General features: G+C 45.5%; 7 protein-coding genes across 23 annotated transcripts; all 7 read left to right on the top strand.

The window, feature by feature from the left end:
* The first annotated feature begins 219 nt into the window (after nucleotides 1-219).
* On the top strand, nucleotides 220-5,138 carry SIKE1 (suppressor of IKBKE 1). 3 transcript variants are annotated; one of them, XM_074893697.1, is made up of 5 exons: nucleotides 220-492; nucleotides 565-670; nucleotides 1,010-1,152; nucleotides 3,243-3,356; nucleotides 3,718-5,138. In XM_074893697.1, exons 1-5 carry the CDS (start codon nucleotides 334-336, stop codon nucleotides 3,805-3,807), a joined length of 612 nt encoding a protein of 203 aa, XP_074749798.1. In that variant the 5' UTR covers nucleotides 220-333; the 3' UTR covers nucleotides 3,808-5,138. The 3 variants fall into 3 exon arrangements, with proteins under 3 accessions (XP_074749798.1, XP_074749797.1, XP_074749799.1); XM_074893696.1 differs by having other exon boundaries at nucleotides 220-670; XM_074893698.1 differs by having other exon boundaries at nucleotides 220-670; nucleotides 3,698-5,138.
* Nucleotides 5,139-5,796: 658 nt separating this feature from the next.
* On the top strand, nucleotides 5,797-28,170 carry CSDE1 (cold shock domain containing E1). Of its 2 annotated transcripts, XM_074893812.1 has the most exons (20): nucleotides 5,797-5,903; nucleotides 9,615-10,029; nucleotides 15,014-15,212; nucleotides 15,938-16,047; nucleotides 16,374-16,466; nucleotides 16,994-17,091; nucleotides 17,230-17,311; nucleotides 17,666-17,794; nucleotides 17,973-18,098; nucleotides 18,939-19,151; nucleotides 20,700-20,840; nucleotides 20,929-21,087; nucleotides 21,680-21,787; nucleotides 22,626-22,801; nucleotides 23,160-23,272; nucleotides 23,972-24,091; nucleotides 24,324-24,502; nucleotides 25,471-25,634; nucleotides 26,535-26,667; nucleotides 27,221-28,170. In XM_074893812.1, exons 3-20 carry the CDS (start codon nucleotides 15,014-15,016, stop codon nucleotides 27,266-27,268), a joined length of 2,391 nt encoding a protein of 796 aa, XP_074749913.1. In that variant the 5' UTR covers nucleotides 5,797-5,903; nucleotides 9,615-10,029; the 3' UTR covers nucleotides 27,269-28,170. The 2 variants fall into 2 exon arrangements, with proteins under 2 accessions (XP_074749913.1, XP_074749914.1); XM_074893813.1 differs by lacking the exon at nucleotides 16,374-16,466.
* A 443-nt stretch (nucleotides 28,171-28,613) lies between these two features.
* Nucleotides 28,614-35,831, top strand: NRAS (NRAS proto-oncogene, GTPase). 3 transcript variants are annotated; one of them, XM_074893818.1, is made up of 5 exons: nucleotides 28,614-28,813; nucleotides 29,326-29,504; nucleotides 29,970-30,129; nucleotides 30,954-31,077; nucleotides 35,373-35,831. In XM_074893818.1, exons 1-4 carry the CDS (start codon nucleotides 28,703-28,705, stop codon nucleotides 31,071-31,073), a joined length of 570 nt encoding a protein of 189 aa, XP_074749919.1. In that variant the 5' UTR covers nucleotides 28,614-28,702; the 3' UTR covers nucleotides 31,074-31,077; nucleotides 35,373-35,831. The 3 variants fall into 3 exon arrangements, with proteins under 3 accessions (XP_074749919.1, XP_074749917.1, XP_074749918.1); XM_074893816.1 differs by lacking the exon at nucleotides 35,373-35,831 and adding an exon at nucleotides 31,744-35,351; XM_074893817.1 differs by lacking the exon at nucleotides 35,373-35,831 and adding an exon at nucleotides 31,372-31,593.
* A 2,005-nt stretch (nucleotides 35,832-37,836) lies between these two features.
* Nucleotides 37,837-48,726, top strand: AMPD1 (adenosine monophosphate deaminase 1). 2 transcript variants are annotated; one of them, XM_074893791.1, is made up of 15 exons: nucleotides 37,837-38,654; nucleotides 42,049-42,223; nucleotides 42,740-42,905; nucleotides 44,010-44,172; nucleotides 44,392-44,611; nucleotides 45,037-45,166; nucleotides 45,456-45,650; nucleotides 45,886-46,017; nucleotides 46,113-46,276; nucleotides 46,408-46,534; nucleotides 46,962-47,125; nucleotides 47,364-47,484; nucleotides 47,943-48,116; nucleotides 48,287-48,397; nucleotides 48,492-48,726. In XM_074893791.1, exons 1-15 carry the CDS (start codon nucleotides 38,633-38,635, stop codon nucleotides 48,645-48,647), a joined length of 2,220 nt encoding a protein of 739 aa, XP_074749892.1. In that variant the 5' UTR covers nucleotides 37,837-38,632; the 3' UTR covers nucleotides 48,648-48,726. The 2 variants fall into 2 exon arrangements, with proteins under 2 accessions (XP_074749892.1, XP_074749891.1); XM_074893790.1 differs by having other exon boundaries at nucleotides 44,010-44,611.
* Nucleotides 48,727-48,899: 173 nt separating this feature from the next.
* On the top strand, nucleotides 48,900-75,441 carry DENND2C (DENN domain containing 2C). 9 transcript variants are annotated; one of them, XM_074893428.1, is made up of 19 exons: nucleotides 49,620-49,848; nucleotides 56,384-57,322; nucleotides 59,014-59,162; nucleotides 59,713-59,825; nucleotides 60,201-60,368; nucleotides 63,113-63,209; nucleotides 63,933-63,977; nucleotides 66,062-66,249; nucleotides 68,325-68,434; nucleotides 68,921-68,990; nucleotides 70,144-70,221; nucleotides 71,016-71,156; nucleotides 71,505-71,653; nucleotides 72,048-72,225; nucleotides 72,567-72,608; nucleotides 73,579-73,684; nucleotides 74,250-74,489; nucleotides 74,817-74,903; nucleotides 75,286-75,441. In XM_074893428.1, the coding sequence occupies exons 1-19, from the start codon at nucleotides 49,778-49,780 to the stop codon at nucleotides 75,315-75,317; spliced, it is 3,003 nt and encodes a 1,000-aa protein (XP_074749529.1). In that variant the 5' UTR covers nucleotides 49,620-49,777; the 3' UTR covers nucleotides 75,318-75,441. The 9 variants fall into 9 exon arrangements, with proteins under 9 accessions (XP_074749533.1, XP_074749532.1, XP_074749535.1 ...); XM_074893432.1 differs by lacking the exons at nucleotides 49,620-49,848; nucleotides 75,286-75,441 and adding an exon at nucleotides 48,900-48,976 and having other exon boundaries at nucleotides 74,817-74,977; XM_074893431.1 differs by lacking the exons at nucleotides 49,620-49,848; nucleotides 75,286-75,441 and adding an exon at nucleotides 48,918-49,004 and having other exon boundaries at nucleotides 74,817-74,977.
* Nucleotides 75,442-75,559: 118 nt separating this feature from the next.
* Nucleotides 75,560-78,930, top strand: BCAS2 (BCAS2 pre-mRNA processing factor). 2 transcript variants are annotated; one of them, XM_074893425.1, is made up of 7 exons: nucleotides 75,560-75,700; nucleotides 75,798-75,890; nucleotides 75,982-76,052; nucleotides 76,156-76,317; nucleotides 76,685-76,735; nucleotides 77,889-77,969; nucleotides 78,487-78,930. In XM_074893425.1, the coding sequence occupies exons 1-7, from the start codon at nucleotides 75,608-75,610 to the stop codon at nucleotides 78,614-78,616; spliced, it is 681 nt and encodes a 226-aa protein (XP_074749526.1). In that variant the 5' UTR covers nucleotides 75,560-75,607; the 3' UTR covers nucleotides 78,617-78,930. The 2 variants fall into 2 exon arrangements, with proteins under 2 accessions (XP_074749526.1, XP_074749527.1); XM_074893426.1 differs by lacking the exon at nucleotides 75,798-75,890 and having other exon boundaries at nucleotides 75,579-75,700.
* Nucleotides 78,931-79,630: 700 nt separating this feature from the next.
* TRIM33 (tripartite motif containing 33) lies at nucleotides 79,631-113,070 on the top strand. Of its 2 annotated transcripts, none has more exons than XM_074893362.1 (20): nucleotides 79,631-80,063; nucleotides 90,725-90,843; nucleotides 90,947-91,094; nucleotides 93,334-93,466; nucleotides 96,507-96,623; nucleotides 99,203-99,317; nucleotides 100,268-100,414; nucleotides 100,950-101,067; nucleotides 101,902-102,146; nucleotides 102,396-102,560; nucleotides 103,402-103,602; nucleotides 104,953-105,085; nucleotides 106,067-106,130; nucleotides 106,419-106,578; nucleotides 107,653-107,999; nucleotides 108,485-108,608; nucleotides 109,572-109,646; nucleotides 110,226-110,378; nucleotides 112,118-112,168; nucleotides 112,251-113,070. In XM_074893362.1, exons 1-20 carry the CDS (start codon nucleotides 79,631-79,633, stop codon nucleotides 112,461-112,463), a joined length of 3,261 nt encoding a protein of 1,086 aa, XP_074749463.1. In that variant the 3' UTR covers nucleotides 112,464-113,070. The 2 variants fall into 2 exon arrangements, with proteins under 2 accessions (XP_074749463.1, XP_074749464.1); XM_074893363.1 differs by lacking the exon at nucleotides 79,631-80,063 and adding an exon at nucleotides 86,904-87,035.
* The last annotated feature ends 8,847 nt before the right edge of the window (nucleotides 113,071-121,917 follow it).

Genomic DNA, 121,917 nt, shown 5'->3' with positions numbered 1-121,917 from the left:
CGGTATCGCGATGCGCGTCCCTTCCCGAGGGAGGCTGGGGGGGGTGGTGGGGGGGTGCGTGGGTGTCTCCGGGGCGGCCCAACACCGCCACCAGCTCGAGGCCTTCGAATCGTCCCTCGGCTCCGGCGCCCCCAGGCGGCCGTCGGCGGCCTCGCGCCCTTCGAGCGCCGGAAGCGGCGGGCGCGCGCGCGCGCGCGGGCGGCGTCCCAGGGCCGCGGGTTCGCGTCCGGCCGTGGCCGGCGGCGGCCGGGGGCGCGCAGCCGAGCGCAGCGCAGCGGAGCGGCGCCGTCGGGCATGGGGCGGCCGCCGCGGCGGTGAGGAGCGCCGCCCGCCATGACCTGCACCATCGAGAAGATCCTCACGGACGCGAGGACGCTGCTGGAGCGGCTGAAGGAGCACGACACCGCCGCCGAGTCACTCATCGACCAGTCCGCCGTCCTGCACCAGCGCGTGGCCGCCATGAGGGAGGCGGGCGCGGCGTGGGCCGAGAAGGTGGGAGCGGGCGGCGGGCGGGGGGGCGGCGGCGGCGGCGGGGCGGCCGGACCGACAGCCGTGTCCCCGCAGGGCCGGGGCCCCGCGGCGGAGCGGGCCGAGCCGCCCCGGCTGCGGCCGCATGTGCTGCTGTCTCAGGAGAACACGCAGATCCGCGACCTGCAGCAGGAGAACCGGGGTGAGCGCCGGGGGCGGGCGCGGGGGGCTGGCCGGGGCCCCGCGGGGAGCGAGCCGGGGGAGGCTGCGAGCCCAGTGGCCCAGGCGTTGGGGGGGGTCGCCGAGGGGACCGGGGAGCGCGTCTGCGCTGCCTCGGCCGGAGCCGCCGGGCGCCGCGGTGGGGAGGGGGCGACCGGCGACAGGGTGGCCCCTTGGCGGCCCGAGGGGCCCGGGTAGCCGCGGGGAGCGGAGGGGCAGCGGGAGCCGGGCGAGCAGCTGGCACCGAGCGCCTCTGGGCACCTGCTGCCACCGCTGAGGGGAGCGGCTGCGGTCTGTGGCAACACCACGCGGTGTTTTGCAGAGCTCTGGATCTCGCTGGAGGAGCACCAGGATGCGTTAGAGCTTATCATGAGCAAATACAGAAAGCAGATGTTACAGCTTCTGCAAGGGAGAAAAGGTGAAGATGCAGAACCAGTCTTGAATGTTCATCAGGCTAATTCTTTGGTAAGATGGGATGGGGACAGAAGAGGGCTCAGGACCCCCATTCCCCGTCTCTTGCTTTCATACAGCCTTTGTTTCCATTCGTGGAATGTGTCTCCTCCAAAATACATTTTGTGAAACTCTTGTCTCTCTTTGCTGGTATTTTTTTCTCTATTCCTTTTACAGCACACAGATTGTAACGGTTGTCACAGAGGACACTGAAAAGCATAACCCTTTCATGGCCCAGGTGAAGGCTTGTTCTTCATGCACTGGGTGGTGAATTCCCTGCTTAATGCACATGATTCTCTACAGTAGGATCAAAGACATCAGAGTTCTTATTGTTCCTGTTCAGTAATTGTAGCACTGGGAGAAGAACCTCCTAAATCTGTTTAATTCTTAAGAAAGCGTCACTCCCAAATGTTTTCAAATCCAGATACTCTGTGCAGTGGCCTAAAAGTGTCCCTTCGTCCGTGTTGGGTGCAGTGACTTCAGAAACCTAAGGTGTGGCTACTGATAACTGCTGCCTGGTTTACATTTAGGTGTCTGATAACAATATAATAACATTAAACCTCTATTCAAGGCTTATGAATTAAGTTAGGCATTTGTTAAAATGTGTTTCTACATGATTAGAGAATAGCAAGCTGGTTCAACCTGGCGACATCTCGTACCCTGTGCGTTTTTTAAATTGGAATTGGAGTCAGCCTAGCTCTTTGCACATACATCTTTGCACTGGTATGTGACAACTCGTTAGTTCTCTGTTTTCTGTTGCTTAGGTCCTCTGAAACTAAGTAGCGCGGCAGTGTCTTGCTCCCAGTGCTTGCTTAGGTGCATGAGGTGCTCTGTTTATCAAGACTTAATGCTTGAACAAAACTTCCAACAGTGTTCTCTGGCACTGCTTTTGCTCCATTTTGACGGCATGGAAATGCAAATCCAAAAAGGCTCTGGAGGAACTTTTGATGGAATGTAGCTGGACTGTCTCAATATCCAGGCAAAATTTTCTGTACTTCAGATGAAGTCCATGAGTTTTTTTCCTACCCACCACTTGGAGAATAGTAACAACCTTTTAATATCTTTTAAGGAGCTATATTATTATTATAACCATCTTTCTGTTTAGAAAAAAACATCATTCTTTCTTCCCAGATTATCTAAGTCTTTCTTGTTCCTCCAGGTCTTCTGGATGCTCTAATTTGTTTACATATTTTCTGAATAATGGAATTCAAAACTGAATTCTCTGCTCTGGTGATACATTTGTCTTCCAGAGGCAGTGGAATAACTACTGACACTTGGAGAAGAGAAACTCCACCCTATAACAGTATCTGATATTCCTCAAAGTGCTTTGTGATAACCTTTTATGTTATGTTAAAATGCTTCAGAAGCTTCCAGATTCTTACCTTGCTAATTCTTGCCAATTACTGACATTTTTGTGTTTGCACATTTGAGTTCCTTTTTAAATACTGTGTTTTGAAATGGAATGCTCTTCAAACAGGAACTGTCAGTACATTACATGTTGGCATTTTTCAGTATTTGTTATATATGTATTTCTGAGCTTCAACAAAATGCAGCTTCAAAAGGATCTAGACAGATTCTGTAAAAACTGCCTCAGGAGGCTCTGGTCTTACGTATTTTAGTTTCCTTGCTTGACTTCCTTCTGAGATGAGGCTGTTTACCTCACACTGTTACCCAGTCTTGAAGTCTCATTTGCTTTTATATTTGGCGTTCTTATAAATTCAGAGCCAGGCTTTTCTAATAAAGCAATGTAAAATTTGCTGCATACTAATCATATTCGCACAAACCTGAATCTGTTGTCTCAGTCCTTGTCACACTTGAAATTATTTCCATATTGGTAAGTAAGAATGCCTTATCTTGCTGACTGATGTAATTCTATTCACTGTTTTCATTGATGACTCATGATAATGGACAATAAGGTACATGTTTTCATCTTTAAATATTACACCGGTTAGAAAGGATTGCAGGTGCTTGGGAGGAAAGGATTAAAATTCAAACCAGGAAAATAATCCAAAATCAAGAAAATGAAAGTAATTGATTTAGAAGGGATACATTATTACTGCTGCTTTTGCCTGAACATATTGAATATATTATTTTATGTCTTTCAGGAAATTGAAAGTCAAATAGACAGAATATGTGAGATGGGAGAGGTGATGAGAAAAGCTATTCAAGTCGATGATGATCAGTTCTTTAAAGTTCAGGAGAAACTAGCTCAGTTGGAGGTAAGAACAGATAAAATTGCTAAGGATAGATCAAGCTTTGGGAGTCTCTAGACTTACTCTGGACTTTCTATATTTGTATGTGTCAAGGATTTATAATGATCAAAAATTCGGGGGGTGGGGTCAGGAAATGCAGAACATTATCTGTTTATTTTCGAGTTCTTGATGTTTGTATTACATATATGAAGCCAGAAGCAAAAGATAAGCTTTAAACGATGTGGTTCTCTTGCTAGCACTGTCTTAATGCCTGTGTTACAAAATGAGTGTTTTATTTCGCTGTGAAGGAGTGGGGCTGTTTAAAGATTATCGTCCTTTAATTGTGAATTAGCTCATTTCTATTTCAGCAAAAATATTGATTTTGCAGCTTGAAAACAAAGAGCTGCGTGAACTATTGTCAATCAGCAAAGAATCTTTTGAGGTGGGGAGAGAAGATCTGCCTGACTGTGAAGCTTAGGTCACAAAATAACCTTATCTCCAAATCTTGACTTCAGAGACTGTTATGAAACTACCCTACAAGGATGGGGTTTGATTTGTTCTTTCAGGTGTTTCCTTGTATGTTTGTTTTATCTTTCAAAATGTGTGGGTGGTTTTCTCTGCATTTTTCTGAAATTTCATACTGTTGATGGCCAGGCTTGCATTGCTGCTCCGTCTTAGCAATTGCAGCACACAGATGCTTAACAATGAAGTATTTGATGTGTATTCCCTTGTGATAGTTTATTTCCTCTCCCGTTTGTTATTTCTTACGAGCTTTAGTTAATAATTCCAGCTGTGCAGATGGCACTTAAATCCACCTTGTCAGTAGCTAGAGAACATAATCCAGGTTGTGATTATTTTATTTGGTAGAAGGGATAAGAGGTTATTCAAAAACTACATTGTAAATGGTAGGTACACGTTCTCTCTGCCGGCACAAAGCGGCCACGCAGAGTTTTGGCTCTGAAGAGCTGACCCGGGTGTGTGGCTGGGTTAACATCGCCTGGAAACAGGCTGAGGGACTGGCAGATCAGCAGCAGGGCTGCCAGTGGTAACTCATGTAGGGAGCACACTTCACCTTGGTTTAGGGGTGACCATCCAGTGCATGACCCTTTCTGACACCTGCGCAGTTTTGAAGGATGTTGCGTATCTGATTTTTTTTTTTATGGGTAGACCTGTTCCAGCTTTACCAGTGCTCCAAGGTATGTGGGTGCTGGCCAGCTCTGATCTGAGGGCGGTGCACTCAAACCCTGCACAGAACACAGAGCTTTCAGATCAAAGCTCTTTGGCCTCCCACCACTTTGGACTTCAGGAAGAGTGAGCTGAGGTCTGCCTCAAAACTAAACCAAACCCAACCATGTAGACAGGTTTTTAATGTTACGTTGCAGGTAAGTCTAGTGACAGATGTTATGGAGTTCTTGCAGAATCCTATATTGAGTGAAATTAAGAGTTGCAGTGTTGTAGGAATTTATCAATACTGTGGTATTTTTAATGACATTTTTATATAAATATTTCTGTCTTCCCATCTGGAGAATCAAAGACTAATCCTCCAAGAACAGTAAACATCTCATTTCCAGTATTAGTTTAAATTTCTATGCCACTTTTTCCAAAGTGAGAATTTTGATAGATGCAGAAGGTGATTTATGTTCCTGTGCTTATTAAGAGACATTTTCTTGCAACCATTTGGAATATCCAGCAAGATTGTTTGGCAGATGTCAAGGATTTCTGTACAGGAGTATTCTTGTATACAATCCTTTTCTATTAGAAATTGTTTAAGAGGGAATAAAAAAACCCGGTGGGCAGTATTTTCCTCAAGTGTATTCTGTTTTGTGAATCCTGTGGATCATTCCACTTGCTCTGCATGTACCTGAGCCTTTTGCACCCCCTCTTAATTTTTACCTGAATGAAATACTACGATGACCAAAAATGTTGCATTTTATCTCTTTTAAATTAACATCGTGTTGAATGCCTGTGAGAACGCATTTTCACCTTCCATTATCCTAGTGTAGGTTAACATTCCTCTAACTGGCTAGTCGCTGTGCAGCCTGGAAGAATGGAAACTAAACAGCAGCTGCTTTGACTGATGAATTTATTATTAATTAGTATCGGGCCGTAGTTAGCTGGAGAAGTTTCCATCTGTTCCGTGTTCTGGGTCTGTAGGGCGGAAAGGCCTGACGGCAGGCGCCTCTCGGGGCAGAGCTCGTGTTGGAGGGGTCGCGAGCGGCGGGGCTGGGCCGGGCCCGGCCGTGAGCTCGATCCAGGGCCCGTCCCTCTGCGCTTTCAGCCCGGGCTGGGCTCAGGGCGACGCCGCTGCCCCGGCTGGAGGCTCCTCCCGGCCTGAGGCTGCGGGCAGCGGCGCCCGGCGGGCGGGGCGAGGAGCCGCCGGGAGGGGCCGTGCCCCGCGCGGGAAGGGCCGTGCCCTGCGCATGCGCAGCGGGCCGGGCTGGGCCGGGCCGGGCTGGGCTGGGCCGAGCGCAGGCGCGGCGCCGCCCCGCGCTCTCGCGAGAGGCCGGATTTGTTCCTACGTGCGGGGCCGTGCTGCTCATGGCGGCGCTGGAGCGGGGGCGCTGAGCTGTTGGGGTGAGTACGGGTCGCGGCGGGCCGCGGCCGCCCCTGTCGCCGTCCAGGCGGCGTCCGCACCACGGAGGGGGCGCTGCGGCCCCCGGGAGCCGGCGAGGGAGGCAGCGGCCGCCTCTGCGCCCGCCGCCCGTTTGTCTCTTGTCGCAGCCGTCTCGGTGGGGTCGCGGTGCCTGGAACCTCCCCGCGGCGGTGCGGGGGGGGGGGGCGAGGGCCGGCGCCTACATCGTCGGCCCCGCGCGGGGGGGTGGGGGGCCGGCGGCCGCGGGCCCGGGCGGCGCGCGCACTCCGCTTCGCGGCGCCCCGCGGGCAGCCGCCCCGCCGCCGGGGCTCTCGGGGGCTGGAGCGCCGCCCGGCCGCGGGGGCGGGGCCACGGCGGCGCCGGAACTCGCTTTCCCGGCGCGCTGCGCGGCCCGGCGGGGCTGCGGGGCGGCCTGGGGCCTGCAGGCCGGGAGCGCCGGGCCGGGCCGGGGGCGGCGCTGCGGGGACTACGGGTCCCGGCAGGCCCCGGGCGGGGCCGCGCCGCGGGGGCTACCGGGGCGGGGCGGCTGCTCCCGGCGTGCCGTGCGCGCGGCCCCGCCCGGCGCAGAGCCGGGGCCCCCGTCCCTTTGTGTGCGGGGAGCGGCCGCCATCGCCCCCCTTTGTGTGCGGGGAGGGCGGCGGGGCGGCCCCTCCTTCCGCCGCGCCCGCCCCTGGGCCGGGGAGCGGCGGTCCCGGGCCGGGCTCTGCGCCGTCATGGCGCGGGGCCGCCGTCGGCCGCCTCCCGCAGACGCGGCCCCCGCCCGCCCGCGCGCTGCTGCCGGGGCCGCTGGCACCGCCCCCCGCCGGGGCCGCCGCGCCGCCGCCACCATCTTGGTGCAGCGCAGGAGCGGCGCCGCCGGGCCCCTCCCGGAGGCCTGCGGCGAGTCCCCGCCGCTCCGGGCCCGGTGTGCTGTTGTCTGGATGAGGAACAAGCCCCGGGCTCTTCCCCGAGCTCCACCCCCTCCAAAAGGGGCTTTTGTTTTTAGGATTTTCTTAAAACAATCCTATGTGTATGTATGCCTTCACAGACGTCCTTGAAAGTTCTTTAACTTTTTTTTCCCCCCCCATACATGTATTTTTTTGCCGTAAAAGTGACTTCCCTAACCTAGGGAACCTTGGTAGCTGATTTCTTCGCTATAGGGTGTTGGTTGGGGTGCTCGAGAGCTGGTGTTTGTTTCTGATTTTCGTCTGAAAAGATACGGAACAGCTTTATCTCGAAGCAGCCAATAGCCATGTTGTGCCTGCATACTGAAAATATAAAGTTTTATCTTTTTTGAATTTGGTCTTAGTCATGTAAGAGATGGCTGTTTCTAGAAGCACGTGTTCTAGTACCGTAAAACGCGTGTTCTTGCAGTCACCTCTTTTTGAGAAGAAAATGGGAAACAAAACTGTTCTTAATCAGTCAGGTTCTACTCTAGGGCTCCGTAGATGCTTTCTGGCTGACAGCAGGTTTATGTGACTTACTGTTCTTAAGCAAAATCTGCACCTGAAAGACTTCAGGAACAGGACTTGTATAGCTCTTCCCTGCCTCTGCATTAATCCTTTCAGCTGTAAATATACAAATGCAGAACCCAGTGTGACTTGGGGGCTGGGCAGCTGCTTAGGGTGTTTACCATTTGGAGGATTATTTATAGCAGCTGAATTAAAAAGTAAAGAATTTGAGACAGACACACACACTGTGATTTTTTTTTTTGTTGTTGTTGTTCTTGAATTATGCTTGCTTGACAAACCCCCTTTTTTTTTTTTTTTAATAAGTGCGGTAAACCAATCTTGTTATCAAATCAAACTGTCTTTGAAAGGAAAAACTTCAGCCTTATTCCATTACCTGACAAAATTAGCTTTAGTCATACTTGGGCAGAAGTAGTGTTTTGATTATTATATGAAAATGTGATATATTCTATGCCCAGAAAAATGAGAAATGTAACATGATACAAGTTACAGCTCTAGTAGAGCTCTAATAATATTAGTCTAATTAGATGAGAGAGGAGTACATGAATAAAAATATTCTGAAGTGTCTCAGTGCAGTTCCTGTGACACAGTGTATGCCTGCTCCATTCCTCCTGAGCTTGCTCGGGGGGGATGCTCATTTGAGATCTGAAATGCTGTCCAGAAAATAATACTGTCCTGAAAGAGATTGTGGTAAGTTCCTTGAATCTAGTATGGAGGTATGTGAAAAGTCTGGGGATCTTATTTTTGCAATAGCTTTGTGTCTTCTGATTTATATTTTTTTATAACTGAATCTTCACTGCAAACCTTTCATACCAGATAGTGCTTTCTGCTGCACTCGTCTAGTTTCTTATTTGGTCTCATTCATGTGAGTGTAATGGTCTGACAAGAAAACTTACTTCAGCTGGAAGTTTTTCCGAGTGGTGACTAATGGAAGATGCTTCATCTGGAGAAGAGGTCATTAAAATACAAACTTCTGTGAAAATGGGGTGACGAGTTTGCATGCAGCCATCATGTGCTTTTGGTGTTCAGAGTTCTTATTTGTAATAGCTGACTGCAGTCAGCATTTTCACTGTGGTGAGAGTTAAATGTCTTTGCATTCATGTTTCAGTCACTTAAGTTGACTCTTTCAAGTTCACTAAAGGGAATTCAAAGCTCAGTGTAAATTGTGAAATTCACTTTCCCACTACAGTGGAGAAATAGGCTTTGTCCGTATTTTTGCTCACTTGGTGTGGGACTTGGGGAATGACGTGGAAGAGTTGTGCTCTGATGCTTCATACCTTTAGGTTACTGCATAACCTGCTAGTTTATCCACAGACTCATAGCGGTGTTGCTTCTTAGCACCTTTTGCCCACAAAAATCTCCTCCCCCTTTTTTTCTCTATCTACTGAATAAGCAACAAACTCAAATCAAAACTTGATTTTATTTATTTTCAAAAACCCTTCTGTTTCTGTAAGGTTTCAGTGGTGGGTGGCAGTTTGTCTAAAGCACTTTCTCATGAAAACACAAAGTGGTGCTGGAAAACTGTAGGAGAGAATTATTATCTAGTTACTGTTGCACAGAGGCTTCGCTCATGTTATCTAGACAAATATTATTTATATGAAATCAATGTTTTGCAAACACATAATAAGTCCAGAGAATGGCTCTGCAGTTATTTTACATGCTGTGCCAGGGTGCCTGTGATCTGTGTAGAACAGGCATACAGCATCTGTACGTATAATTGAGAAGTTTGTTTATTTTTATACCAAGCTAAAGGTGTTTCAGGTATTGCAAGTCCTGGACTTACTTTTTGGAACAAAAATCAGCAGGAAACTCTACTTCCTCCCCACATACACCCTGAAGGTGAAATACTCTGAAGGTCTGTGCAAGCACTTATTAATTAAATTATGAGACGGCACCTATGTAAAGTTATTGATAGGAGGACCAAGACTTTCATTAAATGGTGCTGCTATTCATCAAAATGAAGTTGCTGTTTTAATTGTACAAACTGGGACCTTTCCCGAAATGCCTAACTGCATCTGAAGAGTTTAAGATTGGAAATACCCTATCACTGGCTTGGAGGTAGAGTTTTTTGGAAAGTAGAACTGAAAATGGGAATGCCACATATATCTGTAAAAATCTTTCCTAGCATGGATCAAACCTACAGTATTAAGGTAGAGGAAATGCGCCTTTTTGTAGAAACACCTAGGACTGATCTGGAATTTCTTTTAAAGTGATACTTGGTGTGTATCTTTTTCCTTTCTCCAGTATGAAGTGGAACAGAACAGAATTTACCACCTGAAACTGCTGCTTCAAGTTCAGATCAGGAAAAGAATATACCACATCGTAACAACAACTCAAGACCAAAGAAGAGGAAACTTACACTGAAGATACAAGGCTTGATCTGAAACAAGAAGTTTGTGCCTACTCAACAGCTTCAAAAGAGCACGTCCCAACGCTGCTAGTAGTCTCTGTTTTCTCCAGTGCTGCATTGAAACTGCCCAGGGCAGCAGCACTTGCATTCTCTATTAGCTTGATAGATCACGTTCTCTTGCTATCTTTTTTCTTTCTCTCTCTCTTTTTTTTTTTTTAATAATAGCGGTCTTCATCCTTAGAAACTTGTGCTGAAACAGAAGAATCGGCTAATACTACTGAAAGTGCAATATTTGAATATCACTGCGAGGTTGGTGCATGTGGTATATAGAGTTATATATATGTATTTCTAAACTTAATAGGAAACAAGTTGTCAACAAAAGGGTGTGGGTTTTGTTAGGGGCTTTTTTAGCACTCTTCTGCTGTAACGTTGGTTTAGTAGTAGTACAATGAATTAATATTACCTGCAATGTGGTTCTATTTAACAATATTTATAACCCCAGAGAGCTGGTTATGAATGTTTCTGTCTTCTAGTAATGGTAGTGTTGTGGTTCCAATCCCTTTTTTTTTTCAAATATCCTCTGTTTAGTCATCTTTAAACCTTACTGCAAGGTGGGTTTTTTCTTCCCCTGAGAACTTGTATTGGTGGGGTTCATTGCTCTCGTTCTTGCAAAGTGTCAGGTCAGCTGTGTTGCAAATCAGCTGTTGGGAGTGAACTGTTGGTAGTGGACAGCATAGCCAGGGAGTTGTTGGGTTCCAGTATATAACCATTATATTGTAGGTTCAAGCAAGTCTTGTTGGTACATTAATAGGTTGTAGCCTATTGCTAAAAGCTTCTTAAGGAACAGTTTTATGACAATAATTCTGGTTATACGTATAAATGGACATTGTGTTTGATTTTTGTTTTGCTTTGTTGTAACATTGTGGTTGAACAGGTGTAGGAATATGACAAGCATCTGGTAAGACTGCCGATGTTAAAATGTGTCTGTCTTTCTACAGCAAATTCTAGTGCCACCTTGAGGAGTGTATCTTTGTGTGAACTTCAGTTGTCAGGCTTTAGATGATTGATGACGAGTTCTTTGTGTTATACTACTAATACTCCTTTAAACTCAAACTGTTCGAATGGTGTCATGCAATGGTAGGCTTTGGGCAAGAGACTACAGCAGTGTGGTTTTCTAACCCTAAAATAGGCTATTCTGAACTTGATTTTTAGGTAGATTTTTGTTATTTTCTGTATCTGATGTACCTTTAGTAGTATTACTTAATGTCTGTGACAGGGATGTACGTGTATTTGTGCACTTAGTTTGTATGGAGATGTGAAGTGTCCATTTTGTAAATTACTTGCAAAAAGCATTTGTCATGCTCATTTGAGCTTTCAGAATGGGTTAATGGTCTTGCCTATTATTCTTCTGGGAAAAGGTATAATGATACATCATTTTCCCTTCCCCCAGCCACCTACTTGCAGGACCAATTTATTTTTGAAAAGTATTTCAAACTCTAGGATGGCTTAAAATCAAACACTTCGGCTGTTGCTTTCCTCAAAAGATGAGGGTTCATCTGTTGGAGTGATGCTGACAGGAACTAGTCTGTATCTCTTAGCAGCTTTGTATAGTGCTTTTTTGTTAGATACTCTGAGTAAATGTGTCCTTTAAACATAATCCACTGCGTAAGAAAGAGGCAGCTCCTGTGGCTTTTGTCCCCTGAGCAGTTTAGGCTGGACATGAGGGAAAGACATCTTTGCTAGGAGAGTAGCACAGCACTGCAACAGTTAACCCAGGAAGGTGGTGGAACCTCCCCACTGGAGGTTTTCAGGACTCAGACAAAGCCGTGGCTGCCTTTGTTGGCAGGAGGCCTTGGAGGAGGAGGAGCATGGACTGGAGTTCTCCAGGGGGTCTCTGCTGGAGGTCGTGGTCTCTGAGTCACTATTTTCTGACATGTCAGTATTTTATGACTGACTTGAACATGTAAGAGCGTTGACTTAATGCCAGTTACCACAGGTTTGTAGGGCATCCTGATACTTGAGTTTTCATAATTGTAGAATAAGAGGGAGCAGTATTGGCTCAAATGAAGAGATTGAATAGCTGTTTGTCTGTTATACTGTGGCTTATCATGCCACTCTGAGGACAGAGAAACAGAAAAAAATGCAGTGTTGTCTTGTTCTAGAAGACCTTATGTAATGCAGTTTGTTGCTTCATTTTGGGACAGGATGGAGACTTATCAGTCTGAATATGGTGGCAATGAAATTTATATTGAACCTGGCTGTGAACCAGCTGTTCACATAGCAGTTACATACTTTACTTGATATTTGTAAACTACCGTGTTGTAATGTTTTCTTGCACTAGTGCTATGGTTCTGTGTTGAAATAGAGTATTTTCATTCTCCTGAAGTTTTTGACAGTGTCAAATGTGCCTGAACAGACTCATTTCTAAAGCTGATAGCAAAATTACTGTACATTACATTAGGTAAAGTAGAAAAGGATTAAAGGATTGAAACAATTACAAGTAAAGTTGGTTCTAGGTTGCAGGTCCTCCGGAAGTTGCCATAAGGGTGCAGTGCAGGGAGATGGTCATCATCTGTAACCCTGTGTATCGTAATGGGGATCTTCAGGTGTTTCCTCTCAGCTTTACTTTGCTGTTCTTGACGAAGGAAAACTCACAAGGCATGGAAAATTACTAGTGAATGTAATGAGAGAGGAAACTCTCCAGTGTTCTTGGAGAGTTAGGTTTTCCCATGTGTAACTCTTCAACTTAATCTGCCCACATACAAGAGCTGCTGCATAGTATATATTGGGACTCACAGGTTTGGACAAATGCTAATATGATGGAGCTGAAATTATATACTAATATTAAATATTTGTCTTCTGATAACTATACTGAGACCTCTGTCAGTTATGTGAAGTTACTCATAATATAATCAATGAACTAGAAACTAACTCCTTGGTTCAACTTTTTCAGCCCTCCCTTTGAAGTATGAGAGGGGAATCTGGGTAGTAAGGTAGTCCCTTCCTTGCAAGAGTTTGTAGTGTGTGGGAAGCAGCACAGTGCTGAAAGAGACTCTACATGAGGCTTTTGGTAGTTCTCTTTGTATAGCTTAACAGAGCATACAGCCTTGGGAGCTGTTTCTGCATGGGGGGGTGTATATGCACACCTTGGCTTCTGGAGCGTTTTTCCATTGAGATTTGCAGGTTTTGTGCAACAGTTGGCCCTACTACTGGTACTCATTTTAAAAATTGAAAGAAAAATGAGGTGTAAAACAAGAAAATAAGCAGTGCATATTACAGAAATTTTACCGTAAGATGTACTAGTTCAGAGATTAGAGAGTTTGGGGGTGGTTAACGCTTTGTAACTACTGACCAGTTCTGTAGCCCTCCAGCAGTGCACTACACTGTCACAGCTGTATGAGGTGGAGAGCCGTTATACAGTGTTGTGAGATCTCTTTCCTGCCTCCTGTAGCTCCCTTACCTTTTCTTCTTTTGTGTTTCTCTTCATCTGCACCTACAACATGTGGGTCTTAAACAGAAGTGGACTCCCCCGTGCCAGAGATCTGTAGGCCAGGGCAGCAATGTCAACGTGTTTCAGTAGCACAGGAAGTCATGGGGTTGGTTTCCTCGTGAATATATTCTCACTTCTTAACATACTTAGTATCAACAGTTTTTCAGCCAATATTAAGCATTTGGTCTTCTCCCAAGCAATTATGAAGTATCAGTTTTGGTTTTTTTCCTGAAACCTTTCTTAGAAATTCTCACATCAAAACATCACTTCCTCCTGCAAAATGAAGTGAGTGAAAATACCTCTTAGGTTCTGGTACAACATCCTTTTTGCATGAAAGTCTAATTAAAATAACATGTAAGCCATAGCACGAAGGTGGAAGTGTTCCAGGGAAAAGAAACCAGTATGGGTTATGCTTAACAGTTTCACCATTAACCAGCACTAGCATCTTTTTTAGAAGCATTTGGGATTAGTGGTTGAAGGCTAACTGCTGTTGAGCAGTTGCTTGTACAGTGGTGTGAGGACTGATGTTTTCCTTCTTTTCTTGGAGGTCAGAACTCTTGTCAATCCTTATTTCTCGCAGTTGTTCCCAATATATTTTTTTAACATCGGTCTTGCTTAAAAAATACAGATTTCTGCCTCAGAACTTCACAGCCGGTGTTTTTCAGTGCTCTTTGATCACTTTTAAACTGATTTCCAAACAGCATAAGACATGCTGTAACTATACCTTTTAATACATTGAGTACCTTGATGTCTGTATTGGAGTAAGAAGTATGACTGTTTTACAAGTTGCTTGGGTGTCTTTCATCTAAGCATATTGCTGGCTGGTTTTGAATCTCTTCTGCTTGATGCAGCGCCAAAGCAGAGAACGATGCAGTCTCATTCTGTTTCCAAAATAAATACTCTGGAAACTGAAACAAATAAAACCCTCTAATACTGTATCTTAGGATGCATATTGACTGTTTGGGGAGGGTTGCTTCAGTAGTCTTTCTTGAATTAAGGTGTTTAGGACATTTCAGCTGATTTAATTGCTAACCTGTAAATAGAAGGAGACTTGCTCATCAAAAAGCCAATGAGTTAGTAAAAGGGACTTGTGGATATTTCAAGGTTGAGTCTGTGCCTTGAAAAGACACCCCCCCACTCCCCCAAAGAAAGGCTTTCATGGATGTAAGTTAATTTAACAGTTCATTACAGCTTTAACTTTTTCAGTTTAATGTTGGTTTCAAGTTTTCTCAGTCTCTCTAGCACTTGAACCTCCTATGCCACAGAAATGTTAGTTTAAGTTTTAATTCTGGGTATTAATTCCATAACTGCAAAAATGTTTAAATACTTAAAACCATTTTTTTAGTATGAAAGACTGAACAGACAAAGTAGGGACAAACTTTGCAGAGATGTGAACCTAATTCTGTTTGTTGATAACTGTTGCATTTTCCTAATTACCTGTTTAATTTGGAAGAGCAGATACTTTAGATATTTTCATGCTCTGGTGTGAAATGGTGAATGTGGGAGTACTTTGAGGTATACTTCAGAAAGTCAGAAGTTTGTTTTGGTCCAAGCAAGGTTTACTTCAGTGTTGTGTGTTGCCTGTCTGAATTTTAAGGGTTATTGTTCTACGAATCTTGACTATTTTGGTGTTCTTTCTGTATTTTAAAAATGGTTAGAATTTGCTTGTTACAATAACTTCCACGGGCTCTTTGTGTTTGTTATTCTGTTATGTGGGCATGGAGAAGGGAAACTTATTTTAAGTAGAGGGGTTTTTTGTGGGTTTTTTTTATTATTTATTTTTCCCCACTCTCTTTTAAACAGATGAGCTTTGATCCAAACCTGCTCCACAACAATGGACACAACGGGTACCCCAATGGTACTTCGGCAGCGCTGCGTGAGACTGGGGTTATAGAAAAACTGCTGACCTCTTATGGATTCATTCAGTGTTCAGAACGGCAAGCTAGACTGTTCTTCCACTGTTCACAGTATAATGGCAACTTACAGGAGCTCAAAGTAGGAGGTAATTGGACAACTTTCAGAGCTTCTTGACTGAGAGAAGTCCAGTCTTTTTCACTTGCTGGAGAAGATCCTTTTATCTTGTGGCATGAACAGATGCATGCTCTTGCTTCTGGTGGGCTAGAGGGACAACTGAATTCATAATCTACCACTCCTGATGAGAGACCTTTACAGCACTTGAGCTTTGTGCAGCTTGTAATTAATACAGTTGTGGCCATTCTGGAAAAGGTGCAGTGTTAGGTCAAACTCATATAACTGAGATGGAAGCAAGTGCTTCGACTGTGGAAGAATATACCTCACGTACTCAGTATTTCTTTTTTTAGAGTTAGTTTGAAGATGGCCAGTTATTTTTCAGAATGGGGAGGATGCTACTTCATGCTACTAATTAACATGGCAGTGAGGTTTCTAAACTTTAACGGCATGTGTTACACTGTCTGCACTTCAGTGTGAAGTCTGCTGTATAGTGAGTGGGGCAGGGGGAGGGAATTACTGAGGGGCAAGCCATTATGATAGAGTAGTTCATTAGCAACAGGAGTGAATAAGCAGAATAACCGGAGAAATATTTACAAATAGAGTGTCCTTCCTTGGTAACAAAAACACCTGAGTTTTACTTTGTTATGTTTGGCTGCAAGCAGTGAGTTATCAAATGTAACCATTTAGTGATTTTAAAAAAACAAAAAACCCAAACAAAATTCTGTGACGCCATTACCATGTTTGATTATCTTGTAGATGATGTTGAGTTTGAAGTGTCTTCTGATCGCCGAACTGGAAAACCTATTGCTATTAAATTGGTGAAGATAAAACCAGAAATATTACCTGAAGAACGAATAAATGGACAAGTTAGTACCTGTTTTCTATACATGCATAATTTCCATCCTTTACTCCAGTACAGAAGATTAGATTTATCAAGCATATTAACTACATACAGTATACAGTTACACTGAAAAATATTTTTATTGTTCTGGTAAAAATTCAGGGGTTCAGGCTGAGCTCTTGCTTAGCTCCAAGGTGTTCTGTCCGATGGAAACTTTGCAGCGTGGCATTCCCTGTTGACTTACACTAGAAGTGCATCCCTGAGTGCATAGTAGAGGATACTGAGATTCATTTTGTATTCAACAATCTGCTCCTGAAATGACTAGCAATGGATTTTTTTTTTGACTGGTAGGTTGTGTGCGCTGTTCCTCACAATTTAGAGAGTAAATCTCCAGCTGCCCCGGGTCAGAGTCCAACAGGGAGTGTATGCTACGAACGTAATGGGGTAAAGCTTATGTATTTTACTTGAACTCTTCACTGATCCATCACTGTGGTCTATGAGCAAAAAAATCGGTGCAATTTAACGTAGACAATTGACATTAAGAACTGTAGTTCTTGGCAAAAAATAAAAGCATGCTTTGGTAATTACTACAAACAGGAATGTTAATTTGACAGCTTGCTTGCTTATATCTATGGAGAACTTTATATAGAGCCACATAGTTGTTTTTCTCTTTTAAAACTTAATGAAGCTGGGTTGTGTAATGTTCATGTATTCTTATCTTGAACTTTTAAAGTTTAGAAATTGACATTTAAAGATGGCCACGTACAAACCTTTCGAATTAAGTTGCTTGTTACAGACTCGTCAAAACAGCACGATGGAAAAAATGTTTTTGCATGCTGTGTTTGATCATTTTAGATTTTCTCACTAAATTAATTTCTTTAATAGCAGATATTGTTATTAAAACTGTGCTAGTCTTTCTTTGAAACAACTGTTTTGCAAATAGAGTAATATTAGTCAATGTTAATTTACAGGAAGTATTTTACCTGACTTACACCCCGGAGGATGTTGAAGGAAATGTACAGCTGGAAACAGGAGATAAAATAAACTTTGTAATTGATACAAATAAACAGTAAGTCATATGGTTTTTCTGACTTCATACTTCTAGTAGTCAGACAGAACTCATACCTGTTCCAAGAACTGAAACGACATTATGAAATATAATCTTAATTGCTTCAGTCTTGCTCTGTTTACTTTTTTTTCCCTCTAGTACTGGTGCTGTAAGTGCTCGTAACATTATGCTATTAAAAAAGAAACAAGCCCGCTGTCAAGGAGTAGTCTGTGCCATGAAAGTAAGTGATGCTTTAGCTGTGAAGTTTCATTTGAAAATGAAATGTTGTTCTGCAAAGTGGTGTTATAAGTAATATATTTAGGGCATTAAGAGCTATTCAAAGTTTGGAGCTGTGGGTGTAAACTGGGTGAAATGACTTAAACTGCTAATCTTTGATACTAATACTCTTCTTGACAAAGGAAGTCCCATTTATTTCCATGTATATATTTCTTGTGGTAGTCTGTTACCTGTGTGCACTCAAGTCTGCTTTACTGGTATGTCATAGTCTTTTATTGTGTTTTGTAGAACCTGTAAAATTTTGTCTTGGTATGTTAAGAGAATAGGCAATTTATTAAATACTTTGTTCTGTTCTTAGGAAGCCTTTGGATTTATTGAGAGGGGTGATGTCGTGAAGGAGATATTCTTTCACTATAGTGAATTTAAAGGTGACCTAGAAGCCTTACAGCCTGGTGATGATGTGGAGTTTACAATCAAAGACAGAAACGTAAGACAAAATCCAGTAAAAACTGAAGACAAGATCCTAGAGCATAACTGGACAGCTGTTTTCTCAAATTAACTTGTTAAAAGAAGGGGGAGGGAGGTTTATTGGAAAATGTCTGTTACTTTACCTCTCCTGTGGGTATTTGACTGATTTTTTTTTTTTTTTTTTTTTGTGCTTTTAGGGTAAAGAAGTTGCAACAGATGTTAGACTGCTGCCTCAAGGAACTGTCATTTTTGAAGATATCAGCATTGAACATTTTGAAGGAACTGTAACCAAAGTAATTCCAAAAGTACCCAGCAAAAACCAGGTGAATTTCAGTATTTACTTAAGTTTATGTGAAATGTTGTACTGATTGTATTGGATTCCAGTCAAACAGTAAAAATGTTCCCCGTTCCCTGTAACAGTCTGCTGAATAAGCATCGTGTCAGAGTAAAGGAGTAAGCTTGGACTTAACCTGTAATGACTGTTCACAGCAGTCATAGTATTGCAATTTTTCTAAAGGTTATAAAGAGCAAGAATTTGGGTAGTGGTATATTGGGGAGTATGTGTTTTCTTTAATGCTTCAAATGTTTCCCATTGAATTTTGTGGGTTTAGGATGTATCTTTAAGGCAAAAGCATAGGGAAAAGGGGAGAAAATAACCTGTGGAATAAGCCTGATCTATGGCTTCCTGTGAGCATTAACAGTTAATGAGGTTTTTGACAGATAACTTGACCTTTAATGTTTGTCTTAGAGGAAAGAGCATACACGAACACTTCCCTTAAGGTTTTAGGCGAGTCTGATGTTTTGGGAAGCTTTGAGGTGGGGTTTTTGTGTGTTTTGGACACTTTAGAAAGAAACTGCCTTTTAGAAGTCTTGTAAGTATGGTTATAAACTTAATTCTTGAAATAGTCTTAATTTCTTTGACAATACGTGCTTGGTGCTTAAAAAAAACTCCAACAACAACCACCACTACCTTGCATTTGGCCACACACAGTGAATTACAAATCAGGAGTGGTAGAAATGAAGCATAGTGGTCCAAGTCCAGCAGGCTTTTGGTGTCATCCATACTTCTGTTAGCATTAGTATTTCTGCCAACTGTTCTGTCTGTAGCTATGTTGAGTCTTGTAGGTGAACTAACTTTTTCTGTTGGATTTTCTGTCTGCTAGAGTGACCCATTACCTGGCCGCATCAAAGTTGACTTTGTGATTCCTAAAGAACTTCCATTTGGAGACAAAGATACAAAATCCAAGGTGACCTTGCTGGAAAGTGACCACGTCCGATTCAATATTTCAACAGACAGACGTGACAAACTGGAACGAGCCACCAATATTGAGGTTCTCCCCAATACTTTCCAGTTTACTAATGAAACTAGGGAAATGGCAAGTATCTATCTTTTAAGTTTTTAATTCTTGAGGGGAAATGAAAGTAAAACATGGAGATTTTGTCTTAATAACTTAATGTAAAAAACATTAGTGTCTTCCATTGCCTTTTCTGAACTCCAGTCCTCAAGTGTACACTTGGAAGTGCCTAAATGGTATAAAATTCAGAATTAATGCTGTGCATCTTTCCTTTAAAATAATAAAAGTTAACTACTTTGGATTTCATGGGTTTTGGCCAATCTCTGAGGGTCCAGCAGAAGGATGGTAAAGAACTGCATTCTATGACTTACAAAAAACTCTTTGTGGATTACAGGGACTAAGATGGATGTGGTAATCAGTATTAAAGAATATATTTCGTTTTTATAATTTGGAACATTGGTTCTATTCCAGCTAGACTGTAAGTTTGCCTTCCGTTTCATTTGCAGTCCAATGACAGTGCTATCACATCCATAAGCTGTGAATTAGAGACCCTTTGCTTTAAGAAAACCACCGAACTTTTACTTCAGCCTCTCAGTTTTTGGCGTTCTGTACTATAGACTTCCTACGTTTCTACTCTGGCTAGATATATTTGTCTGCCTGAATTGAGCTGTCATTGAGGTGACAAGTATTGGCTGCTTCTAGAAAGGTTAGCTGATTTTCCTGAGCTTGTGGAAGCTACATAAGAGAAAAATGTTCCTGAAGGTAGCAAGTGTCTTTGCATTGTCATTCAAATCCTATAAACCTTCTCTGAGACTTTCTAAAGGCTCTGTGGAAACTGGGTTGAACTGAATGTGTTCATGAATTTTGTCGTGCTCAACGCCTCTGGCGTGATCTGGTACTAGTTCTTCCTAACATGAGTAATCGACTCTTTCAGCAACTTTATGGAGCCTTTTTTTTTTTTTCTCTAACAGAGGTCAGGGTGAGAAATGGATTATATTTTATTTTTTTGACAGTTGATGGAGCACTGTATGTTCTGTTTATCATTCAGCATTCCCTTACTAGTGGTTACCGGGAATGCTACTAAAATATTATGTAACATGCTTACCATAGTATACACCCATGGATGTGATAGTCTTGTTTTAACAAGCTTCTTTGTAAGAAAGGTTTTTAATTTCTTCATTTGTGTCTGGAAATCTGATGGCTTTTCTCTTTAAACTTCCCTCTGACCACTGGTTTTATTTCCTGTTTATACAGGTTCTTGTACGTTTCGTGTGCGTGGATGATGCGTGTATTTGTAGCGATACCCCCTGCAACGCTGTGTCCCCTGTGTAGTAGTAATGTCAGGTTCTTTTAACTGTAGTCCTTCTCATTAATGGCTTAAATAAATCTTTTACGCTTCAGTCTTCATAAGAAATTAAGCTGAAAAACTAGGTAATTTTGCCTTGTTTGCATTTCAGGTTGACCATATTGACCATAGCCATTAGCACTGCAGTTTGCAAGGAAGCGTATCACATAAACCAAGAAGTGTTTTCGTAGGATTCAGGCCTTGTGTTCAGATTATTCCATACTCCGCAGACAGATGTCACATACTAGTAGTAAAACCGTAATTGTCCATTTGACTCTTCTCAGGGTGTGATTGCAGCAATGAGAGATGGCTTTGGCTTCATTAAATGTGTGGACCGAGATGCTCGTATGTTCTTTCACTTCAGTGAAATTATGGATGGAAATCAACTCCATATTTCTGATGAAGTAGAGTTTACTGTCGTTCCTGTAAGTAAGATTAATACTTTTAAGAAATCTTAGTTTTTAAAGAAATTATGTGCAGTCCATCTAAAATCTGATCAATCTTGTTTTTCAGGATATGTTGTCTGCCCAAAGAAATCATGCTATAAGGATTAAAAAACTTCCAAAGGGCACGGTTTCTTTCCACACCCAATCAGACCACCGTTTTGTGGGCACTATAGACAAAGAAGCCACTCCAGCCAAAGCCACTAGCCCGAACAAAGGCAAAGAGAAGGTAATGCTGCTCTTATACTTGGGAAGTGCCTGTTCTGCGTTCCTGGCTTTGGAGACTGAGGCTGCTTCCTTAAAATCTGCAGTTCAACCTTTTGAAGCACTCTATCCTCTCTTAATGTGAATTACATTGAATACTAATGACAGCAGTCAGTAAAAACTAATGTGTGTGAAACAAGATGATAAAAGCATCGTTAATGATGCTTCATTTAATAATTTCCAGGAACTTGATGGGAAGTTTTTCAACCTCCTAGTACATCAGATGTGGGATAGAATTGGTTAAGATTAAGTTTCTAGGGCTAGAGGAGAACCTCTGTTGTTACATCATGCTGTTTTAAACAGTGCCACAGTACTTAAACTTCCAATAAATACTTGCTGGAAATGGTGGTAATACTTTCTTCGCTTTAAAAATACTGTCTAGTATCATTTAAAGCTTCTTGCTCAGAGGTGATTGCTTTGTTGTGTTTTTCACCAGCTACCAAGCAGTTACTGTAAAACTGATGTGTCTGAAATGAGCAGTGCTTGAACTGTATGTAGTAAACTTGTTTGCTTACAAATAAGAGACTGATTACTGAATTCTGGTGTCTTGTTTCTAGGAAGCTGAGGATGGAATAATTGTTTATGATGACTGTGGAGTAAAACTGACCATTCCTTACCAGGCCAAGGATGTGGAAGGATCTACTAATCCCCAGATAGGAGATAAGGCAATAGAACTAAGATTACCATTGGGAAATATTTACTGTGCATTGTGAGGTGTCAGCTTCTCTTTGCCTTGTTACTGGATTTGCTCTCCCTCTCAGAACAAATGAAGGACAAGGCATCTGTAATGTTACCCGTTTCTTTTCTTCTGTCCTAGGTTTGAGTTGCTTAATCTTCTGTATAACTCAAAAATATCCTAAAACCTGGTGATGCATACATGAAAATAGTATCTTACTATGTAAATGATGCTTTTTAAACAAGGGATTCTTATCATTACAACAGTGGACTCTGCTCGTGAATAATCAAGAGGAGATTACATAGAGACGTTTAAGATGGATGTTGAAGAGGGAGAGCATTACCCTTATGAGCACGTTAGCTTGAGAGACAATGGAAAGGGAGAAAGAGCTCAGATCTGGAAGAGCAGCCTGAAAACTCAGTGTTCAGGAGCCATGCTAGGGAAGCACTGATTCCTGTTTCTAAAAACCTGAAACAAGTGAACGAAGCTGGGTACATGCCTCCTGTGGGCCACTGGTGACAAGTTAGCGAAAGGAGGCGACTGACGTAAACAGATTCTCATGGTTAATGGGTGCAGGAAGCTGAGTGCTGGAGGCTGCCCTGCCTTGCAGATACCACTGGTGCCACTGCTACTCTTGGGAATGCAGTAAATGTCAGTGACTGACGTGTTTCTGGGAGAGTAGTGGCTAGAAAATTACTTTCCTGGAGAGCCTAGGTGTTGATTAGAGCTACACAGCTTTGAAATGAGTTGTTTCGGTGTGTTTTTGTTGGTAGTTGTGGTTTGTTTGGGTTTTTTCTATCTAGTGTTGATACGCACTTCTTCAACAGGTTGAGTTCTGTGTTTGTGAAGTGAAGAGAACTGGTCTGCAAACAGCTGTTTCTGTCAGAATGCTGGGACGCAATTACAGCTCGAAGAGGCTTTTGGGATACGTGGCAGCCCTGAAAGATAACTTTGGATTTATTGAAACAGCCAATCATGATAAGGAGATCTTTTTCCACTACAGGTGAAGGACAATTTCATTTTTATTTGTTGGGGGGGTGGCCGGGGGGTTGACTGTTAAGCCCGTTTGGACTTCACACAGATTATATACGCTTAGGTGTCTCCAGTTCCGTTTATTATCTCTGCTGGGCTGGGTCAGGCTTTTCTGTTAGTCAGCAGTCTTGGTGTTCTGTGCCTCTGAATCCCAGGCTAGAAATACAGTTGTATTGGATGTTCGAAATGCTTCACTTGAATGAGGATTTCTTGAAAATGTGAGGTGCTGAGCTAGTTAAATAGTTTCTAATCCACTTACGTAAATGTTGGATGAGCATCACTGTTGTCATGTGACTAAAGGAAAATTTTACATAATTCTATTCTTGTAGTGAATACTGTGGTGATATTGATAGCCTGGAACTTGGAGACACTGTTGAATACAGCTTGTCCAAAGGCAAAGGAAACAAAGTCAGTGCAGAAAAAGTGAACAAAACACATGCAGGTAAGACTGTACGCGGTATTTTCTGCTTACAAGGCTCTTGGCAGGTGCTGATGGATAAAGTTCATTAATTATCTATTTACAGTTGGAACGTAGACCGAGAGGATGAGGCTTAATGTGGTGGTCATTGGTTTCCTGAAGGATGTTGCCTGTGATTCCAGAGAACAGACAACTGCAGAGCAACAGTCCTGTAGACAGTAGCAGCTCTTGGGACCTTCACTGTGCTCTGTCCTCTTCAGTTGGAAGGTTATAAGGAGAGACCTAGTGGAGAAGTAGCCAAACTAGTAATTGCACTAGTTGTGCTGTATCTCACAGAAGGAAAATTGCAGGAAGAATGCAGATGGGGGTATTAAGGACTTGGGGGCAAAAAATGGATTCTTAAAGATGTGGAACGATTGAAGTGAGGATGGAAGAGAAGTAAAATACTTAGGTTTGCTTTTCAAGTTCCATGGCCTCTAGCTTCATGAGAAACTAAGGTTTTTCTGCTTCCATGTTAGAAATGGAAGCGTGGACTTGGTTAGAAAAGCTGTCATTACTTCCTGCTGTGTTAAAGCTGTTCCAGTTTTACTGGGTGAGAGAGTGCACTGCCTTAGGTGTTTTGGAGTGCAAACTGTTGGCTCCTGGTCAATCTGAATCACTAATTCTTTTTAAAATAAAGTATGACTAGAACATCCTGTTCTTCCACTGTCTGTTTCTTTTCAGTGAATGGTATCACTGAAGAAGCTGATCCAACTGTTTACTCTGGTAAAGTAATTCGTCCTTTGAGGAGTGTAGATCCCACACAGACTGAATACCAGGGCATGATTGAAGTCATGGAGGATGGTAAGAGTTGTTGCTTTTAAACTACAAATCCTCCTTTCCCAAATGCACAAGAAGCGTAGGAGGTTAATAAACTGTAAATAGGTCTTGAGGATTCTATTCGCATTACAGGCTGTATTCATATTACTAAGCTGACAGTAAAAGTAGCCTTTCTAATACTGGAAAAAAAAACCCGAATGCCCTCAGGTAGGAAAGGACACCTCCCAACTCTGTCTTGTGTTTTTTCCTCCTCTAGGTGAGATGAAAGGAGAGGTCTATCCGTTTGGAATTGTTGGAATGGCAAACAAAGGTGACTGTCTGCAAAAGGGAGAGACAGTAAAGTTTCAGCTCTGTGTTCTTGGTCAAAATGGGCAAACAATGGCTGTTAACATCACACCGTTCCGCAGAGCCACGGTGGAATGCGTGAAGGACCAGGTGAGCGATCGCTGCTGTGAAGACAAGATGCATGTTACTAGGAAATAACTGCTTGAGTGGCATAGAGCAGGTGGGAACCCAGCTCAGCGCATGAATCCGGGGAGCTGCTTGTGCTCCAGCGGATTGCTCCGTCCTCTGGTCTAGGGAAGCAGGTTTGGGGAACCCAAGCGCTGGTTTATATGACTTCAGTAAAGCTGAACTCAGTGCTTGGTTTGGTGCTGATACATCGGCACTCCTGGGCAGCGGTTCCTGCTGTGGGCGATCCTGAAGACCTGTTTTTGAGATGTCCTAGAAATTAATCTAACTAGTTTCTGCTGAACAGGTCGTTAAAAAAAGTGTTTAAAGAAAGACACAAAACTGCACGTACTCTGCTTCTAGAAGCTTCTTCGCAGCGTTAAGCAGTCAGTGATTACAGTCCACCTGAAGTGCAAAGACTGATCGTTGTCCTAGTTAGTTGCATCTCAGAATGGTTAGAAAATTTAAGTGCTGTGAATGCTTTCTATTTCTGTAGTTCTGCAGCACGAAGCTGTAGTCGTTTATGGAGAGGCTAGGTAGTTTTGCTGGTTTATACACGAGTAGAACAGTGCATGAAAGTAACTGATGGCTTATGCCAGTGACAGACCAAAAAATGGAGTGGTTTCTACTGCATAACTTTTAAAGTGGAGTGTTGGAGAGGAACATGAGCAGCACTCCTCTTGGTTTAATAAGACTGCCAGGACTTCAGCAGTTTTCAGAACTTGCTCTGTAGGCTTTGCAGTTTAAATGTGACTTTACAAACCCAAGAAGAGTGCCTAGACTTCCAGAAGCGTTGTTTCCAGATGGAATGATCTGTTCAGTGTAGAAACTGCATTTCTACTTCTGTTAGGCACTTGAGGGGTTTTTTTCTAGAAGTAGTTAAACTGTCATAATGAGTAAGTCATTGCCTCTGTTTGGATCAAGAAGTAACCTTGTGATGTGTTGGCTTTCAGTTCGGTTTCATTAACTATGAAGTGGGTGACAGCAAAAAGCTCTTCTTCCATGTCAAAGAAGTTCAGGATGGTGTGGAGCTGCAGGCTGGGGATGAAGTGGAGTTCTCGGTAATCCTGAACCAGCGCACAGGAAAATGCAGTGCCTGTAACGTGTGGCGTGTCTGGTGAGGATTTGTGATTGAAGTGACTCGGTCTGGCACTGTCTGCGTGGCTGCACGCTGCTGCTAAACGGAGCTGGCTGTTCCTGAAACCCCAGCTGGCTGCAGCGGAGCCTCTCACGTGTTGTAGGGTGTCCAGTACAGTGCAGCAGCACAACTCCAGCCTTTCTTGACTACAGACAGCTTGTTCTTTTTTAATCTATTCTTAAGAGGCTTCCCCCATAGCAGGAACTTGGGTACAGCCTTTTAAGTGGAAATTAATGAATGCTAAGAAAACTGATGGTGTTCCGATGTAGGTGCTGGCCTCCCTGGCCAGCATAGTGCCTCTACCTGTTTCCTGAAGAGCAACTTCCATTTTTAAATAGTAAACCAGGGTTGTTAGTCTTTTCTTTGTGGCATGTCATTTCTTAAGGGTGATGGGTGGTTGGGGTTTTTTTTTTTTTGCTTTTGAACTACTTACACATTTTGAAGAAAACTGCACAATTTGAATTTTGCTTAACTTGAGATAACACTTCTGCAGTAACAGGAGGCTAACATTTAATTTCTGCTCTCAAAATTGTCTGTTCTCGTCATCTTCAGAGACGTTAATGCTATGCTGTTACCTACTGGCAACTCGTGAGCCTTTTATTGTTGCAGTTAAAGGGAACAGAAGTGTAGGAAATGTTACTTACGTGTGTGTGAGTAAATGGAACACCTCTGCTTGCTAAAGAATACCCTTTTGAGAATACTGGTGTTCGCTACTGCTATTTCAAGTCCTGTGTTTGGAGTAATGGTTTTGAGGCAGAAGTTCCACTTGCACACCAGACAGGTTATGCTAATGGCTTAATGGGGAAGGTGACTGTAAAGGAGGCAGCTTGCGCCGCCCCGGGAAGTCACCAGTGCTCTGTGTGGTTGGCTCTGTTACAGCGAAGGCGCTAAGGCTGTTGCTGCTCCACGTCCTGATAGACTCGTTAATCGTTTGAAGAGCATTAATCTGGATGATGCCAGTGCTCCTCGTCTAACAGTTCTTCGTCAGCCTAGGGGACCGGATAACTCAAAGGTACGTAAAATAAAAGGCTAACTTGCAGAATAACTGCAGTTTGTGTTTTAACTTAGATAACGCAACATTGCTTCGTGTCTTGGAATCCTGAACTGTTTGAAGCGTGGTGTCCACTTCCTTCCGTGGTGAGCTGGTTGCCCGCTGTGTGTGATCAGATGACTGTGCGAAGTCGGGGGTGCTGCACCCTGGGTCGGTCGCGGGTGGTTTCAGAAGAGCACGCGGTGTAGAAGCCAGCAGTTGCTGCTTGTGTTGTAGCCAGCAGTGGCTCTTCGCTGCTTCTCTTACCGCCCTCCTGCTCCCCTTCTCAGGGATAGTGAAATCCCTCTGCCTAAACTTTCACATAAGGTTCTGCCACCACTTGGTGATCAGGAGGAGTGAAGCGTCTGGAATCTGGAGTATCTGGGACGACGAAGAGCAACCCACAGAACCTGTCTGTTTCTGAAGACAACTGTGGCTAATTAGAAACATGCTAATGCTGTACTTGGTTGGAGCGGAACAGTTTTGCTTTAAAGCGTGATGCTGGAGCTAAAAGTTTGTTTTGTTTTCCTTGCAGGGATTTGGTGCAGAGAGAAAGATCCGTCAAGCTGGTGTTATAGACTGATCCACAAACCCATACCCGCTGTACGACTTGAGTGTGGGGCTGGTGAAGGGTACTGAATATCTCCCTATTCATCCCTTCCTCCAAATTCTAAGAAGCTATTACACCGGTTTTAATACCTTCTCATGTTATGTTTAAAATAAATTTATGAAACCATTTTAAAATTATGCACAGTTGCATTCTGGAGAACTTAAGGTGGCGCCTTATAGTATCACATTTTAGAAGCTTGTTTTGAATGGTGCATTTAACGCAACTGGTAACTGCAAATCTACATTGCCTATGTGAGTAAACATTATAGACAGCTCTACTCTGGTAGACCTTACGGAATTCTGCACTACAGTGCTCTGTGCTTTCGTTGCTGTTTTGGCCAAGGTGTTCCGATGCCTTAGTGCTCAGCTGCATTATGTCTTTCCTTCCAAGTGGAAGCGGAAGGCTCACTCTGCTCAAACTCTGAGGACCATTTGAGGGTGGAATAAGTTCAACTTTATATAAAATCTGTGTGAACATTCAGATAAGTTGATGGCCAAATGTTACAATGTTTTCATATTTCATTTAACTTGAGTCCTTTAGCCAGAAAAGTTGTTAGAGGTCAATGAAAGTCTCTCTGGGGTTGACTTTTTTTTTTAGCGTTCTGAAACACATGCAGTGCAGAATTTCATAAGGCTGAGGTGTGCCATCAGTGTGGTAATTTAAATATATTTAAAACAATGCACAAATCTGCTGCTGCTTAGAACACTGCAGCTTCTAAACCCGGTTTCTTTTACTGATTTAAATTTAAAACGAAAGAAGTTGTGCCTGAAGTGAATACTTTTTTTTTTCTTCTTTGCAGCCGGCACCCAGTGTACTGTAAAAGAATAAATACTTAGGCTTTCCATAGCTGTATTGAGACTTTCATCAAGGTGAAATAGTTGATGTCTGTGTGCTTTTTTTTCCCCCCTCCCCCTGCCCCCCTCCCTCCATTTCCCCAGTCACACTTTATCAAGCAAGAAAACTGAATGATTGGTCTAAGTATTACTTTAACCAAAAAGATCAGGAGTTTCTTTCTTTGAATAGAGGGCAGTACTGTGTTTTGTTTTTTGGGTTTTTTTTTTTTTCATGTTACCTCTATTCTCAATTTAGGGTTTTCTTCTCTGGGAGATGCATTATCTTTGTAAAACAAACATTGCTTTCTCCAATTTTTTCTGTTAATGGCAAAGAATGGAAATAGAATAAAGTTTTACTGATTTTGAAAAAAGCTTCCCGGCGGCCGCGTCTTCATTCGCGGGGGGCGTCACGTGTCCGGAAGCGGCGGGGGCGCGGCGGCGCTTCCGGCGGCGGGTGATGACGCGGCGCCGGGGCCGGAAGCCGGAAGGCGCCGGGCGGGGTGTTCCGCGTTCGCGGGAGGGGCCGGCGGCGGCGGGCGGCGCCGCGCTCCGCCCGGGGCCGCGGGGGGGGGCGATGACCGAGTACAAGCTGGTGGTGGTGGGAGCCGGCGGCGTCGGGAAGAGCGCGCTGACCATCCAGCTCATCCAGAACCACTTCGTGGACGAGTACGACCCCACCATCGAGGTGAGCCGCGGCCCGGCGGGGCGGGGCGGGCGGCTGCTGCTGGCTCGGGCTCGGAGAGCCGGGTGCGAGATCGGCCCGCCCGGGGTAAGAAATCCCGGGAAAACTGTCCAGGATTGCCCGGATATTCTCCTGCTGGCTCCCCGCAGCAGAGTGCAGGCAGCCGGCAACGGCAAGGGGCGAAGTCGCCGCCTCTTGTGCATTTAGAGTCCAGTCATCGTGTGGTAGCCATGGTATTTATAACATTTCTTTTCTGTCTACCAGCTGGGGAATTTCTTACAAAGAATAGGATTTTTCTTTTTTGTAAGAAAGTTTGAGGGGGCTTAGAGTAACGTTTTAAATGTTCACAGTTTTAGATACTGGTATTTTTTCATTGGAGGGTGGGGCTGGAAAACCTCCTCTGGATCTTACTCTTTTTTTATTACTATTTTTAGTTTTCCTTAACAACGCCTGAGGTGGAAAAAAACTAGTACAATGTTTTTCTCTAATCTAAAATTCACTTGTGCGTTTTGCAGGATTCATATAGAAAGCAGGTTGTCATTGATGGAGAGACGTGCTTGTTAGACATCCTGGACACGGCGGGGCAGGAGGAGTATAGTGCCATGCGGGATCAGTACATGAGAACTGGGGAAGGATTCCTCTGTGTTTTTGCCATTAACAACAGTAAATCGTTTGCTGACATTAACCTTTACAGGTATGATCTGGGTCTTTACCACAGGGAGGGAAGACTGGAAAAGACATCAGACCCATTTGCAGTTAGACCCAGTGGAGACTAAATAATAGACAAATAATAAATCTCCCACTTCTTTCAGAGAGATTTCAAGCTTATCTGTGTTCTGTGTCAATACATTGTTAGTCGGTTGAGAGCAGGACAGTTATCTGGGTGGTTGCGTTAATCAGATGATATCTAGAGTGTACAGAACGTGATCTTTAAGAAAATGGGTACAAAGGCAAACACGCATCAGAGCAGAGTTACACATGGACCAGGAGATGGAGCATGTGAAGTTAGGAGACATACTGCTGAGGGCTAGAACCCCTGAGGTCCTGTCCTGCTTTAATATATATGGTCTTTTAGCACAAGGTTGTTTGAATGCTGAACTAAAACAGCTTTTGAGTTTAGAAGATAGTTCCTAACTCTTTTTTATTTGTCTTTTTAAAGAGAGCAGATCAAGAGAGTGAAAGATTCAGATGATGTGCCAATGGTGCTAGTTGGGAATAAGTGTGATTTGCCCACAAGAACAGTAGACACAAAACAGGCTCAAGAATTAGCAAAAAGCTATGGAATCCCCTTCATAGAGACATCTGCTAAGACAAGACAGGTAAGATGCTTCCATTCTTGGTCTGACTTCTTCCTGTATGCTAAAGGCAGGATGGTCTAACACTTTCCAGTGTATTTTTTTTCTTATCTACAAGAGTAAGCATTTTTTAATCCATTTGCAATTTTTAGCTTTTGATTTCCCCACTCGCTGTTAGCTTGGAAGAGTTCTGTTCTTTCCCCTGGGATAGGCCAGTACACAGATCACTTCAGACTTGTATTGACTTTCTTTCAAGGGGTTTGTGTTGGCAAGAGGAGCAGCTTCATCTGCTCTTGCCGAGAAGTGGTCAGACCGTGCGGTCATGCCAGACCTGTTCGGTTTTCTTGGTTTCTTAACGAAGGCCAATTATAAGATCATATTTACAGAAAGAATTCCACAGACTGGACTAATAGAGTTCTTCAGAGTCGCATTGAACATGTGGTTCTCTCCAGTCAGCCTCTGTTCTGCCTTACAGCAGTGTGAAACGAAGCCCAAAAGGTGCAATTATTAAGCAGTAGCCAGAAAATTCATAAGAATTCTAAACCAGAGGTGATTAGTCAAGAAGGAGCTTGTTTCCTGCATGGAATCTCTATAGTTACAATTTGGCTTGTTTCCTTTAATGGCTGTTACCCTGGATGTTTGCCTCAGAGGAGGAGTTAAGGGTGTCAGTGGAGATTTCTGGACATAAGTGCTAGTTTCTTCCTCTTATGAACTACGGGATCAGTTGGCTACCACTCTTCCTGTAGAAATATGTCTTTCAAACATGTTAAGGGATTCTGTGATGGAAAGAACAGTGATCTCAAAAGCTTCAGGAAAGAAAATGCTTTACCTGGGTCATTTGCATTCAGGGTGTGGAAGATGCTTTTTACACACTGGTGAGAGAGATCCGGCAGTACCGGATGAAAAAGCTCAACAGCAGTGAAGATGGGAATCAAGGCTGTATGGGATTGTCTTGCGTTGTGATGTGATAAGGTGAGCTGTAATTTAAGTTTTTCATTGGCTTCTTGTCTGCATGTCTTTCAGTTGTGGATAAGCATGGTTTAGAAATACTAGCTGCTGTAGGTGGGTTTTTTCCCTATTATACAACCCACTGATACCCAGAGATTTAGAGCCTACAGTTAATCACTCCTATATTTTTTTTTTCCCCTCTAAGTAGATAGCAAAGCTTAAGAAAAGGAAAATCTATTCACAGCAACCTTTTGGCCGTAGCCTGTGGATTTCCACTGAACTGATAATTGTGTGATTTTTCTGTATCGTTCTTGTCAGTGTCTCCTTCCTTTGGGAAACCATTTTGACTGTTTGGAGAATGTGTAATTTCTGTCTTGTACACAAGAAACACCTGAACTAGAAAGAGGAGCGTGCACAATTCTGCAGTCGCCACTTGCTGATGATCGATTGACTCCTGCGCAGCTTATCTTGAGCGTGTTCCTCTGGAATATGCACGGTTTGAAGATTAACCAAATAAAATAATGCGAGTAATTAAATTTATGAGTTCCCCAACTGAGTGAAATTCTTTTCAACAGTTACCTAAAAGATGTTGCTCATCACTGTAAAAACAGGCAGACCAGTTCAGGAGTTGCCCTGCACGCCCATCACAAAGCTGGACAGCCCCTAATTAGCGATGCCTTTCTGTTCCAGATGCCAAGGACACGTGGTTCAGATGTAACTGCTGGACAAGTCTCGATGCTACTGTATTGCGTCTCGTGCTGATGCCCTGCAGTATTTTGGTGCCAGTGAGCAGAATCTTGGTACCAGTTAATTAGCACAAGGTCCTTTTCTGTGCTCCATCTGAAGAGAACACCTATGGCGTCTACCTCCTTCCTCAGCTAATGGAGCAGTCGTGTCTCTTGATGTACTGGGATTCTTTTCTCACTGTTTTATCTGGGTTTGTTCAAGAAGAAAACCAGTCACGAGAAAAGTGAACTATACAGACTAAATGCTGTGAAAAAGATGACACTTTACCTCTAGAGTAAAAGCTAGAAGTGGTGTTTGTCCCCTCTCTGCTGGATCCTGATTTGCAGTGCTGTCACAGGAGCCGCACTACTCGTGGCATGGCAGGTGCTGCCACCATGAGCGCTCCCACCGCCCATCAGATCGGTGTCTGCCCTTTGTGCACCCCTACAGCGTATTTGCAACATCTCCTTTGTTCCAGGAGTACCACTTAACTGATCCCTCATTTTCTGTAATAAAAAGGAGATATCTTTCCTAACTTAAGTGCCTGTTTGCTAAGAAGATTTGAAGTTGTCCCCTGTTCCCTTGGGTTAAGGAAAACCCCAAGGACTGGGATTTCTTGGGAGCTCATTGTCTTAAGCAGGCAAGTCTTGTGTGGGTGATCTCTGCCTGACAGGATACTAAACCAGGAATTTGTAGGCTGGAAGATCCAGCAGGCACTTGCAAGACTCTTGAACTTGGGAGGGGGACACACTGCATCTGTTTTTACTTTCTTTGTAGGTGGAACTGTTTATATTCTGTATTGTTTTTCTGCAACATTCGCATCTCTTCCAAGTTGGACCAAATTAGTCAGCTGTTCGTTTTTAACATTAACTGCCAGCATTTATGGGCAGCTTCTCAATAGTTAATCTAGTAACTGGAGGTTAGTTAGTTTGGACAGCTGTTACTCAGCTCTGTCTGTAACTTGAAAATTATTTTATTCTGAATTATTTTCTTACCACCAGACTGTAACCATGGTCTCTCCAGAATGTCTCTTTGTAAAGCGCAGTTGGAGAGTCTCCTTGTTGGGGAGGGAGTGTGGGATTTCAGGTTGACTGTATTTGGTGTAGTTGTCATGGATTTAGTACGCCCAGACTGAGGGGAGAAGGCAGCGAGCCGTAACAAAACCGAGCTGGCTTCTGACCGCAGCATCCTTGCGAAAGGCGGTGAGTTCAGCGCTGACCACGTGGAAGGTGTGTGATAGACTGATGGGAATCCTGGGCCTGTTCTAACAGCCTCAGAGCACGAGAGAATCACTGCATAAGCTGTGTGAGTTCTTCCTGGAACAAAACATTGTCCTCTCAGGTAACTGGGATGTACAAGTGTGGTCACTGTTGCAAAACCTACCAGTGTTCCTTGGAATGCTGCATCCTTCCCTAGTTCTTGTGCTGCTGCTCCTGGGTCCTGTTATGTGGTCAGACAGGGCACCCACTGCAGAGCTGAATTCCCAGCTGCTGTCTGATGAAGAGCAGTGAGCCTTCAGCCAGTCAGTGCCGAACCAGCGTGAGCAGAGAAATTGCAAAAGGCTTAATTTCAGTTTGTTGGTGTCAGATTCATACCTCTTAATTTGGAGTTCTCAATTTCAAATGGAAATTAGAAATCAGTAAATACTGAAAGAAGAAATTGTTTCTTTTAATATTGCTTCCTTCACTACTTACATTCTTAAATCTCTTCTTGGAATGAAGAGGGTCAATCTGCATCACGTTTTCTTTATCTGTGATAATCCTTATAAGTACTTTTTGCAATTATTTTACCCTTGACTGATGTGACACTGATAAAAACACAATATTTTTACATAAAATGTTTTTTCCAGCAACATACAAAGTGGTGGGCAGCACTATGGATAGCATTGGCTGTGACTCGAGTGGAGTTTGTTTGAAGATGACCTCATGCCTACAAATTAAACGTAACAGAGTTACCATCACTGGATCCTGGCGTGTCTGTAATCAGCAAGCAGTGATTTTCTTTTATTTGGTGCAAGAAGAGAAGTTATTTATGAAAGCATTCTCTGAGGCAGGAGATGATTGTCCACTTCTAAAGAGATGTGTGACACACTGTTGTTCACTTAATAAAAGTACTCATGGAAAATGGTAACTTTTGGGATACACATCTGGTCATGTAGACTCGGCATTTTGGAAGGACAGCAGTGTGGAGTTTGCAATATGTTTGAAGGGTGAGATCTCATCATCTGGGTCTTTTTTGATTATTTAGGAAACCTGGGGGTTTAGGATTGCAGAGTTCAGAGCACGACTGCAGCTGCCTGTGGGGAACCTTTTGCAGGTGGCATTTGCAGTTTGAAGGTTGTGTGGGCAAGTATGGAAAATTCTTTTGGATGGAGGTTCATCATAATAATTCTCTACATTGCATGGCGTGTTCTGATTGTCATTAAAAATGTACAAGCTGTAACTCCAGAAGCTGTGAATTCTCAGAATTGTATGGGAACTGGCAAATGCATCTACTTTCTCTTTGGTGTTCCCTTTCTCTTGGGCGATACAAAATCTGGAAAGGGAAGAAGACCTGGTAAGGATGGGTCGGTGTGTATTTCACCTTTGGAACCTTAGAGGGGGGTGCATCAGCTTTTCAGATGCTGCAGAACTGATCTGCACAGGTGGTCCTTCCATCTGCATTATTTTAGTTACAAATCTAGTGAGTCGTACAAAATCGGGGTGTTTTACTAGTGATGAGTCTGAAGTAAATGATTGTATTTTGTTTCCAACTGTCTGTATAAGAGAACCCTGATTTTGGTGGCAACTGAGAGAGAACTGTGAAAGGACAAAACCCCAAGAACTTTTGGGAAAGTTATTTAGAAGATAAGCACAGAAGTTTTTGCACAAGACGGGTCCCTGGAAAAGGTGGTTTTGTAGATTTAATCCAAATGATGTTATTTAGAATTAACAGCACAACACCATGTTAGTGCCAAGCTAACTCTACTATCCTGACTGGGAAGAACAGACATAAACAACTTTGAGGTAAAATATAGAAAAAAGGTGAAGCTCTTGTTCTCTTGTTCAAAAATTACAAGTGCCAATAACTGAAAGAAATGTTTCTGTTGTTATGGACTGAGAACAGCTGTCTAACAAGACAGTGTAATTCTGTGGCATGTTACTGTTGGTGTCCGCACTCCATGGTCTTGTTCAGACACCAGTGCTCAAATTTTGTTCTTGCTGTCATCAGTAGGATTTTGGATGGTAACCGTGATGCTTAAGCCATCATAACTTTTAGTGCAGTTCAATGACCTAGAATTGGATTTCAAGCAGCGTCAGGCCTACAGGGGGGGAAGGAGAGTAGCAGAAGTTTGAGTGACATTCTGACCCTATATGTGGTCCTCCTTTACTCCCCAAGCCTTGAGTGACTGTGTGTGTGTAACCTCCAGGATGGTAGGGAACTGTTGGGATCTGGACTTTTTATCCAAGGGCTAATTTGTTGTTACTTTGTATAATTACTTGCTTTCAATAATGCATCTCGTTTGGTTTGAATTGAAGTAAATTATTTTGCTTCTTACATAACTTTTTTTAAAGAATAAACTTTGAATTCTTTGGTTGTTTCTTTTGTGGTAGTGATCTGGGCACGGGATCCACAACTGGCTTACAGGAGGCCTATCACGATGCTGCTTTCTCCGTGGGATCTAGATTTACTCAGATGTCACTTCTGTAATGTGGCACGAAAGCTGTATCATCTATGTTCACTATAGCATAAATAAGCAGTGAGAGTAGCTTTGAGACATACCAGAGGCTTGTTCCAGAGTCCAGTTTTAATGGTGTCACCAATCTGTGTTGTGTCATGCATCTTTCATTAGTGTTGAGTCTCTGCAGTGGGGTCCCTCATAATATTTTTGCTGACTTTGCCCTTGGAAAGGATGCTTGCTAAGTCAAAAAAGGGGGAGGGGAAATGTCTGTACTTCACAAAGACTGAAATCAGCTATAAAGTTATTGCTGTGTCCAAATCATGCTCTGTGTTAGGCTTTTAAGTTGCTTAATTCAGTTCTCTAAAATACTTCCCGGTTGGCATTCCTCCTGCAGTAACGCAGATTGTGTTGGACCACACAGTAAGAGTGTTCCTCCTAAGATGTTGTGTCAGACCTCTGGAACCCAGAGTCCTATCCGTGCAAGGAATTTAAGAATAGACTCCTAGTAACAGGGGTATAAAACTCCTTGCACTGTTCCAAAAGGAGAGATTCAGAATATGAGTACAGATGGGTGCTTAAAAGCAAGAGTTTTCTTGGCTTATTAGGAAAGCTTTCCTCCAGTATGACTGTTATCTGTAGCAATCTGTTCCTAGAAACTAGTTCACGCCTTAAGGACTTACTGACTTTTGTTGCACGCTGGAGCAGAGGCTGATGTAAACAGCCCTTGAGGAGTCTGTGTAGGGTAAGAGCAGCGTGGGGAGAGAAGAACTTGCTGTGGCTCTTAGTGCAAGGTGCTGTCGGTCAAAGGCACAGCACATCTGTGACTGCCCTGGGCGTGTCCACATCACCCCCTCTCTGTTAATACTTGTCTTCAGGAATTGAAACCATTTTCTAGCAGAACTTGCTCCTAGGCTTCTATTTGGACAGCTACCCCTACGATACGGCTGCTCTGCTAGGCAAGCTAGAGGAGGATCCCGCTAAATACTTGAAGCTGCCAAATTTCCGGCAGGTTTGGCCATTTTCTTTTGACTAGACCTAGGTGGATCGAAGGCAGCTCAGAGATAAGTGTGGGGGTTTAGAGCCACTCTGAAGCCTCCGGGTGTGAATCACTCACTTTCCAGCTGAGAGTGGGAAGGTGGATTGTTCTGTATTCAGTACTTCAGTTTAAAGAGGCTGTAGATCTAACTTTAGCACAGCATACCCAAGCTTTACTCATATTTCTACCATGAACCCAGCTAAGTTGACCCTGTGATTTAAAAAGCCAGGGGATCAAGAGACCTCTTGAGGAAGATAACCTCTGCACCCTAAAGGTTATTTTTGGTTTCATATGTGAATCCCAAGATCTTGATATATCCAGAAAGGTTAGGGGCAGATATAGTCCCTCTGCAAGAGCAAAGCAGGAGTCAGTTTTTATTAACCTTAAATGAAATAGTTAAACAATAATGTGGTCTGGGGACTCACAAACTGGGGAATGAGTAAGAACAGGAATAATTCAGGAACTGAAGACTGCTGTTAGCATGAGAGGAGACCAGATATTAGAGATCAAGACTAACAACAGCCCAGCTTTGCCCTGTTGGCTACACCTCTGCATGCCGTGGGGAGGAAACAATTGAAATTCTTGGGGAATATCTGGGAAGTGCAGCTAAACCTTCCTGAATTTCAGAGAATTTCTTAATTGTAACCCAGCGTGTTTTGAAGTTGTGCACATCAAATAGTGATCTTTCAGAGAGTTTCTGGATGCTCTGGGGATTATCTCAACTGGAGATGCAGTGCCAGGTCTCAGCTTATCTGACTTCACTGATTAGTTGTGCCACAAGCTTCCCATGCACTCATGGACAAAATCTATGACTTGTTATTTCTAGCTCTATTTTATGCAAGAAGACTTACTCCAGCTGCCTTCCTGGACAAGGCCTTTTCATAGCTGTTCCTACAAAACACAGCACAGGAAGCCCTTATACGCGCATGCAATTCCAAACAGTGTTGTCTTTTCCAGGGGTGCTAGCTTTTCTGTTCCTTTCAGTGTTATGACCAAAGTCACCTTTTAAATCAGCAGCAAGACTGGGCTGACTACAGCCCGAATGCTTTGCTTGACTCGTCCTGATTTCGGTGCCATTTTTCAACTCCATCGAGAAGTGAAGTATAAACAGACAGGAAAAGGCTGTTTCACATCAGAACTATTGTATCCTTCTGACCTGTTCAAGCTTACTGCTTCCCACCAGGAAGCTGAGTCAGAAGCTCAGAGTTACCCTGGCAACATAGAGGGCACTACAAATTCTGGCCATTTTCTTCAGATGGGAGCTGTTTTCCAACTTCATGTGTGAGATCTGAAGTAGGTTTGAGGCGACCCTAAAGGACTGGGTACAACCCACAGTGCCTGTATGCTAGAAGGACTTAAAACAAGCCAAGTGGTACTTCCCAAACTGCCTTGCTCGGCCAGACCCAAACCACTGTGTGTAGCTTAAGGGAGGAGCCTCATGCCACACCTCAGATTGTACTAAGGGCTGGTCTCTAAGCTATGGCTCACCACATACAGAACTGATTATCACCTTACTATTATGATACAAAGTTTTATAAAGGAAGTCCCTGAAAAGCTCGGGAACAAAATATTGCTCCTTGAACTCTCTGTCTGATTCAGCTGGGAAGATGTGAAGACATCTGTGCAACTCCTGTTCCTAAAATACAGTCTTTTAAGTAGACCCCTCTCAGGAAAAATCTTCTCTGAATAACACACTGGTTGGTGAGAGCACTTCATTTGTACCTATCCACAGCTCCTGTTCTGATCAGCCCTGTGCCTTAGGGATTTCCTTTAAAGCATTGGTTCAGCACAGAACACATCAGGTTGGGTCTCTCTCAAAAGACTAACTTCCAGAGTCCACTTTAGAAAGGTGCAACTGTCCTGGGAAGTAGCAATCTGGCCAGACAACAGGTGAAACTCTCTAAGGTAAAATGAAAACCTAACTTAAAAAAAAGTATTAAATTTGAGCCCTGGTTTCACCTGTTTCAGTGCAAGGGCTTGTGGTTGCACCTTAAATAGTCTTACAGTTGATCTCCGTTCTCCTTTTAGAGTGGGAGAGTCCAATTACAGGGAAGGGAAAGCGGTAACATTAGTGCTAGGCTGTCGTGCAGTCAGTCAGCTACTTGTGCTCTGTTACAGTAGGGTGTTACTTGAGGCTCTGAGAACTTGCTGCAAAGATGTCGCGGGTGAGAGTTCCAGGTAGGTCTGAAGCAGGTGGCGAGAGGAGGAGCCACGGGGCAGGCTTGTTAGCCTGCAGCCTCTGAGATCTTGATGGTATGGTACCTTTGCAGTCCAGGGGACCTCGCTAGAGGCTTTGAGTGTTTTTCTTCCTGCTTGAAGACATTCTGGGATAGTGCAGCAAAGAAATATTGTTGTTTAAGTCTTGTTATGCTCGTATTGAAGAAAAATATTGTCCCTCCTGCGGCGTAATGTATCCTGTAAACGTGCCTTGTAGCGGTACCATTAAATCACTGTGACAGGGGTCAGAGGGATTTCAGGAGTCTCCGGTCAGCCTCGCTAAGCTCAGATGATGTGTGGTGCTGCAGTCCTGAGGGGATGTGGAACATAAACGGGGCAGCAGGAGTAGGGCCAGCCAGGCTTTGCAGAACAGTACAGGGGCACATGTGACTGCCATTACAGAGCCCTGAAGTATATCGGCACCAGACAGTTCTGATAAGAGCACATTTAGAATTGCAGTGCTGCGTGGTGTGACCTAGTAGGCGAGGCTAGTATAAAAGCCTGGCCCTGCAACATCAGTGGAGTTTGTTGACCTCCATGAGTGTAATTTTCATCCACTGAACAGATGAAAGGTCAAACCAGGCATTTCTGGGATGCTTAGTTTGCAAATGAATACGGGGAGTTTGAATGCCAGGAGAGTGTGTTCTGCAGGCTGGATTTGGGGAAGTCAGCAGCTGGTGACTTGTAATGCTAGAGCTTCAGCCTGAATTTTCTGGGTCAGATAGCAAGGGTGTGAGTTGCACCTCCAAAATGTTGATGCCACACTGCATGACCAGGAGTGGAACTGCACGGTGGACCTGCATTGTCTCAGCTGTCTGATCCTGTTAGTGAATAAATGGAGGTGTGACCATAGGTGGCAGGAGGATGAAACTTAGCACCTCTGAAATGACCATCCATCCTGATCTTCACAAAGGATGGCAAGTCAGGGACGAAAAATAGCAAAGTAGCTCTGGTGCGCTGAGTCACTAAAATATTTGCTTTCTTGTGCAGGCAGGAGAACACTGTTCTGCCCTCTTAAGTTGTTCCTGTGCTCTTCTGCATCCCTGTGCCCAGACACAGGTGTAGGGAGAGACCTCCCAAGAAAGCTCAGTCTTATTAGATGACTAGGTATCTGCTAGTGCTTGTAGTGTTGACTGAGATGATCTAGGTTCTAGAAGATGCTGCTCCCCTTGGACAGCTGCAGGGAAACCCAGAGACTGTTGTAAGGCAGAAGCTCTGCCAAAAAGCCTCAGGTTGGATGGCATCTGCAACGTGGTTCATTAATTTGTGCCCCACCGAGGCTGGATTGTGGAACAGTCGACACTGAACTTGCATCTTTATATTGTGCAAAGTGACAAGTACTGTTCTTTCTTTTGTAAGTGGAAGGCTTTGGCTAAAATTATACTTTATTAATCCCTTAATCCCTTTTTAATCACTGATGTGATGATTAGGTGAAAAGGCTTAGATTTTGAAGGGCTGATGATCACATCTGGTTTTATTTTGTTTCTGTTTTATCTCAAACAGCAGAAGACAGAGGTGAGTATTGCTAGGCTTCTTACGTGCTCTGCTGTGTTACTGCCTTGACACGATCACTGGAAACAAACAGCAGTTACATGATCATGGTGATCAGCAGTTCCAGACGATGCTATTTCTCAGCAGTGCCAGCTGTGCCCTTCCATTGTTTCATGGAATGGTTCCAGCTTTTTGGTCCGTTGATATACGAAGCTGCTATTTGTTAAATATTGTCCTAGCCCCCCCCCGAGCTCCTGCTTAGGAGATAAGCTTCTTTTTAGTGGAGTTCTTTCCTCTGTGGCAGGAAATGAAACATTTTGAAATTTCACTTGCACCTATTCACACCTTTGTTGGTTTCTTGGAGTTGTTTTTTTTTCCTTTTTTTTTTTTTTAATAGAGATCCCGCCTAAAGTAACTTCTTTTGAATGCATCCTGCTCATAGTGGATTTGATCAATGAGGGGACAGATCCAATGCTTCACCTCCTTTATTCAGGTTGAAGTCCACAGTATGGTGCCCCTGCCCACTTCTTCCTACTTCATGTTTGCTGAGGCCTTGTGTCAGCAGAAAACATTTCTTTCTGAGACATGTGTCATCCCAGTGTCCCTAACAGTGGGCAATAATGGGATAGTGCAAAAAAAGGCATTTTATCTTGTAAGAAGCGTGTTGGGGCCCACTGATGATGTAGTAACTTTACAACAGCAAGCAGCTTTTGTTATTGAAATCCTGGTTTTGTGGCATTGCACTGCTGAGAAATGGACCTAGTGCCAGAACTTTCCCATGTGTTTGTAGCTCAGCACAAACCCTTTTGCCTTACCGTGTAACAGCAGGGAAAGGAAGCCCCTACGTTAGGCCCTCCCCCACTAGCCCACAGCTAGGACCTTGGAACTGCAAATTCAGGGCTACAGGAATAAACTGTTTTGATCCCCCAACACCCTGTGAGAAGAAGAACGGCTAGGTTCATTACTGAAAATCTCTCGTAGGTCTGGCACATTTCTGCCATGCATGTCAGTCCTTTCTGCTTTGGTCCCCATCTGCTGACCCGTGTCCTGTCTGATGTGTCAGTGCTGTGGTCCATCTTTCAGCATCGATCCTCACTACTCTTCATGCTGAGCTGCCGACTGCTGGCAAAACCTGCTCGATTAGTGGCCGTGTGCTGCCATGCAAATGTGCGCTTCTGGGAGACGTTGCCAGAAGAGCCCTCGGGTTCTCGTTCTATGGTATTTTATTGGCAGTGGAAGGGCTTTTAACCTTCGTTCTCCTGCTTCATAAAGCTCCAGCCAAGCTTGTGTTGGTGGCACCTTTCGTAGGGCTGTATTAGCTGGCACCTTTGCAGCATCCTGCATGTGGTGGGCTGAGAGGGGCCTAGTCCCACACAAGGAGCTCTTCAGGTGCACTGTGATGGTGGGAACTAAGCGCTTGGGCTGCCAGCTCTGGCCATCTCCACCTCTGTCTTCATCCTGACTGGATGCCTTGTGGAGCAAGTGGGTCTTGGGCTCCCTCGAGCTGTGAGGGCTCTGCCAATCCTCCCCTCTTCCCCCCAGTGTGTGCTCTCATAAGTGCCCTTCCCAAGGACTTGCATCTTTCTGGGCCTTTTTGCACTGCTCTTGGACTGTGGGTTGTATTTACCTTTCCTGGGGTACTGGGTGTGTTTAGGTATGTCTCCAGCCCACTATGTGTGGCCCAGGCTCTGTAAGCTTGTTGCAAATTCTGGAGGTTGCTCAGAGTCTTCTGGGCAGCATGAAGGTGCAGGTGTCATAAGGAAAACAGCGGAGCATTGAGCTGACTGCAAGGGGCACCTGCCTATTAGGGTGGCTGGGAACCAGGTGCCTGCATGACCCCGCACTCTGCTCCTTCTCCTTGCAGAGATGGATGAGGCAATGCGCTCCTTTGCAGAGAAGATCTTTGCCTCTGAGGTGAAAGATGAGGAGATCAGGCAAGAGATCTCTCCTTTTGACGTGGAAGAGATCTGCCCCATCTCACGCCAGGAAAGGAGAGCGCACATGATGCTTCAGGAGAGCTCTGCCACAGCGGAAAAGCGGTGAGCAACAACCAGGGCAGGTGAGAGGAGAGGAGAGGAGAGGAGCATTGTCTGCACATCCCCAGCCAGAGCTGGAAGAAAGCAGGGGGAACATAAATCAAGGCCTGTGAAAACAGCTCACCACACCCATGGGATAAATCCTTGGTGATCCCAGGGCATCTGTCAGGTACTTCAGGGTTTTCTCTCCAGCTGTTCCTGCTGTTGGACAGAAAGACACCCTTGGCCTGTTCCCTGGGTGTCAGCACAGAAAAGGCCACAGAGCTGTTGGAGAGGGAGACTTGGAGACCTTTCTCTGGAAAGGTGCAACTTCCAAAGACCACACTTGAGAGTCTGTGGCTGCCATGTGTATTGTGGCCTCCGCTCTCGGTGGTGTCTGTTTGAGGTGCTCAGAAAGCACCAGGGAGATGATTCATGTTGTGCATTGTTGGAACACGGCTGTGGCAGGTGCCCCTGACCCTGCACCTGCATGTGACCATGGAGTTGGGGCTGTTTGCCTGAGGCTTTCCTCCCTGGCAGGAAGAAGCGCCTGCTCCGCATGAAGACAGTTGCATTGGCAGTCCCTGTGGCTCAGAAGTCCATAACCAGACTGTCCACTATCGATGAGGTCATCTCTACCTCCCCCGTATACCAGACTGTGCCTGACTTCCAGCGGGTACAGATCACAGGGGATTATGCCTCTGGGGTAGGTGCTTGCATGGCTATACCCTTCCCCGTGCTGACTGCCTCCTCATCTAGTCCCTGCCTGTCCCTCAGTAGTGCCGGTGTCACAGGAGTCTGTACCAGGTCCAGTGGGGACAGTCTGTGTCTTCCAGCTCAGCCTGTGTCTCATGAGCAGCTGATGGTGCCCCGCTGCATCCCTGGAGGATCTGGAGCTGAATTCCTTACCAGGAGTCTGTGGGGTGTGGTGTGCTTCCATGGGATTCTCTGGACAGGGAGGAGGGGAGGGCATGGCAGGGGAGGCTACACCCGTTCTGTTGCAGCCTGCTCCTGCTCACACGTGGCTGTATCTGTCTGAGATCTGTGTGCATCACAGAATCCCAGAATGGCTGGTGCTGGCAGGGACCTGTGGAGGTCGTCTGGTCCAACCCCCCTGCTCAGGCAGGGTCACCTAGAGCCAGCAGACCAGGACTGCTACATCCTGTGCTAATTCCCCCTTTTCCTCCTCCACAGCCTCCTATTACATCTGTGCTGCTTCTGAGATACTGCTGGCAGGTTGCTCCCTCCTGGACTGGAGCAGGTTGCTCAGCTTGGAGTTGCATAGCAGAGGAGTGATTACGGGAATCCGAGAGTCCCTCTGTGCGCAGGGACATTCCTTCTGCCATAACTGTAGCTAGCTGCAAGTGCCACATGGTATTGTCCCATGCTGCTCCAGTTTGACCTCTCCTGACTGCCCAGAACACTTGTCTGTGCAGTAAATCAAAAACTGTTGACACTGCGGGTCAGTGTATGTTGTTGGTCCTGCTTCAGTTTCAGCCTGGGCTCCAAAAATAGCTTTTAGTGTTTTGCCCAGTCCTGGCTTCCATTTCAGTGCCAACTACAGTTTACAGTGAGGAATGTAAGAGGGGATGGCAGCCGGAATTCGTTGGTTCTGGCGTGAGGAACTTCCCTTTGCCATGTCTAGGACTTTGCCTATCATCCCTTCTTCGCCCTGCTCGGGCAGAGCACTGGGAGGGAGGGTATCTTGCTGTGAACAAAACTGTCCTCCTTACATCTTGGGGCAGCAGGGTATCTCTCAGGCAGCTAGGTTCCAGCTGTGGGGTTGCATTCAACAACAGCCCTCTTGCAGGTGACAGTTGAAGATTTTGAAGTTGTCTGCAAAGGCCTGTACCGTGCCCTGCGCATACGGGAGAAGTACATGCAGCAGTCTCTGCAGAGGTTCCCCAGGACCCCGTCCCAGTACCTGCGTGCCATCGAAGGCGAGGTCTGGAGGGCGAGTGACACCGGCCCAGGTACATTTAAGCACCTGGAGGGTTTTCCCCTCTGGCTTCAGCACAGGGTGGGCAGGGGTTGGAAATGGGTTGTGGAAGTGCTCCACAGGGGAGTCGCTTGCCCAGGTCTCCTCTTCAAGTGTCACAGTGGCTGGAGTGTCCCTGTGCTCTGCCTGGGGAGCAGCATGGCGGGGTTTGGGCCGGCAGCCTGTGCCTCATGGCGTTCTCCTTCTGGTCCAGTGTTCACCCCACCAGCAAAGGATGGGCAGGATCCCTTTGAAACTGGGACTCTCGCAGAGGACCTGGGATACCATGTCCAGATGAAGGATGGGGTAGTTTACATCTACGGAGACAAGGCAGCAGCTGACAGAAATGAGCCAAAGGACCTGCCCTACCCCAGCCTCGAGCGTTTCATGGATGACATGAACTTCCTCTTGGCCCTGATCGCGCAGGGGCCTGTGTAAGTGCACAGCCCAGCACTGCTGGGTGCGGCTGAACAGGTCCTGCCTCAGCAGGCCGAGGGAGGTCAGGGCAGAGCCAGGGGTGCCCCCTCCTCTTCCTGGGCGGAGGGAGGAACCCACTGGTGACATGCCTGCAGCCTGCTGGCTGCCAAAGCTCCTTGGCCCTTGTCAGCCATCTTGACTGGGGTCTTAAGCAAAGTCAGCATTCAGGGGGTGGAGACGTGCCCTGCAGGTATGCTCACCCCTGGCTAGGCCTTCCTTCGAAGCTCTGCAATAGAGCCAGGAGAAGCACCTTAGGGAAGCAGGCCAGGCCAGCATGAGCTCCTCCACCTCGGGTGAAAGTGCATCCCTGTGTCTGACGGGCCGTGTCCCTGTGTTGAGGGGTACGGAGCCCAGTCACTGTTCTGCCCTTTGCTTTCACTAGTAAGACCTATGCTCATCGGCGCCTGAAGTTCCTCTCATCCAAGTTCCAAGTGCATGAAATGCTAAATGAGATGGAGGAGATAAAAGAGCTGAAGAACAACCCCCACCGGGACTTCTACAACTGCCGGAAGGTAAATGGCAAAGCTTAGAGCCCTAGTGACTCTGAAGACGAACTGTCTTGGTGCCTTCCCCTCCCGGAGAACTGGATAGTAGAGTCAAGGCCTGTGGCACCTACATTGTTCATGCTAATGGGATGGTGCTGAGTGGGCTGCTCTTGGCCTAGGCCTATTGTCTTCATCTGCTGGGCTGAGCTGCGCTTCCCACACAACTTGGGCTCACCTGAGGGGTTTGCTACCCCCCCCAGGATGGTACCTGAGCATCCCCACTTGAAGCTGGATAGCTGTCCCTCTGGTTTGTCAGGTGGACACACACATCCATGCTGCAGCCTGCATGAACCAGAAGCATCTTCTGCGTTTCATCAAGAAATCATACTGTCTGGATGCTGACCGTGTAGTTTATGATGCCAAGGGGAAGCAGCTCACCCTGAAACAGCTTTTCCAGCAGCTCAATCTGCACCCCTATGACCTGACAGTGGATTCCCTGGATGTCCATGCTGTAAGTGGTGGGACATCAATGTAAGACTGCTTGGGTCACTCTCACCCTCTGCTGTAGGCATGGCTTTTCCCCTCCCTGTGTACCCGTGACGTGTTGTGCCATGTTAGTGTTAGTGGCAGGATGTAGCAGCTCCTGGCTTTCCCATTTTGGGTTGCTGGGACCAGTCCCTGCTCAGCTGGTATGCTTGGACCCAGTGTGCCTGTGTAGTATTTGCCCCTGATCCCCCCTACTTCAGGGGCGGCAGACATTTCAGCGCTTTGACAAGTTCAATGACAAGTACAACCCTGTGGGTGCCAGCGAGCTGCGTGACCTCTACCTGAAGACGGAGAACGCTATCGGTGGCGAATACTTTGCTACCATCATCAAGGTGAGAATACAGGGGAGGAGAGAGCAGTTCAGTCACGGTGTTGCTGTGCCCAGGGGCTGGAGGGTCCCTGTGTAACTGTCTGTCCTGGTGTGCAGGAGGTTGGCTCCGATCTGGAGGATGCCAAGTACCAGCACGCGGAGCCTCGCCTGTCGATCTATGGGCGATCAGCTGAGGAGTGGCCCAAGCTCGCCAGCTGGTTCAGCGAACATCGGGTCTATTCCTCCAACATGAAGTGGATGATCCAAGTACCCAGGATTTAGTATGTGCTGTGGGTCTGAGAACACTGTGCCTTACAGTGCACTATACCTCATCTTTTATCCTGAAGGGATTATGGGGACAGTAGTCCACATTGTTCCTCTGCTAGCAGCTAATGCCTGTCTCTGTCCACAGTGATGTGTTCAGGTCTAAGAATTTCCTCCCACACTTTGGGAAGATGCTAGAAAATATCTTTGTTCCTGTGTTTGAGGCAACTGTCAATCCTCGAGCCCACAAAGAGCTCAGTGTTTTTCTACGCCACGTGAGTGTCACCTGATGATGTTGTCAGGATGTGGTGAGCACTCACATTCCTGTTTGTGCCCAAGAAATGGGGGAAAATGTCATCAGTGGGCTTGTGGCCCTACTGCCACATTCTGGGAAAGGGGTGTGTGTCCAGAAGTGCTGGGAGGGGTCAGACTCCCTGAGCTGGCTGCTGTGGGAAATGCTGCCCACTCTCCTCCTGGAGAAGTGGTTTGGTGTGAGCTTTATTTCTAGCCCTTGATAAAACCTGGGGGTTTGTGAGGGGCAAGGTCTGCAACCTTGCTCCTGACTCTGCTCTTGCGGGGGGCAGGGGTACAGGCTACAGCTGGGCCGTGGCAAGCTGCAGTGGGGCAGGGCAAGCCAGCCCACCTGGGCACGATGAGGTGGGGAGCTTTGAGATGCAGCTTTTCTGTTACCTTGCTAAGCAGATCACTGGCTTCGACAGCGTGGATGATGAATCTAAGCATAGTGGACACATGTTCAGCACTAAAAGCCCAAAGCCAGAGCAATGGACTTCTGAAAAGAACCCGTCCTACACCTACTATGTATACTATATGTATGCCAACATCCTGGTGCTTAACAACCTACGCAGGTGAGGCCCGGGATTTGCTATGGGCTGGCAGAAGGGGGGCTGCCTCTTTGATTGCTGGTGTGGAAGAAGTGGGGCCCTCCTTGGTCTGCCACCAGTCTAGTGTGGAGCCTCGTGTCCCAGAGCAACCCAAACACTCCTTGGTAGGAAGTGTGTGGGACTGGGTGAAAACTTTGGGATTGCAGAGATGCCACCTAATCCTGTTGCTTACCTGCTCTGAGTCCTCCTTCTATGTGCCTAGGCAGCGTGGTATGAACACCTTCCTCTTTCGTCCACATTGTGGGGAAGCCGGGGCCATCACGCATCTGCTTGCAGCCTTCATGACGGCAGATAATATCTCCCACGGTCTCAACCTCAAGAAGGTAAGTGGAGTAGTCTGCCAGAGAGCAGCTCAGGCATGGCAGAGGAGGAGAACATGTTCACAGCTGGCCTCCACTGTAGCTGACAGTTAGTTGTGCCTCTGCTTTGGACTGACACAGCCTGGCTTCAGCCAGATGTCACACAATTCTCTGGGTTTCTCCAGGCATGTTTGGGGATGTAGCTGAGAAACATATTCAGATTTCAGGGGTTCAGCCTCACAGACCTATCACTGGAAATGTCTGTTATCCTTGGAGCCAGCTGAGTTCTGAGATCAGCTTTGAATGTGCTTGGCCTCTTGTGCTCCAGGATTGTTAGCTTGCCTAACTCTTTTCTTGCACACAGGAGCTCTGTGCGCAGGATTTCCTGGCTGGGGCACTGGGCTGACCTGAGGAGTGACTCTAGAGAAGTCGAGGGCACAGCGACTTTATCCCTAACCTGCCAACTCTGCTTATCTCTGCAGAGCCCGGTGTTGCAGTATCTGTACTTCCTTGCCCAAATCCCCATTGCTATGTCCCCACTCAGCAACAACAGCCTCTTCCTGGAGTATGCAAAGAATCCTCTGCCAGACTTCCACCAGAAGGGCCTCATGGTCTCCCTTTCTACAGATGACCCCATGCAGTTTCATTACACCAAGGTACAGTGCGAGCTGACGCTCTCCTGCTGTCCGAGCCTGGGGCTGGGGCTGCGTGGGCCCCCTTTTTCCAGGAAGCCAGCAGGCGCTGGGCCACCTCTGGGACAGCCCTTGGAGCAGCGTGGGCTGTGCCGGCAGAAGCCGCTGGCCGCTAACACAGCCTGTGGCTGCAGGAGCCGCTGATGGAGGAGTACGCCATTGCTGCCCAGGTCTTCAAGCTCAGCACCTGTGACATGTGTGAAATTGCCCGGAACAGCGTCCTGCAGTGCGGCCTGTCCCATGAGGTACGTGCCCCTCGGGCGGGCTCCGTGCCAGGCCCAGAGGGAGCCCGGCCCCTTTCGCCATCCGCGGCCTGTACCGCTGTCCTGTCCCCGGCAGGAGAAGGCCAAGTTCCTGGGTGAGAACTACCTGGAAGAGGGGCCCCAAGGCAACGACATCCGGAAGACAAACGTGGCTCAGATCCGCATGGCCTACCGCTACGAGACCTGGTGCTATGAGCTCAACCTCATCGCCGAGGGCCTGAAAAACGACTAGGCCTGCGGGCTCGGGCCCTGTGGGCCGCGGGGGCGCGCTCGGGCCGCGGGGCCGCGCAGTAAAACACCGACTGTGAGGAGCGGGGTGCGCGATGCGGAGGGGGCGGGGCTGGCGCCTGAGTGACGGCCGCGAGAGCCAACGGGCGGCAGCTCGGGGCGCGCCGGGAGCGTCCTGAGGGAGCGGGGCGGGGCCACGGGGCGGGGCGGGGCGGGGTGAGGGCACCGGGTGAGGCGGGGCCGGGCCAAAACACCGGGTGAGGCGGGGCCGAGATGAGACGAGACACCGGCTGAGGCGGGGCCGGGCCGGGCTGGGCCGAGACGAGACACCGGGTGAGACGGGGCCGCGCCGAGACACCGGGTGAGGCGGGGCGGGGGCGCGCGCCAGGTTCCCGCCGCGGGGGGGGAGGGGTCGGTCGGTGGGCGCGGCGGGCGCCCTCTCCTGCGTCCCGTCACCCGGGGGTCCGGACGGGCAGCTCGGCCCGGGGGGGGCCGGCCGGCGGGATGGAGTAGCGCTTCCCGCCGGGCGGCTGCCGCGCTCCGGCTCGGGGCTGCGGGGGCCGGGTGAGGGGGCGCCGCGGCGCCGTTTCCCGCCCCCGAGCCGGGGGGAGCGGCCCTGCAGCCACACGGCGGGGCCGGCCAGGGGGCCGGGGCGGGCTGGTCCCGGCTGGAGCCCCGGCGGCCGCGGAGCTCCCGAGGGCCCGTGGCAGGGCCGGCAGCGCTGCCCCGAGGGATCCCCTCAGCCGGTCCCCGGGCAGGCAGCGCGGCAGCGGCTGGACCGCTTCCCCCGCGGACGGGGCAGGGAGCGAACGAACGGGAGCCGAGCCCGCGGAGGAAGCGCTGCCGCTGCCTTCCGTGAGTCACAGCCTCGTGTTGCGCCGCCGTCCCTTGTCCTCTTCGGCCCGAGGAAGAGGAGACTGGGGGGGACCTTACCGCCGATACGAGCGCCTGGCGCGAGGGTGCAAAGAAGCCCCAGCCAGGCTCTTTCCAGTGGTGCCCAGAGACGGGACCGGAGGTGATGGGCACAATCCGACACACGGGAGGTTCCCTCTGAACATCAGAAGACTTTTTTTCTCTCTGGAGGTGACCAGGCACTGTCCCAGGTTGCCCAGGGAGGCTGTGAAGTCTCCCCCCATGGAGATGCTCAGAAGACATCTAAACACGGCCCTGGGCAAGTGGCCCTGCTTGAGCAGGGAGTGGATAAGGTGACCTCCGGACATCCTCCCCCACCTCAGCCACTCTGATTCCGTACAGAGTCTCTTTAGGGCAAATTATTTACTAGTAGGCTGTGATGTTTTAGGTAGTGATGGATATTTGTGCTTTGTTGCACTGAGGTACGCAGGCCTGCGTAGTTACAGAGGTCCTTTCTGGCAGTGCTGCCCTAGGTGTGGGCTGACGTGCTGGACCAGCCTCCCCTTGCCTTCCCGGTTCGCTGTGTAGACCCCTCTACCAGTCACACGGCTGAAGGCAGTCTGTCGCAGTGGGCAGCTGGCTGCCACGACTCTGATAGAGCCCCAGTGGTGGTGGGAGCTCTTCCTCTTGACAGCTGGGGCTTGCATCAGCCCTGATGACGGAAGGAAAGTAGAAGAGGAGTTGCAGGAAAAACCGCCCCTGGAAATGTGCATCTGGGCAATGGTGGCTGCTGTTTCTGCCATTCCTGTCTGTCAGAGTTACAGGAGGGAGAGATGAGGAGTGAGCGGTGACCTTGCTGCATGGGAAGGGACAGCAGAGCACAGAAACAAGAAGCTGCTGAGCAAGCCCATGTGCTGCCCTTCCAGGGCTCTGTCAGCCGGAGGGGAGGTGCAGGAGTTTGGTCCAGCTGACTGCTCAGTCACAGATGAGTGAGGGAGGGAAAGGTCTTCAGCAGGGTATTTGCTAGAGTGATGGAAGTGTTCTGACCAGGGTCAGGAGCCCAGTGACCCCCCAGGAGTGTGATGTCTTTCAGTCACTACTCAGACTGGTTGTTTCTTCAGGGGCTTGCAGTCAGGATTGGGCAAATTGCTTACTATCTGAGCATTTAGAAGTTAAAGTCCTGCAGGGGTAGGATGAGGTGAGTGAAGAAATGGACCCCGAAAGATTTTTGGCGCCCTGTCCCAAAAAGCATGTCTCCTGGGCTGTGTGCTTCAGTTTGCTTTGAAGAGGGGGGCATGTGCAGAGAATGCCTGAGGGTGTCGGGAATGGGGGGGGGGGGGGGGTAAATGGTGGTGGTGACTGCCTTGTAAAACTTTCCTGCATGAAACAGCTGGCTGGAGGCTCTGTCCTGGAGTGCTGAGTCCTAGTGCTGTACATTGCTGCTTGGCAAAATTCTTATCTTGGTCTTCTGGTACAGATGTGGTTCATTCCCTGTAGCTCTGGGAACATGTTATCTGATGCGTTATCTGAGAGGTTTTCTGGTGCTGCCTTGGTCTGCACGCTCTGAACCTCTTGCGACAGCTGCCTCCATGCTGCCGAGGCTTTTCCAAAGGAATGAGTGGCCGGTTGTGGCCCCACACAGCCTGTCTGCAGTGGCCCTTGTAACATAAAGGTGGTCGTGGCGTGGTGGTGTCAGCCCCTGGAATCTCACCTCTGACAGTTACACCAAGAAACGGGCCCAGGATAACTCACGTTTGAGTTTTTCTCTGTCCCCACCTTGGGTCTTAGTTCTTGCGTGAAGCTGCAGGGGCATGCAGCCAGCCTGTGGTCTAGTGTCTGAGTCAGCTGCTGTTTCCAGTGTTGCTAACCTGAGCATTCAGATGTTGTGAGTCAGGTTAAAAAACATGACTTTAAAAATAGTACATTGTGGGTTCTGTCCATATGTCCTCTGGTATAAAAGCTTGTAGGGCTTACATATTTAAAGTGTGGGGGGAGTTTAGCATGGGTAAAAACTTACTTCCAAGAAGTTGAATTTCATCGCTCCAGAAAAAGACTGGAAGTTGAAATATCCAGATATATCTTTCTCATCAGTATAAAAGTCTTAGGACCCATGGCAGGGGTCAGACTTTAACTTCTTTTGCCATGTAATTAAGATTAGCATCACATTTACTGTGTCCAGGGGCAGTGCTCTACGTGGCCATGTATCTGATGAGGTGGAACTCCGTTCCTCAGCATGATACATAGAATCTCTGAATGAGTTAACAACTGGAGTTGCTTTGTATTGATATGGAAATGACTAAACAAACTGCATTCCTGAAATGTTACTTATTTTGATATAAAATCTGCGTGTTTGGTACTGCCCGTGTGTTTCCAGCATCAGCATGGCAGAGTTTTGTTCAGAAAAGCTTCAAGTTTATTCTGCAGCTGAACAGAATGGGGGTAGATGAGAACTCGGGAAGGGGTCCTTGCTGCTGTAGTGACTGTCCCCTCATCCCTCCGGGACTGAGCTGGCAGCTTCCCTAGACTTCAGAAGATCAGAAACTGTGTTTTATTTGGCTACCAACACAGGAGACTTGGTGACAAGGAGGTCTCTTGGGTGGTTTAGAACTGCAGGCTCATAAAAGGAGTGAAAGATTGCTTCAGAACTGCATGGGCTTGCCAAGGCAGTATCTGCGTGTTCTCATGCCTGTGGTGCAGCAGGATAAGGTAAGGTGGTGTGTTAGTGCCTTTGCTTAGCTAGTAAGCTGCCAGTGTGAGTGTGGTAAGGGGTGTTGGGGGTTACCAGCAGCACCTGCGGTGGGTGGGCTTGACCTCAGCGTCAAAGAGTATTTTATTCTTGAACAGCACTGGCAGCATTCTGTCTTTGAGCATGTGGTTTCAGGAAATGGAATTGTCTTGAGCCTTTGCATGGAAAATGCTTAGCATGCTCTCTGGCTTTCAGAATTGGAAAAAGAGTGAGGGCTACCTATCACGTGGTGTGAATGTGCCTCATTCTTCTGCTTTGGATAGAGATGTGGAAGCTGTCTTCAAACAGCGTGGATCAGAAAGGCTGTCTTTTGGGACAAATGTGTGATACTTCGTCTAGAAATTATTTAATTTCTCTTTGCCCAAAACTACTGCTTTCAAAGAAATAATTCAGTATTGTTGACTACACTGAACTGCTGTAAGTATTAACACAGTAGGGATGATAAATTTGGCTTCTGTGGAAGTGGAAATACTGGGAAGCATACTGGAAGCACTGAAGAAGTTTGAAAGGCGACTCAGGAGAGCAGCAGTCTGGCTAGTTTGTGAAAGGGGTGAATGGTGTGTGTGGTGCCTGAGGTACAAGTGCTGGCTGCCTGACACTGGTGGTCTCTACCAGTTCTGTGTCTCTAAGCTGTGTTTTGGCCTATCTCAGACTGCTCTGAGGGTTGCTTAGCTTGGAGCAGACCACCCCAGTCTTCACCAAAGATCAGTCTCTACCCTTGCCCTGGCTCACGTGATGAGCGTAGATTAAAAGCCTAGTTCTTGATAGCAGCTGCCTGCCTTGCAAACCTGGACAGGTGAAGAGCTGCATTCTTCCCCTCCTCAGATGGTTATTTTGGAAGATGCAGTTCAGGGCTGTGGCTGGGAGCAGCACTGAGCAAGAGAGAGCATCGAGTGCTTTAAGCTTGTGCTCTACTGTCTGTGTTTAAGATGAGCCTGGAGCCATGTGTTTCTAGTTGTATCTGGTAGTTCAAAGATGCCTTGGAAAGACCTTCACTGTTGCACTCAAAACTGTACAGCTTCATAGGTGAGTGAAGCTTATTGCTTCCCCTTCTCAGTAATACTACTTCTCCAGCCAGTGCGTGGAGCTTCACTGGCTGAAGAAGTAATACTGCTTGGGAGGTTTGTGCTGAAGGAGAGGAAATAAACTCAGTGTGGATCCTGTTTCTGCATACGGGTCCCTAGCTCTGGATGCTAGTCAGGGAATTGCTTGAGCACTGGGTGAACTGCTTGAACTCTGGGCATTCATCAGTGAGCAGAGCCAGGGGCAGCACCTCAGACACAGCCCCCCCAGCACCTGCATGCTGGCTGGGACCGTGCTTCTCCACCATGTGTCTCAGTTGCTGGTTGTGCCTTGTCAGGGAAGCACAGATGTGGACAGCAGGAGAGGTCAGGAGCGTTAGGCTGACTTGGGCCATGGCTCTGTATCAGGAAGCAGAAATATGGCAGGCTGGCCGAGGAAGCTACAGCAGATGCACTTGTTGTTGCAGCCTTACCAAGGCGAGTGCTGGGAGGAAAGATGTGGGGCAAGTTGGCAGCCAGCAGACCTGACCCCTCGAGCACAGGCAGCCCTGCACACCCGGAGGATGGACCCAGCTGAAGCCCTGAGCAGCAGGGCTGCTCGGTCTACTCTGTGCAGTGATTTGCCCCCGTGGATGCTGCATGCAGGTGTTTTGCCAGGCTGCTGGTCTGAGCCCAGGGCGAGCTGACAGCTGCTGTATTCAGGGGAGAAAGCTACCAGTGCTGTTGGGAAGCGAGGGAGCCCTTGGTGCCACACGTGGGCTTGCAGTCATCGTGGAGCTGCCTGTGCTCCACGAATGCATAGGCTGGCCTCGGAGCACTTAGTCCTGCCAATGAGCCTGTTGCTCCACACAGGTCCTCCAGCGGCCCGTCCCTGCGCGAGTTCTGCACCCAGTGGTCCCGTGTTTGAAGACCTGGCAGGGAGTAAAGGTGCCTGGTTTGAGGCTGTAGTGGTGGAGAGGAGGCTGTTTCGCCCCTCTGCTAGCCTGGCTTTCCCCAACAGAGCCTTCGCCTCTGTGCTGCCTGGTGCTTCAGCTCCTCAGGAGTGGCCCTGAGCACTGTGGCTGTAGAGTAGTTGCAGTGGGAACGGGGAAGGTTGCTTTCCTGTCCACTAATCAGGGCTGTGCAGACAGGGACTGAGGAAGGATGGCTCTGCTCTGGCTCAGGATGTTTTGGAAACAATGCCTATTTATAGGAGAGGGCAGGGGCCCCTTGCTGCCTGGAGCAGCCTGGCTCTGTGGGAAGAGGTCTGGCAGTGGCAAGGGAGTCAGGGAGGGTGGGGTAGCTGTGGTTTGCTTTTTGTGTGTTCTCTGTTGTTCTCAAACTCGTTCTGCTCTCTCCCTGCCCCTCTGTGAGGGGATCAGCAGCCCTCTTCTCTTTGCTCGTCCCCTGCCTGCACCTCGCTACTGGCAGGAGCGGGGAGGGGGTGTTGTGCCATGCTGGAGCTGGCGCTGGAGCCACAGTGCCACTGGCACAGCAGCAGCTTCACCTCGCTGCTTCGGAGACGTGCCGGGCGGTGGTCAGGAGCGGTGTGGCTACGGAAGCGTTGGGGACACAGCAGGGTGCTGATGATGGAGCTAATATCCCGAGTGCAGTTGCTTACCCAGACTGTCCAAGTTTAGCCCATTCAGGGCTGAGTGGGAGAGTTACCGGCAGCTGTCTGGGACAGTGTGATAAGCAATGCCAGGCTGCAAGAACCCATGCTGTCCTCCCTGGAGACAGGCAGCAGTGTCTGGCCATAGGGAGCTGTGCTGCTTTGGTAGAGTGTGACAGTGCAGCTGAGGTACTACGTGTACCCAAGCCATCACTGAATTGCTCAGGGAGCCCTGGGCTGTCCTACATCCATGAGCTTTCTCACTAACTCTATCAGGTAGGTCTTCCAAGGCCAGTGCTTTTCTTTTAATTGCACTACAAATGCCTCTGCCAGGCACATCAGCGGTGCCAGCGATGGAGCCCGTAGTGCTGGAGCTCTGGAATTTAAGGTGCAGTGTCAACGGTGGGAAGGCTGTGGGGACTCCACAGATGAAATATCTCTGTACTGAGTCATACTGGACCCGTGGGTTCTGGGTCTGTACAGCTACCCAGGTTCTCCCTGGTGGTTTCACCTGCCTTTCCTGCTGTAGGACTATCTGGAGGACTGTCTGCTGTATCCTCTGGATTCTATGTCGGGGTAGTCTCGAATAGCATAGCTCCAGTTTGCACAGGCTCTGCTTGGGTAGGAGAAGTCACAGTGTTTCTTTAGCATTCCCTCTCCTCTGCTGATCTAAACACAGGGCTGTTTTCCTCCTCAGCATGAGAAGGCACCAGTTGCCTCTGCCTTTTGGCCTCTGTTGAATGCCTTTTAAAACTTCCCTGGCTGCAGGCCACAGGCTGAGCACCACTGCCCTCCAGTCTCTCTGATGGTAAGTTTAGGTCAGGTGTTGACAAGCAGAACATCAGACAAGTTTTTACTTGTGTTGTGCAGCAGGAGACCACTTCAGGGAGGAGGGGTGCAGCTGGACTCTTCTCCAGTCATCACAACTGTCCTAGTCCTCCTGTGTGAAGCAGCAGCCATCCTGCTGCTCCTGACTCTCTGGAGAAGTAGATGTGGTTCCCTTTCTATGGAGCTCGTGTGGTATCTTGTGTCTTGCTGTGCTTCTGCTGTGCTGAGAGCTCTGGTAGAGGCGCTGTGCTGCAATGGCTTGGCTGTATGCTGCTTGAGGTGCTGTGAGCAGTCCAGAGCATCAGGAGGGACCAGGCGCTCCTGCCTGGCCTGTGTTGGTACAAGCAAGCAGCAGAGGGGCTGGCTGAGAGCTCTGCTGCAGACAGGCCATGCTGCTGTGTTCTTGTGCCATTAAATACTTTCCTTGAGTTTGGACCCTTGGGATCCCTGGCTGTCTTTTGTTCCTGTTGTGGTGTTTTGTTTGTTTTTGAAGCCAGTGAGACCTCTACTTCCTTTTGTTAGCCCTCCCAGATGTGTGCTACAGAGACAAGCTTTGTGGGGAGCATGCTCTGGAAGCCAGTCTTGAGCATGTGATTTGGGGAGGAATGTTCTTCAGCAATTGCCAGAGAGCAGCTGGGAGCGCCCGGTGGTGTGTACGGCTGGAGCGCAGCTGATGGTTCTTTTCTTCTTTCTGTCCGCAGGTTTTGCTGCCATAGTCCTTGCAGAGCTGACACCCAGGGGCTCTTGGACACTGCTGGGTGCTTTGGAGCCTCGTGCCAGCTTGATGTGTGCAGGGCACGGGCAGACCTGGACAAGGCTGGAGATGGGGGGTTCGTAAGCACGTTGGCACTTGCCATGCACCCAGCAGGGTCAGTGGACAGTAGCTTCTCCCGCTCTGCTGTGCAGACCCTCTCCCGCAGCCACTGCCGCAACATCAAACAGAAGATCTCCCAGTGGGAGGGGAGGACACAAGGGTGCTCCAGCAAGGAGAAACGGCAGCTGAAGGACTTCGGAGTGAAGTATGATCCCAGCTGTGATGGTCTACCCAAAGTGAAGTCAGAACGTACGGAGAAGGGCAGGAAAACTGGGTCCAAAGATCCAAAGACCCTGGGTTTGGACTTCAGGGAAGATGCACGGAGCTGCGTGCAGACGGACGACTGTGGTGACCTCAAACCTTCCCGGGCCAAGGAGGAAGGAGAGTGGCAAGCAGGCTTCCTGGACCCAGGGGCGACACTGCCCCCAGGGAACTTCTATACCTCACAAGCTCTGTGGAGGAGAGCAGGTCCCCTACTGCCTGGCAAAGTCCCACCAGTTCCCTTGGAGCTTCAGAGGAAGCAGGGGACCTGTGGCTCCACGGAAAGAGAACTTAAAGGAGTGGACTCTCTCTGCAGGGCAGAGAGGAGCTTGAAAAACATTTACTCTGAGGCTGAGGGGCACGAGGAGGAGCCAGCTGCTGTCCCACCACCCAAGCCCCGTAGGACTTTTCGCTATCTTGCAGAAAAGGGTGCTAGGAGCTGTAGCAATGCCCATGCTACCAGGGAAGCTCCCCTGCAAAAGCAGCATGGAGGAGACTCTGTGTCATCCTCCAACAATCCTGAGAAGAGAATAGCCAGCAGGAGGATCAGAGGGAGAACCCAGAGGTACATCGATTCATCTCTCATGTCTGAAACGTGTTTCCTTAAATCAGTTTCTAGATGGGTTTAAACAGCTTGCTTGCCACAGCAGTCTTGTGGATGTGCTAGTACTGATGATGCCTCTGTCAATGGGGAAGGGATGTTTCTGGATGAATGTATCCCCTTTCCAGCATTGCGTATGCAGTGCTTTTGCTGATGATAATCTTGCAAAGAAGGCTAAAAGCTCAAACAGATGTCAGTCCCGCACCTTAGAACAGAGTTGGGTGACAATATGCTGGCCCCAGGGAGAGTGCTGCTTGCTCCTTGCCCTGAGCTTGTCTCAGCTGTGATTTGTGGATGACAGAATAGCTTTCTCTTGGGGCAGTGTGGCTGCTAAATGTTCTGGCTTTCCTCTGAGTGAATGATTCTCTTGTTGCTTAAAATTGGAGGCCGTCAGCTGTGGGTACCCCTGTTGTGGGTTTGGCTATTCTTCCCTCTTTCCTGTGTGTAGGTCCCTGTTACAGAGTAAAAAACCTCTGGGCTAGCTTGATGCTAGTTCTGCTTACAGATGAGCTGCCTAGGGCAGCTGTGCTAGAGAGTAGCATGAAGATTCTAGGTGGAAATGTGGGAACCTTTCACTGTAGCAAAGCATGCAGCAACAAAACAGATTTTATGAGGATGGGCTAAATCCCTACCAGCTCCTTTGTGACCTCTGAGCCATAGTTTTGAAACAGAGGGCAAGTGTATGAAAATGCAAACTCACAAATGGGGTAACACCCTTAGCATGAGCAGTAGGAGAGATCCAGAAGAAAGCAGTGCCCAAATTCCGAGTACTGCTGCAAGTGCTTAGTCTGCAAAACGTGTTTTGGGTTCTTGCCTCTGTGACAGGATGGTACTCGCCATACCTGCTTGGAGTGTGCTTGGCCATGGAGCCTCTGAATTCATTTTTAATTTAAAAATCTCCCAGAGTAAGTGAGTAGGGCTTGCTTGGTATGCTGGTTTTGGCTGGGATAGAGTTCATTTCTTCATAGTAGCTTGTGTGGTGCTAGGTTTTGGATTTGTGATGAAAATAGTATTGATAACACATCAGTGTTCTAGTTATTGCTGGGCAGTGCTTACGCTGCCTCAAGGCCTCTTCTGCTTCTCACCCCACCAGTGAGCAGGCTGGGGTGCACAAGAAGTTGGGAGGGGACACAGCTGGGACAGCTGACCACAACTGACCCAAAGAATATTCCACACAAATGATGTTGTGCTCAGCAATAAAAATTGGGGGAAGAAGGAGGAAGGGAGGGACATCTGGAGTTATGGCATTTGTCTTCCCAAGTCACCGTTACGTGTGATAAAGCCCGGCTGTCTTGGAGATGGCTGAACACCTGCTTGCTGAGGGGAAATAGTGAATGAATCCCTTGTTTTGCTTCGCTTGTGTGTGCAGCTTTTGCTTCACCTATTAAACTGTCTTTATCTCAACCCACGAGTTTTCTCACTGTTACCTTTCTAATTCTCTCCCCCATCCCAGTGGGTGGGAGTGGGCGAGTGGCTGCGTGGGGCTGAGCTGCCAGCTGGGGTCAAAGCTCAACACTTGGAAGTCAGAGAATCCGGAGTGGAGCATCCGTGTGCTTGATGGCCCCAAGCAGGACCACACTCTGTGTGGACTGGAGACAGCAACTCACTGGTACATGCAGGTGCCTTTAGCAGAAGTTACAATGGTTTTCCTCTAGGAAATCTTTTGAGTTTGAGGACATCGAGGGCTTCCGCAAGCGGATGGCAACCACCAACTCCCACAGACTTCGAGACGAGACAAATGGCACTACAGGATCCAGGCTTGTCTACACACAGTCAGAAGACAACATCTACGAGGACATTATCTGTACGTGCCTGTGCTTCTGGGGGATGCACTCGCTTTATTTAAGGGTAGCAAATTTGCTAGGGAGGGAGGAATGAAGATGAGAACGCATTGAGGGCCTTTCCAGCTCTGTGACTTTTAAGGTCTTCCCCCTCTGGGGTTCTTTGTTGATGTTAGTAACTACCTGCATGTGAACAGTCTGATTTCAGATGTCATGGAAGGTCGCTACAATCGGCCTGTGCTAGACTGATTTCTTTATTAGCTCTTCAAATGCTTTGCTCAAGTGCTGCACAGAGATCAGTGTGAACACTGACAAAATTAGCTGCTTTGCAATACAGCTACTTTCTCTGCAGTGGTAAAGTGTTTTGTTTTGCTGAGTCTGTACAGCTTGCTGAGTTGATGGTAGTGGGTTAGAAGGATCTTTGAGTGGTGGGAACCTAATTCATCTTTAAACAGGTCTCTCAGACCCTGTTAAAGCTCGGCAGACAACTGCGCACTCTTCCCACTTACATCCCTTGCAAGAACACAGGACTGTATCTCCTTTCATAAATCCCCTGTCCAATGCTCTTTCCAGGTCCTGCAGTAGAGAACCCCTATGAAGATATCAGAGCGCTGCCCTTACCCCTGTGGAAGGTCCCGTCTGTCTGGAAGCTGCCGCCCCCCCGCAGCACTTGTCGGGCTCCCAAGGTAGGGCGAGGGGATGAAATTGTCATGTGTTTACAGAGACTCATCCTCACAAGGGCCCTATTTTGTGATCCTCCCTGGCCCCACTTTCCCCACTGCTGCGTCATTGGGTTTCCTATATTTTATTGTTTGTTATTAATGTAAATGATAATGAACAGCCGTGGCAGTGGCAGTTGATTAATCTGTTAAGGAGCAAAACAACAGGAACAAGAGAGTGTTGATGAGATGCCTGAGTGTGTGGGGTTGGGGTGGGATGGAGATCTTGGTAGAGCAGGAGGCTGCAGGGAGTTTATAATTTGTGGTCTGACTCCTTTGACTCTGAGCTTAGACGAAAGCTTAACCCCATGCTTAACCATCTCTTCTGATTCCGTTTTCTAGCCTCCGCCAAAACCTCCCTTCCTCAGTCGCAAGACTCTTGAGCTAAAGCCCTCCCAGACAAGTTTCCAAGGGAAAAGGGTGAAGGACACGACCCTGCCTGTCACACTGACCGAGTGGAAGCTGTTCCAAGCAGTAGAGGCTGCTAGCAGGAGAAAGAATTTGCCCTGGGTGAGATTTAAGCATGAAACATTACTTCTTGCATGGCATTTCAAACTCTTGCTGCTTTGTCTAGCACCTTCTGAGTGCTTTGTAAGTGGTCACGGAGCTGTGTGCCTGGAGGTGAATGCTGGTTAGCACTGCTGTGTGTGACAAGCGACCTTGCTCGAACCATTTCCCCTCCAAGTAGCAGGGCAGGTGTTTGGGGATCAAAAACCCGTGACAGTTGTAGCTGGGGCAGTGGTGGTTTTGTTGGCCAAGAATCTGCAAACAGAGTACTAGGTGTTGACCTGGAGATCAGTGCTGTGTGTGAATAGTAGCTCTTCATTGTGCTTTGTCATTTAAGCCTTGTTCCCAGTGCTTCCATGAAGTGCAGTGATGCTGGCTTTGTGCTGGATGTGGTGCAGGGATGTAAGGAAGCTGTCTGTGAGCAAAAGGGCCAGCTCTGGACGAGTGTGTGTACGTGTCCCTTGCTCCTGGTGACTTCTCAGACAGACCCTTATGTTCTCGTGGCAGGCACTGAGCTGGTAGATGGCTGACAGCCTGGGGCTGCTGTGGGGAGCTGGCTGGGCCCTTGGTTACTTGGTATGTTGGCTTGGAGTTCTTGACTTGCCATCAGGAACACAGCCCTGAAGCTGTTTCCTAGTCTAAAGGTGAAGAGCAGCTTTTAGGGATAAGCGTGTTTCACAGAGTTCTCCCCTCTGCTGCCTCTGGCTGTCCCCTCCTGCCTGCGTGCGAAGGCAGATATGCTTCTGAGGCCAGAGTAGTGAGAAAGGCTTTTAATCCACCCTCACGACAGAGTTGTAATTCTCATTTGATGCACTGGGAACCTTCCTAGATACTGGCATTGGTTACAAGCTCATGTCCCTCAGTGATAAAATGCAGCAGGTGCTCTAGAAGGGCAGCTGCAGGTACCGCTGTAGTGACTCTGTGTGCAGGATTCAAATTCCAGTTGTGGTAGTGGCAACAACTTACTTTAACGTGGTAAAATCATTTAACTTCTGCAGATCTCTATTTCTAGTGGAAATTGGGTGTATTTGCTCAAGTTGCACAAGACTGAGGTAGAGTTGGACAGCTGCAAAATACTTTTCAAATATTTTAAGTGCTTTATAGTAACAAGCAGCTTCTGTATGTGTTTTTAAACAAACTGTAAGCCTGGAAGATCAGGAAGGAGATGGCAAGACTGAAAATGCTGTGATGGACAGTATCTTTCATTTCTCCAGAAGCAAACCTATTCCAAAAATCTGGTAACAATTTACATGCAGGAAGCACACTTTATTCTTTTTGCTCACAAGGAATTGAGCCAGGATTGTTCTAGAGATTGAGAAAAAGATTGAAGTCTAAAAAGAAGAAACTTACTGCTTAAGAAACACATAGCTGCCTTAAACACACCCAATATCTTTCACTGGTGACTCAGCTGCACAAAAATCAGAACAGAAATGGAAATTGTCCAGGTAAGGCTGGATGGTAGAGGGGAAAGAAAGCAGATTTTGCAGAAGCACCACTTTCTGCTGCGGACTGTTTTCTTCTTGCAGCCTCCTCGTGCTAGGAGGACTGGCAAACAGCAGAAAATGGGGAGAAATAGATCTCAAAAGAAGAGCCTAAGCCTGGTTTGCTGAGCTGAGGATCAAGGCTTGAGCTGAAAAACAGGTTCTCTTGCTGAATATCTTCCTTTTTATGCAGTATTTGTGGTGACAAATGGCTGGACCCCACCCTCCTACATTCAGTGAGAGCAGTTAATGAATTCTTCACTTGAGACAAGAATGAACTTGATCTGCTCGCTGCATTTAGTGTAAATCCTTCTTCACAATGAGGTGGAGCTGTCTTTGGCATGCGAATCGGGGAGCCACCTGCAGCATTGTGTACCTGGGGGGGAGTCCAGAGAGGCCTGACAGGAGTAACAGAGAGCATTAGGGCCTTGGTTTTAAGGTCGTTGTGACCGGTGGAAGGAAGGTTATCGGCGTCGACTTGGAGTGTCAAAATGCTGACCCTTCTTTCATGTCTGTAGCCTACTCTGCACTGGGCTATGTTTTTTTCCAAATTTTTTCTTCCAGTGGACCAGGTCTGTGGTGTTCCTGCACCACAGACCCACTATTCTGTCCCACTGTCTGTCTTCAGCTATGCAGAATGAAAGTACCTAATCCTTTCATTTTAGCGAGCTAGCCTGGGACAAGGGCTGTGCTTAGAGCAGCCTTGTTCTGTGCCTGACATGGTACTCTGATGAACTTTCTCTAGCTGTCTGACACCCAACTACAGCAGCAAACTTAAACAAACCCCAAGCTACATCGAGAGCTCTGCTTTCTCTGGGCTTGGAAAAAATTGGGATGCTTGAGAGCATGCAGAGTTCAGAGTCCTTTGTGGTGGAGAGTTTATAAGATACTCTTTCAAGTGCCTTTGCCGTTGGCCTCTTTAATAGAAAATGGAGATCCAATGCCAGACAGTTTTCTGTTTCTGCTGTCTGTTTGGTAAGCAAAGTATGGCAACTTCCAGAGTGCTTGTACGGTTTGGTGTCAGCTCTGAGTTGTGCTTGCAATAATCTCCCTCTTGTAGCAGAAATTCTGTGCTCGTTCATTATCCAGTGAGCTGTGCTAAAAGTATTCTAGCAAGCAGTCTCTGAGCCAGGGCCTCTGCCAGGACTTGGGCCGCCTTTCCCAGGTGTTGTGGTGCTAGATGGCAGCAGCTGGGCTGTGCTCCTGTTGGCACCTGGACCTTTTCTGGACCCCCACATTAACCTCTGCTTCTGCTTTGGATTTCAGCTGGTACTGAAAATACAGGAGATCTTTGATTCTAAGCGTGGAAAGAAGAGGGTGAGGTTGCTCAGCCCCACCGGGAGAGAAGCGCCTCCAGTGAAAGGTAGAGAGGTCTCCAGCACCGTTCTCTGCTGTAAACCTCCCGAGCGCACGGCTCCTGTCCAGCCCACCACCACCAACTGCAGCTCCTGCCGGGCTGAGCTGACCGTGCTGAGCCCCATGTCCTGCCGCTGGAATTGCTGAGCTTCAGCACTGCTAGGACTGCGAACGCTGGCCTAACCCACATTTAACACCACCACAAATGGAAGATTCCGCTATGATCTGAGCCTGAAGAGCTGGGCTACTGGTTAAAAGTGCTTTTTCAAAAGAGCAAAACAAACCCCCAAATTCCCCACTAAACCACTTGGCACGAGAACTGCCGCTGACTACTCCACTCATCGCTTTTGTGCCTCTAAAGTGATATTCTTGTGTTCCTCTGATTTTGTAGCCGTGGTATGGTCTTTACTTATAGTATATTCTGTTCAGCAACTCTGTTAACTTTTATAGCAGCATCAAATAGCCACCTGGTTTCTGTTCTTTGCCTGCCCTGAGCTAACCTACAGGTGGTTTACTGGAAACAGTGACTTGGTATTGACTCCACTTGTTGAAATTTACTGTTGTAGCACATTGGCCAGTACCAGCTCTTCTTTGCTGATGCTTTGCTGGTGGGTGGGCAGCCCTGGGTGATGTTGGTCTGATGAGTCTAAAGTTCTTTCTCTTTCCCAGCTTTGGGTGTTGCCCATCTTACTTCTGCATGGCTAATAAGTGAAAACTATGTGTGTTTCAGGTGAAACCAGTGGGAATGAAAGTGATACGGAAAATCAGCCAAAAAGTGAGTGAATGAGAGGGACAGGTCCCGTCCCTGTACGCGTTTGGCTAAGGCTCTGATGGGATAAGCACACTGCCTAGTTGTGGCTTCTGCCGAGACAGAGAAAGGGAACATCTAAGAGGCAGCATGGCCAAGGCTGGGAGCTGTTGCTGTGACAAATGAACCCCTATTTCTGCCACCTCTCTTGAGCCCTTGAGGTTTAATGCCATTAATCTGCCCGTCGCTAGAAGCAGATTCATTTTTGGGTTGGTAGAGTCACACTTAACTAAAATACATCTTGCAGGAGACTGTCCCTGGATCACCCTTACTGCTAACACTTAAGGTTGTTTTCCCCCTGCTTTCTTCCCATGGTTCTGTTTTATATGTATAATGTTGTGAAATGCCCTCTCCTCTGGGGAGAAATCACTTGGTTATTTGTCTGGTTCCACAGTCCTGAGTTTGATCATAGGCCTAAACTACAGACTTGAAATACCTACTTGGTTTTAGCTGGTGTGGGAAGCACCAAAGAGATCTTAGTTTCTCTGCTGGTAAGGTTTGAATGTGAAATGGTAATGGTTGACCAGCAGCCCTGATGAGTGACTCTGTCATGTCTCTAAACAAGCATCTAGCCAAAAGGACCAACAGAATGGTTTCAGATGTTTCATTTACTTGGAGGGAAGCACACAGAAGGCCTTAACTTGGAGCTAAGAATGAAGTTCCACTTCTTTATGTTAAGGAGAGTAACGGAGAGTGAAGAATCTCTGCAGAAATACAGTGACTGAGTCACTGCCTGATCTGAGAGTTGTTTCCAAAGTGTCCAGAATGTGTCATGGTGCCTAGGCAACAGGAATTTCTTACATCAGAGTGCTGTGCCTGTGCTTGTGGGTCTGTACTGCCTGTCAGGACATCCCAGCCTGGAGGTTTCTTGGCCACTAAGCTGGCTCTGCCTCTCGTGAATGCCCGTGCTGCTTTACAGAGCAGCTGCCTGAGGCCTGGCAGTTTCTGAACTGGTGAAGCTCGGCTGCTTCTCACAGCTGGGCTTCCCTCATCGGTACCACAGTGTGTCACTCTGAGATGTGCCGAAAGAATGTCAGGACAGCAGGAGAATGCTAGCTGTCAGTCAAGAGGGATTGGCAGAGCTGCTGCAAGGCCAGTGCTCCCCTGCCCAGAATAGCTGTGCGTGAGGAGCTGACACGGGAGGCCAAGTCCTGTGGAGCGCAGCAATGGTGTTAGACAAATGCACCCACCTCTTTTCCCCCTTCTGCAGGTGGTGACGAGTCCTCTTCTGTAACCCGTAGGTGTGTGGCAGTGATAGCCACAGGCTGGTTTTTGTAGACTCACGGAATGGTTTGGGTTGGATCCCTAAAGAGGCCCAAGGCTTCTCTCCTGCAGTCCAGGGCAACGAGCTGGCTGTGTGCCCTCCTCGCTGCCCTCAGGATCTTGAACTCCACCATTTCATGGTCACTGCAGCCAAGGCTGCCCTTGAGCTTCACACTCCCCACCAGCCCCTCCTTGTTGGTGAGAACAAACCATAAGGCTTCTCCTGTCTGTCTGTAGAGGGCCTCATCTGCTCGGTTTTCCTGTCGGGGTCCTGTAGCAGCCCCCACTGTAACATCTCCTGGCCCTGCCCTCCCTTTAATGCTGACCTGGGTTGGCTCCTCACCCACCCCAGGCAGAGCTCCCTGCTCTCCAGCTGGGCACTGGCACAGAGGGTGACCCTCCTCCTCTCCCCGTCCTGTCCCTCCCAAAGAGCCTGTGTCCTTCCAGCCCAACACTCCAGCCACAGGAGCCACCCCCCCACAGCTCCCTGATGCAGATAGATCGTAGCCCTGCAGGCATGCCCACGTCTCCAGCTCCTCTTGTTTGTTCCTCGCACGACGTGCATTTGCATAGAGGCAGTTAAGTTGGGCCCCGGTGAAGCTGGCTCTGGCTGGAATTCCTTTGTGCTGCTCCTCAGGTGCTCTGCTGCTGCCCTGGGACCCCTCTGCAGGCTCTGGGCATCTGTTACAGGCACTGGCATCAAGCTGGTAGGAGTGGGAGGGATTGAGGTTCCCCTCCCCTGGCAACTTCAGCTTAAAGCCCTCTTTTGGATTTGTTCCTTTCCCCAGGTCAGCACAGGTGCCTGCTGCAGGTGCAGTCTGCCTCCAGGAGGAACCTGCACTACCAGACTTTGGAGAGGGATTTGATAGAGCTGCAGGAGCAGCGGCTCTTTGAGCTGTTTGTGGTGGTGTCGCTGCACAAGAAGGCATCTGAGACGACATACGCGCCACAGATCATACAGCAGTTTCCCAGCAAGGTAGGAGCTGCGTGGAACCCTGGCCAAAAACACACTCAGTAGCTGCTTATTTCTTCTCTCAGTGTGTATCCCTTCCTAAACTCTATACTAGTAAAGCTGGCCCACTGCTTAGGATACAGCCTTGGAATATGAAGCACCTTGCCCCATTACAGACCCAATGTATAGTGTTGGGCAGCTGCTGAATGTCTTTCTCGATAATGACTTTACTGTCTTGATTTTGGAACTAGGAAGGCTCCTACTCTAGTTCTAATTGCCTGGATGTACTGTGATGCACTGCTGAGGCAGCCTGCAGGAGAGGAGAGGGACTGCAGTGCTCTGTTCCCAAAGCTGGCATGACCTCATCCCGTAGTCTGTGATTTATAAACTAGCAGTGAAGCAATTTGACTGATGGTGCACAGGAACTGGAATCCCAGGGCTTTTTTGCTTATTTATACTGTTCTGGGGGAAAAAAAATTTAAAATGGCAAAGCCATGTGTACTAGCCCCCAAAAAGCAGAGGAGAACTGTGGAAGTTAAAGTACTGTAGCTAGAACAAGCTATTTGAAATAAGCTTGCTTTCTGTCTGTAGTTACTGTAGAGCTGAGAGGATGGAGTCCTGATGCTTGCTCCAGACTGAAATGAATATTCAGTTGTCACCATCTAGGCTTGTACCTGCTGCCTTCCACTAAAAAACCAGAACAAAACCAGTAATGCTAGCTGTGGTATCAGGAGTAAGACAGAGATTATTAAGGAATCTGCATGTCATCCAAATAGAGAAGGAGATGTCGGAGTCGTTAAGGGAGGTTCCGTGGGACTCCATCAGGACCCGTAAGGGATTTGTGTGCAAACAGCTCGAGTGTCTTAAATGCCTCAATGCTTTGGATTCACAAATGAATAAGGGACTACAGCCAGAAAGAGTGCACAGTCTTAATTTAGTGGGTAAAACTGAACGTACATAAATAATACCTGCTAAAAGTGCAAACTTTAGGGTGTTAGGAGGAGGAAGGCCTGGAACCAGATTCAGCTTTTTTCCTGGTGCAGCCTCTCAAGCTGTTCATCACCTTTGGGAAGGGCAGTGCACTGTTCTTTTCCTGCTGCCCTAGCAGACAGTCAGACCCAACTGCACCGTGTGGCTCTTTACTGGCTTTTATAAATGCACCATCAAAACTAATGATTTTCTCAGTGTTTATTTATCCTTTGCTCAAATTAAAGTATTTTGGTGAGTGACTTTATGCAGGACAGCCTATCATGTTGGGATTTTGCAGGAAACATTGCCCAGTAATTATGGAGGTGTTCTGATTACAGATTTTTCTCCCTTCTAAAAATAGCCTTGCTTCCAAGTAATCTGCTTGTCACCCTCTTCTTTGGGCTGCATGCCCAAGGACATCAAAGCTTTTATACAACTGCTTCTCTGTGAAAATGCTGTACTGTTTTCCTAACCACTCCTTCATGCTGTCACCACTTGGAACACTGGAATAGCCTAGCTGAGCTGACAGAGTGCAGTGAAAATCAGCTTTATGCAATAAGCTTGCCTCTTCTCAGGGGCATTTCCTACTTAAATGTGATCTCTCTTATTTGAAGACCTTCCTTCTGCCCCTTCTGGGCAGTTCTGAGCATGGAAAGTTGTCCTGTAGTCTTTGAGGGATTTGACTTGAGCCCACGTGTGGTAACTGGAACATGTGGTTCAGATACGCTGGTTTTGCAGTGGAATCAGGAGTGATCTGCACATCACAAGCTGAACATGTTCTTGTTTCTCTTAGTGTCTTCAAATCTCCTAGGAATAGAACCAAGGCAAGCTGACACAACTGTCATCTGGGGGGTCAATTCTAGCTTCAGTCCCCAATAAACTTGGCCATGCTTGTAAATCCTCACTCAGTTCTTACCAAAACCAGCTGGGTAATTTTACAATCAGCAGGAAAGGTGCAAGAGGGAACTGGAAATCTGTTACAGGCAGAATATGTTCTCCTATACTTGTGCATTGGCTGCGTGGTGGTTCAGCATTTGGAAGTGTCAGGAAGATACTCTCTCCCGTTGTTTTAAATGCTGCAGCTGTGCACCACACTTCAGTGACTTCAAATGCATGTGTTACCCCTCCAGCCTGAACATCCCTTCAGACAGTCAAAGGATACTGAAGAGAAGCTAAAGGTCATTCCCAGATTCTGCTTTCCAGATCCCAAAGACTGGTTTCCTGTATCAGACCTTAAAAGGTAAAGTCTTGTTTTTGAGTACTCATGCCTGAACCTGGCAATGCTGAAAGCTTAGGTGTGTGCCAGTTTCCTGGAACAGAGAAACTGCAGCCAGAGCAAGGAGAAATGGGAAGGGCTGAATCCCTATCCCCTGTGATAGGGGAAGATGAGGTGTGGAGGTGGATTAGAAGTGCCGCTTCTGCCCAAGCGCCGTCTTTCCTGTAAGAAGGAGGTTTGTAACGTCTGTTCAGGGCCAGCTCCCGGGGCTGGCAAGTGCTTATGTTGCTCCTTGGCAGAATGGAGAAGCAGCTAGGAAGGAAGGAAGGAAGGTGCTCGCAGCTGAGTCCATGGGCTGCAGGTTTTTACACTGAACAGAGCCTGAAGTAGCTTGCTAACCACAGCAGGAGGCCTTCAGCGTGACCAGGAGGAGAATGGCTTATACTCTGTGTGCTTCTCTTCTCTGAACTGCATGGTGAATCTAACCCTGACTGTTCTTTGGTTCCCCAGTGAAACATTTTCTTTTGTGTTGACGGGGGAGGATGGTAGCCGCTGGTTTGGGTACTGCAAGAAGCTCCTGGTAAGCATCTGTGTATTGGGTGGAGTGTAAAGAATGCACTGATAAATCAGTCAAGTGCAGGGTGTGAACCAGCAGTGATTCCCCATGTGGGTTACGTAGCGCCTGTGCTGCTGCTGAGAACACGTCAGGGAAGGAGCGTGATGATCAGAGACTCACAGGATGGTTTGGGTCAGAAGGGACCTTAGAGACCATCCAGTCCCACCCCCTGCCCCGTGCAGGGACACCTTCCACTAGCCCAGGTTGCCCAAAGCCCCGTCCAAACTGGCCTTGAACCCTTCCAGGGAGGGGGCAGCCACAGCTTCTCTGGGCAACCTGTGCCAGGGCCTCACCACCCTCACAGGGAACAATTTCTTCCATGGGTGGCTTTCTGGGCTTCCAGCGCCCATTGCTGGCTCACAGTCAGTTTTCCACCCACCAGCACCCCCAAGTCCTTCTCCTCGGGGCTGCTCTCCATCCAGTCCTCGCCCAGGCTGGGTTTGTGCCGGGGATTGCCCCGACCCGTGGGCAGGACCTTGCCCTTGGCCTCGTTGAACTCCATGAGGTTTGCCCGTCCCCCCTCTCCAGCCTGTCCAGGTCCCTCTGGCTGGATCCTTCCCTCAGCGTGTCCCTGCACCACACAGCTCGGTGTCTGTGGGAACGTGCTGAGGGTGCCTCGATCCCACTGTCCGTGTCCCCAACAACGATGTTAAACAGCGCCGGTCCCAACCCCGACCCCTGAGGACGCCGCTCGTCACTGCTCTCTGAGTTGACCACAACTCTTTGAGAGCCGCCATCCAGCCGGTTCCTGATCCACCGAGTGCTCCATCCATCAAATCCACGTCTCTCCAGTTTAGAGACAAGGATGTCATGGGGGACAGTGTCAGATGCTTTGCACAAGTCCAGGTAGATGACGTCAGTTGCTCTTCCCTTACCCACCAGCGCAGTAACCCCGTTGTAGAACGCCACCAAATTTGTCAGGCGCTAATTCATGCCCAGCAATACAGTGAAATGGGCTCTGGGTGGAAAGACAGCTCCAGGAACTGGTCATTCCTCAGGAATCTTAAGTCAGAAGTGTAGAGGGAAGTGCAGGAATTCTGTGAATCAGCTGCAGTGTAGGTGCTAAGTTCTTCATTGTACCTCTGTTCTCAGCATAACTGTTCTTGTTGCCTTTCAGCCCGAGGGGAAGGGGAAGCGCCTCCCTGAAGTGTTCTGCATCATCAGCCGCCTGGGCTGCTTCAACCTCTTCTCCAAGGTGAAGTGGGGAGAGCCTGTTACTTCTTAGCGGACTTGAGTCTCTGACAACCTGCAAGCTCCAGAAAGTAACTGGATGCTTCTGTCCGGTGCAGAACCGTTTAGTGACTGTAACTCATCCCGGGAGAGTAGTGCTTCCTTGCTGAGACTTGTCAGCCAATACACAGATCACTGTTCCTTCAGCAAATTATTGTTAGGAAGTGGCTTCTAATACCTGATATTACTGATGGTGCCCTTTCAGCCTCTTCTTCTGTGACTTGGAACTGGAAAATTTGGGGTGGGGTGGGGGGGCAGGGAGGAGATCTCACCTTGTTTCTCCTAGCACCCTGAGGAGAGTAGATAAAGAGCTGAAGTCTGGGGAAAGCTACTGCAGATAAAGGGCAGCTGTTGCAGAAGAATACAGGGGCAAGCTGATGGTGAAAGCTGATTTCTAATCATTGGAGCACAGAGTTTCTAGAACAGTGTTTCAGAAAGATTTCTTGGGCAGGAGGATGGGGTGTTGCTCTTCTTACTCCTCTAACTTGTTGTGAGAATTTGATTCCCGCAAGTTTCCTTGCAGTAGCAGGAGACTGACTTTGTGGATGGAGAGTTGTACTCACAGGTATCTATTCCCATTTGATTGTTCAGAGGTTTGAGACAAGCTTTCAGAGGGATCCCAAGTGAGGGGGGAGAGGGCTGTGAGTCTGTGTTGGAGCCTTCACGTGTAGCTATGGCATGGGATGCTCTAACAGAGGCTTGTGTCTCCTCTGGCTCACCAGCAGAGATTGAACCAACGGCTGATGTATTTTCTTGCAGATTTTAGATGAAGTGGAGAAGAGGCGAGAGATGTCTCCAGCCCTAGTGCACCCATTTATGCGCAGTGTAATGGAGGCACCTTTCCCTGCTCCTGGACGCACAATTACTGTGAGGAGTTTCCTGCCAGGAGCAGGAAATGAGGTAAGGGAGATCAGGGACTGGCTCTCCTGTGTCATGGTGTCCCTGGGGCCTAGTGGCATTTGCAAACCACACTGCAGAGTGAGGCCACCTGTAAATAATTAGTCTGAAGATAATGTCCTAAAGCCCCAAGGGAGGCTGCCGTAGAAACCAGCCTCCTGTTGGATCACCTACCGTAGAGGTGATTCCCTGCTTTGTAAGGAAGAGCTGCTTGGGAGTCCCCTGCACGTCCTGCGCCGGCCGCCCAGGCCATGGGGTTCGGCTGGTGAGGAGCCGCCGGTTCCGCGCCGCAGCCGGCTGCCCCTCGCCTGGCCGGGCTCCCCAGCGCCCCGCACCTCTGCCTGCCCGCAGGTGATGGAACTCTGCCGTCCGCTGGATTCCCGACTCGAACATGTTGACTTCGAATGCCTCTTTGAGTGTCTGAGTGTCTCTCACCTGATGCGGGTCTTTGCCTCTCTCCTGCTGGAAAGGAGGGTGATCTTTGTTGCTGACAACTTAAGGTAAAAAATGGGTCTGAGTGAATAGTTCTTTCTGAGGGATACTATTTTTGATTCTGCGTTTGGGCCTGTTTCATGTGCAAGCTTGTCTAACTTTTTGTAAATAGTTATCTTTAAAAGCTGTTTGCAGACTTTCCACACAACATGTGCATGCTTAGAATTTGGAGTATGATATTTACCCCAAAGGAGATAAGGGAAGGTTTCCTTTACCTCAGTAGTCGGGGTTGATGCTATTCCTTAGCTCCCCATAACTGACTCTAAAAGTAGGTGCATGGGGCTTCTGCTGATGCATAAACAATGCACGTGAATTACATTTTCCCCGAGCATTTCTAACCTCTGTCTGTAGCTGTGAGCTGGATGAGACGCTGACAGTCCACTGCTGCTCTTGCCTTTCCAGCACTCTGTCTAAATGTGGCCATGCCGCCGTTGCAACGCTCTATCCCTTCACTTGGCAACACACCTACATTCCAGTCCTACCGACCTCCATGATTGACATTGCGTGCTCTCCGACCCCATTCCTGATTGGCATTCTCTCCTGCTCCTTACCGCAGCTGCAGGACCTGCCCATAGAAGAGGTGAGAATTGGGTGAAGCACAGTGAAGGGACAATGTCAGTGGTATGATGCTGTCCTCTCTGGAATAATCTCTGTGGATTGATTCTGTCTTAATATAAACTCCTAAACTTTTCTGAGACAGTTGCTGAACTTGCCAGATACATGTCAGGGTGTTCCATTGTTATCAAAGATAATAATATTCACTGTTCTTATAGACAGGCTGCAGTTATGCAAAGCTTATGTTTCGTGTGTGACATCACCTGCCACTGGGGACATTTGAAAAAAAAAAAAAAAAAAGTGTTTTTTTTCTGTACAGCAACATACCTGGTTATAAGAGTCTCTGTTTTGTACATCTTTCCCCAGGTTCTGATTGTTGATCTTTGTGCTGACAAGTTCTTGCAAGAGGTGAGTGAAATAACAGTACTGGTCACTCATGGTTATATGCCAGGAAAAGACATCAGTGAAAGAAAATGAGAACAAGAAATCAGCAAAAGCTGGTACTCATATGTAGACTCCAGTGGCTGAAGAAATATCTTGCATTCCTTTTTCACCAATATTGAAGGGAACAGGCTTACAAATCCTTGTTGCAAGATTGAGGCTGCATGAGGTACAGAGCTCTGCGAAGCCAAAGATGCTGCTTATCAGAGCTGAATTTAAAAACAGATACTTAATTGGTTCATTATGGGAAGCGCACCACTAAGGTTCTTCGATGCTTTCTGTCTTTCTGTGCCCTTGTTTTCTACAGGGCTTTCTCCTCTCTCATCTAGTTGGGGTGTGTTTGTTGTTTTGTTTTTTTTTTTTTCCAGGAGTGATAATTTAGGAGACAAATTATAACAGTTCAGTTGTGGTTCTCTGCTGAACGATACCTAATGTGCTTCTGCATCACCAGACAAGTAGTTGTAAACATACTGGAGTATTACTAGTTCAGGAGGATATTTGCATCTCCTTTTCTGTGCCTTACTGTTCTGTTTTGCGTTGCAGCCTGCAACTGGAGAAAGGTATAAAAGGATTTAGGTTTTTTAACCCTAATGTTGAGACTTGTCATATTTTTTCAACAGACCTTTGTTGTTCTTGTGTGTTTTATCACTGGTGTAATAAGCCTGAGTCTGTGTCGTGAAGGTAGCACACGTTGTTCCGTGTTGGCCAGTTGTGTGCACGACTCCAGTAGTACGCAGTCGGAGGGTGCTGAGCAAATGTTTTTCACTTCTGTGTCTACAAGACAAATGTATTGTCTCCACCAAGATACACCATATCACAGCGTAACTTTCCTCTGTTTTAGGCATGTTATGAGTGTTTCTCATCTGTTCACAATGGGAAGGTTCTACTGATGATAGATGTAACACAAAAATGCTTTTATGCCCATTTTTCTCCATAGGTATCAGATGAAGATGAGATCCTGCCTCATAAACTCCAGGCTGCACTTGTACAAATCTTGGAAGAACGAAGTGAAATCTTGTCACATGAGCAGAGTGACACACAAGGTACTTTTTCTTAAGTGGCAGAACGTTTTTCTTAAACAGAGAATGTGGCAAATTTCTGTACTTTAGAGGGTAATCTGACAGATCTTTTTCAAGTTGAACTGCTTTAAACATAATCTGTCAAATAAACGTGAGAATTTTAAGAAGCATTGAGTAGCTTGAGCGAATGGCGTTGGCAAATTATGTAATTCCATACACATCGGAAGTAACAAAGTTTTGCAGTGGGTTTGTGTTCTGTAATTTGCCTAATTCTTTAAGAGAATTAGACTGTTATGAGCTTACAGTTTATTAGACACTAGATGTTTGACAGGGGAAAAGCAATTACAAATGCTTTAACTACTGGAAAAGCTTTAGAATGGAAGCTGTCTCAGCTGCAGCATAAAGTTGACATGGGAGATAAATCTTAATATTAGAGCTGCGGCTTCTTTGATATCAAACACTCGTGTGAGATTTCACAGTCTGAGACAGCCAGCCTAAAAAGTAACTGCTGCTCCTCTTTTAGAAGAGGAATGAATGACCAAAGTGGTGAATGCGGAGGGAAATTCCTCCTCTGTTGTCCTCTTCACAGGTGACGTGCCTCTTAACTCCCTGGTCTCGGAAGCTTTTGTGCAGTTCTTTGTGGAGCTCGTTGGGCACTACTCCCTGCACATGAACGTCACAGAAAAAGGGGAGCGGGTGTTTCAGCGAGAACTGTTCCGTAAATCTCATGTGTCACGCAATGTGCGTCACTTCTTGCACTTCTTCATGGAAACGCAGATGTTTGCAGGGTTCATACAGGACAGAGAGCTAAGAAAGAGCGTGGTCAAAGGTGAGGTTTGATCTTTCTTGTTTTACAAACTCACTTTCAAAGTATGATGTTACGTGACTTTGACTCTTAAGGAGCTTCCGTCCTGGCAAGTTGTCCTGTTGGCAGTTGGGGGTATGCAATAGCTCCGTGCCCTTCGAATTATTCAGCAGAATTCATCTTACGAAGCAGAGAATTTCTGCATCTCTCTCCTTTCTGGGCTTGATCCTGCAGCTTACATGACACGTGTGATTTCCCTTTCAGAACCTCCTTGTTAATAAGATGCCACATGCTAAAAGATGAAATAGCTCATCTAGGTGAGTGATCTGGGGTTTTTTTCCCCTTCTTTAGGCCTTTTTGAGGTCCGTGCCTTGGAGTATTTGGAGAGTATTCCAGCGACGGAATCAACCGGAGTGAACAAAATCCTTCGCAGCCTTGGTAAAGGGACACCCTTGCTTTTTGTTGGTTGGTTGGTTGGGATTTTTTAATAAATTTAGCTATAGAACAACTAATTGCATGCGGAGGAGATCAGGGCCCATTTTTTGCCTTGTGTGCTTGTGTTCCTTTTGTTTACATTTGCCCCTTCAGGGGACGCTGAACACTTTGTAAGATTTTTCTTTATTTTTAAGCTTTTGCATCTTTAGATGAAGTTTGTGCAAGCTGCCCAATCGTAGAGCTCCCTAAGCCAGGTTCTTAGCGCTGGGCTCGGCTGGGACACGTTAAGGGGCAGCAGGGGCCTCTGCCCTCCCGCCCCGAGATGTGCCCCAGCCGGGCGCCCCCCGCGCTGCCGCCGCGCGCTAACGGTGTTTTTTCTCCGTAGGAAGTAAAATGAAATTCCTTCCGAAGAAGTGACGGTGCGCCGCGGGCCGGGGGTGCCGCCTGCGCCGCGGCCGGACCCGGGCTCGCCCTTGGCTCCGGGAGAGGGGGGGGTGCCCGGGGCCGCCGCCGCCAATAACCAGCTGCTGCCTCCAACCGCTCCGCGTCTCCGTTCCTGCGGGGGGGGGGGGCGGGGCCGACCGGGGGGGGGGGCGGGGGGGCGGGGCCGGTCCGGGTGACGTCACCGTTCCTGCCGCGGGGCCGTGCGCAGCGCCGCCTGCCGGGGAGCGGGGCCGGCGCATGCGCAGAGCGCGGGGCCGCGCACAATGGCGGGCCCGGGGCTGGTGGCGGGGGACGTGGTGGTGGACGCGCTGCCCTACTTCGACCAGGGCTATGAGGCGCCGGGCGTGCGGGAGGCGGTGAGTGAGGGCGGGTGCGCCGGGCCGGGGCGGGCGGGGCGGCGGGCGCGCCGGGCCGGGGCGGGCGGGCGGGCCCCTGACGGCCCGTGTGCGCTAGGCCGCGGCGCTGGTGGAGGAGGAGACGCGGCGGTACCGGCCGACGAAGAACTACCTCAGCTACCTGCCGGCGCACGACTACAGCGCCTTCGAGGTGAGGCGGCCCGGCCCGGGGCTGTGCTGTCCCCCCCGCCCCTGCCCCGGCCGCTGTCTCCCCCCCGCCGCTGACCGTCGCCTCCCCGCAGACCGAGATCATGCGGAACGAGTTCGAGCGCCTGGCGGCCCGGCAGCCCCTGGAGCTGCTCAGCATGAAACGGTGAGACCGGGCGGCCCCGGCAGCCGCCGGCCGCGGCCCCTCCGGGAGCGCCGGCCCGGGAGCGGCGCCCGCCGCGCCCTCCCCTCAGGCAAACGCGTTGTAGGTACGAGCTGCCGGCGCCGTCCTCCGGGCAGAAGAACGACATCACGGCGTGGCAGGAGTGCGTCAACAACTCCATGGCGCAGCTGGAGCACCAGGCCGTCCGCATCGAGAACCTGGAGCTGATGTCGCAGCACGGCTGTAACGCCTGGAAGGTCTACAACGAGTAAGGCCCGGCCGCGCCGCCCAGCGCAGAGCCGCGGGCTCGACCGTGAGGCTCTGGTCAGCTCACGGCAAGGGCCGGCCCCGGCGGCGTGTTGGAGGTTCATGTCTGAAAGCCGCTTGTGCCCTGCTTGGAGGGTCCCGGCCCCCTGCGGCGCGTCCCGGCCCCCTGCGGCGCGTCCCGGCCCCCTGCGGCGCGTCCCGGCCTCCTGCCGCCCCTTCAGGAGCGAAGAGCACGGGCTGCCCCAAGAACACGTCGTCTGGTGTTTGTGTTCAAGTGTCTGGTCGCATCCTTGAAGAGTTAAATTGCAGGTTAAATGGGTCTGATCTAGCAGTTGTGTGTTTTCCTAATGCTTTGCTTGTGTTATTAGGCATCTGGTTCATATGATAGAACAAGCCCAGAAAGAGCTTCAGAAGTTGAGGTGAGTCATTCTTCATATTTTCATACTGAAGTTGGAAGGAAAGTAAACCCCTCTCTATACCCAAGCTATACAAAGGCTTGTGTATGTATTGCTGCTATGGTCATAGGAAAAAAGACAATAATCAAGAAATCTGACTCAGCCCTCCCTAAGCAGTTACATTCACAATGTCAATTCTACTCAAACTTTGTTTTATTTTGCTTTGTCCGAACATCTGCTTTGAACAGAATGGATTGTGGTGAAATCCTCTCTGAAATGCAGCCATGTTTTCACTGCTGATAAACTTTTATTTAGTGTGTAGTTGTCTCAGCAAAGACACGATGTTAGGTTTGGCCTCTCCTTTTAAAGTGGGTGAGTTTTAATGAGTTTACAGGGTTGGCTTGCTGGGGGATGGAGGCCGTAGCATAGTGAAGTGATGCACCTCCATGACTGGCTCCGTTTAGGCAGTGTGCTGCGGACTTGGCAAGTGAAGCTTTTCAGCTTTCAGACTCGGGTGAACTGCTGTCATCTCAGCCTGAAGATGGGTTGTGTGCAGGGACGTGGGTGGAAGGGGAGCTGCGTGCTGATTCACGTCTCGCAGTACCTGTGTGTTTGGACTGGCTGGAGTTGCTGTCTTGGACAGAATCGGTGGGGACAGGGTCGAAGCAGAGCTCGGGCTGGGAGGGTGAGAGGAACACCGTGATGTATGGCCAGGGCCAGCGGAATGGGAGCCATAGCGGTGTGAGCTGTGCAGGGACCGAAGAATTTTATGTCTTCTGCACTTCTCAGGTGCTTCACTGAATTCTGTGAATGATTAGCTGTTCATCTTCGCTTTTCTGACTTTTTCAGAGAGAACAAAACATTTTCTCTGTTCTATACTTGTCCAGGAGCAGTAGGCCTGAATGTTTGAATTTTTGCTTGTAGTAGAGTGGAAGTTTTTGTTGTTTTGTTGTTTTGGAGTGGTTTTGTGGTTTTATTTAAAAAAAAAAAAAAAAATTAGGGTTCTGTGTGCAGCCCAGTACTGGGATTTGTCCATCTATATGTTGTTACGGTCCTGGCTACGCAAGTGGTTTTTGGCAGTACTTCTAGGCATTAGGTGTATTTCAAAATTAGCAGCAGATATTACAAATCTTAAAGAAAGGAGACCAAAAAATGACATAGAACTTTTTCTCACCAGGAAAAACATTCAAGATCTGAACTGGCAACGAAAGAACATGCAGCTCACAGCTGGGGCTAAGCTACGAGAAATGGAATCTACGTGAGTGTCTAGAATTCTTCTGTTAAATCTTCCACAAGTATATCTCTTGCTTCAAATTCTTCCATGCAGAGCATCAGAGATTTGTCAGGACTATTGTAGGATGTTACCATATGAGTACTGTTGCTTTGCACAGTGCTTCAAAGGATTTGAAATTCAGGTCTGGGTGATAGTTACTGTGGCTCAGTGAATCAATGAGCAACAGATGTGAAAAGGAGGGGGCGTGTTAGCTGCTCGAAATTGCCTAAATTGTTTCTTAAACTCTTTATCTAAATATTGGAAGTTAGTGCATTTGAGTCTAGTAAATTAAATTTTGTATGTTAAGGTTTTAACAGGGTTAAAAACTACTTTTTATCACTCTGATTTTTCAAGTTGACGTTAACTGAAGTTTATCACGTACTGAGAAAAATACCGCTTTATTCGGTGTCTTTGTGCTTTCTTTGGAGCAATAGTTGTCTTTGATTTTAAACCAGAGGACTGTTAAATAACACTTCACGGCTTTATTTCTTTTCCCTTCTAGATGGGTGTCTCTTGTCAGTAAAAATTACGAGATTGAACGAACTATTGTGCAACTAGAAAATGAAATTTCACAAATCAAACAGCAGCATGGGGAAGCAAACAAGGAGAATATCCAGCAAGACTTCCAGTGACCTAATCCTTACTGTCTTACTGCAGCATAGGTTTAAGAAAAAAACCCAAACCAAAAAATTTTGGAGATGCTCTGTGTTTCTAGACACCTCTAGTTGCAGTTGTGTAAGGTGATGAAAAGGTATTTTAGTTGTTTCTTTTCCTTGTTTTAAATTCTGGGAGGAGGCAGAGTAGGCTCAGCCCATGGGCTCGGTTAAAGGTCCTGCGAGTTGTTTCACTTCTGATGTGACTAAATTGGGAGCTCTTAAAAAAACCAAAACCCGTTTCATGTTTTTGCATCTTCCCTTACGCGTTCAATAAACGTTGTTTTGCTGTCGGTTGGCTTCTGCTTTGTTCAGCACATCCCGAGTGCGGGCTGAGGGGGAGGCGGGGAAGGGGCCGCTGCTGCTCGGCCTCGGGCCCGGCCCGGCGCAGGGGGGAGCCCGGCCCACGCCCTCTGCCGCTGCAAAGGGAAAGAAACACCCGCTGGTGAGCAGGAGCTGCGCGCCCCGGGGCTGGTCCTCGGGGGCTTTGCACCCCGTGCCGCGAGGCTGGGCCTGGAGTCACCGGCTGCCAGTTGCCCGCCCTGAGCGCGGCTCTGCCTCCTGACCGGGCGTTTGTGGGTCTGCCGGCAGCCGCCCGCCTTACCTGCGCCTCCGGGTGTTCCCCGCCGCCCCTCGGCTCCCGCCGTGAGCCCCGTAAGGGCGGCGGGGTCCCTCGCCTCAAGGGGGGGCGGGATCGGGCCCGGCCGGGGCTTCCCGCCCGCTGCAGGGGGCGGAGGCGCGGCGCGCTCCGCCCCGGGGCCGCCCGCCCCCTCTGGCGATTGGCTGGGAAGGGGCCGACGCAGACCAATGGGGACTGCGGCCCGCGTGACGTCACGGCCGCTCTTTCCGGACGGCCCCTTGGCGACGGAGCACGCACCCCCGCGCGCGCCTGCGCGAGCCCCGGCCCCGCCCCCCGCCCTGCCGGGGCGCGCGCACGGCGCGTGGTGACGCTGTACGTGCGCGGAGCGGGGAGCTGGGTTCAAAGGAGGAAACATGGCGGAAAACAAAGGAGGCGGCGGCGGCGGGGAGGGGGCTGCCGAGGCCGGGCCGGGCGGCGGCGGTGGCCTGGAGCCCGCGGCCGCGTCCCCCTCTGCCGCCGCGCCGCCCGAGGAGCGGGAGAGCCCGGGCGCGGCGGCGGTGGCGGAGCGCGGTCTCGGGGAGGCCGAGGCCGAGGCGGCGGCGGCGGGGCCCGGTGCCGTTCCAGGGCCTGGCCCCAGCCCGGTGCCGCCGCTGACGCCGGCGGCGCCGGGGCCTTTCTCGCTGCTGGACACCTGCGCCGTCTGCGCGCAGAGCTTGCAGAGCCGCCGCGAGGCCGAGCCCAAGCTGCTGCCCTGCCTGCACTCCTTCTGCCGGCGCTGCCTGCCCGAGCCCGAGCGGCAGCTCAGCGTGCCCGTGCCCGGCGGGGCCAACGGCGACATCCAGCAAGGTGAGCGCGAGGGGCGGCCTCTGCCGGGCGCGAGCGCTGGGCTCCGATTTCCCGGGGTTTGAACCCGAAGTTCTTCCCGGCCTCGCTGGATCGCTGTGCGCCGCGGGGCCGCGCACGTGACGGCCGGTGGTCTCGGGGCCGCCCGGCAGCCGCTCGCTTCGTGTGTTCCGGCGGCGGCTGAAACTCGACGGCTCTTGGGATCGTGGCGTGAATCGCGTCGTGCGTTTGGGTTTGTTTTGGCGTTCAGGGGTGCTGTGGTAGAGGCGCGTCTGTCAGGAGGTGCTCGGCTGTTCAGCGCTGCAGCGCTCGGAAGAAAAGACGGGTCTAAGTGAAATGGAATTGCCGGTTGTGACGGTGTTACCGAGCTGGGGCCGGTGTGCGCGGCTCGGCCGCCGCCGGAGGGTCCTGCGAGCTGAGGTAAAGCAGCGCTGTCAGCTGACTCGCCGTGCCTGTCCACTACACACACCTAACTTCTGTGCCGTGGAACAAGTGTAGACTGCTTCTTCCAGGTGTTTTTATTGAAATCACATCTCGAATTTTATTTTTTTATTTTATATGTTCAGGGTTGTAATTGAAAAGCTGCTGGAGCTTTTAATGGAATGACTCACCTGCTGTGGTCTACAGACCAAAGTAGGGCCCTGGTAAGTGGTTTTGCAGGTCTTAACTGGGCCCTGTGTTCAAAGAGACCTTGTTTGGTGACATCTTCCTGGTTTTAGCAAGGACTCAAGCCTTTCCTGTGTTGCGTAGTGAAGGAATTAACCTGTTGGTAGTGGTTGTTTCATCCAAACTGATCAGAAGGGGTTCATCTGGGATGTGGTCTTAGAAAGTCCATCAGTTCTAGAAAGATGATGCATTAAATATAGTTCATAAATGCACTAACTGAAGCACTCAGTTGGCCTTGTGATCCTTCTTGTTAAATTCCAGATCCTACGTTCTGTGTTAGATACGCTAGTGAAAGATACGGAACTTGGAAAGCTAGGTTTATTTTACTAGCAATTAGCGGGATTATCTGAATCCCGCTATGTCTTAAGGATACAAGTGTGTTAACAACACAAAGCGTAGCTTCTGAAGTGTATATATAAACTGGAATATCAATTCCTGTCAAGCACATCTTAAGAATGCTTGATTTGTGTGCTTTGGTGAAGTAAGAATTCACCTTTGGATTGCTGCATCAAAAACTTCTAGGTGATGTGAGCAAGATGTGGATACAGGGTCCAGGAGCGTGTACTGGTAACGACGTGAATGATCCATGTGTGGTGGTACGTAAATCTGCACGAGCAGAGGTATTAGCCCAGCAGGTCAGTTAAGAATATGAGACATTGACCAGCCAGAAGATGCGGTTTTGTGGGCAGCTCTCTCTGCACATCGTAAATTGAATCAGTGGAATGGCACATGAAATGGTTACCAGTAAATCAGGTACAAAATGGACATTCTCAACATACAGAGAAGCACCACATTGCTTAGTCATGCAGGTTCCTTCCCTGTTGGCATGGGTTTTGGTAGTCATGAAGGGTTACTTCCACTTCTGCTGCTTCTCTAGTCTCCTTAACCATGAGCAGGTGTTTTTTCATGAAGGAAGAATTAATGGGAAGTGGTACCCATAGCTATACCTGAAGCAGTTTACACTTAACTGCAGGCTCTCGCTGCTGGATTAATGCTGTCCTGTTTTACATGCGTTTAAATTTCCCTGCTATTTTTCAGTGTCTCTACACCTAGATAAGAGAACTACAAATGCTGTGGAAAAGAACTGTTTTTTTTCTTTTGATATTTTCCCAGGTGCTTTCTTAATTAATTTTAGATTTTGCTCTGTAAGGTTGTCAGTACTTACAATAGTAAATACGTGTATTTATTGGGCAATAACTGTGGAAGCTGCTTACCAGGAGTTGCGTGCGAGGTTGGTGCCTACAGAGCAGTTCCCCGGCTGCCAGTGTCCTCTCCCGCTGACAGCACGCTGCTGCTGCCCCACGGGGATGCTCGAAGGCATCGTGGTCTGTACCGGCATCATCTTCTACCCTGTTGCCACTCCCTTGAGAGACACTGCTAATGAAGACAGAAGAATGGTCTCAATTCGAAAAAGTTTGAGAAACACTGACTAAAGTTTAAAACAATATCTAAAGTTGTGGTTTGCTGTATTATAAAGAAGTAACCGGTAGGTTCATACCTATTGCACTGGTAAAATAATTTTTTTTGCTGTTGTTAACATTTATGTTGGGGAAACATTAGAAGTTTTTGATCTTATGTATTTAAAACATGTATTTTTATGTCATTTGTTTAACATAAAAAGTAGCATCTCGTATTCAGTGTAATGACTTAATAGGTCATTGGAATGTGCATTTTATTTGGTGGATAGATCATTTCTTAATGCCTGGTGTTTCAGCTGTCCGGCTGGACTCTTCCTTCCAGATTGAATAGGTTACAAGAAAATACCACCTTCTATTTGTGTGACAGTATTCTGAAAAATGCTTATTTCTAAGTTAGAGATTTCAGACAGTTACACAGATGCTGCAGGCAACTTCTTATGCACTCACTGCTGCTTCTGCTCCTCGGAAGATAGGTCGTTCTGAGGTTTCACTGCCTTACGGGGGTATTCACAATCTCTCTTAAGAAGATTATCTCAATAGAGAGAATGTGTGACTCTCCCAGCTCCTTGTGAATGTCACAATCTTCATTAGGCTGAGAAACTGAAAAAGAGCTGTGAGATGCTTTCAGAGAGCCCAAGGGAAGCATACACAGTTGGTTAATGTGCACATATGTGTGATTTCAGAAACAATACATTTACTACTGAGTGCTATAATATATAGCACTGTAAATTATTTTGATATGCCGAATTCAACTCCCATACCCAGTGTTTGTGTATTTAGAAACTGTGTATTAATTGTACCGTAAATTACGCAGTAACTGTTTAAAATTTGCGTTGGAAGACATAAGAATGGTATGATGTCTGTGAGAATGGGACATATCACTTAAATTGAGTTTGGTAGTAGTTACTGTATTTTCAGTCTAGAAAGCTGAAAATTCCTGCATCAGATAGACTGCTCAAGCTGTGTAAATGCAGGCCATCGTACTCATTGCTTGAACTCTCTTGATTCTTTAGCTTTCTCCTGTGTTGTTGAGTGAGGGTCATGAATATATGCTGGAGCCCAGCAAAAGCTGAATCCTGAAAAATGTTCAGTTCATATTCTGGACTTACTAAAAATCTTGGTCTGAAACTTAAATTTCAGTCTAAATTAATAGTGTATTTTAAAATAATGTTTTCTAGACATGTGTTATTTTTATAAGAATTGATGTCTGTGACTGCTATAAATTGGCCTTCCTTATTAAATATAATGTGTTGTCAGGTCAATGCATGACAATTGTGATATAAGCAAGGATTGTTTGTCCAAAAAAAAAAAAAATAAAGCTGAGTTAGGAGTAGACCTTGAAAGCAGTTAATTTTTTTTAAAAAAAGTATATTCTGATAGATTTCAGTCTGATTGTGTCACTTGACCTGTGAGGGTTTATTTCAAGGTCTAATCACTGAAACTAAACAGGGGTTTTGATGTACGACTGCAGAAACATATTTGGACCCTTACGCTTCTGCACATGCAGTAACTACTATTGGTCTCGAGCAATAAATGAAACATGGCAGAGATTCATTCCTTAAAGGACTGTGTACATGCCAAGTTTGAACTTAAAACGGAAGTCTGAGTTATTAGATTGCACGGGTGCTTGCAAATATTTCCTGAACTGTGAAGCGTTATCATCATCATAACAATGTAATCATCTGAAAGGATTTTGAATTTTCGTATATTCACTTAGTACTTTTGTGTTGGGAATCAGCCTGACACATTTCAACTGAAAACAAACGCATGTGTTTAAAACCAGATGTCTAAAATGATGGTGTTCACTCAACAGTAATTAGGATTGTAGAAGGTTGATGACTTGATTGTCAGTGGACGATGTGGTAGAGTTTTAGGCTAGTGCTAATTGACGTCTCATAAGTTTCAACAGAAAATCTAAGCTGTTTCTTTAAAATGACTGTTCTTGGAGGAGCACAGCACTGTGTAGGTTGGCAAGACTTGCAGATATGTCTGGCTCGACCTCTTGCTCAGGGCAGGTCTGGTTAGAGGATGTTCTTTAGGGTCTTGTCCAGTTGCGTGGTGACTGTCTACTGGGATGGCAACTTCAGCGTCTCTGAGCCTCTGTTTGACCATCCTTGTTGTAAATATCTGAAATATATATTGTGTCAAAGCAAGTTTTGCCCCGTTCCTGCTCGCATGTGTTAATGCTGGCCCTTCTACCGTGCGCCTCTGGGCAGAGCTGCTGGCGCTGGTGGGGTTCCCCGGTGCAGGCTGAGTGGTCTCAGAGCTGCAGCCTCTCCTCACACGGCGTGGTCACCGCTGCTGGGCTTGCCCCAGTTTGTCGGTGTGTCCTGCGCTGGGGACTCCAGACTGGCCCAGTCCCTAGGCTGTGTGCTGAACAGGGGAGGGATTGCTGCTGGACCTGCTGATGCAGCCCCTGAACCTGTTCAGCTTCTTGCCCGTAAGGTACTTTAAACCTATTTTAGGGTATTAAAGTGAGGTCAAAGTTACTTTTTTATGCTCCTGTTTTAGGGGTTTAATACTCTTGAATGTCATGAAGCAACTAAAGAGTTGATAACGGTTTTTGTATTACAGTCCACAGCTGACGTTAAATGAGTTGGATCTTATGAAAATATGAATTTTGGTATGTAAGTAGGGATGTTTAGGGATGCAAGCGTTTGGGTTCAATATCTGAATACGCTTTTAGAGATACTTTAACTTTATCATTTTGAACTACTGGAAAAACTCCCTGCGTCAGCCCAGTGATGGAGGGGATCCAGCGGTGAGCGGTGCTACTGAAGTACAATGTGCTCTTTGCAGCGTCTTATCCCGTGGTCACGTACATTGTGTGCGTGCCATGCCCTGCCCCATTCTGATCGATGATCTCCTCACCCTCAGCAATACCCTTAATGAAGTCTCTTGTTGCCAAAGGCTGTCTTGGAGTTAGAACTTCAGTGACTTTACTTTCCATTATTGCTTTTTGTTCTCTGTAAGGTGTAGGAAGTATTTGGCTAGACTGTGACATGTTAATTTTAAGTTGACTGAAGTCAACTTGGACTTGAAGTCAACAAGTGAATGTATGAATCCTTCATAAAAGGATTCATATAAAATCCTTTATAAAAGCTAACTTCTAAAAGTAGCTATTTTGCTTTAGCTCGTGTAATGTTTGTGGTGAGTAGGTAAGTCTCTATGGCTGGTTGTAACTGTGTTCCACTTTCCTTCCTCCCCACTTCCCCTTTCTCTAACCCCAGGGCTACAGTGCTGGAGACTCCCACCCAGTTTGTCTCTAGTGTTTGTAAACAAAAACTAGAAAACCAGGTCGGTATGTGGATTTGGCTAGGTAACAGGTTAACTCTTACTGGCTCAGGAAGCCTCGCCCTTCCACCCATGGTCCCTGAAACAACTGAAGAAATTCCAGAAGGGAATTTCTAGAAGTAAGGGTAGGGAGCAAAGAGTAAGATTCAGAAAATTCCATTTTTTTTTTCTTGTGCAAAATTAGTAAGTATGAGTTGGACATATACTGTCTTACTGGGCAGAATGTGTCTTGCCTAGCAAAGGTGTACTGGGGGCAGATCAGTTGATTTCAGCTTAGGTTAAAAGTGCCAAGAATCTGAATTCCTTAATATCAAGCTGGAGTGGGTATAGGAGCCGAAGACTTGACATAAGTGTTCTCTGGAGATGATTTCTCTGGTTTGGTCCTACAAGACTGGAAGTACAGAGAATCAAGTTTCTCTCCCTCCATCTCTGTAGCTCTCAAGCATTCTTAAAATTTGGAAGAGTATTTTGGTTTTGTCAGGATTAAGATGCTGGACTGAAGAAATGAATTCTAAGCAGGTTTTAAATAAATTTCGTGTTGAAACTAGTTCAAGATGAAGGCTTTCATAGTTATATTAACCTGTTGAAAAAATCACCTATTTTGAGATGTATGCAAATAGCCATCAGATAAATGTCATTACCCTTGGGAAATTTTAAACATAAAGATATACAAGGTGATCTCATAGTTCAGTTACAGTTAAGAAGAGTACTTCTGTTGCAGCTTTAGGTGTTAGTTGACTATGGTAGATTAAAAGCATCTTCTATTTGAAATCTTAAATTCCTTGAAATGTTCCATTGTGATTTGCTGCTGGATTATGTTGCAGATTTTTTTAGCAGTCTTTCTGTTTTTATGAAAATAAAATCACCTTTTCTCCTCAATTTACGTCAGTTTTGCAGTGTCTGACGTCCTTTGCCTGTGGCGTAGTGTACTTCATCTAAATCGTGAGCAGTTAAAGGGGTTACGTGGATGCTCTGCTCTCATTACTGTTCTTAAAGACTTTGACCAGTAAGAACACGCGCAGCGCAGGGAAGATGTGACGTCTGGCAGTCGTATAACTCGTGCTTCAACACGTTGCGTAGTAAATTTGTGCTGCTCGTGTCTCTTTGCTGTGACAAAGCTGACCTGAGGGATCGTGTGCTCTGCTGCAAAGTGCAGGTGAGGCTCAGCAGAAGCTGCCAGGGGAGCTGGAGCCGTGCGGAAGCGCTCTGGCTGGATGGCCTCTCCTCGGCCTGGCCGCAGAGCCTCGCGCCCCCTCTGCCCGGGGCTGGCTCCCCCCGGCGTGCTGCAGGCCCGTCCCTGACCGCCTTGGTGCGGGCTGTGCTTCAGTCGGTTCTCCTTTGTGGCAGTCCCCATCTCAGAGTAGTGTCTCAGGCGAATTGCTCTTCCTGTGTCAGGAGACTCCGTAGGAGCGTGTCGCAAGGAATCTGGGAGTTTCTTTTCTCCCTCTGTTGCAGGCTGTGGAAACTCTGGTAGGGAGGAATGGCTCATGGTGTGAGAAGATGGCAAGTGAAACCTATCTCCCTTTGAGTGGGGGTGGCAGTGCAAGGCAGGCTTTTCCTACCTGCTGGATTGCTGACACTCAAACCAAATTACCAGGTAAGACATTATTCCTGCTTCTCACTTAAATCAGCCTTAGGCAGGGTAAAAGAGAGACAAATCTCATTTTAGGCTACGTGTTGTATGTAGCAGTGGATGGGGCACAGTAACATGTGTGATTGAAAAGATTTCTGCTGTTCTGGATGATGTCTGGGGAAGTGTGTGACAAAAACTAGAATCTATCTGAACTGCACAATTAATTTGGAATAGGATGCGATTCATTTCAGCGTGGTGCTACTGGAAATTGCAGGGAAAGGAAGATTTGGTACATGGAGCTAGCTGTGTGCATCAAGTACTGTGGAAGAGAGGTAGTAAGTGTTGATGCTTATGGTTGTTACAGGTCTTGCACACCATTGTGAGGTTTGTGGTATGAACAAGTAGAAAAACGGGTGATGTCAGTCCTCTTAAATGCAGTGTAAGAAGCTTGGAAGCCCATTCCTGTTACCTGCAGCTCTTGTGAAATAGCTCATCATTTTCTGTGGCCTTTTGGGTCCAAAGGCTGATTATTCTTGGGTTTCTTCATGAAAGTACACAGGAACGTCTGTGGATGGCTGGTGAAGTTTGTGGGGTTTTTTTTCTCCTTTTTTTGGCACCCGAAGTATAACTGTGTCCCTCTAGTTGATGCTGATGACAGTATTTTGATGATAGTGTACTGTAAGTCAGAAAGGAACTGCTGTTCAAAACGTTTTAGACCCTCAGTGTGGAGTTTCATGTGATGCGGTCAGTACTTACTATTTCTTCTAATATTTTTGCCAGGGAAGAAGCATTTCGGTTTTACAGTTGAGTGAAACTGAGCTATATGGGATTTGAAATGTGAAGTCTGAAAGAAACTTCGTGATTGTCAACTTTTTGCTTTTAGTGCTGCTGTTAAACTCTGGAGTATCAATTTATGGCGTCTAAATAACACGAAGCCATCTTTGAGAATGTGGGAAGTCTTTATGGTAATAATTAGGATTAAGGGGAGATCATAAACCACTCTGACCTTCATAATTTCTATGAATGTGTCTAATTCTAATTCAACTGTGATTTAGAAAAAAAGATTGATCTCTTGACAATAGTTTTTGCTGTGTGCGGTTTGATTTGTTCCTTGGATGTAGTTCCATGTCTTTTTTGAAAGCAGAGCTACAGTGGAAATGTGTGTACTCGGGCTAATGTGTTTGGTTTGGGTTTTGTTTTTTTAAACAGTATTAAGCTTCTGTTTAAACTGATGCAAAAAAACAGTGTAATAAGTCCTGCTGGGGTATACCAGGATGGTATTTTTACTTCATTTTAATTTTCTTAAGGATTTTTTTGGACTGAAACTGGCAGTGGAACCTTGTTTTTCTAGTATGTTATATAAACATTTGAGCCTTGGTTTGTCCTAAAATACATTTTCATTACATTTTTACCATAAGCTTCATTAGCTTGCAAATTATGTCAGGTTTTGGCAGGTAAGGATTTCTTTCTGTTTTTCTTCTACATAAATGCTATTTCAGTGTGATTTTTCTCTACTTTTCCCTCTCCCCTCACAAAATCAGCTACATCTGTATCTTCTCAGCAGTGCAGTTTGGTTTCTAGTACAAATGATGCTGCATTAATTTGTTTTATATTAGATTAAAAGACCAGGACATGGATGAGTACGAGATATGTAGTGGCTCATAGAGTACTGGAAAGCTACTGTTGGAAATAACGGGCGCTGAGATGTGAAAATGAAGTGTAATGTGCTGAATGAGAATTGCAAGGCCCTTTCTTAGGATCGTGAGCTATTGAGATACTTGCAGAACACTGGTGGCCCCTTGTGTGCAAAGTGTGCTTGAGTTTCAAGGTGCAAAAAGTGTGTGTTTGAGCAAAAAAGTGTGCAAGAGCAGTATTTGTGAACTACCTGTTCCCTGTCTCCTCTGGCACAGAAGCAGTGAGCGAGGCGGAGTTACCTGCGGTCAGAATCTGGCTCACGAGGGCCAGTTGTATGGCTCTGACATCAAAAGGCTTGATTTTATTCAAGCTGTCAGTGATTTGTCTAGTTTGAAAACAAAACAAAATCTGCCTTACAGGAAGCAGTTTGCATCTGTGGAATTTGACTTTGCATTGTATAAAGACTATAGATCTTGGGCTGCCTTTTTTGTTTTCTGCAGATTTTGTGTGAATAACCCAAGACAGCACTAAAAATCAGGTTTAACTGTGGTTTGGTTTAGATAGAATAGTTTTATTGGTAAATGTTTGAAATTTTTGTTCTGTAAGTGTGTACACATCAACTGATAGATGGCTTTCATACAGTATTCCCTAAAGAGTTTTTATTTTCGTTAGTAAGAAAATCTCAAGGTTCTGTATGTGGGGGAGGCTTCATTGTGTATATGAAAGCTCTTGTACGTGTCGGTACTGAAATACTGATTATTTTTCACATCCTGCTCTTGAAGCACCTTTGGTTTGAGAAATTTTTAGTTGGATTATTGTTGTTGCTCTGCAGTGAATCTTCTGTGTTCTGAAGCCATCGTTAATTTTAGCACTTGAAAAAATTAATGCTAATTTACTACTAACGTAATTAATCTCCCTGAAATAAATCCTACTGTTCTAACTGAATATCCACAAAGGAGTTGAGCATCATTTAATTACACTTTTCAAAGTTGTTTCAGGTGTCCCAGTGTATAAAAATATCCAATTGCTTTGAAAGCTTCTCCTTGAAAATGATATTCACAATAAAATTGTATAGAAATTTCATTCAGGACTAGATGACACTTCTGGGAAGAAAGTGTTAACCATAATCTTAGTGTTAAACAAGTGTTCAAACCTTTAAAGGTTGTTTGTAGTACATCTTTAAATGTCAGTTTGGTTCATGTAGTAACATCTCTTCAGCTCTGCTGAGGACTTAAAACTGTAATTTAGTAGTTAGAGGATAACAGAGCAGGATACTGGAAAGGAGCTTGTCTGATTGATCCCCAGTGTTAAAGCCATGTGCGTACACGTTTACATCTCTGCCGGGTGTTGGAAGTGCTGCAGAACGGCACCTGTAGTTGGCATGAGAGGTTTTTTTGCTATTAGTTTGTGTTTTGGTATTAGCAGAACATGATCTGAAAAAACGCTGAAAAACCTTCAGACAGTTCATATTACTGCATCTGCCTTCCTGACTTCATGGAAATAGGTTACGTTAGAAAACCTCCTCTGTTGTATAGGGCGAGTGTTGTGACACGCCACTGCTGACATTTTCGGGAACACTGCTAAAGGCACACCTGGCTGTCAGGCACACCTCTCTTCATGCTTGTTTTAAGACAGACTGGACAACAGATGGTTATAAAAAGTAATTAACAGGTGTCTTGAGTTTAACAAACTAAAATGAGGGAGGAAAAAAAGACAATATTTGCCTGGAGAGAACAAATGACTTGACTGAAAATACGTATTTTTTCGGGAAGAAATCAGGAAAAACTGAGTATGATGTGGACACTGTCACAACTTCATTCTAGATGAGGGATCCTTTTCTGAAGAGGTGTGTGTGTGGTTTGTGGGTTTGTTCTTGGGGTGGGGTTTGGGGGGAAATGTGTTATACACAGCTAACAGCTGGTTTTTAAGGGTAATGTCAGCTGTGGAATCTGTTCATGTACCCAAGTGAAATGAGCAGTCTGAGGATTTTTGTGTTCATTCTTGACGTCTTTTGATTCTGGGCATGTTGTTTTTCACACTTTTTTTCTTAGAACTGGGAAACTTTTTCTGTTTTGCAGTTGGTGTAATCAGATGTCCGATATGCCGCCAAGAATGCAGACAGATCGATCTGGTCGATAACTACTTTGTGAAAGACACGTCAGAAACACCAAGCAGCTCTGATGAGAAGTCAGAACAGGTATGGCACTTTCCTGCTTGCCAGAATTCACATGCAGTTTTTGCTTCTGTACATGTTAATGCTTTCCAGGAAAATGACGGTAACCGACTGTTTCCCTTTGCAGGTGTGTACAAGCTGTGAAGATAATGCTAGTGCTGTTGGATTTTGTGTGGAGTGTGGGGAATGGTTGTGCAAGACTTGCATAGAAGCTCATCAGCGAGTAAAATTTACTAAAGATCATATGATCAGAAAAAAAGAGGATGTATCTTCAGGTGAGTGTTTGGATATCACTTAGTCCTGCCCATAGCAAAAATATTTTCTCTTTGGCACATGTAAAAAGAGAGAGGGAGGATTATTTAGGTAACAACTAGCTGTATGCCTTTCCCCAGAAATTTGGGAGAAGTTTAGTAAAAAGCTACCAGTGCAAAATTGGTAGCTCTAAGAAGAGAGAGAAAACTAAATTTTAGACTAAAATGGGTTATTTGCTAATACTTTGTACAGTTTGATGTTCAGCGTCAAAAAAAAAATCTTACGTACAGGAGAAACAGAATGAGACTGCAGTCTTTGGAAAGGATTTAGATCCATTCGTAATAATCCTTTAATTTAGTAGAATAACTAACTAAATGGAGGTGTTGAAATCTGGAGAGCAGTGACATATTGGTAATCTTATCCACTGGCCAAGGAAATGGAATTACGTATTTTTCTGTACATGGTTCTAAGGAGCAATTATAGTTCTCCCAGTATATACAGATAAGCTTACAGTCATATTCAGTATGATGGTCTGTTGTATTGATATTGCTGAGTAAATGTGGAATTTGAATTTATTTTAGGTTTAATATCTCAGCAAAATTTAACGTGCAAAGTGTGTGTATACTTTGTTTAGGCATGCAGCTTTATTAGAAGTTAATTCTTAAACTGTCATTTGACTGTATATAATTTGTAACCTACTGAGGTAATGTGGAAAACATTCTCAAAACAGGTAAAGGGTAACTGGATTTTAGCTTAGGAGATTTTATTTGTAAATAAGATAAAAGTTCCGATTTAAAGACCCATAGCTTCTATGGGTATATGAAGACTGATCATATTGAGGAAGAGACATCTTGACATTTTACATTCTCTCTACGTTTAAAATAAATATCTTCATGATTGTTTCGTGTGTGATTTCAAAGGAGTAACACTGCTTTACTTTCTTCCAACTCTGTCAAAATCTTATAGTTTAAAAGTTTGCTATTGAGCTTAGTTCTTTTAGACAACGATCTCATTTCACTTGCTCTATCAAATAAACTTCATTTTTGGAGAGGTTTCTCTGTATGTCTCAATACGATTGTTTAATAAGAAATATTGCCTATTTAAGTTTAAACTTATTAATCCTAGTAGATGAGAAACCCTTAAGGTGAAATCAAATTACAAGGCCCTGCAAAGGATTCCTGATGTTTCTCATTAGGAGTGACTGTCAACTTGATACTACAGCTCCGCTTCCCTTCAGTAACCTGAGTGGGGAGGTGACGAAAAATGCCTGTTCCAGCAAAGTAAACTTTGTGTCAGGAGTTGAGGTTGGTGTTTATGAGATGGAAGCCCACGCGTAGTCGGCGTGCTAGCGAGTGGCGAGAACGTAGCCTGATGTACGGCGATCCTCAGTAACTCTCTTGATTGTGGGAAATGACTGTTCATGACTTGCTCGGAGGAGCTTGTTCCCTTCTTTCTTGTTAGACTCCAAGATATGCCCCAGAGACTTTAAATTGCTATTAATGAGTGTCAGCTGTAGATTCATGAGCTCTCTTTCTTTACAATAACTTGCATGATATAACAAGCTTCAGAAATGTTGGAGACTGAGGAAGACATTCATGTTTTAAACCTTACATGCTATATCTTCCAAAGGCTGCTTTCATCTGTGCTAAGCTCAAAATATCTTTAGAAGACCGTGCAGCACTTTTTAGTAAACTTGGAACTATTTTCTGACGTTATCCATTATTTGCATAAGTGGAGAAGTGAAGCAGTTTAGCTGGGGTTTGAGTCACTCAACACGGGCAGTGTTTGCTTTGCATTTACCACTTCCATTGCATATCACTTGATGAGGTTTATAAAGGCTTTGAAGTGATAATTTAGAAAACCTATGGGTGTTTGACAATATAAAAGTTTGCGAGGTTTGATCCATCCTTCAGTGTGTCACGGGTGAAATGGCATGCAATTTAGTCTTTAAGCAGGTGTGCACGATCCTGCTCTCTGTGTAGTTTTTACATTCTTACAGGTGCCGATGTCTTTTGAGTGTTTGTGACAGGAGAGGAATTCCTCCTTCTGCTCGAATACAATAAAGCAGAAACAGCTATAAACCACAGGCACTGTAAATATTTCAGTGAGAACATATTCATGGTAACTTTAGGGTGAGAACAGATCTGTAGTTGTCTTTGTCCAAATTCTTGGTTGCTACTTAGCGTGGAAGTTAGTCATTTTGCTCTTCAGATTGTCTAAACTTTATTTTAAAATGCAAAAATGGTTTATTTTTAAAAACAGAGGCCGTGGGAGCATCTGGTCAACGTCCTGTTTTCTGTCCTGTCCACAAACAAGAGCAGTTAAAACTTTTCTGTGAAACATGTGACAGGCTGACATGCAGAGACTGTCAGTTACTGGAACACAAAGAACACAGGTACAACTATTACCATGTCTTAATTCCTGTGGTGCACTTTTTCAGAGGATGAAATGGCATTAATTTAGAAGTTGTGTCATTATATATTGTATTTACTCTTTGTCGGACTGAAATGATCCCTTGCAAAGGAGAACCTGTGTGGAGTGCTGAAAACTTTGGAGTGATCAGTTGGTTGAGCTTAAGAGTAGATTTGAAACAACATGGTCTGAGGCAATTTGGTGCGATTCAGGCGTTAACTTGCCTGGCATTTACCAGTGCTGTCACTATTCAGGACTTGAATAGAAATTGCTACAGCCCTGAACACCTGGTTCTGTAAAGAAGCCAAAGTGAGTCATGGATGAGGTAATTTTTTGAAAGGGCATATTTTATTATGCAACAGTCTTTCAATTTAGGGTAATTTTGTAAAGGAAGGTATAAATTTTGCCCCATAGAATAACATAATTTTCTAGTACAGAGGGAAAAATTGTTTGATTTTTAGTTGGTTGAAAGTTGCCTCATTCCAAGTAAAAAGAAATGATGGGTTTTGTCTCTGGAGCTTGCTTTTCTCTGAGCTGCTAGAACCTCTTACGATACAGTAAAACTTCCTGCTCTTCAGCAGCTGTGTCGTATAGTTGTTTGAATGTTTGAAAAAGTGTTTCACAGAGTTATAATAGAGAATCTGGGCATAAATATGTATTTGTCAGTCACTGCCACACTGCTTTTCCTAGTCAGTCTACAAGTAACACTTCTTCGTAAAGGTGCTTGACAGTATGTTGCAATATTGAATTTGTTGGGGTTTTTCCCTGACTAGTGATTAGTCTCATAGACTGCTACAGCAGCCTAATGGAGAGCTGCTTGTTTTTCGAAATAATACTATTAAAATATTAACAACCTCAAACGTTCCTGCTCTGTTCTTTCATAGTCTTGATCATAAATATCCTGAAACACACACTTCTCCAGAAAGTGTGGTTTTCTAGGATATCTTAACTAACTTTCTCTAGTTGGTTTCTTTGCATCTGTTTTGTGCATGATACTAACGGATTAACAGATATATCTTGTTCTGCTCACCTGTTCTTTTCCAGTAGAAGATAATACTTTGCTATTAGCATGCTTTGTTGCAGAATATTCTTTAAAAATTGTTCTGTCTGCAGATGTGAATTACAGATGATTAGGGAGACTGCTTCGTCTGCCATGAAGTGCAACTGAGATTTTTATGAAGCTCACTAAGTCATTGAAGGAAAATCATGCCAAGTGGAAACTCGAATTGATTTTAATCTCCCGTTTACTTCTTACCTGAAATCCTAATAGTTTTCACCAAAGGAGGATGAATCACCATTTCGGTAGCAACACGGTCCAGTGTCAGTTCAGAATTTCAAGTGAAAGAATTGCTGGTGATTCTGTAGAAAGCTGACATTCTTTTAGCAGCCTAATGGCGTGTGGTTCCTCTAGTTTAGGTAGTTTTCAGTCCACACACTTTGGAAGCTAAAAGTACAATACAATATTAGAACCAAAAAAAAGTATTTTGGCTGTAGAAGGAGCTACAGCAAAGTTTTAGCAGTACTAGGTAAGTCTAGATCTTTTTTTTTTTTTCCTCCCCCTCCTTAAAGTGGAAATCTGATTTTTAGCTTAATGAAAACAGTTTTAGAAAATCTGCAGATTTCCAGACATTTCAAGTTTTGTGGCCTTTGGGCTTTAGTAATGGTACTTTTTGCATTATAGTACCCAAAAATCTTGTGATGCTGTCTGTCTGCAAGAACTTTAGACTGTTCTTAGGAAAAGTGACATTCTAACATGGAGACTGAGGAATCTAAACTCTTGTAGTTGAAACTTGTCTATTGCTGGTACAAACTGAATGAACAGGAGCAGAGTCACTTCTGTTGTGAACAGTGTTCTCTTTGACTAAGTCTGTCTTATCATAATTGTGAATAATTTGAAGCAAGAAACAGTGTTACTGTAAATTTAACCATATATTCAAACAATCTTTTCCTGTTAGATTAGATTGTAACATTCTAGATTTTGACAAAAGATGATACTACTTTCTTTTTCGGTTGTGGCTGGGAGATGGTATAGTTGCTGCTAATGCAGCTTATGAGGTGCTTCACTTTAGGAGTGTTTTGCCGATTTGAATGTTGGGATTTAGTGTAGTAAGAAGGGAAGACGTTCTGGGACGTTTTCCCTGTTGTTAAATTATATTTCAGAAGCATGAAGTTTACTTATTGCAAAGACAGGGAGTGGCAAATGCCTGATGGGAATCCTGGAGCCTGGGGGGAGTCTTCTGGTAGTTGAGCAGCCGATCAGCAAATTGAAAACTCTTGGCGCTACTTCATTCCCTTCGACATTTTCTACGTAGGGGTTTTGCTTCTGTTGCACTGTTGATTCCTCTTGTGATGTGTGTTAGGAAAATGCAGCTAATTTCATTATTTTCCTTTGATGTAGCTACTTGCATTCTTTTCAGATGAAGTAATGGCAGGTCCCTTTGATACAGTAGCTGTTTGGTTGAAGGACTTGGAAGGGAATGATACATTCTTCACTTGGAAGTATCAAAAAAAATTTCACTTTTTTTTTTTTTTTTAATAGACACATTTTCTTTCAGATTAAACTAACTCAGTCAAATATAAGCAGTATAATCTCAGCTGAAAAACTGTTTTTCTGGGATAGTGGGTGTATCATTTAATGTGTGTTTAACTTATTAGTGCATTTTCCTCATCTTAATGTTAACAAAATGATTTGCCAAACTCTGAAGTTTCTGGTATCTCCTTTAGCTGGTGGTCCATAGCTTGCTATCTTGGGAAACAGTGCAGCGCGTTGTCTCCCTGTGTAGTTGGAATTAGCAAGTGACCCGCAGAGGTTCAGTCTTCTGGACACTTACAAAGGATTTTAGCAGTACTGAAACATTTTGCACACCGATGGGCATACATATACTTTGATTTTTTTTTTTTTTTCCCCCTGTGTGTTTTGTCATATTTTTTCAAAATTTCATAGCTTTACCTTTAAATTGGGAACCCTTAGTTTCAGCACATTGCTCCTTGGTGATTGATGCCTTCTTTTGCCTGTTGAAAAGGTACCAGTTTCTGGAAGAAGCTTTTCAGAACCAGAAGGGTGCAATTGAGAACCTACTGGCCAAACTTCTTGAGAAGAAGAATTACGTAAATTTTGCAGCTACCCAAGTTCAGAATAGGTAAGTGCCCCCAAATTATTAACTGTTACTATTACATTGCCTTTCTAATGAATCACAGTAAGATGACTGATGGGACTGGAGTAACACTTACATTTTAGTCGATTCTGTCTCTTTAGTTGTATTTGACTTAATTACTTTGTATAATGTTTTCTTCCCTACAGTATTATGCACCTGTTGGAAATTGTTACAGGAAAGATGATGTCTTCTATGGCAACTTTGAGTAGAACTAAAGATGTGACACATTTATTAAACTTGGGGGAGGAAAAAGAAAAATAGGGAATAAAAAAGGCAAGGCAAATGTGTCGATGGTTTCTGCTAAATTCAGCTCTAGGTGACAGAAGTGTTGGCTGTAGAGATAAATTTTTCTTGAAATGTGTTTGTTTCATACGAATGCTGCTGATAATGGTGTAACAAAAACTTGGTTTGAAATTGAATAGGAAATTGGGGTTTTTGGGGAGGTTTGGTTTTGGTTTTTAATTAGGCAAGCTAAACTTAGTGTAATTACCTGAAAGGAAGACAAGCTTTTCCTTAGGTAGCTTAACTTAAGAATTCCAGGGTTAGCTTAAATTCAACGTCATATAGAATATTGACTATAGAGACAGAGCACACATGACTGCTGCTGGCTTTTCACCCACTTGTGGTGACGTGGTGTGCTGGAGGTCAGGGAATTCCACTGTGATTCTCGGTGGTTTTGTGAGCCTTCTGCAACTTTTAAATCATTTGCAAAATGACAGATCATCTGGAGATGGGAAGTACGAGGGTGGAAGGAAGTGTACCAAAGATAAAAGGAGAAGTTCTGGTGCAAATTTTTAACTCTTAGTGGTACCACGTACATTAAAAAAGTTGTAAGGGAAGGAGAACAAATGACATGTCAGAGACAAGTGTGTGAAGATGGAAGCAATGAAAAGGGAAATGTTAATGTGCTGATTCAGCATGGAAGTCTTTGAAGGGACCCAAAAGAGAACACCATCGTGAATCAGGAGGATGAGCTGTAGAATTGTTACGTGTTTGAAGAAGACACAGAAACCCGGTTACATGGGGAATAATCAAGCTGAAAGCTCAAGAAATGCCACAAAACGTTGTCTGATAAGAATTCAAGGCCAATAATGGGTGGTGCATATATGAGTAACACATTGTAGTGATTTTTTTCGTAAGAGTTTCTGGCTTCACTGAAAATTCAGTGAATTTCTGCAGCATGTGATTGGGTTGTGTAAAGATCATGGTTAACATGATTGACGTGCCATTCAATTACTTTCCTGAAGTGTAGGGCACAAAATCCATTATCATAAAAACTTCAGGGAATGGGAAAAAGTGTATTACAATAATGTTGTCAGTGTTAGCAGATAGTATGAAATTGCCATCGTATGTGATCGTGAAGTGTTATGTGCCACAGATGAGGATGGATGCCTGCTGACTGAATGTGTGGTCCCCAGTTCCCCTCTGAGCTCAGACCATGACAGAAGGGTTGGTTGAATGTTTTTTGGAGTAGAAGACCAGGTTGTGCTGTCCCGGAAAAGCACTTGTGTCCAAGGAGCCTTAAAGGGCATTTGACACCAACAGTGAAGATCGTCGTCGGACAACTGGGTCTTGGTCCTGTGATCATATCGGGATGAGTGACGTCACAAGTTCAGATGCTTCATCTAGTAGTGAAGAAGCCCCTTTAAAAAAGGACAATTTAAGTCTTTACACTCATGGCTCATGGCAGGGCACTGTGCTCTGACTTCTACAAGTGAAGTAAAGAATCTGGCTGCAACCCTATGTTGTCGTTAGATTAAGGCAGGATATGATCAAATAAATCCAGAATTTGCAATGGGGCTTAAGAAATGCTGTATTTCAAATTCTGTGGACAGAGCTCAAGATGATTTGCTTGAGTCTGAAGAAGTTGAGAGTAGTGAAGACACTAAAACTGAGGAAGAGTGATAATGATGGAAATAATGAAGAGGTGAGAGGTATAAAAAACTGAAAGGCAGTAATATTGAAGCACAGGAGAATAACGTAGTAGACTAATGCCAGGAAAATCGTTAGTGAAACATCCTGATTGTGTATTGATTACAGATATGTAATAACCTTTTTGTTATAAGATTTTTTTTGCGGGAGGTGGAGGGATCCATCTGAAATTCAGAGTTGACTTCCCTTCTGGTTAATATACAATGGCATAAAAGTCTAAGGCATTGTACATAAATTCTTCATAGTGAAAGAGACACGATATGGAGATAAATACGTGTGTGTACATACATGTGTGGTCTTGGCTGGGTGTGTCACTGCGTAAATACATAAATAAAGTGTGTAAACCACAAGGACTGTTTCATATTATTTTAAGTAAAACACAAGTTGTTAACTGAGATACTATCTTGATCTCAGACTGTTTAAATTATTTTCCAAAACTGTAATTTTAGATGGCTTCTTTGAAAGAGTTGTTTTCTCTTTTAGAAATCAAGCAAGCTATAAATTGTGTACTTACAGAACTTCAATACAGAAATTGCTCCTTCACTCTTCAAGGGTGGGAAGATGCCTGTGGTGTTTAGTGTTGGTGGCATAGTATAAAGTGACTGCCTGACAATACATTTCTCTTTTTTTAGGATAAAAGAAGTAAATGAAACTAACAAACGAGTAGAACAGGAGATCAAAGTGGCTATATTCACCCTCATCAATGAAATCAATAAAAAAGGAAAATCTCTCTTACAGCACCTTGAGGTACAGTTAAGAGAAAAGATAATAGTATTGTTCACTGTTTCCAGTCCCCTATTGAGAACTCACATTCCATGTTTGAAAACTGTTTGGGGTGACTGCAGGTGTTGCAATACTCGTGCTGCCTGTGAATAGTGTGTTGGAGTTAAATCTGTTCTTTATCCTTCCACTACCTAGAGCCTGTGGCTCCTTCCTTCAGTTTTATGTCTGTGCCTCAGATTCATTCAGGGCCAGGCCCATCATAAGGGAGTGTCTGAAAATCTCCTTTCTGTGTTCTGTTTGCCATATTTCTATATAATGTAATTCTAAGGTGTGTATAATCTCATCTGTTCCTCAAATACCTCTTTAAGGTTTATGTAAATGTATTAGTACTTATGGTTGAGTTGCTTCTTTTTGTCTTCTGATACCTTGTTTAGAAGTTTTTCTTCAGAGTGTGAACTCCTAGAGACAGGTCTGTGGGCTTTGTCTGGAGCACATAACATTGATGCAGTGTGTTTGATGCAACTTTACGTCATTCTTTGCTCTGTCAGTTGTGCTAGGTTGTTGTTAAAATCAGTTTCCCTCCTTTTGCTTGTACAGGGAGGTGGCAGCAGGGGGAGGGAGCAGGGCAGCAGACTAGACTAGGACCGGCAGCGTCGCTGGGCCCCAGCCTGGGCGACACCCCAGTTCTCTGTCACGCTGCTGTGCCTCTGGCAGCGTGGTCTTGGTTCCGTAGTTGGGATAAAGCAGAGGCTGTTCTCTGAGCCCACGATTTTCCCTGCACTTTGATACCTCTGTGAAGAATGGTAGAGTGGAATAATAGAGAATTATTGTTTGGTGGTTCTAGCCACTTTGAATATGAGCATTAGTATAAGCTGCTTTGACATTTTCTTTTGCTCTGAGAACTCTGATAGCAGTTTATATTTTCCTCATAAATCTGAAGCCCCTATTGTAATAAAGTTTTTGTTTCTTTGTAGAATGTAACAAAGGAGAGACAGATGAAGTTAATACAACAACAAAATGACATCACTGGTCTTTCGCGACAAGTGAAGCATGTGATGAACTTTACTAATTGGGCTATTGCAAGTGGCAGCAGTACTGCTTTGCTATACAGTAAACGGCTGGTAAGGAACCATCCTCTAACTGTCTGTACAGTACCGAGAGGGTTTAGTCAAAGGAATTTTCAAAGTATTTTGTAGCTTCATTAGATTATACCCAAGGCAGAGACATGTTCAGGGCAGAGAGTTGTTCATGCCTCATTTGAAAAACAAAACCAAAAAAATCCTTCTGTAATAATGGGATAAATTTCCCAACTTGTACACCACTTTTCATTTGTAAATTAAGGACTTAACGGTATTATTGTAGAAGGAATGGGGTCAAGCTCTGTACAGGCACCAGTGTTTCACTCAAGTCATTGCAGAAGTAGTATTACTGTGTAACAGCACTCCTCTGTAATCCTCTGAGTTGAGTAAACAATTAGTTGTGCGGTGGATGATTTTCCTGGTGAATTGAGTACTTTCCAGGCTACTGACCAAACTTGCTATTGACAGTCCTTGTTGGTGATCCAGCAGTCTAAACTCACTGGACAAATGCACACTTCTTAATATTCTCATTCTTGATTCCATTGTCTTCAACAGTCTTGTTTTTGCTTTCCATTAGATAACATTCCAGTTACGTCATATTTTAAAGGCACGTTGTGATCCTGTCCCAGCAGCCAATGGAGCAATACGCTTCCATTGTGACCCTACATTCTGGGCAAAGAACGTTGTCAATTTAGGTGAGAAAATTGTTTTGTTTATTCTGTGTTATTTGAAAAACTAGAATGAGTTGGGGATGTTCATCCAACGTGCGTGAGTGCAGTAACGTCTCTTAATGCAGAAGACCAAAAGTCTTGACATAACCCACCCAGTCCTGATCACACCCCTTATCTGCTCTGTTCTTTCTGTTAGCAAAGCTCTCTCCACGGATTTTGATTTCCAGTGGGAATGGTTCTAGGAATGGCCCTTTTTTCCCCTCTTAAAGTGTTTCTGATGGTTCTAGTGTAACATGCTAGCACTAAATGGGTGCTTCAGTTTCTGGAATAAGCTTTTTTGACAAGTAAATAGAATCAGTTTTGCCTGTCTGAACTTCATATTTAGCTGCGTATGGAGTAATACTGGATGTCTTGATGTGTTGGAAGTTGCATGAATGAGCATAATTAGGAGGACTGTTGATAGGAGCTAAATTTATGGCTAAGTAGCAAACCAGTCTGTGTGATTGCTGGAAAGGCAGGTGAATTAAGAAGTAATGCTTAGCTAGTTTTGTATTCTAAGATGTCTGACACATTTATAAAGGTAAAGAAAAGCAGAACCTCATAATGGGAGGTTCCTGTGTGTTGCTGCTCGCAGCCATCACGCAGTAGGTTGTGGCACCATAGCTGTAACCTTTTATAGTAGTTTTTCTCAGTGTAGCTGTTTATTCCTTCTTTGCCCTAAAGCATTAGGTGCTGTGGGAGTTCGTAATAGGCTTGGTGAGACAGGGGCTTAGAAACATTGAGTATTGTGCATTTATCAGTCTTTGGATGATGATGGAGATTTAACTGTTTAACTAGTTCTTTTTTTGTTTTATTTAGGTAACCTTGTCATTGAAAATAAACCAACTCCTAGTTACACTCCTAATGTAGTGGTTGGACAGACTCCTCCAGGAACAAACCACGTGAACAAAGCTCCAGGACAAATCAATCTGGCACAGCTTCGACTTCAGCACATGCAGCAGCAAGTGTACGCACAAAAGCATCAGCAGCTGCAGCAGATGAGGATGGGGCAGCCAGCTGGGTCAGTGCCCAGGCAGACGAGTCCACAAATCCTGCAGCAGCAGGTAGGTATCTTGTATGTTCTTATTTCACCTTTTACCATAACACTGAGACTTAAAATTGCCCTATCAAATATAAACTTACAAAGCAGTTTATAAACGTGAAAGTCTTTTGAAATTTTGACATACTTTAAATGTGACAGCTCTTGGCTTTTCGTGATGTTATGTAACTGGTAAACCTACTACTGTGGAAAGAGATTGGCTTCTTTTTTCCATGTTAAAAGCAAAAATTTTAAAAAACAAAAACCCTTGCAGCCTCCCAGGTTGATCAGCATGCAGACCATGCAGAGGGGTAACATGAACTGTGGGGCTTTCCAAGCACATCAGATGAGAATGGCTCAGAATGCTGCTCGTATTCCAGGAATACCACGCCACAATGGACCACAATACTCCATGATGCAACCTCACCTTCAAAGACAAGTATATCCTGTGTACACGCTTCATTTGTGCCATTGTGCCAGACTTTCATTACAATAGATACCTCCAGCTGTAATGGTTTATCTGTAACACTCATAACTCACAGCTACACACATTTATATGCTTTTTTCGTCTTGCATACTGTGCTGTGACATTTTTGCTGAACACAAAAAAATTCAAACCTTAAGAATGAAAATTAATTCCAATGTTTGTATTGCATTTTAGTTCTGGGAAACAGAACATTTCCTTTTTCACTTTTCAGTGACATTCAGCTTTCGTGTTTCTTAAAAGAATAGTCAGAAATAGTGAAGTTCAAAGTGATGTAGTTGAGGGTTTTTAATGAAACCAAATTCTAAAGCGTTTTTAAATTCAAACCTTGACGCATGATGCAGAGCTCTGCATAGCATTAAGAATAAAAATTCTGGACAGTGAATGTTAATGCGACTGGAAAACCAAAAATGACTTTATAATACTTGAAACAGTTACTCTTTTTTTTTTTTTTAAGAAGTTTGTAAACAGAACATATGGAGTCTAAAGTTGTCTTTGGAGGAAGTAATTGCTTTAAGGAAATATAACTATATATGAAAATAATTCCGTGGAAGATGTGCTGTATGTTTAAATATCTAGCCACATAAGGTATTGTTTCTTTCCAAGTAAATAAAAACAGCAGCTGCTTTGCATTCAGTGCTGTCAGATTATGTTGACAGAAATGTGAGTTTATATGTTCCTCCCCTCCCCAGTTTTTTGTTGAGGACCATCATATAATGCACGTGTTGCAATTTTACATGCAGTGGGTGTCTGATTTGTCTGTAACGCAGTCACGGTCTCTTCTCTTTTCCTACAGCACTCTAACCCTGGGCACGCGGGGCCTTTTCCAGTTGTTTCTGTGCACAACACCACTATTAATCCAACTAGTCCTACTACAGCAACAATGGCGAGTGCAAACCGTGGTCCAACAAGTCCGTCGGTGACAGCAATTGAACTCATTCCTTCTGTAACAAACCCAGAGAATTTACCTTCCCTGCCGGACATCCCGCCCATCCAGGTCAGTGGAGAAGATCAGGTGCTTACACTGTGGGTGAAGTTATGATTTGCTTTTCTTTCTGTATCTTTTTTATTTGGATACTGGCACTTGTCCGTGGAATGGTATAGTAAGTTATCATTTAAAGTCAAAGAATTAAAATCTCCAGCCCCTGACTTGGGTATGAAGAGGTCATTTGAAGAGGTCAGAAGTATAATTAATGTACGAGTGGAGGCAAAGTAAAAAAAGTAACATGTTTTCTTCAGGAGTGTTTGGGAGGTCAGGGAGGGGAGGGCGATGGCTTCGAAAACAGGATGTTTATGTTGAAATGCCCATATGAAACATGGGGGTTTCGGTCGTGATACAGAAAGCAATCATCTTAGAAACAAAACCTAAATTTCATCCAGGCAGATGGTCTGCTGTAATGCCAACAGCAACTTTCAATCTATAAAGAGTCATGTTCAAGGGTTGTATGTTCAGTTTTCTCATGAGGCTGCAGGTAATTTGCTAACGTAAGAATAGAGGGGGGAAAAAAGATCCCATCTCTGAATGTGACCAATCTACAGTGCTGCAGCTTTGTTCAGTCATTAGAACAAAACACAAGTATAACAGGTTATGACTGACTCAGCTGTATGTGTCTAAAGTTCATGACACACCAAGTTAGAAATAGTTGTTAATGGGATAGTCTAAAACATAAACATGCAACTTTTTAGGTGCACAGAAAACACAGAATTCTATTAAGATGCTCTTTTTTTATACCTGTTCATGTAATAGCTGTTACTGATTTCTGCTAATGAAAGCGTTGGGTAGGAAGCTATTAGTCACAAAAACCTGCTCTGAATACTGTGTGTCTCAAAGATGTTATTTGCAATTGTGCTGTCTTGCAGTTAAAGTAATAGGGTACCTGTTTCCTTGTTTTTAATAGATACTAAAATCTGTGTAAAAAGTGAATGGGAGGGAGATTTCATGTCATGCGAAGGGAAAACAAACTCATGGTTTCCCTTAATGTCTTAATTGTGAAATAACTTCTTGCAACATTAGTACTCTGGTAGTTCGTATGACTAACGCAGCGAGCACGCGGGCACCAGAACGTTTGGAATGACCGAGAGTGAGTGCGTGCAGCCGGTGACCTGCCGGAAGAACTCGGCTATTTAGGAGCTTCTGAAAAGTCTTACTTTAAGTTTCTGACTGTGGGTTTCTGTTTTGAAAGACTGATCTCTCTATGAAACTGATAAAAAGGTTTGCTGCTATGCTGAATCCTTGAAGGGATGGTGAACAATTCTGGTAAAGATACTGACCGCTGCTTAAAGATGTGGAACTATCCAGAAACTTTAATTAGGCCTCTCTGATTCAGACTTTTGTTTTTGCTCTTAGCTGGAAGATGCTGGTTCAAGTAATTTAGATAACCTTCTCAGTAGATACATTACAGGCAGCCACCTGCCCCCACAGCCTACAAGTACCATGAATCCCTCCCCAGGACCTTCAGCTCTATCCCCAGGGTCGTCAGGTAAGTGTGACCGGTATTTCTAGTGATTCTAGAAAGTGATGGGTATTTCTGGTACTTCACACGAAAATAATTACTGACCGTTTTCTGCCAAAAAGGAAGTGATGTTTTGTTAGTTGAAAATTTATTTTGCTCAGAAATAAATTATTCTGGAAATTTAAATTTTACCCTCCTTCAGAACTGTCTTTATAGTAGCAAACTGCCAGCACATGAACACCGTATTCCAGATATGTGTATAGACTATATTTTTGTCCTATGTTACCACAATCCTTTTTTTCTTTTTTTGGGCATGAGAGGACATAGTTCAGTTATTGCCCCCAAGTGATGACTGGCTAGACCATTCTGAGGTTTGGGAAGTAAGTTTATAGAATAGCCTAGTCACAGAAATCCTGACACCCAACAGTCATTTGAGCAAGGTCATTCCAAGTATAGCCAATTGATGATAAGAGTTTTGTTATGCATGTGAACAAATTAAGTCACCAGTACCTAATGTTGAGTTATTTAAACATTGAAAATGTCCATTTCTATTAGTAAGAAGCTGATTTCAGTTATTCGATATGTTTCTCTTAGTCTTCTCTCTGCAAGCTTGTTGTAAGGTTCTGTGAATGAACGGTTGCAGCAGTGGAACTTACTACGTTTCTCAAAACCTGCATGCAAAACATAGAGTCTGCTTTTCTTGACTTTATTGGTGCATGTCAGTGGATAAAATTTGACGGCTTAATGGGCTGAGGACTATAGCACTGTTTGGATTGGGTGAAATAATTGTTGGGACTCTTAACAACAATGTGTTGTCTGTGGGTTTTTTATTTAATGTGGTGTGCTAGACCTTTGTTCTGATCTAACAACTGAGAGGGCAGCTGACTTATGTAAATTATTAAATTAGGATATTCTAGCAGCACTTCAGGTATTGCTCAGGACTAATCATTTATTTTACTGCAGAATGTAAATTTGTACCAAGTCAACTTCTGTGCTGCTTCTTTGCAGGTTTATCCAACTCCCACACTCCTGTGAGGCCACCTAGTACCTCCAGCACAGGTAGCAGAGGAAGGTGAGTGTGTTACGTTAACACTGCCAGGCTGAAAGCTCAGACCTGAAGAATTCAGAAGGAGAGTTGTCAGAGGGTCAATAGGGCTTTGATATACCTGTGACCCAGTAATGGAAGAATGAAGAAGATTATTTTTTTTTCCCTTCACTGTGATTTTCTGCTGTCCTATAAACTTGAGCTATCTTGTAAATGTCTGACATGCTTTGCCTTTGAAATTGTTCAGGAAATGGTCACTTAAATTTCTTTGCTCTGATGAATTTTCCTCTTCTTTATATGCTGGTATCTTTCTAGCTGTGGCTCCTCGGGCAGAACTGCTGAGAAAACTAGCGTTAACTTCAAGTCTGACCAAGTGAAAGTCAAGCAAGAGCCAGGGACAGAGGAAGAGATATGCAGTTTCTCAGGAACAGTAAAACAGGAAAAAACAGAGGATGGCAGAAGGAGTGCTTGCATGGTAAAGTTAGTTTGTGCAACAGTATGTTATGGTTTTCCTAGCAGCATGTTTAAGAATTTGGAAATATTATTGCAATTTTACTCTTAAGCCTCATATTCCGTTAACAGTCCTGAAGGCTGAGAGGTATTTTGCTCCCTGGCAATAAGTCTGAACTTTAAATGTGTGCCAGCTGCTTGAGTGTCTGGTTTTGTAGTACTACTAAGGCTGCTAATTACTAGGGGTTTGTGACATCAGTACCAATAAGCTGGCAACGGGACTTGGGCAGTAGCTTGCTGGCTTACGTTGAACAAATAAACATTAAATAATAGCAAATGTTTCCCTTCCTGATTTGGACAGGACTTGACCTAGTGATGTGGATGCAAAACACACCCAGTCCTTGTTTCATGTATTACGAGAGGTAGTTGCATGTTGAAAGTAGTCCTGTCTTAATCTCAGTTTGGTCCGTGCTGAGGACTTTATAATATCCTTTATTACTGTGCTCTGCCAGACACAGGATAGTCTGTCATGTAAATTTTATCTTTAGCTATTAAAATGAAATACCCCCAGCAGTGTAGTGTGTTTGCTGCTTTTAATCCCTTTTAATAAAAGCTGTAAATCACCCATTGTTAGTAGTTCCTGAACGTTCATATGTGTGCAATTACATTGAGAAATCTTTCAATCAGTCAAAAGTTCTTATGCCAGAGCATAAATAAAATATTTATGCAAGTGAATATTTTTCAGTGTTTCCCAGCTATGCTTAATTTAATAGGACTATGTACTGGGAGCAGGGTGATGGATTTGAAGATTTTTTCCTAATGACAGTGAAGGTATATTAACAATTTATCAGTGTGTTTGGCTTGAAAGTTTGTCTATCATGTTTACATCAGTAGAAGTGAGTCTGTTCTTGAAAGGATGGACTTGTGAAAAAGTAGTTCTCAATACCATGTGCAACTCAGGTCTTCATAATGATTTGCCATGTATTTTGGGAAATAATTGTAGTACTTCTAAATGGTGGATGGCTTTTGACTTCCAACATATGAAGAAAGATGGCCTTGTAACATTGACTCTGATTTTCATGTGCCATTTTCATTTCAGCTTAGCAGTCCTGAGAGCAGCTTGACACCACCGCTGTCCACTAACTTACATCTGGAAAGTGAATTAGAAGCATTAGGAAGTCTTGAAAACCATGTAAAAACTGAACCAGCAGATTTAAGTGAAAGTTGCAAACAGTCTGGACATAGCCTTGTAAATGGAAAATCCCCAGTGCGGAGTCTAATGCACCGATCAACCAGAACTGGAGGAGAAGGCAATAACAAAGATGATGATCCAAATGAAGACTGGTGTGCTGTGTGCCAGAATGGAGGGGATCTGCTGTGTTGTGAGAAGTGCCCAAAGGTGTTTCACCTGACGTGTCACGTACCCACACTCCTCAGCTTTCCAAGGTACCAGAACAGTGTAATGTTTCCCGAGAACAGCTGTAGAGTCTCATTCAAATGGTAGATTTCAACACCATACCAAAACTGGTGTTTCATCCTCAACATCAGTTAGTTATGGGTGATTTCTTGTCAGTAAAAAAATTTCAAAGGCCTGCCTGAATTGTTCTGCATATAACTGGTCAGTGCTGGTCTGATAAATATATGGTCTCTCAAAGTGTGATTCTGTTATGTAAAATTCATTTTAAAGTAGTGGTGAGAAAGGTGTTCTAAAGTGTTAGATCTTACTTGGGAGAGGGGTATGAGGGCAGGAGAAATGGCCTTGACTGGCAGAATTATCTTGAGCGTTAAGGGTTGTTCCTTATCTTTGGATATCCAAGTCTTTACTACTGTACAATGTGAATCTGTAAGAGCTAATGAAAAAATCTTTGTAGTTATCAGTGATGAGACTTTGTCCCTGAATGTGTGGAATAATTGTGTTTATTTCTGTTTAGTGGAGAGTGGATATGTACATTCTGCAGAGATCTGAGCAAACCAGAAGTAGAATATGATTGTGACAATTTGCAACACAGCAAGAAAGGGAAAACAGCACAAGGCCTGAGTCCTGTGGACCAAAGGGTATGTCTCAAATCTGTAGGAATCTGCTTCCTAGAAAGAAGTGCTCTCTTACATTAGGGGTCCCCCACTGTTTCCTGAAGATGGTTTTGCTGTGGCTGCAGTGAATTAAATATAGTTCCGGCTTTTCCAAAAAAACCCCAGAATGAGTAATGAGATTTTTCTTGCTGTGACCGCATATCCAGGTGTTGGTGACTATGTGGGAGTGCTCCATTACCTTGGGTCTGTAATCATCTAGTAGCTAAAACTTGCATGTAAACACATATTCTGTATTTAAATGCATCCTTTAACATGCATTAATCTCTTCAGTGTTCTTAATTACAAGTTCTTTGCATTTAACGTTGATATAACCATAAAAATGTTTGGTGTGTTAAGCTTATGCTGTGAGAGGTGCTAGAAGTATTTAGGTGCATTCTTGTGGAAGGTGTAATGACCAGAATTGCTTATGTTAGAGTGTTAGAGTATTATCAAATCAAATTCCTCCAAAGGAATTAAAAGCAAAGGAAAGAAAAATATTTCACCAGGGAATTCCTAGAAACACCCTGGCTTTGGTTTCAAATTGTTTAATTTTCTCTTGCGGGAAAAAGAATGAAAGTCTGCAATTCAAGTCTTTCCTGTTACATACAGTTTATTGTTGCACAAAAGCAGTTGTAGTTTGTCTTTTTTTTTTAATTTGACTGTATGTTAGCCTTCCTCTATGTTTACTTAGCCCTAGGCTTTTGTTCAGGAAGAAGAAAGCAAAAAGGGAGTATATTTCTGCTATGTGAACAGAAAAGTGGTATTCTACCCTCTCAACAATGCCCTCCTAAGACCTTTACATTTTATAAGTAAGCTTGAGGGGATTGCATTTAAATTTTCTAGTACTAAGCTGCTAAAGTACAAACCTATTTAAAATGGAGAGATACGAACTTCTGGGCTGAGGACAAATTAAGGATATTAATGTGAAGCTGTTTATTTCTTTGTAAGAAATGTGAACGTCTCCTGCTTTACCTGTACTGTCATGAGCTGAGCATTGAATTTCAAGAGCCAGTCCCAGCCTCGGTGAGTCTCCTGAAAAATAGTTTGTGATTTATTTTTGGCATAACATCTCTAAGAGTCTGGAGTTGAATTTGGGAAGGAACTGACTGCTTTTGCTTGAAGCATGTCCCCCTCGATCAATCTAAAAGTTCTGGCGGTCATACAGTATTTCATGGTTCTGTAGCTTCTCTCTGCAAAGGCTCTACTCCCAGTGTCACACCCAGATATTTATAAATACTTTAAATTAGCAGTTTTTGAATTGGAAGAGAATGTCTCAGGATACCCATGAAATTCAAAATGCTTTAGGAGAGCTTTTTTTTATTTTGACAATCTTCTAGATGAAAGGAGGAAAGAAACTGCTTTGACTCTTCTGTTTTCAGCTGTAAAAGAAGTAACTATAATGAAAAGCAAAGCTCTGCTGTGATAGACACTGGAGGTTAGAGAGAACTCAAACGGTTTGAGGAAAGGAGATTGTTCTCACTTGCTGAACACGCGTACCGTGCATGACGGGATTAGCTGATGGATGGTTTTGATAAGTGAAGAAATTCAGCTGCTTCTGTGAACTGTGTAGTCATTGTAGTGATAAATCACTGTTTTTTACAGATACCAAACTACTATAAAATTATAAAGAAACCGATGGATTTATCTACAGTGAAAAAGAAACTGCAAAAGAAGCATTCCCAACACTACCAGACTCCTGAGGATTTTGTGGCAGATGTCCGGCTGATCTTCAAGAACTGTGAAAGGTTTAATGAAGTATGTTAACTTCCAATCTTTATACATTTTTTTTAGATTAAGATTTATTTCAACGTGGTGTGCAGCTTCTCCAGTTAAAGGCTCTGCTTCCAGTCGTAACTTCTGCTTATGGAGCAGATGCTGAATTAGACACTTACAAACCAAACCAATGGGATTGCGGAGCCACCTCAGGTTTAGGTGAATGGGGAGAGCAGGCTTTGGCAGAGGGAACTTGTAAAGTCATTCACTGCTGGATTCATGGGGATATGGCTGAGGAACAGGGTGACCTTGTTACTGTCACGGAACAGATTGTAGAAGTGCTTAGGAAGTGTGGTAATAAAGACAATCAAGCAGTCCTTAAAACTGTCTCAGACTATACAGATAATTGCTATGCTCATGAAACACGTCAGACCTCTACTGAGGAAACCTCCTCTACTGAGAAGTGCCTTCCTGAAGAGTATCCCACTGGGTCTATACCTCGTGCAGGCTGAATCCAGAAAAGCATTGTGTTTGTTACGGCTAATATTAGCTCATGGGTAGTTGGGCTCTCACAAAAATCAGTTTTCAGTAGATAACTTCTGTATGTAGTCATATTTTTGATGAATGTGGAAAGTTGACCTATTTTGCAACGAACCCCTCTGATAATGAAATATTTGCACCTTACATGTGAAACGTGACTTGGGGAGATAAGTGTTATTACTAGGTGGACCAGTGGAAAAAAATATTCTGACTATCAGAAAAAGTCACGGTATTGTGCTGAAACAGAGTAGGAGATAAGAGGAAATCCTCCTCTCTGGGATGCCTTAAAGCAGTGATGACAGAAAGCCCTGGGGAGAAGGCATCGCAGGGAGTGGCTTTCTTCTGACCTTAGAAATGCATAAAACAGCCAGTATTTTTCTGTAAAATGTCATCTGAGTTTTGCAGTGTTTGGGCTGCATCTCTGACTCTGTGAAGAAAGTACACAAACCTACAACTAAAGTCTCAGCTGTTTCACAAGTGCACTAGTAAAAATCAAGGTTAATGATGTAAAACTGTAAATGCTCACAAGCGTTTGGGACTTTGACACCCCCAACTCCCTTATGTCTCTGTATTAGGTGGAGGTTAATGAGCACTGTGGAAGAAGTTGCAATTATGTGAACTTCTCAATCAAGGGAATTAATGAAGCATCTACTGTAGAGGAAAACATGCTGCAGCTCTTAGGGACAAGAGTAAAACAAGGGAGCAAGGACTGATGGATGTGGTTTTTGTTTTGTTTTTTTAAAAAAAGGTGTTTTGGACTTGTCTTGCTGTTTGAAAAGCTGGCTCATGGGAAAAGATGAGTCTGCCTGCCCTCTCAGAATAGCATTGTACCCAGTGCCTCTAAGCCATATGCTTTCAGAACATAGAAATCAAAGTGGGGTAAGACCCCCCAAGGAAGTAGTCTCATGGAACGTTTCTCTGAAGTGAGACTGTTCCACAATAGCGTTCAGGCAGCTAAAATTTATAATGAAGAAAGCGGTCCTGAGTAGAGCACAGTTTTGAAAATGACTGGGAGACACTTATTTGTACAAAAGTTGTGTGTTTTGTTGAAGGTTTATTTACCTCATGTCACCCTCCTAAGACTGTTTAAACCTGCTTCCGCTAAGTTTGAGAACTAGAGGTGTGGTCCATAACAAACTGTTCTGTTGTTATGGCTGACTTTAGTCATCCAATCCTATGCAATCTCGTAACTTTAGAAAGGATTATAATTTCATTTTTTTTGACTCTGGTATCCTTTTTAGATGATGAAAGTTGTTCAAGTTTATGCAGAAACACAAGAGATTAATTTGAAGGTAAGCGTTTCAGACCATGCACACTTGGTGAAGGGATGTGCATTTCCAACAGGTGAATATTCCTGTCTTCTTTTATTTACAGGCTGATTCAGAAGTAGCGCAGGCAGGGAAGGCAGTTGCATTATACTTTGAAGATAAACTTACAGAGATCTACCCAGACAGGACCTTCCAGCCTTTGCCTGAATTCGAGCAGGAAGAGGATGATGGTGAAATTACTGAGGACTCCGATGAAGATTTTATACAACCACGTAGAAAACGCCTAAAATCAGATGAGAGACCAGTGCATATAAAGTAATCTAATGATATGGACCTAAAATTTATTGTAAAAAACTGTTATTTAAGTGTTCCTGGAATATTATCATGCCTACAGTGGCCATCTTGAAGAAGCTGATAGCTTTTTAAACAGTATTAGATTACAACAAACACTTGTACAGAAAAGCATTCTCATCAGAAGGGGAAAAAAACTGTATTGTAAATTTTTGGTGTTTTTTTTTTTTTTGCCTTGATTATTTGCTATATTCTTTCTTTTCCTGATGGAGGGGACACAGTCATCCTGGTCTCACAAATAGAGGTGGAGGAATGTTGAAGAGAAGCAGCTTTGATAAGAGATGTTCCATGTACAGATAAGAGTGCTTAGTAAAATGTTCTGCAGGGCTGGACCAGCACAGTTGCTGTATCTTGCATTCATGCCGGACTGCAGTGTGAACTGTAAGCAGTGTTCCTGAAATCCCCTCTGTGAACTTAAGTGCGTGTTGGTCATTGCTTTTATCATCTCATTTAAGCGATATTGTGAATAACTGATCTTCTGTGTTGATCCAATTATCTAAATTTTACTTTCATTACTTCATTTTATGTATAGCAAAAGGAAAAAAAAAAATCATTAAACTGTTCTGACTTGGCAAGTGCAGGAGTGTGAGTTATTGACAGATGAAAGGCTGAACTGGTGGCAACAATCTCTTTTCAGTAGGGTAGGTATATTTATTACAAATCCTGTACACAGAACATTTTAATGGCGTTCATGGCAGAAGTCTTGGCAGCATTGTGTCATCTGTCCCTGCTCCCCCAATGAAGCAGAATGTGATCTCCAGGATTCATGGTCTGATTTTTCTGTACTTAAAGCATAGACTGAAGAGGTAATAACTGGTTGGGGTGTTTCTCCAGTCTTCCTAAATATCAGTTTCTAATAGACCACTCGGCAAACAATAACCTATTAACTACCAAATGTGTAAAATTTCCTGTATTCACTTTGTCTTATTTGTAAATAGTGAATTGAGATTTCTTGCAGATCAGCAACATTTGCTGAACTGTTTTTAAGCTAATATGTATTCTTATTAATTGTTCCTATCAAGAAGAGATTTGTAATATATGCTATTTCTAACATTCATTCATTTTGAGGTTCTGTCTTATTTTTATTAGAGTACTACTCAGAACTTTCTTCAGAAGCAGCTTATGAGCGAAATGTCTAGAAAGATTGGAATAAATCTGTTGAGATTGGGTTACTTGTCCATCCCTTGAGCAAAGCACTTGCACAGACCAGGATTTGGCTTTGAGTGGTTTCTGGTCAAATACTGAGAACAGAACAATTTCCCTGTTTCTCTAAACCCTGTGGCAGGCACCTGCAGTGCCCCCCATCGCCCACTGCCCTCATTCCAGCGTTTCTGGTTAGAAATGAGGCGTCGCAAAGAAATTGGAGTTTGAACAGTTGTTCCCTTTACTGACAGAAATCAATGCTAGAAATAATAACTGTAATTTCTGGCCTTCCTACAGGTCTTGTTAAAGTAAGATGAAGAAATCATTAATCGGATGAGGTCAAGTTGACAGACTACACATTTGCCATAAGATTTTGTGCGAATACAGCAATTCTGTGGTAAATCACTGGGGTTGTGGTATTACTCATCATGAGCAATTCTTGTGACATTGTATACACTTTACCATAATGGTAAAGATCAATATTTTAGCACAATGTATCAAATTGAGATATGCTCTCAGCAATTTTTATGCAAATCACTTAAGATTTGATTTCTTTTTATAAGAACTAAGTATATGTACATTGTGACTATACCTCTCACAATAAATGAGGGGACTGAAGGTATTTGTAACTTCAAGTTCACTTCTTTAGATGACACAAATGTTAACTTAAGTCAAACTGTTTATTTCGGATATTAGCATAGTGCCAGTTTAAATTTATTTTTTACCAGTTTGTATATGAAAGGAAAAGTAATTCTACTTAAGCATATTCAATTGATAAATAGCAAAACCTTGACCCATAGAGAGGGTAACGTGTGTGAGTAGGACACTAACAGTAACGAGGGATCATTGGACGGCTCTGTGTATTGCCTATTTATGCATTTCTAGTTTCTCAGCTTCATTTTGCAAAGGAATATTATTAAAACTATCATGAAAATAAGATTTTGTGAATTCTCTTCAATTGGGGTTACTATTTTTGTGGCTCTTAAGTGCTGTAGGTGCTGTACCTCCGGCCTCAGCTCTGTGACTGTTCCCTTTGCCAGGCACCGGTCAGGGAGTTGGGACTGCAGGCACCGGCTGCCCGCGCTGACGCGCAGGACGAGCGCAATGGCGTGTCCTGGCGTGTCCTGGCAGCCTGGTCGTGGTCGCAGTGGGGGCAGGACCGCGCCGCAGAGCCAGCGCCTGTTTTCCGGCCCCAGAGCAGATCTCTGACTGTTCTGGGGTGGCCTCTCCCGGGGGTTCACTCCCTGTGACAAGGTAGAACAACTGCCGGGCTTCGCAGGCTGGCGACGCAGCGCCTGTTCCACTAGTCCACCCCCAAACCACGGTGCTGCTGAGGAGAGGGCGAGCTCTGCTCCTGCCCATCGCCCACAGAGCTCCGAGAACCGGCCCTTCCGTTCGGCTCGTCAGTGCTCAGAGTATTTTTAGTGGGATTTTGACTTGTGTGCAAGAAATCTTAAGCATTTCTTTTTTATAAAAGAAACAAAATAACATTTCCCCCACCGCTTTCATTTTAGAACTCCCAGTATAAAAATTCAGTGACTGTTTTGAAATTAGCAAAGTTCTATTCACAAATATTGGAAAGGACAGATGAGCTCTGCTAACACATTTCCTGATCCTGCAGTCTGTAAACGTTCATCACAGAACTGGTGAGGGTTTGCTCAGTCAGAACAGCTTTCTGGTGCCGGACATCACTTGTACAAGAGCAGATCAAGGGGGTTTGTGTTACCAGGCCCCCGAGTCACTCAGACTCTTCTCTGTGCCCGGCGCCGTGTTGCAGCACGGGCGAGGGACGGTGCCTTTCCCCTGGGGCCCGGAGCTCGGCCCCGGGGTGAGGCCGGTGGCGGATGGAGGATGCGGGGGGCGTGCTGCGCCCCGGCGCTCTCGCAGGGTTGTGGCCTGGCGCTTGATGGAACCATACACTCATGTAAGACACTTGTAAAAAAAGTCCATTTGTGTCTCAGTTTTTGTTGTAAATGACCCTGAAGTTTAAGTTAATCCAAAGAAGTAAAAGGCAACTTGCTTTTGAAGCAAGAGTGAAAAGTGTACAGTGTGCTACTTGTGGACTTCTCAATTACCTCAGCAGGTATCCTGCCATGTAATTACTAGTGATTAGTGATAATTTAACCAGCTGAACAGGTTCAGGTCTTTTATTTAACTGTGCCCTGGAATTAAGTGGCCTATAGCATAATAAGGCAGAGTTACTATCCAAAAAAAGGTTGTTCCCCAAACTTTTGGAAATAGAAATGCTCTGTTAAATGTAGGGAGGTTGGTTTTCTGTGTGGAATGTTCCTGTTGCTGTTGCTTGTGACATTTAACAGTGTCGGCACACTTAACACTGGATATTTGAAATGTTTTATAAACATTTCTGCAAGCCACCGAAACAGAAGTCCTTAAAATTACCCCGAGTTCATAATTCTGTTTTATAACCTAGTTTATTGGCTGACCTCTCAAAGTTTAGGTAATGGCAACAGTATTTTAAAGCTATGTGTATGATGTACTGGAAGTTGGCTTTTTCTTGTTTTTACTCTCTTCCTTGGAAAAAGCAATAAAACTGCTTTGTCTGTTGCCTATTAGCATGACAGGAATCCTTTCGTTTGGATAGTGATTTTATAGGAAAGTTTGTATGCATATCACCAAGTCTAGCTTTTAAAAACCTGCAGGAGTTATGGACAATATAGTGTGGCATTTTATTTTAAAAATTGGGGAAAGTTAAATATTTTTTTAAAAAGTAGGTGTTTGAGTAAATAACGGAGGTACTTTTTTAAAAAAAATTTATATGCCACAGTTTACATAGACATATTTCAGATTGAACATATGCATTGTATCTTCAGATATGGCAATTTCTTTTATTTTCTCAAAGTGCGTGTACAGTAACTCTTCCATCTAGTTCCTGTGTTTGCATATGGGGATCCTACTTTATATGCTTTCTAACGTATCTGAATTGGTTTTCAAAACTTGCAGTTAATTTGGGTATCTTTATTATAATTGAACTATTAAATGTATGAAATGCAGTTTTGGCCTTTTCTATTGAGTGATCTTACGGGTCAAGGCTGCTTTCTTTAGAATTTACTGAATTTCTACAAGGAGAGTTACTAAAATATTTTATAATTTCGACTTGTTGCAGCATTCACTCTAGAGTGAGCTACATTTAAGAAGTGGTGCATGTCTGCTAATGGCCTGCAAGTGGGGGTATTTCTTAGGTTCAGAACACCACAAAACATGTATATAAGCCTATAAAGATTTGTGCGGTTGAAAGCCTGTTTTACATGTAAATGTACTCATGGAAGGGTTAAATTCATGGCATTCTTTGATTCTTTCTTGCTTCCAGTAATTGAACTGGTTCTGTTTTGCACATAGTAAACTTTACTCATCTTTTAATATGATTCTTCAAAAAAGTGCTGTTTCTGTGGTATTGTATTATCTGAATAAGCATATTTAACTTTTTTTAAACAAGGTTATTGTTTCTAATTGTTCTGTTCCTGTGTTTTTTGCTGGTGTGTAATAAAAAAAAGTTTTTCTTTATATGGTTATTTAATACATTAGCTGCCTGTAAATATTTCTTGTTAAGTGCTCTGAAATGTGCTGTAGAAGTTGTATTAGATCAGTTCAAAGTATTGTTTGAAAACCATTTTCTTGGTTATTTCTATTAAATTAGAAAGATGACTCTTTCAATTTGAGTTTCTTTTTTGCACACCTGTGTTAGGTCATTAGTTAATTAGGTTCATATCTGGCAAAAGACTTTTCTGATACCTGTAGTGTGGAAGTACCTTGATGAATTGAGTTGAAGTGTCACCACCTGAGGCTGCAGCAATCGGTGCTTCCAAGACACAAAATACTGAAGTCTAAGCTCGGTTCAGAGTTTGGGTTGGAGATGCTGTGATTTCACCACTCTGCACTTTTCCATAAAATGATTTGTCATGTTTATCTACACCTAGTACATGAAATATAAGTATTTTAAGGTTTTCTCTAGGGTTTTTTGTGCTGCTGTCATCCTGAAGTTTGGTGCAGCCTCGGAGCCAGGATGCTTTCCAGAGGCCCGACAGACGTCGGGGGGTGACTCTGAGACGTTGTTCCCCACAGCCCCCTGCCCCCCGCTAAGCGCTGGAAAAATGAAAAGGGAGCTGATCCCGATTGCTCTGGGACTGGTCAACGTTCCCCCTGCAGCTGTGTGGTGCCGCTCACGCTGCTGTCGTGCTGTCTGTCTGTCTGTCTGTCTCCGCTCTGCACAGTGGTTAGTGCATTTTACCTGTGGGAGATGAGTCTGCAGCGAATGCATAGCCAGGGTCAGCGTGTTCCTTTGCTTAATCAATACGTATTTTGGTGTATCAGGGACCAGACCCACGCAGTAAAACGGTGTGTGGCCCTGCGCTTGGTGCAGGCTGTGGCTCGCCCTAGCTCCCTCACACCACAGGGGAGCGATGCCAGGGGAGCAATTGGGGGGCTGGCCGGTCCTCTCTCGTGGATCCGACAGTGCTGGGATCTAGGACCTAAGGTTGGTAGTTGCTGGAAGGGAAGAGGAGGAGGTTGCTCCTGCATCGTCAGTACTTTCTCCATGCAGTGAAAAAGCTGAGCACGTGTAATGCTGTGGTGTTCATTCACCTTTTAACTGCAGTTTAGCATGTATGCCCTGCGCTGCTCCCTCCTATTGATAAATCCATTTTTTGTGCTGATATTGCTACTGGAGAGTCTCACGTCTGTCAGAACTAAAGGCAGAATTGAGCTCACATATCTTGAGGTGTGGCCCGGCTCAACTACAGCTCCACAGTCTGAATTGGGAACTTGTCTGGTTTGTTTTAACAGGAGTCAGACTGATGGCAGGTCCTTCCAGGCATCGGTATCAGTTGTACTCTAGCTGACCGTGCAGACCTGCAAGAAGAAAGTAAAGTGAGCATGCACATAAGCTAAAATTACCTCTGAATAATTTTTCTGCAAGCAATGAGAGAGAGATCTAGTCACCTGGAATGCCAACTGTCTTGAAGGTATGTTTGTATTTTCATAACCTTTGCAGTTGGTGAAGGCTCTGATCCAAGCATGTCTGTTGTTATATGTCAGAGAATTAACTTCAGGCTATAGCTCATAAAGAAGTTGGATTTTCTCTTACGGTTTGTTTATTCTTTAAGTGCTTGTGGTGGCTTAGTATCACAGAAGCTCCATAATAAAAGAGCTGTCTTCTAGGAAAGGGTTTAGTTAACTTCACTAAAGTACACATTCATTCTGGCTAAGATTGAGAACACCTGCGTGTACAATGAGCACTTGAATGCGCTTGCTTGCCTTTTGCGATCTGCAGCAAAGGAAACAGATGGTTTGAACCTAAACCATCGCCCTTCAGATGGATTTTGCTGCTGCCTGTGTGAGATGATCCTTGCTCTGCGTCTGCTTGAACCAGTGGACGGCCAGATGCCCTGCCGACCCTTCCGATTCCTCTGGAGCTGGAGTTTGGTGCTCTGATGGCAGAGGAACAATGAGGAGTTCTCTGGCTGGATGTTTCATTTCCCTTTGCCAGGCGCTGCAGCGCTGCCTCCGAGTCCGGAGCAACCTTGGCCCTGCCAGTCCATCTGCTCCACCTTCTTAGGCCCATCTGCTCCATTTCTTCCTGTGGCATTTGTGTTGGCTGCCTTTGTGGCTGGACTATGATCTGTCATTTCAGCACCTCTGTTTGACTTAACTCAATCCCCTGGATTCCCTCGATAGGCTTGCTTGGGTTTTTTCCCTTTGTATCCAGCTAAACTTCTCCTGGCTTGCTCCAATGGCACTGAGCTGTTCGCCACATCACAAAGTGCTGAATTCAGTTGCCAATTTTTTTATTCCCCCTGCCCAGGGGGCCATATCTTAATCTTCTCTTTCCATCCTGAAATTCTACCAAGAGTTAGAAACTATGCTGCTAAACTGTTTTACCATCTGTTGCCATTGTAGAATTCACATCTATATCTCTGTAGATGAGTATGTGATTTTGGAATTGCTGCCACCTGTATCTTCACTGACGCCTCTCCCCTTGTTAATCCTCTCTGGATCACTGTAGGGGCTGAACATGCACACGGGGGCTGAACTGCACTTCATACCATTCTTGTGTCCTTTGCTCTGTGTTACTGGAGCAAAGCATGCGGAGCTGAGCACTGAACACTGGATAGATTTGCTCTTTGCGAAATTACCTTCCGCTGCGTTCCATGGGCTACCATTGCAGCTAAGTGCTTGGTGATCTTCATGTGATTTAATCCTTAGGAACCAGGCTAATGTTTGCTCAATTAGCGGGGATTAAAACTGGGGATATAAATTCCTGCTCCTTTCATTAACGCATCAGGGAGATGAGCATGTTTAGCATTTAACGTTAATTAGCAGATGACACAAGACACAAAACATGGTGCTGAGTCCCCTCCGCTGAGGTTGATGGGTGCCTGGTGAAGACTCCTCACCAAGGAGCAAGCAAGGTGTGCAGTGACCTACTTGGGAGTCAGTGGTGTATCTGTTGCTTCATCCTGACAGTGATGTTCATCTTCTGAGAGCACTTTTTGCCCCATGTGTGGCTTCAGTGAACCCCACAGCCCCTGCTCTCCCCCGACGGAACCAGACCCAGCTGCGCTGCCAGAGGCCACCCAGCTAAAGAGAGTACAAGGCTTGCTTGGATGCGGTCATTTCCTTAACTAAACCTGTCGAGTAACTGGCTTGTTGAGAGTATATTTTTTTTATCTCATATGCCATATCAGAGATAAACACAAAAGCCTTTCATGGTAGAAGAGTTGCTCAGCAAACATTATGTAGCTGGTGGGTGACAAGTGGTCCTGTCTGTCATGGCTCTGGCAACTAGAAGCCTTTGGAATTCATGTCTTTTGAAAATGTCCACCACTGCAGGGAATATGGGGCTGGGAAATGGCATTAGGGTGTGCCGGAGCTGTGAATTTGACACTGCGATCTGCCTGTACCTGTTTCAGGTCACTTCCCTGTCAGGAAAGAGTTAGTTCTGAAAGTGGCTGAAAACCCCATTCATTTGAAATTGTGTTTGGAGACGCCTTCAGTGCGGTTCTGCAGCTGTTACTGGGCTCAGCTCTACGGTCTGTGCTGTAGATCTGAGCAGTGGTTTTGCAGTTGACTGCAGGACAAGATGCAAAATGCCAGACTTAGGTCTGTTTTCCTCTTGGAGGTCATCTGTGTCTCCAGGCAACCCCAAATGTAAGTCGTTTATCTGCTCTATTGGCCCTCGCATGTTTTCAAAGAAAGGAGATGTGGCAGCAGCAAGTCCTTCAAGCATGCTGTAGGGACCATGGTCAACGATGAATTCTGCTTTCTAAAGAAAGATTATCTGCCCACCTGAGGTTTAATCAGCTCAAAACAGGGAAGGTGCATGTAATTCACAGAACTGCAGCAACTGTGTTAGGAAGCACGAAGCCATCTGTGAATAATCAACCTTCTGTAGCCAGACACACACCCTGCATGAAAGCAGAGATCATAAACTGTAAGTTATGCATCATTCTGCTAAGAATTTGTAAATAAACCGTTCATTCTTTAAAATCTCTTCTGTGGAATGTGTCACCAGATGGTGCTGTTAACACAGCTGTCTACGGGCTGGGTTCTGAGCAAATAGTTTTGTCTTGGGAAGAAGTTCTCTGGCCAGACTGGCTTTGGTTTGCGCAGGTGTGGGAGGTACCTGCCGAGGACCCAGCGTTTGCTGGGAGCGAGTGGGGGTGTGCTGAGCTCTGCCCGTGTGCCCCTACCCCAGGGGCAGGTTCGTGTTTGAGTGGAACGTGGTAACCTGGGGACTTCAGGCTCATTCATTTCTCTCTCCATCTTTGCCCTGTCGGAGAGCTGTGCTTGCGGCCTGGGTGTGCGAGCAGAGCCGAAGTCAACGCTGACACGTGTGCGGGGCAGCTGGAAATGATGGGCTGGGCACCGCTGGCAGCAGCCCCTCCGCTCCTGCCTGGGGACACTGGGTGAGCTGGTGCCTGAGAGAGCCTCAGCTGCCGACCTGCCCGGCCTGCCCTGCAGCTGATGGAGATGACGGGCTGCAACTGTCCTGACTGAGTTAAGGAACAGTATTTAATGCTGGAAAGACAGGCAGTGCCAAAGTTGGTAATACTGAGGCATTTCAATTATTCCTTCCGTAGGCAAATGGAAGAGCTGACTGGGGCTGCAGAGGAGCTGTGTGTGGTCTGTCTCCTGCTGAAGCTGCAGTACGTTCCTTGTTTTACCACTCTTGTGCAATGCTCTCCTTCCCTCTGGATAATCAGAGTGTGTTTTCAGCATTCAATACTTTGATTTGCTATTTGGAAGTTTTCTTTCCCTAGCTT

The sequence above is a fragment of the Strix uralensis genome, chromosome 24 (genome assembly GCF_047716275.1).
Source record: "Strix uralensis isolate ZFMK-TIS-50842 chromosome 24, bStrUra1, whole genome shotgun sequence".
NCBI classification, from domain to species: domain Eukaryota; kingdom Metazoa; phylum Chordata; class Aves; order Strigiformes; family Strigidae; genus Strix; species Strix uralensis.
Note: the sequence above shows the minus strand (reverse complement) of the source record. Positions and strands in the feature narration are given on the sequence as shown.

Coding starts and splice junctions, on each gene's coding strand:
- SIKE1 (XM_074893696.1), top strand. CDS start 334: ATGACCTGCACCATCGAGAAGATCCTCACGGACGCGAGGACGCTGCTG. Junction 1,153..3,242: donor TTCATCAGGCTAATTCTTTG/GTAAGATGGGAT, acceptor TATGTCTTTCAG/GAAATTGAAAGTCAAATAGA. Junction 3,357..3,717: donor AGAAACTAGCTCAGTTGGAG/GTAAGAACAGAT, acceptor TTGATTTTGCAG/CTTGAAAACAAAGAGCTGCG.
- CSDE1 (XM_074893812.1), top strand. CDS start 15,014: ATGAGCTTTGATCCAAACCTGCTCCACAACAATGGACACAACGGGTAC. Junction 15,213..15,937: donor ACAGGAGCTCAAAGTAGGAG/GTAATTGGACAA, acceptor ATTATCTTGTAG/ATGATGTTGAGTTTGAAGTG. Junction 24,092..24,323: donor GATTGAAGTCATGGAGGATG/GTAAGAGTTGTT, acceptor TTCCTCCTCTAG/GTGAGATGAAAGGAGAGGTC.
- NRAS (XM_074893818.1), top strand. CDS start 28,703: ATGACCGAGTACAAGCTGGTGGTGGTGGGAGCCGGCGGCGTCGGGAAG. Junction 28,814..29,325: donor AGTACGACCCCACCATCGAG/GTGAGCCGCGGC, acceptor TGCGTTTTGCAG/GATTCATATAGAAAGCAGGT. Junction 29,505..29,969: donor GCTGACATTAACCTTTACAG/GTATGATCTGGG, acceptor GTCTTTTTAAAG/AGAGCAGATCAAGAGAGTGA.
- AMPD1 (XM_074893790.1), top strand. CDS start 38,633: ATGTCGCGGGTGAGAGTTCCAG. Junction 42,906..44,009: donor CAGGGGATTATGCCTCTGGG/GTAGGTGCTTGC, acceptor GCCCTCTTGCAG/GTGACAGTTGAAGATTTTGA. Junction 47,485..47,942: donor ACGGTCTCAACCTCAAGAAG/GTAAGTGGAGTA, acceptor TTATCTCTGCAG/AGCCCGGTGTTGCAGTATCT.
- DENND2C (XM_074893427.1), top strand. CDS start 49,778: ATGGAGATGCTCAGAAGACATCTAAACACGGCCCTGGGCAAGTGGCCC. Junction 59,163..59,712: donor CATCTACGAGGACATTATCT/GTACGTGCCTGT, acceptor TGCTCTTTCCAG/GTCCTGCAGTAGAGAACCCC. Junction 60,369..63,112: donor GGAGAAAGAATTTGCCCTGG/GTGAGATTTAAG, acceptor TTTGGATTTCAG/CTGGTACTGAAAATACAGGA.
- BCAS2 (XM_074893425.1), top strand. CDS start 75,608: ATGGCGGGCCCGGGGCTGGTGGCGGGGGACGTGGTGGTGGACGCGCTG. Junction 75,891..75,981: donor ACGACTACAGCGCCTTCGAG/GTGAGGCGGCCC, acceptor GCCTCCCCGCAG/ACCGAGATCATGCGGAACGA. Junction 76,736..77,888: donor AAAGAGCTTCAGAAGTTGAG/GTGAGTCATTCT, acceptor TTTTCTCACCAG/GAAAAACATTCAAGATCTGA.
- TRIM33 (XM_074893362.1), top strand. CDS start 79,631: ATGGCGGAAAACAAAGGAGGCGGCGGCGGCGGGGAGGGGGCTGCCGAG. Junction 96,624..99,202: donor GCTACCCAAGTTCAGAATAG/GTAAGTGCCCCC, acceptor CTCTTTTTTTAG/GATAAAAGAAGTAAATGAAA. Junction 109,647..110,225: donor AAGAGCCAGTCCCAGCCTCG/GTGAGTCTCCTG, acceptor TGTTTTTTACAG/ATACCAAACTACTATAAAAT.